At 40.6% G+C, this 126,913-nt stretch overlaps 2 protein-coding genes across 2 annotated transcripts in view; one reads left to right on the top strand and one right to left on the bottom strand.

The window, feature by feature from the left end:
- The window catches only part of kcnh5b (potassium voltage-gated channel, subfamily H (eag-related), member 5b), a 479,712-nt gene extending 444,997 nt beyond the window's left edge, over positions 1 to 34,715 (bottom strand). Inside the window, exon 1 of the mRNA XM_063061314.1 lies at positions 34,643 to 34,715. Coding sequence (XP_062917384.1) covers positions 34,643 to 34,715 — 73 coding nt within the window. The remainder of the gene's footprint in view (positions 1 to 34,642) is intronic.
- A 30,920-nt stretch (positions 34,716 to 65,635) lies between these two features.
- On the top strand, positions 65,636 to 125,998 carry LOC134345517 (rho-related GTP-binding protein RhoJ-like). The gene is made up of 5 exons (XM_063046292.1): positions 65,636 to 66,019; positions 87,095 to 87,153; positions 109,560 to 109,724; positions 110,966 to 111,061; positions 115,618 to 125,998. The coding sequence occupies exons 1-5, from the start codon at positions 65,830 to 65,832 to the stop codon at positions 115,762 to 115,764; spliced, it is 657 nt and encodes a 218-aa protein (XP_062902362.1). The 5' UTR covers positions 65,636 to 65,829; the 3' UTR covers positions 115,765 to 125,998.
- Positions 125,999 to 126,913: the final 915 nt, after the last annotated feature.

Below are 126,913 nucleotides of genomic sequence, written 5' to 3'. Positions count from 1 at the left end.
GCCATCATCCCAGCCCCAAGTCATTGTAACAGGAATTCCTTAGGGAAGGGAGATAGGCCCAATCATCTTCAACAATCATCTTCCTTCTGTCATTACCTCAGAACCTGGAATGTCTACTGAAGATTGCATAGCTCTGAGTTCAATTTATCGCCCCTAGCAAATGAAGCCTATCCTAACAATATGCAGCAAGAATTAGACAACAGTAAGTCATAGGATGAGAAGAGGTAGTTAACAGTTGCACCACCAAAGTGAAAGCTAATGGCCACTTCCAACAACACAAAGTCCATCCATCTACTCTTGCTTTCTATACAGTTCTCATTGCAAAGATGTGCACCATTAATATCCCGTGGTAAACCATTAATCAAGAGTTCCAACGGAGCAGTCATAAACACTGACTACAAAACCAGATTAGAGGCTGAGTTATCCACCAGTAAGTAATTCATCCGCTGACACCACAAACTCTTTCCACCATCAACAAACTGCACATCAGTAATGTGATTTACTCTTCATTTAGCTGAATGCCTGCAGTTCCAAAAGCACTTAAGCTTGACACTGTTGATGACAAAGGAGCCTGCTTGATTTTGTTTAACTACCTTATAAACATTAAGTATCTCCCCTTGTGGCTTCATTGTGTACCAGTAATAATATATTCTGTGTTCAGTCATTCAGTTCACTCTCACAGGATCACCCAGTTTTACAACTTTCACCATCAGAAAGGACAACAGCAGAAGACACACAGGAACATTATCAAATGCAGGTTCCTGTTGAAGTCAGACCACACGTTGAATAGAAAATATATCCCCAATCCATCATCACCATGAACAAATCTAAATTATGGAACTCTCTCATCAACATAATTAATAGAGTACTTCCATCAGAAAGATTACAGCAGTTTTAAAAGATAGCTCACCACCCATCTCTCAAGTGGATTTCTTAACAGGTAAAAATGTTGGCTTTGTCAGTGATGTCCACATGCCAATAAGTCAATATTTTTTAAAGCTTTAAAAGATTCTGCCAATTTATGTACTACTGAGTTGCATATCTTGTTGGATTACACTGGCATGTTCTGACCAATTCTTTTTGTTTTTTTGGATTAATAATTGATCAAATTGGTAACAAATTGATGTTATTGGTTATGATCATTAAAAAGCACACATTTTGGCAGTATTTCCATTTCACATGGATATTTTCTTCTGTACTGTATACATGCCTCCCTTCTTTATTGTTGGCATGAGACAAGTTTCAGGACAAGACCACTGAAACGTTAACAATGTATATGTTTTTAAATTGGATTTGGTGTTAAGAGTGATCTTATCAAAAAGAATGGTTTTCAACATAAAATATGCATTGTTGAATCAGGTCATTCAACACAACTAATCTATGCATCAAACATCATCAGTTCTGCAATCTAAGGTATACATGTGATCGATTGCTCATCCTCCTGTAGAAAATGTGTTGCTGTTGTGGGTTGTATCCTATAACCTAGAATTTTTAGCAATCTCTCAGAAATCCCATTATGACAGTAACCTCCCTGTTTGCTGGAGAAATTGTGGAAATCAAAATGCAAACCATTATCATATTTTCTGGGAATGTCCCGTTATCAAAGACTATTGGAGTGGGATACATAATGCCCTACAAGACATCTTTAAATGTGAAATACCCTTAGAGAGTAAGACCATATAGTTTGGGTATATACCTCAAGAATGGTTGAAAAGAGATAAACATTTAATGAATATACTGCTAGTGGCTGATAAAAAGACCCTTGCCAGGAAATGGTTACCTCAGGAGAGCCCAATTTTAGATGTATGGATGGAAATTACTATGGACATTTACAAAATGGAGAAGATAACAGCATCTGTTAATCATAAGTTGGAACAATTTGATTCATACTGGGAAAAATGGTTTAATTACATAACGCCTCATAGGCCTGATTATATTCTCACAAGTCAATGAATATATTGTAAAAAAAAGATCACTCCCTACTTTGTACATAGTTTTCTTCTTCTGATTGTTCTTTCTTTCCTCTCCTTTCTATAAGTGTATACCTCAGATAAATATTATGTGGAGATTTGTGACAAATATGACTATATGATATATATGTACAGTATCTGAAATACATCTTATGGAAAGTTTTGTGTGATGATGAACTTCAATAAAAAATAAATTACAAAAAAAAAGAAACCCATCGAATATTAAAAGGTCCGGATACAGTGGACATAGAGATGTTTCCTATCGTGGGGGTGTCTAGGAGCAGAGGACACAGCCTCAGAACAGAGGGACATCTACTTAGAACAGAGATGAGGAAGAATTTCCTATCCAGAGGGTGGTGAATCTGTGGAATCCATTGCCACAGATGGTTGTGCAGGCCAAGTCATTGGGTATGTTTAAAGCAGAGGTTGATAGGTTCTTGATTAGTAAGGTTACCAGGAGAAGGCAGGAGATCAGTGAAAGGTTATGGGTAGATGCCAGGAGAATGGTGTTGAGAAAGATAATAAATCAGTCATGATGAGCAGACTCGATGGGCTGAATGGCCTAATTCTGCTCTGATGGCTTATGGTTTTATGGACAAGGAGGAGGAAGAGTAGATATTACACGAAGTATAATATCAGGTCTCCTAAATGCATATCCTGGTAGCTTATAACTTTTGCAATGACACAGAATTATATCTGATACAGGTGTATGTGGATTTTAAACAGATGTCTCCTTCTTGTAGTGCCTGATGGAGCACAGATTAATAAATCATTGATGGCTCAAAATTATTTACAAAGTCACTACATTCTGTGCTAGCTTGGAATACCTCATGTTCCAGTTTCAAATGATTTATCATTTAGTCCTCACCTCATGTCCTCCAAAAGGACCACAATGTTGTCATAGGGTTTGGAGGCTTGCATGCCTCAGTGACCCAGAGAGCTATGTTGGCGGGAGTCAGGGCTTTATGCTTTGGCTCTTGGTGGGGTCACCCAAGTCAAACAGGTCAAGGGGTAGAGGTCAGACTTACAGTGGTCCACCAGTCCTCCAGGTTCAGGGGTTCAGCTTAGGGTGAACGACTCTAAGTGGTAAAACAAAGCTGTTACAGAAAGAGCAATGAAGAATCCTTCCACAACTGAGTGTGATGGTGTTCCCCAGTCTCCACCCGGAACTTGCATGACCGACAGTAGTGAAAACCAAACTTCTGGCACGATGAAAGAAGCCCTGAACACTGACAGAGATGGAGAAAATTCATTGCTGCCCTAAACACAAGCAGTGTAGCGGTGCAGCATGAGTGCAGACTTAAAGTGCAAGGCAATGGTCTGTAATCCTCCACACTGGATTCATCGATTTCAGTTCTAAAGATGGTATTGACTAGTCAGGTGAGAGACAGAGTCAAGGCAAGCAACATGCAGAAGATCAGGAAATCAAACCAGGCTTGGTGTAAAATGTAGAACATCCATGCTGGAACACAAAATGTATGACATCTTATCATATTTGTGAGGCCTGGTTATTAGCTGAAATAGCATTAGCACTGTCCCAAGATCAACAATTGCTACTGTAAATTCATAGTAAGAAATACATTTTAGGCAAAGCTGAGAGACCTGATAAGCCAGTTTTTACTTCAAAGCTTACTTCATAGATTACAGAATATCAATGATCACAGACATTTCCATTTCTGTACATGCAGACTTTACTGTCCGTAGCTGCACTAACACTAACAAGAAGTATTATTTGATTTTTTTTCATGTCTTTCTTGAAAGACAGATTGTACCTATGGCATTTTTCCCTGAATTGGAAATCTACCTTTTTTAAGTTATGGACAGATTCACTGGATTTTTTTTTTCAGAAATTACATTTCTTACATAAAGAAACTAAAATAAAAAGCAAAAGCCGCATCTGTTTATGAAATCTGCCAAAATCAATAATAATAAGTATTCTCTATAATTTTTGGTTTGTACATCAAACCAAATAGTGGAAATACCAGGAGAACATGAAAGATTTATAACCAAATATTGTACAGTTAATGCTTGCCTGCAATAAATAGGTTGTGAGTGAGCTGACAGTAATTTACAGAAAGTCATAGTCATGGAATTGCTACTGAAAAGGAAACAGTTTCATCCACTGACACTATATACCAGCTCAAACTAGGAGAAATCTAGACAGTCCCATTTCACTGCTCGCTCTCTGTAGCCTTGCAGATTCTTGCCTCTCCGGGATTTATCCAGCTTCCAGCAAGGTATCAATTCATTCAGATTGTCTAGTAACATCAGCTTAAGACTTTACAATAACCTTACAATTCATATTTACTCTCTTAAAAATTCTATACAGTTTTCTTCTGGTATCATACACTGAGATTAGTAATCACAATGAACTGACATAAAACCATAAGATATAGGAGCAGAATTAGGCCATTCAGCCCATTGAGTCTGTTCCGCCATTCCATCATGGCTGATCCCGGATCCCACTCAACCCCATATACCTTCCGTCTCGCCATATCTTTTGATGCCCTGACTGATCAGGAAACAATCAACTTCCACATAAACATACCCACGGACTTGGCCTCCACCGCAGCTTGTGGCAGAGCATTCCACAGATTCACTACTCTTAGGCAAAAAAAAATCCTCCTTCGCTCTGTTCTAAAAGGACATCCCTCAATTTTGAGGCTGTGCCCTCTAGTTCTGGATTTCCCCACCACAGGAAACATCCTCTCCACATCCACCCTATCTAGTGCTTTCAACATTCGGTAGGTTTCAATGAGATCCCCACGCATTCTTCTAAATTCCAGTGAGTACAGGCCGAGAGCTGCCAAACGCTTCTCATATATTTACCCCTTCATTCCCAGAATCATCCTCATGAACCTCCTCTGGACTCTCCAATAATAACACGTCCTTTCTGAGATATGGGGCCCAAAACTGATGACAATGCTCCAAGTGCAGACCAACTAGTGTCTTATAAAACCACAGCATTATCTCCTTGCTTTTATATTCTATTCCCCTTGAAATAAATGCCAACATTGCATTTGACTTCTTTACCACAGACTCAACCTGTAAATTAACCTTCTGGGAGTCGTACATGAGAAGTCCCAAGTCCCTCTGCACCTCTGATGTTTGAACCCTCACAATGCGCTGGAGGAACTCAGCAGGTCAGTCAGCATCAGTTGAAAAGATTAGTCGACGTTTCGGGCCGAAACCCTTCGTCAGGACTGAAGGAAGAACTTTGGGGAGGGTTTGAAGAATGCTGGTAGTTGAAAAAAACAGTAACTTGAAAGACAAAGGGGTGGGGGAGGGGAAGCAGGGAGGTGATTGCCAGGAGAACAATGCGCAGTAGTAGAAGGAGTCGGAACTATGAGGGAGGTGATGTGAAATAGAGGTAGAGGAAGGGAGGGGGAGGGAATTACCGGAAGCTGGAGAATTCTATGTTCATACCAAGGGGCTCAATGAAGTGGTCCCCCAATCTGCGTCTGGTTTCACCGATGTAGAGGAGGCCACACCGGGAGCACCGGATGCAATGGATGACCCCAACAGACTCTCAAGTGAAGTGTTGCCTCACCTGGAAGGACTGTTTGGGGGCCTGAATGTTGGCAAGAGAAGAGGTGTAGGGACAGGTGTAGCACTTACGCTTACAGGGATAAGCGCCACAACAGACAGGATCTCCCGGTAGCCACCCACTTCAACTCTGCTTCCCATTCCCATTCATATATGTCCATACATGGCCTCCTCTACTGCAATGATGAGGCTAAACTCAGGTTGGAGGAGCAACACCTCATATACCGTCTAGGTAGTCTCCAGCCCCTTGGTATGAACATGGAATTCTCCAACTTCCGGTAATTCCCTCCCCTTCCCTTCCCCTATCCCTATTTCACATCACCTCCCTCATAGTTCCGCCTCCTTCTACTACTGCGCATTGTTCTCCTGCCAATCACCTTTCTGCTTCCCGTCCCCCACCCCTTTGTCTTTCAAGTTACTGTTTTTTTCAACTACCAGCATTCTTCAAACCCTCCCCAAAGTTCTTCCTTCAGTCCTGACGAAGGGTTTTGGCCCGAAACGTCGACTAATCTTTTCAACTGATGCTGACTGACCTGCTGAGTTCCTCCAGCGCATTGTGAGTGCTCCTTTGACAACAGCATCTGCAGATTATTTTGAGTTTAGTTTTTGATATTTGAACCTTCTCGCCATTTAGTTAATAGTCCACACTATTGTTCCTTTTACCAAAATGCATTATCATACATTTCCCAACACTGTATTCCATCTGCCACTTTTTTGTCCAGTCTTCCAACTTGTCTAAGTCCTGCCGCAATCGCATTGCTTCCTCAGCACTAACTACCCCTCCACCTATCTTTGTATCAACTGCAAAGTTTGCCACAAAGCCACCAATTCCACTATCCAAATCATTGACAAACAATGTGAAAAGTAGCGGTCCCAATACTAACCCCTGACAAAAACCACTAGTCACTGGCAGCCAACCAGAAAAGGCCCACTTTATTCCCACTTGCTGCCTCCTGCCCGTCAGCCATTCCTCTACTCATGCCAGTATCTTTCCTGTAACGCCATAGGATTTTATCTTGTTAAGCCATCTCATGTGAGGCACCTTATCAAACACCTTCTGAAAATTCAAGTAAATGACATCCACTGCCTCTCCTTTATCCACTCTGCTTGTTGCTTCCTTGAAGAACTCTAACAGATTTATCAGGCAAGATTTCCCTTTACAGAAACCATGCTGACTTTGACTTATTTTATCATTAGTCTCCAAGTACCTCAAAACCTCATCCTTAATAGTCAACTCCAACACTTACCCAGCCACTGCAGTTAGGCTAACTGGCCTATAATTTCTTTTTTGTTTTGCCTTCCTCCCTTCTTAAAGAGTGGAGTGACATTTGCATGCTGCTGGTGAGAAGGTTATGTGAGTGTTAGTGAAATGAGGCCTGAAGGTAAAGCGCTAAGAGATTGCAAGCAGGGTGTGATATTTTTAAAATTAAAAATTGCTTCAAAGGATCATGTAATTATCATATAAACTAAAGACAATGTCATCACAGTGACAGTATATAGAGCAGGGGTTCCCAACCTGGAATCCACTGACCACTCGGTTATTGGTAGGAGTCCATGGCATAAAAAAGGTTGGGAACCCCTGATATAGAGCCCTATCTGCCAGAACAATGACTGGCTGTGGCAGTCACAGCAATCACAAGCCAACCTGGCGAAGGATCAAGAAAAAACATATATAAAAGGCGTGGGTAAGAGTAGAAAAGTGAGATAGTGAGATTGTTCTACGTTACTTTGGTCAGGAGCTATTATTGACACAGGCTCAGTGTCCGTTCAGAACAGAGATGAGGAAGAATTTCTTCAGCCAGAGGATGATGGACATGGGGAATTATTTATTATTTATTGAGATAAAGCGCAGAATAGTCTGTTCCGGACCTTCGAGCCCGGCCGCCCAGCCCCTCCAAGTTTAATGCCTAGCCTAATCACCGGACAATTCACAATGACCAATTAATCTACCAACCATTACATCTTTGGACTGTGGGAGGAAACCAGAGCACCCAGAGGAAACCCACACGGTCACGGTGAGAACGTACAAACTCCTTACAAACAGCAGCAGGAATTGAACCTGGGTCTCTGGTGCTGTGAAACATTGTGCTAATTCACTGCCACAGATGCCTGTGGAGGCCACGTTATTGGGTATACACACAGTGGCCCCTTTATTAGGTACCTCCTGTAGCCCATACACTTCAAGGTTCAACATGTTGGGCGTTCAGAGATGCTCTTCTGCACACCACTGTTGTAATGCATGGTTATATAAGTTACTGTCGCTCTCCTGTCTGCTTGAACCAGTCTGGCTACTCTTTGACCTTTCTCATTAACAAGGCAATTTCCCCCCCCCCCCACCCCCACCGCCTAGGACTGCTGCTCACTGGATGTTATTTTTATCTCACCATTCTCTATAAACATTAGAGACTGTTATGTGCAAAAGTCCCAGGAGTTCAGAAGTTTCTGAGATAATCAAATCACCCTGCCTGTCACCAACCATCATTCCACAGTCAAAGTCACTTAGATCACAAATCTTCCCCATTCTAACGTTTGGTCTGAACAACAACTGAACCTCGTGACCACGTCTGAATGCTTTTATGCTTTGAGTTACTGTCACATGATTGCTGATTAGATATTTGTATTCACAAGCAGGTGTACAGGTGTACCTAATAAGGCAGTATATTTAAAGCAGGGGTTAATAGGTTCTTGATTCGTCAAGGTGTCAAAAGTTACTGGCAGAAGGCAAGAGATTGGGATTGAGAGGGAAAATTATTCAGCCATTGTAGAATGGTGGAGCAGACACAATGGGCCAAATGTGTGGTAGAAATTTGAGTTCTGATTCTCCTCTGAAATAAGTCTGCTCTTATGTCTTTATGGTCTTATGGTATATAATATAACATGCTACATTGCTGATGGTGCTCTGAATCATTGTGACATAATGATGTGAATTCTTCCAAAAATAAATACACGCAAACACAAAAAACACAGAAGGTTAAAATTTGAATCATGGAAACAATATTGTGAAAGAAGGTCCACAACAGATTTGTGTAAATTCACACAGTGGTGTTACTGTAGCTGCACAATGTCCAGACAGAACAACCTCTGCTTGGTGGACCATGGAACCTACAGAGAAAGTGATTGAGAGGATCACAAGAGGATTGAAAGGGGAGCAAGGGCTGGGCTGGGGAAAAGCAGGCCAGGTTGATGGTGGTAGGGTGGGATTAAATAGAGCCATTCACGACAAATCACAGGAAGGTGATTTTTTTGGTGATAAGAAGGAAAAGAAGGAGATACTGACTCAGTAACAGCAATTAATGAGAATACCACTGAGAGGAAAACCAACCTGGTAGAAAATGGGTGCCACTGAACACACAAGATCAAGCCAGCCAGAGCAATATTTCCTACAATTAATGGCAAAGTAACCCTCGGTTTAAGAGACACTTCCATGTGGCAGGTTCACTCTTGTTCATAGATTCCTTTTGACATAAAAATCTTGTACAACTAATGTCAAAATATCTGTTGTTGGCTGTTCGCTGTTACAAAGCATGCCTAGTTACGTCAATGCAAAGTGCACCATATGTATGATGAAACAGGAATATAGATAGATATACAGTACATACAACACCATTACACTAAATGCTCCATTGCAAGATGCACAAAACTAACATATTGGGTGGAAGAATTTGAGGTCAGATTCTCCTCTGAAATAATCATGTTTGAAGTAAAGGTACAGTAAAACCATAAGATATAGGAGCAGAATTAGGCTGTTTGGCCCATCAAGTCTGAACATGGCTGATCCATTTTCTCTCTCAGCCCCAATCTCCTGCCTTCTCCCTGTACCCCTTCCTGCCCTGACAAATCAAGAATCTAACAACCTCTGCCCTTAAATATACCCAATGACTTGGCCTCCACAGCCACCTGTGGCAATAAATTCCACAAATTGACCACTCTCTGGCTATGAAACATCCTCTCCACCTTCAGTCTATCTAGGCCTTTCAACATTCAATAGGTTTCACTGCAGTACCTCTTCAATCTTCTTGAATTCCAGTGAGTAGAGACCTAGAGCCATCAAGCGGTTCTCATATGATAAACCTATCAATTATGGAATCATTTTCAGCGAATCTTCTTTGAACCCTCTCCAATGTCAGCACATCCTTTCTTAGATAAGGGACCCAAAACTGCTCACAATACTCCAAATGCAGCCTCGCTTTACAGTTTAAAGCCTCAACATTACACCCTTCCTTTTATATTCATATACACAGTATCTATATATGCACACGTTAGTTCTAAAGGCAATATAGTGCTTGTTCGGCTCATACATGTCAAGGGGTAGTTTATGCACTATACCAGCTCAATAGCTTTAGTGAAAAACTGGGACCACATCCGTGAATGGTTTCAATAAATATTTTGACAAATGGTAGTTCCCAACTGCTCACATCATAGTTGAATTTTGAAAATCCTTCAGCTTATGGAAAGTAAAACAAAGGGAGCCGATGAATAATATGTTGGAAAAATAAAATCTAAATATAACATGAGGATGTGGATGATTATATCAGCAGCAAATGAATGAGGCAGAACATTACGTGATGTTATAAAGGCAGAAATAAGAAGCCTTTGAAGTGGCACGGATGAGTAGCTCAAAGATAAAAGAGTTCAGGTAGTTTGCCAAAGTTACAAACTGTTTGATTTACTTTCAAACAGTTATCAGGGAAAGGAAATGAATCAAAAACCAGGAATGCAGAAATTGTATCAGAAATCAATAACCATTGATGATGTGAATTTCCTTCCTAATTCACGTACTTCTAATTTAACCATGCTGAAAATGTATCTCATTTTCCTTCGTATAGTAACATTCCTGCAGCTGAGGTGTGTCAACTTGCTGAGAGATCATGGTTTCAATCTTCCCAATTATTGTGCTGAAGGAAACTTCTGTTCAGCTAGTATGTCTAACAAAAGGCCCCAGTTTCAATACTTTGACTGAGAATGTGATGCTAGCCATCTTTATGAACTTCAGAAGTAGATCTTCCACAATTAACTGGTGGAAATAACTTTCAGTTTATGGTTTCAATCCAATTTGATTTCCAACAGTAAAGAGAAGCCAACAATTAAAAATCAAGCTCATTATCTCCAACATAAATAGTGCCTAAAAATAAGCACAAATTAATACTAAATTAACATAAATTACTTAGTTGGCAGGATGAAATGCAGAGTATGTTCTTTAAAGAATCAGTTTAAAATGTTCTACTTCTCAGATATAATTTGTGCATTTACCAAGTTTTCAAATACAAGGAAAGCCCTAGCATCTGCTTCCATGAAATGTTCCTTCACTCAAAAGCTATTAATTCCAACAGTGCATGAAACAACAGACTGAACAATATTCAATGGGACAATAACTCGGGTAGTTTGGTTGCTGCATCACACTCTAGCCAACAGGATTCAATCCTGACCTCCATGGCATCTGTATTGACCTATTTTTTCCATGTGTTAGCTTGGAGTTCTTCCAGATGCTCTAGTTTCCTCCTAAACATGCATGGGTTGGTGGATTAATAGGCACCTATAAATTGCCTCTCCTCCAAGAGGATCACAACCTAGTCATGGTTTGGAGGCTTGCATGCCTCAAAGACCCAGAGAGCTATGTTGGCTGGAGCCTTGTGCTTTGGCTTTTGGTAGGGTCACTCTTGACAAACAGGTCAAAGGGTAGAGGCCAGACTAAGAGTGGGCCACCAGTTCTTCAGGTTCTGGGATTCAGCTCAGGGCTAACAACCCTGACTGGTAAAACAAAATTGTTACAGAAACAGCATTCTACATCTGAGTGCGAAAGTATTCCTGAGTCTCCACCTGGGGCAGTAGTGAAAATTGAAAAAGAAGCTACCGACATGATGAAGGAAGCCCTGAACACCACCAGAGATGGAGGACCTTTGTTGCTGTCCAGTGGTGCAACAGGCAGTAAGTAATGGACTGCCCGGTGGTGGAATCAGGGGACAATTGAGAGGAAAGTGGGGAGAATAAATTAAGGTCCTGATAAAGGATATCAAACTGAAACTTCAACTGTTTATTCTTCATCATAGATGCTGCCTGACCTGTTAAGTCACTTCAGCATTTTGTATGTGTTGCTCTTGATTTCCAGCACCTGCAGAATCTTTTGTGTTCAGAATAAATGAATGGTTGTTTGAGGCTCATTCTGGACACAAAGAGCTAATAAAGCCTGTTTCCGTGCTTATGATTCAATCACGCTGTAAAACCACTAACTTGATTTTCTGTCCCTTTGTAAGTGCAATGATTTGTGTAAAAATTGTGTGGTCTAGTTTTATGTACCATAACTGAAGCTTAACTTCTATAAAATTGTATAAGAATGTTCATATTTAAACTGATCACAGCAGAACTGCAGGTTGATGATCTGAATAGAACATAACGTGGACCAGATCAGCTATTTCCTTTCTCTTCCAAGGATATAAAATGGCCCAAAGGATGTTGCTTTCAAAAAAGAGCATAATGCTAAACCTGTTGAAGAGTTCAGAACTTTATTTGATTTGGTGATTGAACAATCATGTACATGTTTGAATTTCAGCTTGGCCACAACTTTGCAATTCAACTGAAGTATTACATATTTAGGGCTTATGATGATTTTACATTGAACTCGTAGTCTCTTATCAGATTCTATCAAGGTCAAATAATTGGCTAGATATTGAAAAGTTACCTCATATAATAGTGCAATCTATAACATATATTGGCAAAATATTTATAAGTTGCTTACCATTGGCTCCTTAACAAAACTCTTTTTCAAACAGTATAGCTCACTGTTAATAGGGAGTAAATCCAAATTAGTTTCCTTTTTATACTCTATACAAAGTTTTATTATCAGCTAAGTAAAGCAGTCCGAGTACCTCAGACAACATACTTTTCTTAATATATTCTATTACTGATTTTTATGCAGTAGACTCCCAAGACTATGGTCAACACGCTCCTAGAAGACAGTGGCACGGCTAATGTAGATGAACTGAACACACAGATGAGGGAGAGGGAGAAGTGGAGAGTCTGTCATCGTGCCTGATGCCGGCCCCCTGGGCCTGAGTCGATGAAGTAGTAGTAGTAGATTTTTATGCAGTCTTAATTCTGATGAGCCAAGTGTTTTGCTGATAGATACAAAAATTCCTGTTTAGTCCAATACCAGAAAACAGCCAGCCAATACCTTACAACCTTTGATCATCGATTTCTTTTTTAAATTGACATATCATCATTACGAAGGAGCAATATCTTTCCACAAAGGTAACTGGTAATTTGGAATGTTTGGATTTTTTTTCCCCTCTTCAATCACTGACATCTTGATAACCAGATACTATTGCACTCAAGAGACCACAGATCTGGAGCAGGGGGGAAAAAAACAAACAAAAAACACAAAAGTTAGGTGTGAAAGGTTATGGGGAGAAGACAGGAGAATGGGGTTGAGTGGAATAATAAATCAGCCATAATGGAATGGCAGAGCAGACTCGAGGGGCTGAATGGCCTAATTCTGCTTCTATGTCCTATGGTCTTATTATCTAAGCTGCTGAAGAAACCTGGTGGGTCAGGTAGCATTAGGAGACAGAGGGATGGTTGATCTTCAGGTTGAAATTGTACATTGGGGTTGCATGAGTAGAGAGAACCAGTTCAAAGAGACGGGAGTGAAGGGCGAGGCAAGGACTAGAAGGTGTGAAATGAAGATCTCGTTAATGTTAATTGCTGTCTTGCTTATTATTTGATAATTAGTTTTGCAACACAACCTATGTATTTTTTGCCATTCGAGCTAGAAGGTCAGCTCAAGTGCAATCTCCAGACCAGTATAATAGAAAATATGTCTGACCTTCCTCCACTGAACTATCCACCAGAAAAGCTTGAATATATTTTTTTTTAATGTGGATTAAGCTGTTGAAAATTCTCAGCTGATTCATTGGAACTCTTTACAGAGGGAACCAGACTGCATTACAATTTTACATCACTATTCATGAGGGCTTGTAACATTGTCGCATGTACCCAACAGTCCATGTTTAACTCTAAGTACTAACTCCCACTGTAAATATACAGGAACACACACACAATGCTGGAGGAACTCAGCAGGCCAGGCAGCATCTATGGAAAAGAGTAAACAGCCGACGTTTTGGGCCGAGATGCTTCATCAGGACTAAAATATACAGTATATGTTTTACTTAATGAGTCTGTATACACATCTATAATACGACCAGACAGACTCATTAGAAACCTCTGTGGTTTTATATTTGGCTCAAGTCATTTGTAAAACCAAAGAGAATTGAAACTACTTGCTGAAATTGTTTCATTTCTCTGTATAGATGTGCATATTAGATTTTGAACCGGCACCTGTGTCATATCATTGATTTTTATAGTAATACAAAAGAAACTTCCCTAAGGTTTTTTATATTGGTATAACCAGCCTGGATCTCTAATCAAAGATGCATGAGATTCTTTAAGAATTCTGCGAGTATGTGCTAACATAAATAGAAATGTCATGTTCAATGTTTCCTTCATGTACTCACTTCCTCCTGGTCAAAAAAATACTAGAACCAAATAGAAATTGCACACCAGCAGAATTATTTTCACAACTTACTTTTTTTAAAACAAGGTATTGTTGTATATCAGCTAGACAGCAAATGTTTTCTTTTTTTTCCCAGTGTGATTTTGTAGCAAATTAATTATCTAGTTTTCATCACAAAAATAGATAAACTGCTGTTTATAAACCATCTTATTCAATTGGATTTGCAAAGAGCATTTAATATCATTGTTGAGTAGTAGCATGAAAATCAAGTGAATCATTAATACAGAATTGAATGGATTATAAAATTTAAAAATACACATATTAAATAAAAGTGTACAAAAAGGTTTGTTTTTATTGCAAATTCAGCATTTAGACTGTGTCACAACCTATCTGTAACATTGATGCTTGGCAAATCACAAGAGGAAGAAGTCTAGATCCAATTCAATACATCATGACTCAAATCTAGATTTGCACTGCAACTCCCCTATAGAATTAAAAGTCTTTCCACTTTAACTGCAACCTTTTAGCAGATTTGATCTAAGAAGTTAATTAAGTTACAGATTTCAGTGTGTATATATAAACTAAAACATAATTTGTTGAAATTCTAATTATTCAACTTGGAGTATTTAATAAGGATGCTTCATAAAAATTCTGAAAGTGACAAGTAGCAAATATACTGATGTCTATTAGAACCTGACAATGAAGCTTGGGGTAAACATAGCAAGTTTATTAATGTTCTTCAGGGAAGGAACCTGCTGGCTGGGCTTAAGTGAGACATCGAGTCCAAATTAATATGGATGACTTGTAACAGTCTTCTGCATTTTCCTAACAAACCATTCATCTGTTCTTATGATAGCTGGAGATAGGCAATAAATACTAACTTCATCTGCAATCCACTTAATATAATAATTAGAACTGAAGAAAGTAAACTTAATAAAATTGAAATTAATAAAATGACTATCAATGTTGTACTGAATAAAAAAGCAAAACAAAAGTACACAAACTGGAAATTAGAATCAGAAACAAATACTTTGCAAGCCAGGCAGCATCAATGGAGAAGATGACTGAGTTAATGTTTCATCACATTGAGGGAAAAATAGAAAATAAGCTTGTTTCAATTGGCAGAGAAGGAGCAGTGTAACTAAATAAAGGAGATGCCTGTGTCAGGAGAGAATGAATGACACAAGTGAAGAGAAAGTGGTAACAGCTTGTTTATTGCAGCTGAGGAAATATTTGAGGAGGGAGATAATAGTAAAGTAGAGAGCGGAAAACAATGTTAGGACTGTGAGTGCATTTGTTGGGAATCTGAAATGACAGAGAACACTGGCAAACCCCAGTTGCTCAGGTAACAGTTCTGTTACAGACTGGAAAGGCTGGTTATCTGAAATTGCTGAATTTGATGTTGAATTCTGAGGGCTGAAACATACTGTGCCAATTCAGAAGGGAAGGTGTTCTTCCTCATTTTTATTTTGGACTTTATTGTAACAGGCCAAGGACAGAGTCATCAGAGTGGAAAAGGACAGGAAATTAAAGTGACAGACTACTGCAAACTCAGGATCTCCCTTGCAGAATGAAGGAAGGTGCTCTACAAAGTGATCATCCAATCGGCATTTGATTTCTCCAATGTAGAGGAGACCACTTCATGAATATCAAATGTATTACGTTAAATTACAAGAAATACAAGTCATTCACTACTTCACCTGGAAGGAACATTTGGTGCCCTAGATGGTGGAAAGATAAATAGTTTTAAAAAATACCTGAAGTGTAGGTGTTGCCTCTCCTGCTGTTTATGGGATAGTGGCATATGGAGGGGCATTGGTGCTGATTAGAGTTGTATCAGGTGAATCACAGAGAGAGTGATTCTGTCAGAATGCTAAATGGGAAGAAGAAGTGAGTGTTGGAAGGACCGTGGTGAAAGTACACTGTAGAAGAAATTACGTGGGATTATTGTTCAATAAGAAGACCTATGGGGTGAAGGATTGGACAAATGGAACCCTATCCTTTCTCTGGAAGAGGGAGGAAGGCTGAGAACAGAGGAAGTAAAGCAGAGATGCAGTTGAGAGTCTTATCAAGAATGGTAGTCGTGAGGATGGATCTATTGTTAAAGATGAAAAAAGGGAGCCATATCAAAGTTCAAAGTAAATTTATTATCAAAGTACATATATGTCACCACATATAACCCTGAGGTTCATTTTCTTTTGGGCATACTCAGCTAATCCAAAAACCATTATAAAATCAACGAAAGACTACACCCAACAGGGCATAGAAACAACCAGTGGTCAAAAGACAACAAACTGCAAATACAAAAAGAAAGAAATAAGAAGAAGAAATAAATATTGAGAACATGAGACAAAGTCTCCTTGAAAGTGAGCCCATAGGTTGTGAAAACAGTTCAATGATGTGACAAGTGAAGATTAGTTAAGTTATCCCCACTGGTTCAAGAGCCTGATGGATGAGGGGTTAATAACTAGTCCTGAACCTGGTGGTGTGAGTCCTGAGGCTCCTGTACCTTCTTCCTGATGGCAGCGGTGAGAAGAGAGCATGACCTGGGTGGTGAGGAACCCTGATGATGGATGTAGCTTTCCTATGACAGGGCTCCGTGTAGATGTGCATTTTACCCATGATGGCCTGGACCGAATCCACTACTTTTTGTAGGATTTTCCAGTCAAGGGTATGAGTGTTTCCGTACCAGGTTGTGTGAAGTACTGACATAAAAATATCATCAAAAGAGGTACCACTGGGGCTGGAAAAAACTAGAAAATGGAATGGAGTCGTCAAGGGAAGTAACTTGCTCAGAAAAAGAAAAACTGGAACATTCCTTTCATGATATATGTTGTTTGAAAATGAAGATAACTGTTTATCTAAAACTTAAATTTGCATAACAAAAGGGGAATTTCTATAATCAACAAGCTAATAGGACATTCAGTTCTTGTTCCAAGTTCAATTAGGTTCTGTCTGCTCTGCATTAGAACACCTGTGATCTACCTGTGATTTCTTAACTAACCAGAGTTTTTGGATCACATCCTTGATCATTTGTTTGATCCAGCACCCTTAGCTATTTGGGAAGGCTTTATCAAATTTCCAATAAAACTTACATGGAAATATACATCCAAATTCTACTCATAAAATGGTCAAACTCTGATTTCAAGATTTCTCAAATTGTTTCATCCAACAAATGGGATCATTTCACTGTTTCTTTGCTGTGAAATCCACTGAATGTTCCAAACAGCTTCTAAGATTCTGAACACCAAGGAATAACAGACAGGTTTCTAAAAGACATTCTTTCAATTTAATCTGAATCTCATTCTCTTAATCAGTGCTGCACTCTGTTGAAGACTAGGAAACCTGTAACCATAGGAACTGATTCCACAACCTATGGACTCATTTTCAAGGACTCTACAATTCATGTTCACAGTACTGTTTATTTGTTTTTTTTGTATTTGCGTAGTTCGTCTTCTTTTGAACATTGGTTGTATGTGTAGTTTTTCATTCATTTGACTGCATTTCTTTGTTTGACTGTGAATGCCTGCAAGAAAATGAATCTCAGAGTAGTATATGGAGACATATACATACTTTGTTAATAAATTTACCTTTAACTTTGTACATTGATCCTTTCTCAAGTGCCTGGAATTGAACTCAGGTCCAGGAGATGTACAGCCAGGAAGCTATTACCTCATTTTGTTAGTCCTGACGAAGGGTCTCGGCCTGAAACATCGACTGCACCTCTTCCTACAGATGCTGCCTGGCCTGCTGCGTTCACCAGCGACTTTGATGTGTGTTGCTTGAATTTCCAGCATCTGCAGAATTCCTGTTGTTTACCTCATTTTGTTAATCAGTTTCAATTAAAATTCAATTTGAATCAAATTGAAATAATCAGATGTTAAAATAAAATTCCAATTTCTGTCAAGAGCCTCAAATGACTTTCACATACTGCCATTTTATTTTCTTGTATAAACTCCCTTTCAACAGGCCACATACCAATAACTAACAGAAACAAAATTGTCACTTTCTACAAAATAGCACATGTAACTTTTTTTGAAGTTTTATATAGATGTGCCACTTTTACTTTTGCTTTGGTGAATTAACAAAATTTTAGACATTATGACATATGGAAGATAATTTCACTGCACTGCATTATTTCTTTTTTTTACTCTTTCTGTTAGTAAAACAAACACGAGTAACTAGAAGAGCAGACAAACCTGAAGGGAGTCACTAGAACAGGGTGGCATTACTGTAAAGATGGATGCTTGATAATCAATGTGGGCCCAGCGAGCCGCAGTGCCCACTCTTCTTTATAAACTGATATTTCTCCCGTCGAGGCACAATAGTTTATGACTTACTTACGGAAAATGATATGTGTGGATTGCCTCTCTCCCACTAAAGAGCCTTCCAAAAACTGAAAACTTACACAAAATAAGATGCAACAGGTTTCAAGTATTTTTACGGAAAAAGAATATTTCTGATAAATACAGGCACAGGCCTCACCACCACCTCCTATAAGGCATTTCAGTATATGCAAAAAATTAGAGTTGCCAGCACTGCAGATGTCCTATAAGTTAATTACACACATACACCCGCACATACACATTCTCTGATGCATCTATTCTTCCACATATCTCCCTATCCTATGCTACCATCTTCCACTTACATACTTTGACAACAGCATCTGCAGATTATTTTGTGTTTACATACTCTGTCAAACTGTCACACAATAGAGATTATTTGTGAAGTGGCCCTTTCATTTCAAGCCTCCCCAGTCCAAGCACTCTTATCTTTTATTCAGTATTAAATTGTTCTGACATCTTCTGCATTAAATGCTTTCCCTCAGAGACTGTTTTGTACCTAGATTGACTGCCCTTCCTTTCGGCGATTGGGCCGAGGTTGCTCATTTCCGAACTAGGTTTTTACCCAATCCAAAGGTTTCACTGTTGATAATTGTTCCTTACAAACATTTTCCAACTAGATGGTGGAAAGTTTATGTAAATACATTCCAGTGCTTTAAGTAGCATAACAAAGCAGTAATTAGGGAAATAGCAGAATTACTGAATAATTACCTTGTTTCTGTGTTTACTAACAGGAGTAAAAGAATGGATGTGACAATAAACGAATGTTTTTAAAAAAAAATCTATGACATTTAAGATAAATTAGTCAAGCTTGGAGAAGATAAAGCCTTGGGTCTGGATGGAATTCATTTCTGCAATTTTAAACAATGAGGGGAAGAGATACCAGAGGCATAGTTACAGATATGAAAATTCAGCAGAAAAGGAAATTGTACCAGTGACTGGCGTACAGCTAATGAACTTCTAATTTTAAAAAAATCATGAAACCATACAGCAGGAAGGGAGGCCAGTCAGCCCATCATGACTGAGCTAGCTCTTTGAACGCCTCATTAATTCATCCCAGTCCCCTGCACTTCCTCTCAACTAATGCAATGTTTTCTGCTAGGTGTTTAAACAACTTCTGTGTAATTCCCTTTCGAAAGTCATTATTGAAATACTTCTAAAAGCATTTAGGCAATCGACTTAGATCATAACATCTGGCTACATAATTATCTTTTATCAGCTTGCAGCTTTTGGTTCTCATACTTACAAAGCTCAAGTTTCTGATGCCTCTCCATATAATTAAGTCTTTCATCTACACTCTGTCTTACGCGTTGACATCCCTCTTAAATCCACTGTCTAGAATAAAACTCAATATTTCAGCAGGCTGTAAATGGAAATGAGGGCTGCATAAAGGTTTAGTGTGCCTTCCCTTTGAACTTTCTTTTCCTGTTAATAAAGTTCATAGTTCTTTTAAACCTTTCACAATTTGTCTTGCCAATCTCGTTTGCTTTTATACATCTCTCTGCTCGTCTAAATCCTTTATTAATTTATGTTCCTGTTTCTTGAACAAAATGACGCACTTCATGCTTCTTTCCGTAAAATTTCAACACTGTATCTGCCCATCCCACCACTTTGTTTCCATCCTCCGCAAGCCACTTTCGTTCTCCAACTTTATTTATTACAAATCTAAGGCCCGCGTCACCTGCAAATTTTAAGATGACGTGGTCCACAATCAAATCCAGATCCTTATGTTCCCAAAAATGACATCCAGATTCATCAACCAAATATTTTCCCCGGTTAAAAAAACATTAATTTCCTATTCCGGACCCACTTCTCCCTACCTCCTGACCTATTTTCCTCTACTGCTTAGCCTGTTTCACCTACTCTCTTCTCCTTGTTGACCTACTTCCACCCCCCAGTTACCCAGTTCCCTCTCCCTCCTAAATCATTGTCCTCTGCCTTCTGAACATTGCCCTCCCCCCCTGATTCAATCCCATCTCTAATTCCCTCCCCACCCCTCAGTATCTATTACCCAACCCTAGCTATTTTATGGCCAAATCCTCTCTGCCCTCTAACTGCCCCCTGCCAAACTCTTCTCTGCCTCCTGACCAACGTTCCCTCTAATTTTTTTCGTACAGTTGCGACGGCCAGGCATTGCTCTAAGCAGGAGATCTTTACCTGGCCTAAAAACTGCACGGCATTTTAATGTTTTTTTTTGTAATAAGCATACTATGAATATTTAGAATGAAAATTGAAAAATCATGTATTTTTTATTTTATTTATTAATTGAAGGGTATAATGAAATACGGTACAACCAAGAAAATCTTTCGCGTTTCGTAAGCTTTTTCTCATCTTTCTTCATTACAAATCCATTGTCTATAAAGACTGTCCAGATTAAATTCACATCCAGATGAAAGTCACATCTTAATCCGCATTAGATCATCCAAATGTTCCACTTCTAAGTCTGTTTCTCAATTTACATATGATGGAATTCATAAAACGGAATCCACAAAACGGAATCCACATTCACAGTCAGCACTAGAAGAGCGTAATGTTCAAATGATGTCAACAAAAATTCAGTTCTTCGTATTTACGTAGTTCAATATATCAGTGAACATCTTAATTGAACCAGTCTTAAGTTTCTCAGAAACCACAAATTTGCAATCACAATATCGCTGCGATATATTTGAGGCAATATTTTCTTCATAGTTTGTAATAATAGCTCAGTATTTTTTTTGTCAGTCATACAACACTCTCTTTTCCCAGTGTTGTGAAAAACCCTAACAATGTAAATACGTCAAAGCTCTAAAATGTTTCAAGGTGAAGGTTGTGGTATGTTTATTATTTAGAAAATTTATGGATTATATTCATTAACACATTAATAATTACAAGGTATTTCACAGTTATATTAATATAAACATCTAAATTATATTAGCAAAAATTCAAAATTATATTAACATTATTTAAAGAAAATTCCAGCTGTGCAGCAACAAAGACTATGAGCATGGGAGCATTTCGGTAACAGCACCACCCATGCAGCTTAGAGGGAACTCCCTCCCTTCTGACCTAACACTTTCTGCCTATTACCTCTTACTGAATTTCACACCCATGCAACAGTTGCTTCTTTAATTGGAATAGCTTTAATGCTGATCATGCCTTTGTGGTTTATATGGTCAAACACTTGGATAAACTCCAAACTATCAGCATTAAACACAATACCAACACCCAGCTTTTTCATGACTTCATCAGAGAAATCTTTCAGTTTGACAAACACAATTTGTCGACACACACTAAATAGTGCAAAAAGAAAGGAATAATAAGGTAGTGTTCATGGACTGTTCAGAAATCTACTTTCATTTAATACTCCATATTTTTCCAAATACCAATTCATTTTGTTACAGATTAAAATCAGTAAATCTGTCACTGATCTTAGGAAACTCGCCAATACTTGCCAAGTTTATTCCTATATTTTTTGTCTATCGGATCTGGAATTCCTCCTTAGCCTTTGATAGAGTGAATATGGAGAGGACGTTTCCTTTGGATGGGGAGTCTATGGCTAGAGGACACAGCCTCAGAATAGAGGGGCATTCTTTTAGATTGGAGATGAGGAGGAATTTCTTTAGCCAGAGAGTGGTGAATTTGTGGAATTCTTTGCCACCAGGCAGCTACGGAGGCCAAATCTTTATGTATATTTAAGGTAGAGGTTGATAGATTCTTGACTGGTTGGGGCATGAAGGGATATAGGGAGAAAGCGGGAGATTGTGGCTGAGAGGAAAATTGGATCAGCCATGAAGAAATTGTGGAGCAGACTCAATGGCCAAGTGGCCTAATTCTGCTCCTATATCTTATGAAATTTTCCATCTCTCTCCACTCCTTTTAATATCCTCTCACTCCTCGGGCTTTTTGTCATCAGTCCTAGTAGTTCCCAATAAAATTTATTCAGGTGATGTGTGATGTAATGCAGTTAGGGAGGGGTAACAAGATGAGAATGTGCAACAGATGAGTGTATACTATGTAGTAAAAGAGCGATACTGGGATACATAACTACAGATTCTTTAAGGCAGCAGTGGTCATAAACCCACACGTTTTAGCACCCACTGCAAACTTTGAGATTATGCCATGTATGGTCAAATCTCTTTAATAGCTTAAGCAAAGAATATGAGAGAAAGGAGATCATAATAGAACTGCATAAAACACCAGATACACCAGTGCTAGAGTGATGCATGTTGTTCATACAACCAAATTACTGGAAAGGTGGGATTACATGCTAGAAGATGCAAGGAGGATGTACGAGGATGTTGACAGAACTGGAAAATCTTGGCCATAAGGAAAGGAAGGTTAAACTTGTGTTATTTTCTTTGGAATGGAGGAGGTTAGTGGAGACATAATTGAGTATATAACATTATGAGATGCTTGGAGAGAGGAAATTGAAAGGACTAATTTCACTTAGCAGAGGGGTCAAAAACCAAGGGCCATAGATTTACAATATCTGAATTAGAGTAGATACAAGGAAAAGTGTCTGCATAAAAGGCAGTCAAACTCTGGAATTAACTGTCTAAGGGGATGGTTGAGCAGAAATCCTTATCATATTTAACAAGTACTGGGATGTCTACTTGAGCTGAGCTCTACAGGACTATGAACCTTGTATTAGAAAGAGGAAACAGCCTGGGTAGCTCTTTTACAATCAGCACAGAACCTGCTCCATTTTTGTCAGAAATCCTCAATGATTCCATTTTATGTGGCTTGGTACTTGATTTTGTTTTTAAGTTCTCCAATGCTTTGCCTTGGGATATTTTACAATAAGCAATGTCCTACATAGTTAAAAGTTGTTGTTGTTTTGAAGAGCGCTCCAATATTAATATTTCTTCAGATTCATGTCACTACTCCTATATTTCGGAAGTACTGGAAAGTTGGGGCCTGATTTGCACCAATTTGCACCATTACTTCTCGAGGTAACCCAGGATGCATCCTACCTAGAAAAGGTGACCTTCCTACTTAGAGCAGTATTAACATCTCCCATTTATCTATTTCTGTTCAGACCAATTTCTCTACAGCCTCTTCCTTTAACTGCCTCATTAGCACTGTCTTCTTCTTTAGTGAAGATAGATGCAAAGTGCACATTAAGTAATTTAGTCATGATCTCTGCTTCCACAAGATCTTATTGCTGCTCTCCAATCTATCCTCGTATATTTTCTTTGTCTTCCTTGTTTCCTTTTTCAGTTCATCTCTGCATTTTTTGTATTCAGCTCAGTACTCTAATGAACTATGAACACAACATCAATCTCAAACCCATTTTCTCTATTTCATTTTAATCTTTGTACCTTTTGACATTCAGTGAACTTGTTTTAAATGCATTCCGCAACTCCCCCCCACCTCCACTCAAACTAGCTGCTTTCTGAAAGTTTTTCGTTTTTATCCTACCTAATCATTGTTGATTCTAAATTATACCTGCATCCTTCAAAATTAGCCCTTCTGTAGTTAAGTATTGTGCCCATTAAATTTTTCCCTTGTTCCTGTCCATGGCTAAGATTAAGCCAAAAATAATTATGATTGCTGTTTGCATTCCCCAAAAGTTTAAAGGTCAGCACAATATCGTGGGCCAAAGGACCTGTACTGTTCTATAATGTTCTATATTCTATATTCTATGTTTAGAGATGGTTTATCGGCTGTTCCTTTCTTACCAAAATGGAAATAAACTTTAAGTGGCTGTCTATCGTTCTTTTGGAAGTCCTTATCACAAAGTTGAGTGAAGAGTTGCAGTACACTTAAATATTTAACCATTGTGAGAATTCAAAATCATGGGATTTTTGATTAAGCATATTTTTCAACGTAAAGTCTAACAGAGATACCTGAATTCTCAAGAAGAGAATGAGCTGGGATGATGGATGGTGTGGGTGATGATGAAGATGTGTCAGGAAATGGAGAGGAACAGCTGTAGGTTTTGAAATGCTCGCTTTGACCGACATTCATCAAATTAAAAGAGGTCAGTGTGTCCTTTGTTTGTAGTACTGTTTGAAAAGCAGCTTAATTTTTCTAAAGAACCAAAATACTGCCTGCACATGTCCTAACTGTTTGTCTGCCCAACCTGTGGCTTGGCTGATCCCACAGCGAAGGGCTGAGCAGGAACTTCAGCATAATGGGATGCGTCAACAAAAAGTGATGGGAGTCATCCTGCCCCAAACCTGTTTGACGGCTTTGTTTGACTCAAACTGAAAAGATTGTCCATTAATTCTGCTACTGCCACTCTCTGCATATAATATCCTGAAACATCCATCTGACTGCACTTTCAAGAAGTGGCCATGGGTTCAGATCATCCAAGTTAAAATGAGCTTCTGAAAGCTGGCAGGCGTCTCAAACTTCCACCCAGCTGATGGAACCATTGACTCAACTGTGATCCACCACTGGAATCGTTATAATACCCATTTGGGGAGTGCAAACCTTTGCAGATTTGCTTGCACTATGGCCAAGAATGCTCCCTCAAGGGCCATTGAATTTACTGAAGATAATTAGCCAGAGAGGGGGGCCGTACATGATAGCCTATTTTTATTTAATTAAATTGATAAATGAATTTAATTGTTTCATTGCACCTTAAATGCTTTTAATAAATTTTAACATTTATAAAAAATTAACAGTATTGTTAATTTTTAACACTTCTTCAGAGACATCCATAGATGCTCAATCTCCTTTACAGCTCAAACCTCTGGTGAACGTACAAGTAGGACAGAACTTCGCAAAGCACCTTGGGAGCAGGCTTGCCATTCAGAATAGCATTGGGCTGTTCTGGGCCTCGTTAATTAGCAGGCACCCAGCTTCCCAAAGAAAGACCACATCTGACGACCAAGGGCAGACTGCCTGATGAGCTGAATTACTGTGGCTAATAGAGGGAGTTTCTTCACCATGGGGACCAGAGTTTACATTTTAGGCATGTTCAGTAGTTCCGGTACAAACTGTATCCAAAATTGCACCTATTTAGGAAAGTTGAGCTAATTTTCTTTTAAAGTTCCTGTTCAAATTTTCTTCCGAAGTTCAATGAAGTAAATATATTATCAAAGTGCATATATGTCACCATATACTACCCTGAAATTTATTTTTTGAGGACATGTACAGTAAATATAGAGAAACACATTTGAATCGATGAAAGATGGCACACAAAGGTGGACAAGCAACAAATGTGCAAAAGACAATAAATCATGCAAATACCAATAAATAAATAAATAAATAAATAAATAAATAAATAATAAATAAATATTGAGAACATGAGTTATAGAGTCCTTGAAAGTGAGTCCATAGGTTGTGGAATCAGTTCAGTGTTAGGGTGAGTGAAGTTCTGCACTCTGGTTCAGGAGCTTGATGGTTGAAGGGTAGTAATTGACCCTGAACCTGGTGGTGTGGGAACTAAAGCGCTTGCACCTCCTTCCTAGTGGCAGCAGTGAGAAGAGAGCATGGCCTGGATGGTGGGGATCCTTGATGATGGATGCTGCTTTCCTTACAGATGTGCTGAACGGTGGGAAGGGCTTTGCCTCTGATGGACTGGATGGTATCAACTACTTTTTGTAGGATTTTCCACTCAAGGGCATTGGTTTCCATACCAGGCTATGATGCAACCAACATGACCCACACAGCCAACACACTTTTCGTCCCTCTTCCCTCCGGAAGAAGGCTCAGGAGCTTGAAGACTCATATGGCCAGATTTGGGAACAGCTTCTTTCCAACTGTGATAAGACTGCTGAACAGATCCTGACCCGGATCTGGGGCGAACCCTCCAAATATCCGGACCTGCCTCTCGGTTTTTTTTTTGCACAACCTAACTTTCCATTTTCTATTTATGATTTATAATTTAAATTTTTAATATTTACTATTGATTTGTACTCCAGGGAGCGGGAAGCGCCAAATCAAATATCGCTGTGATGATTGTACGTTCTCGTATCAATTGTTTGGCGACAATAAAGTATAAAGTATGAAGTATAAAAGTATACTCTCCACCACGCATCTATAGAAGTTTGTCAAGGTTTTAGATAACATACCAAACCTTTGCAAACTTCTAAGAAAGTAAAGTTGCTGTTGAGCCTCCTTTGCTGGACCGAGGACATATTCTCTGAAATGATAACGCCAAGGAATCTCCAATCACTGACCCTGTCCACCTCTGATCCCCTGAAGAGAACTGGCTCGTGGACCTCTGGTTTCCTACTCCTCTAGTCAATAATCAGCTCTTTGGTTTTGCTGGTGTTGAGTGAGAAATTATTGTTGTGTCACCATTCCGCCAGATATTCATTCTCCCTCCTATATGCTGATTTGTCACCACCTTTGATTCAGTCAACAGTGGTGTCATCAGCACACTGAAATATGGCATTGGAGCTGTACATGGTGTCACAGTCGTAAGTATAATGCAAGTAGAGCAAGAGGCAATGCATACAGCCTTCTTCACCTGTGCTGATGGTGATTCTGGAGGAGATGTTTTTGCCATTCCAAACTGACTGGTGTCTGCAAGTAAGAAAATCAAGGATCTAGTTTCACAAACAGCAATTAAGGCCTTATTGATTAGTTCTGAGGCCATGATATTGTTGAATGCAGAGCTGTAGTCAATGAAGAGCATTCTGATTGAAGAGCATCTCACTATCCAGATTTTCTAGGGTTGAGTGAAGTCCTAATGTATTGGCATCTGCTGTTGATCTGTCATGACACAAAGCAAATTGGAGCAGGTCCATGTCACTCCTCAAGCAGGAGTTGTCATGTTACATCACCAACCTCTCAAAGCACTCCTTCATAGTGGACACAAGGAATTCTGCAGATGCTGGAATTTCAGGCAACACACATCAAAGTTGCTGGTGAACACAGCAGGCCAGGCAGCACCTCTAGGAAGAGCTACAGTCGACATTTCGGGCCGAGACCCTTCGTCAGGACTAACTGAAAGAAGAGCTGGTGAGAGATTTGAAAGTGGGAGGGGGAGGGGGAGATCCAAAATGATAGGAGAAGACAGGAGGGGGAGGGATGGAGCCAAGAGCTGGACAGGTGATTGGCAAAAGGGATATGAGAGGATCATGGGACAGGAGGCCCAGGGAGAAGGAAAAGTGGGGGGGGGGGACCCAGAGGAGGTTACCATGTTCTTCTTGGGCACTGGTATACTTGAAGCCTGCTTGAAGCAGGTGAGTATTTCAGACTGCTGATGTGAGAGGTCAAAGACATCAGGAAACACTCCAGCCAGTTGACAAGCACAGGTCTTCAGTGCTTGTTCTGCTTTGGCATTTCATCCAACCCTACATCTATTCACAAGTGCAATCATGTGTTAAGTTGATACGTTTAAAACACTTAAAAGTGTATTCATTGATGTACTTAAAACTGTTAACTTGGTAAAATGTAATGTGTGATTAATATTGTCTAAACTGTTCTTGTCATAAAAAAGCATTCTGAATCAGTGGCTTGAGAGTAAAGTGAATTTAAATAGCTAAAATAACTTATAGAAATATCAACTGTTCTGTTCATCGTTAAAATTATTTTTTTTCTTAGAAGTATTCCTACCCTTTGAAAGAATATCTATTTGTCTTGTGTTACCCAAAAATTCCATCTTTATTTTTATAGTTTCTTGAGGACCTGCAAGTAAGTAGAGGTAGTGTAAACACCGATGTGGATTGATGGGGCACAGTTGTAATTTTGTGTGCAAGCTTCACTTCAAGCATAACATTTTTCATGCAATTCCAAAAAGATTGTACAAACTCAAATTACAGTATTCAGAATATAAGTTGCCATATTCCAGGCTACTTACAGTATATCATTAGATATACATCAGAAAAATCACACAAATGAGCAGAGACTCCAGACATGGTACTAAAGCTGTTAAAAGCCCAGGAATGGGTCAGGAACACTTGTGTCTTCTGCCTTGAGAAAATGCCTGGATGCACAATCGATGCATTCATAGCCTCCCAGACATAGTCGAACATTGTAAACTGAGTAACTCTCCCAGGTGCTTGCAAGGTGCCAGTTGTATAAAAATCAATAGCTCCAATTATCTTCAAACCTACCATGAAGTCAGTTGCTATCTAGGAATAGGATTCCATATTGGATTCAACATAAGACAAGAGTCAGCCATTAGTGTATTTCTACAGGAATGAAACCAATGAAGACACGTTGCAGTTTCGGTACCATTGTTGGTTTATCACTTGAGAAGGAGAATGTCACTGTTATGCTCCCTCATAATTCAGCTGATCAGAAGCTACAAGAGAAATGCCCTGCTCTACTCATGAGCGATTTGATTCTACAAAGATGTTAAAGAAGTCTGTTCCTAACCACAGTATTTAAAATGTCTCCAGCTGAAATGAACACATTCCAGGGAATACAAGGGTATTAAGTGCAGAAAATTATATCTTGGCTTCCTTTTTTCTGACGAGACCCATAGTATTTGGCAGTATTCATGTTTTAATCAATGTGTACTGATTTATTACACCTAGTTTAAACTGAATATGGATATTTTGTGCCAGTAATGAACATTTTTAGAGCTGTATAGCAGTCAGTGTTAACTCACAATAATGTATTAGCATTAATGCAAATCAACCAAGGTTCAAAACATTGGCATGTGCAGTACAAAGGATCATTACTGTATTACAGAATAAAATTCACTACAGGAACATTTCCTTCCAGAAAGGTTTAAGTTTATAAAATGATATAAATATCTTCCTTAACAAACAGTTTTGGTCAGGATGCAAACAAGGCAGAATTGTAAACGGTGCAAAAATGAACAGTTTGGGTACACAATGTACAAGGGGAACAATAGTAAGTGAATCAAATGCATTTCTCTTTGTGCCCCCCAGTGGACAATGAACATGAGTCCCAAAATCTTAATTTCTTCTTTTGGATATGTGAATACATTTTTTTTGCCAATTTTCACACTTCCTCTCCTGAAGATGTTGACTTGTGTCAAGGTATCATTTCAAGTTGTCATATAGACTCTTGTGGTTACAACCATCTTGCATGATCTGTTGTGAGTGTTGTAAATTTCACTGGGACCCTTAAATCCTGACACAACCTTCTTCTAACATTACTCCTGCAGTATGCATTTCCATAGAGACTACCTTGGCTTAGTTCAGCATGGCTGCCCAATCATAAAAGAGCATTTATGCTATAACCATAGTTTCATTTCCAAATCTTCTATGCCATTATATACACTCTAATGATCCATCTATAACCATTGCATTTTAATCATATGCTACACTTTGGTGATGCCAGCATTATACGTGGTGGGACTCTGCAAAATCTATCAAGTCTATTTTCCTTTATTTCTCCCAGGCTGTCCTCTGCTTCTCTGACATCTATTCCCGGTGAAACTGAACTTCCTGCAGCTGAATACCAGGGAGACTGAAGCCATTGCTGTTTCAGTGGCACAGACCCTAGTCTCATGTTTCACCTGACCTTTGCCTTAGGCAAAACACAACTAAACATAAAATAAAGCAAGAAAGTGCAGGAAGCTCTCAGCAAGTCAGGCAGCATGAGTTTCACCTCAGACGGAAAGTTTGAAGAAGTTTGGTGTGGGTCCCCAAATCCTAAGAACGTTCTACAGGGGCACAGTTGAGAGCATCCTGACTGGCTGCATCACTGTCTGGTATGGGAACTGTACCTCCCTTAATCGCAGGACTCTACAGAGAGTGGTCAGACAGCCCAGTGCATCTGTAGTTGTGAACTTCCCATGATTCAGGACACTTACAAGGACAAGTGTGTAAAAAGGGCCCGAAGGACCATTGGGGACCCGAGTCACCCCAACCACAATCATCCCAGCTGCTACTATCCAGGACATGGTACCGCAGCATAAAAGCCAGGACCAACAGGCTTCTTCCACCAGGCCATCAGACTGATTAACTCACACTGGTTTGAGTGTATTTCTATGTTACATTGACTGTTCTATATATTATAAATTATTATATATTACTATGATTGCACATTGCACATTTAGACGGAAACGTAATGTAAAGATTTTTACTCTTCATGTATGTGAAGGATGTAAGAAATAAAGTCAATTCAATCTCGAGAGAGAAAGTGACCTGGCAAAAAAGAGGGAGCAGACAATTTAAACTCTAGAGAGGATAAGGGGGTGGATAGGACAAAGAAATCTCTCGGATAAGGCTTATATTGATCCTGAAGCTTGAACTCTGTCTCTTTTTCTACTGATGCTTCCTGATCTGCAGAGTGTTTCCAGCAACTGTACATTTTTTTATTCATTACCTAATGTTGTATCAACTGTTTGCTAACTGTGAATTGTACAACAGCAGAACAAAAGGTGGGACTGGGTATGCAATGTGTAAGGGGGACGATGAAGAGCTAATCTAATGCTTTTCTCTTTTTGCCCCCATAAGTTGATATATGATCGACAGTTTTCTGACCATATATCATCCCTCGCAACATTCACTTTATAACATCAGTCCTTTCTGTTCTGAAACCTTCATCCATTCCTCTCTATCTTCAGTCTTCAGCTGGTGATATCCAGTGGTACAAAATGTATTCATGGGGAAATCAACAAAATGTTTCACAGCATAGTTATTTTATTCCTCAATAAACAGGCAAAGAGACCTGCTATTTATTGCGGACACATATTGAACCGCTGTGGGGAGAAATTTCAACTCTTGCTAATTAGTCCAAAGCTCCTCCAACTCCTTGCTGTTCACTCACCTGCTCCAATTCATTCAAAACTCCAACACAAATCAACTCCCACCATTCGTCTCCCTAGACTTACTGAACTACATTGATTGCACAGTACTTCAAGCTTAAAATTGATATCCTTGCATTTAAATTCCTCCACAGCATCTTCTGTTCCCATTTCTAAATGCACAATCCTTCTGACCTCCTTATACCCTGACTCACCAATGATGCCTTATTGATGCTGCATGTGCAGCTTCATAAATTAAAGATATTTATTGCAAATGATAATAATAGGGAACTACAGATTCTGGCGACCAGAAATGAAAACAGAAAGTGATTCAACTCGAAGACCCTATTGTGAACTGAAACATTAGTTTTGTCTCTCCTTCCACACATACTGTTTGACCTACTGATTGTTTACAGAATTTTCTACTTTTTTTTTGTAACTGTTCTTAAATTAGATCCAGTTTGGACAGTGTAAAGCTGTACGGAGCTCTAAGTGTTGATATTTAAATGTGCATTTAGATTCATTTAAATGGCATGAAACATGTTTATTTGCAATTTGCAGCAGTTGGAGAATCGTGATCTAAACAGGAGGGTGGCCATTTGGCCTATCAAGTCTGCACTAGCTCTGCAAAAGGAGCAATGCAACTAGACCCACTAACTTGCCCTCTCCCTGTAACACTGCAAACTATTTCCTTTCAGATGCCTATCCAATTCCCTGTCCACTGCTTTATTTGAATCTGCTTCCTTGCTAATTGAGGTTATTTTGTTAGTTGCCTTCATTCTATATAACCCCCTCCCCTCCCCTCCCGCTTACTCCCACCCCACAGGTTCACCTATCACCTGCCAGTTTGTACTCCTTCCTCTTTCCCTCCCTCCACCCTCTTATTCTGGCTTCATCCTTCTTCCTTTCCAGTCCTGATGAAGGGTCTCAGCCTGAAACATTGACTGATTTTCCCCCTCCAGAGATACTGCCTGGCCCGCTGAGTTCTTCCGGCAATTTCTGTGCATTACTCTGGATCGCCAGCATCTGCAGAATCTCTTGTATTCCGTGTTTACTAGATGTTGATTCCTTCAGCAATGGGAGCAGTTTCAGTCTATCCACACCCTTCATGATTTCGGTTCTTCTTCAGCCTCTGTTCCATGGAAAGCCATTGAAGTGTACTTAAAGGGTCCCTGCAGTTTCTGTTCTGTGCTGTTTCTGAATCCTTTGTATTTTTCCTTAAGTATGATGCCTAGAAATGAACCGTGGACAGACACTCGTTTTCCAAAGGTTCATTATAATTTATCCCTAGTAATCCTTGCCTTTGGATCCCTTAATCCCTTGCGATTTTTTAAAAACTACTTTCTCAACATGCCCATTTCAAAAAAAAAAGCTGCTCACATATCCCCAGGTCGCAAAACTAGAGAAGATTTTCACAGTAACGTCCTCGGAAACATTCTGCAATCTGCGCGCCAGTGGTTAACGTGGACCTGATTTTGCGGTGGTGTTCGTAAACATGCGGTGTTCTTCATCCTACAGTGAGCGTGAATTACCAATTACCAACCGCCCATTCATTCCGAGAATCCTGAAGCGCATCTTATATCTAATAATTTTCTGCGGTCTTCAAATGTTTTTGACAATAGATACCGTGTGTGTTTTTTTTCTGTGAGATGTTTTTGACTCTTTTAACGCAACGAAATTCACCTAATGCTTCGTATAGATTTTGAAACGAGCGACATTTCATTAATTTTCGAGGAGGAGTTAAATGCACTGCTAAAGCTTCTCAACGAATTTTTTCGAAGTCTTTTATTATAGCCCCAAGCGTTTACCCCTTTGATCCTTTCTGACTTCAGGAACGTTTAGGCCGACTCGGAGGAGCTTCATAACTTGAAGATGGTGTCAACTTTAGGATGAGCAATGGGCATGCGCCAAATTGGGGGGAAAAATCTGAAGGTGCTGGAAATCTGAAATAAAATCGGGCAAAGGAAAAAAAACCCTGCAGGTCAGTCAGCATCTGCAGAAAGAGAAGAGGAGTTAACGTTTCAGGTCGAAGCCTTGATGAGCTCCCTTCTCTTTCCCCAGATGCTATCCGACTTACTGAGAGTTCCTTTTGAGAGATTAACTGGAAGCCATTATTAACGCAATCGTTCGCAGACTTGTCGCCTCAGGAGTTAGTTGCCGCCAAGGCTCATCACACGCGTCCTCGTGTTAATGATTGTGAACGGGGTTTGGAGGGAGATGGTGAATGTTTCGGTGGTCTGGGTCTAATTAAGGAATTGAGGTGGTGGTGAGGTGCCACTGAGTGAGGAGTAACAGCGACCCGTAACGGCAGGAAAAATACCACTTTGAGTTGGTGGGATGATGAAACGATTCCAGTTGCGAATAGTCCACCGCTGATTTGATTTAATAATTAGCGAATGGAGCGTGTGGGAACTTGAAATTCCAACGGACCACAGCATCTTTTATATATAACAGCCAAACAGACGTAACTTGTATCAGCAAAATAACCCAAACGAAGCCATCACCTCCTTCCTCCTCTTAAATTCCACCCCTTCCGAACTGAAAGCTACCATCTATAGCGCGAAATACTAAACTATACAAATTAAAAACCTTTCAAGATACATTTGTGTCAATACACGATGCACACACCAGCGAGATCTCAATGCTGTAAATCATAATATGGATTTTATCCTTAAGGCTGATGACTGCACGTTTTGTGGTTAGTCTTATTATGTCTGTTTAGAGATGAATGTTCAGCACTGAGTACCATTTGTTAAAAAAGACCACGCAAGGTGGAAGAAACGGCATGCTTTACGTGGACATATTTACATCCCATTAATAACTGCAGAGTTTGTACCGGTAACCAACAACCACGCCTCCATCCCCACAGCACGGTTTGCACAAACCAAGTCTTCCAATTTTTTCAGTCTGTGGAGCTCTGTTGCGTTAGTTCGCGCAGACTAGAACTGGACTTAAAGTGAAGGTCCAGGTGTTCTCTGGAAATCCCCCAGTTTTGCCAAGTCTTTGCCCAGAGTTATCTGTCACTCGCCGCACGTTTGGATCGGCGCCAAATTAACAAACGCAGGCACTTTCCCCAAAACGAAGTACCACCACTAGTCAATTTTTGCTCGCCTGTGCACCTCGCACACTGTCAGACGCTTCGGCGTTTTGCTTTTTACCAACGTTAATCATGTTCAGTGACAGTCTTGTTAAGTGGTTGAATTAAAACTAAAAAAAAACGAATAATTGTCTTCGGCATATAGAGGATACAGATTCCTTATTTGCACGCAGCTTAGTCACAAGTTTAACATCGCTTTTCATAAGGGTCCAATAACTAGTCTTTCTCTAAATTAATTTTCCTTCATGCTTAGCAGTCCTCTAAAGGTCACATCGTGCTTTAACGCTCAGATTTTGTGAAATTGTTGTTTCTGTGGGATGTGGTTTAACAAATTAAGACAGGTCCGAAATGAAGTCTTAAGTCCAAAGCATAAATGATTTCCAGTTTATAAAGGTCTGCTTTGCTTTGCTACATCGCAAATGATCTACTCAAATCTAATTTAATTCTATGTGCAACTCCGAAAATGAAAGATTAAGTAAAGGAGTCAAGAAATGCTGATGGTTACAGGGTGAAGCCTCGCGTTCTGCCAATCCTATGAAGTGCTCTAGCGCATCACTGCGAGTGTCTGCTTACCGCTGGATCGCCGGACAATATTTTCCAAGAAAGTGTTCTGTGGTGCCACCAGGCCTCTTTTCCCACCGGGCATCCTGGGTTTGCAGAGTTTTTGGAAGATGCTGTTGGGCGGCGAGTGCTTTCAGCGACTCGGGGCAGATGGTCAGTTTTTGGTGGGAGTGGACTCATAGTTAGCGCCCAGGCTGGGGCTGCAGTTCCTGTCGCTGTTGGTACATCGCTGGCACTGGCAGCTACCAGGCGCCGCAGCTGCGCACTGCGCTCCCGAGGCATGTACCATCTCGCTGCCACACCGCTTACCGAGGTGGGGGCACGGCGGTGGAGCCAGAGGGGATAGGTGGAGAGCTTCATGGAACTTTTCACCATCCCCGCTAAGACCCTCACTCCGTCCAACCCCGAGAAACGCCACCCCACTGGGGCATCCGTGCCTAAACCCTCTCGAACTACTTGAGTCGTTTATTCCTGAAGCGCTTCTCCTAAACCCTTCCAAAACTTTTCCAAGACATTTTGCAGCCAGTAACATACTGTTGCCAATTCCTACACAGCAAGCTCCCACAATACGGCAGGGACCGTATTTTCTGGCGGTGGGTCTTCATTCGGGCATTAGCAAGTGAGCAGGTTAGTGTTACATTGGAACGATTATCCAGTTTAACACCTGCTTTTTTTCACGTTTCCTTCCTCCAAATTTAACGGGAACAGAAGTAAAATATCCATTGTGGGCACCTTCTCTCCCACGTCGTAATCCGTTGTATCACTCCTGTCTCCCGGCTGTACCAGCCTCAGCCTGGGAATAATCCCAGCACTAGTTACAGCGGGTTGTGGTTGTAATTATATTTGAGAAGACGATCAGCTACAAATTCTCCGGAAAGAATAGGGCGGTCTGAGGGCTAAATTACCGATAATTGCGCCGACAACTTCAGCAATTTCTGTAACAGTTTTCGCCTACATGCCCAGAGTATTCCGCGGAATATAATCATAACTCAGGAGTCCTCAGCTAAGTGGGAGATGCGGGACAAGGATGCGGCTAAAAACTTTAAGGCTGGACTTCAAACGGGATCTTAAGGAAGAGAGGGAGACGGAATACAGAACTGTACAGGTCCTTCGGCCCACGATGTTGTGCCGATCTTTTAAAATACTCTAACCCTTCCCTTTCCCCCATAGCCCTCCATTTTTCATTCACTCGCGTACTCTCCAAGTCTCTTAAAAGTCCCTGTTGTATCTGCCCGCACCACCACCCCGACAGCCGTTCCACACACCCACTACTCTCCGTAAAAAAAAACTCTCTGACCTCCCCCCCTATACTTTCCTCCAATCTCCTTAAAATTGTGCCCCCTCATAGTAGCCAGTTGAAGGAAAGAGAGTGAGAAGATAAGTCAGACAAAGGTCAGAATACTGGAAGTTTGAGGAGCATCCGTGCAGGCACAAGATTTAATTCAATGTTTCCAGTCCAGACCCTGCATCGGGTCTGAGAGAAAAGAGCCGGCAAGGGAGGAGTGGAATAGAAGTTGGTGGATGGTGGGTTGAAGGAGAGATGTCGATGAGCGGGTGAAACGGGGTGGAGAGGGAGTGTGGGACAGAGGCAGGAAGGTGACAGGGAACCAGATGGGATGGGCAGATGGGCCATTGAAAGAGGGAGGGAAGGAGGGAATGAGAAAGAAAACACCTTCAGTACACCTAAACACACAGTCATTGTAGCAGATAACAGATCAGGCTTCTAGAGGGTAAAGCCATGAAAAGCATCTGGCCCAGATAGTGTCCTTGACAGTATCTTCAGATGCCACACTGATCAGCTGAGAGAGATATTTGCAAACATTTTTAACTTCTCCCTACTTCAATGTGAGGCTCACGCCTTCTTTAAGAAGACCACTCTCATCCTGGCACCTAAGGAAAATAAGGTAACATATCTTACTGACTATCACCATCATGATGAAGTTCTAATATCCATCATCATGAAGTGCTTCAAGAGGCTGGTCCTGGCACACCTCTACTCTATCCACCCATTGCAATTCACCTGCTGCTGGAATAGGTCAAAGACAAATGCCATCTTCCTGGCCCAACACTAATCTTTGGAGCACATTAGACTCTGATTAACTACAACTCCACTTTCAATACTATAAGTCCAAGGAAACACATACAGAAAACCTAGACTTGGGACTCAAAAAATTTCCCTTTGCAACTGGATCCTCACTTCCTGACCAACAGACCACAACCAGTGATGTTAGGCAGCAACACCTCCACCACAATTATCCTCAACACTGGTGCCTCCCAAGCCTGTGTATTCAACCCCTTGCTTTACTCCCTATAGTCCCTGAGTGGCCACATTTGGCTCTAATCTAACTCTATCAATAAACTTGCAGATGTCAAAACTGCAGAAGACCAAATCCCAAGTAATGATGAATTGGAGTATAGGAAAGAGATAGAGAAACTATTGGCACAGTGTCTTCACAACAACCTTTTCTCTCGATGTTAGCAAAACAACATGCTGGTCATTGACTTCAAAAGGGTGCAGTGTACCTGCTCCTGTTTACATCAACAGTACTGATGTTGAGAGGGTCGAGAGCTTCAGGCTCTTCTGACGGAACATCATCATAAGCTTGTCCTGGTCCAGCTACATAGACACCACAGCCACTATAGCCCTCCAGTGCCTCTACCTCTTCAGGAGGGAGATACTCTTTGACCATCACCTATAATGATGCATCATAGCTTAGTATGGCAACTGCTCTGCCCGAGACTGTATGGTTCGGCACATCATGGAAACCAACCTCCCATCTATGGATCCTGTCTAAACTTCTCATTGCCTTAGAAAAACAGTCAACATAATCAGAGACCCCACTGACCACAGACATTCTCTCTTCTCCAACACCCCCAACCCACCAACAAGAAATAGATACAAAAGCCTGAAAACACTTACTACTAGGCCCAAGGACAGCTTCTTCCCCATTGTTCTAAGGCTATTGAATTGTTCCTTAGTACAAGATGAATTCTCAACCTCATAGTCTACCTAGCTATGGCCTTGCAATTGCATTGCATTTTCTTTGTAACCGTAAAGCTTTATTCTGCATTCTGTTATAGTTTTTCCTTTACAGCCTCAAAGCACTGTTACAATGAAAAGATCTGTATGCAATGCGGATAGCATGCAAAACAAAGTTCTCCACTCAACCTCAGTATATGTGACAAAAATAAACCAAATTACTTTATTTACTGAAGGTGAGCAAAGGGAGATAAATCAAAATTCTGGTGCCTAAAAAGTATAAAGGACTGAGGGACACACAAGAGTTGGAATCAGGAAACTCTGATTAAGTCATGGGTTTGGAGAAGGTAACAATGGCAAAGTTATAGATGCTTAAGGGAAGATTTTAAATGCAAGTGTGGGAAATTTAACTTCTCACTTCAACCCCTCCCACACCTACCTACATCACCCCATGGCTGCTTTCACATATCACCCACACAAGAGAGTCTGCAGATGCCAGAAGTCCAGAGCAACACACACAAAATGCTGGAAAAACGCAGCAACTCAGGAAGCACTTTTTCAAGATGTCCTCTCTTGCATCCCATAACATCGAAGGGTATGGCTGGTGATGAAGGGTCTCGGCCCGAAACGTTGACAGTTAATGCATTTCCATAGATGCTGCCTGACATGCATAGTTCCTCCCCGATTTTGTGCGTGATACTGTGGAAATTTAAATTGGAGGCATTGGGGATTGAGAGCTATTGTAGGTCAGTGAGAAGAGTGGTGATGGGTGTGTGGGCACTTGACGTATGGTAAGTGTATTCAGCTAAGTAATGAAAGAGTCGAGCTTTAGTATTTTGATCATAGAGAGCAGGAGGCTGACCAGGAAATCACTGTAAGTGTCAAGCACACAGGTGACAAAGGCATAGATGGCATTTTCAATAACAGATGGCTTGAAGGAGCCAATTTTCAAGAGATGGGGCTTCATCTGAGAGCTTGAAAGGGCAGGTTTCAGCCTGTGAAAATGACCACATCTGTCCATGAAGCTTCCTGTTCTTCTTTTAGGGATTAAGGCTGAGAAAATGGTGGATGTGCCAGTGGGGGAACACTTTGGGACCAGTGATCATAAAAAATAATAGTTTCAAGATAGCTAAGGAAAAAGATAGAAATCAATTCACAAACAAGAGAAAATCTGCAGAGGCTGGAAGTCCAAGCAACACACACAAAATGCTGGGGGAACTCACTAAGCGAGACAGCATTGCAGTGCAGGCTCGAAGGGCCGAATGGCCTACTCCTGCACCTATTTTCTATATTTCTATATATTTCTATTTCTATCGGGTACTACTGCCAAGCGAGACAGCATTGCAGTGCAGGCTCGAAGGGCCGAATGGCCTACTCCTGCACCTATTTTCTATATTTCTATATATTTCTATTTCTATCGGGTACTACTGCCAATCATTGAAAGCAGTTCAAAAATGCATCATACCCCTTCTCCCACCACAAGACTCTTAGTAATGATAAGCATTAAGTTGATTCTTATCCTTGTCTTCAAATCTCTCTATGGCCTCATTCCTCTCAGTCTCGTCCCTACCCATCTCCTCTCTACATCAGTTATCTTTTCTTCTCCACTTTTATTCCTTACATAGGGCTTCAAACAGAAACATTGACAATTCCTTTCCCCACAGACACTCAATGACCCATTGAGTTCCTCCAGAGTTTGTTTGTTTCTTTCCTCCCTATTGTTTAAATTTCCTCACAGAAGCGTTATGGAACCTAGAGCCTAAAGTTGAGGAGCTGATGAAAATCACTATTAGGAGGAAAACAGTGTAAGGAGAGCTGTTGAATCCCACGGGTAGACTGCAAATCCCCAATGCCCAAAACTCGGCTTCCCAGAATATTTAAGGAAGAGGCCCTAGAAACAACAGATGCGCTTGCAGTCAGTGTCCAGCATTCGTTGGACTTTGGATCAGTTCTTACTGATTAGAGGATAGCTAATATATGGAGTGAGAAAAAATGGTATTATGGACCAGTTAACCTCGTATCAATGATGAGGAAAATCCCTGTCCATTCTGAAATAATTTGTAAATCAGTGACAAGAACAGTCAAAAACAGCATTGATTAATTAAAGGGAAATCATTTTTATAGAATTTACTGTAATTTTTTGAGAATGTAATCAATAAAGTGAAACCAGTGAATAGGGTGTATTTTAGAAAGCTTTCAATGAGATTATTTATGAGAGAGCAGCGTGCAGAGACGAAAGGACAATGGATTGGTGGTAAATTACAATTAGACAAGAAGTTGGCAGCCTGGAATCCAAGTGTAGGAGTAAACAGATATTTTTCTGATTAACAACAGCAACCAGCAGCTTACCATAGGGTCAGCATTTCAACCCCAGCTAATCACATTTATATGAATGACATTGATGAGGGAGAAATATAGTTTGCAGGTAATATAAGACTGGGTGGGAATGTGAGCTGCGAGGGGATGCAGAGGCCATGGGCAGGTTAAGAGACTCCAGCATCTTGCCAGTCTTACACAAGTCGAAGTGCTTCCTTTTATCTGGATAAATATTGAAATGTAGAAGATTCTGAGCTGGGCCAGGCAATACCTGTGAAGAGAGTTAACATAATGCTTTCGGGACTTGAGGGCCCAAGTAAGCAGGGAAATGTTAGAACAGATGAGGACCTTATTCACATGAGCACAGGAGAATGAGTGGAGATCACATAGAGTTTTGCAAAATTATAAGAGGTATAGATAAGATGAATTCTTCTAGGTAATTTTCCCCTCCATTTGAGTTAAAACTAGAACTAGAAGTTATAGGTTTAGAGTCAAAGATGAAATACTTAAGGGGAATCTGAGGGAGATTTCATCACTCAGAGTGTGGTGCGAGTGTGGAACAAGCTGCTAGTGGAAATGCAAGTTGAATTTTAACACTGAAGGGAAGTTGGATAGGTACATGGACGAGAGAGGTATGAAGGGCTATAGTACTCAGGTAGGTTGGACTATGCATAGTAGTCATAGTCATACTTTATTGATCCCGAGGGAAATTGATTTTCGTTACAGTTGCCCCAACCAAGAATAGAGTATAAACATAGCAATATAAAACCATAAATAATTAAATAGTAATATGTAAATTATGCCAGGAAATATGTCCAGGACCAGTCTATTGGCTCAGGGTGTCTGACCCTCCAAGGGAGGAGTTGTAAAGTTTGATGGCCACGGGCAGGAATGACTTCCTATGACGCTCTGTGTTGCATGTCGGTGGAATGAGTCTCTGGCTGAATGTACTCCTGTGCCCAACCAGTACATTATGTAGTGGATGGGAGACATTGTCCAAGGTGGCATGTAACTTAGACAGCATCCTCTTTTCAGACACCACCGTGAGAGAGTCCAGTTCCATCCCCACAACTTCACTGGCCTTACGAATGAGTTTGTTGATTCTGTTGGTGTCTGCTACCCTCAGCCTGCTGCCCCAGCACACAACAGAAGACCTAGCTAGCACAGACTAGATGGGCCTAAGGGCCTGGTAATGTGCTGTAGTGCTCTATAACTATAATTGTTGGAACAGTATTCTTGCTTATTTATGTTCTTTGGTGATCTACCTTTCTGGATTTCCCTATCTTCAGAAAAAATTATGCTCCATCTGCTCTATCACTCAGACAGCCAGTGGTGTAGTGGCATCAGCACCGGACTTTGAGGCAAATGGTCCCAAGTTCAAATCCAGCCAGCTCCTCGCACGCTTTTCATCCATGCTGGTTGAGCGTCAAGCTAGCAACTCAGCCTCGTAAAAAACAGACAAATGCTGAAAAAACAGCAAGGTTGGCACCCGATGCGCCACAAGGCATGTACAGGAACAACAACAACTCTATCAGTTCCCATTATTATTTACAATTCCTAAATCAAAATGGCTGCTGAACTTGCTATGTCCAAAAAATATCATTGAGAGCATGTAACTAAATGTTCACAAAGTCCGCAGTGGACATATTTTCCAAAATAAAATGAGAAAATGCAGGAAATACTCAGTGTGGTTAGAGAATTTGACTTAATGTATTAATTCAATTACTGTTTTTCTTTGCATTATAAGCCACTGATAAAAAGCTTTTTTAAAATACAGGTTCAACTAAAAAATAATCGGATCTAAGGGACCCGATATATAAGTATTTGGTTAGACAGGGACTGATTTAGGTAAGTCAGCATGGCTGTGAGTGTGGTAGTTCACATCTAACCAATCTTTTAGAGTTTTTCGAGGAAGTTACCAGGAAAATTGATGAAGGCAAGGCAGTGGATGTTGTCTATATGGACTTTAGCAAGGCATTTGACAATGTCCCACATGGGAGGTTGGTCAAGAAGATTCAGTTTCTTGGCATTCAAGATGAGGTAGTAAATTGGATTAGACAATGGGTTTGTGGGAGAAGCCAGGGAGTGGTAGTAGATGGTTGCCTCTCTGACCTGGAGGCCTGTGACTAGTGGTGTGCTGTAGGGATTGGTGCTGAGTCCAGTGATGTTTGTCTTCTATATCAACAACCTGGATGATGATGTGGCAAAGTGGATCAGCAAATTTGCAGGTGACACCAAGATCGGGGGTGTAGTGTACAGTGATGAAGACTATCAAGCTTGCAACGTATTCTGGACCAGCTGGAAAAATGGGCTGAAAATGGCAGGTAGAATTTAATGCAGACAAGTGTGAGTTTTGCACTTTGGGAGGACAAACCAGGATAGGACTTACACGGTGACTGGTAGGACACTGAGGAGTGTAGTAGAACAGAGGGATCTGGGAATACAGATCCATAATTCCATGAAAGTGGCATCACAGGTAGATAGGGTTATAAAGAAAAGTTTTGGCACGTTGGCCTTCATAAATAAAACAGGAGTTGGGACGTTATGTTGATGTTGTATAAGATATTGGTGAGACCTAACTTGTAGTATTGTGAACAAGAGAAAATCTGCAGTTGCTGGAAATCCAAGAAACACGCACAAAATGCTGGAGGAGTTCAGCAGGCCAGGCAGCATCTATGGAAAAAAAAGTACAGGACGTTTCGGGCCGTGTCCCTTCGGCAGGACTGGAGAAGAAAAGATGAGGAGTAGAGTTAAAAGGTGGGGTGGAGGGGAGGATGAAGCACAAAAGGTGATGGGTGAAACTGGGAGGGGGAGGGGTGAAGTAGGGAGCTGGTAAGTTAACTGGAAAACAACAGGAATTCTGCAGATGCTGGAAATTCAAGCAACACACATCAAAGTTGCTGGTGAATGCAGCAGGCCAAGCAGCATCTGTAGGAAGAGGCGCAGTCGACATTTCAGGCCGAGACCCTTCGTCAGGACTAACTGAAGGAAGAGTGAGTAAGGGATTTGAAAGTTTGAGGGGGAGGGGGAGATCCAAAATGATAGGAGAAGACAGGAGGGGGAGGGATAGAGCCAAGAGCTAGACAGGTGATAGGCAAAAGGGGATACGAGAGGATCATGGGACAGGAGGTCCGGGAAGAAAGACAATGGGGGGGGGACCCAGAGGATGGGCAAGAGGTATATTCAGAGGGACAGAGGGAGAAAAAGGAGAGTGAGAGAAAGAATGTGTGCATAAAAATGAGTAACAGATGGGGTACGAGGGGGAGGTGGGGCCTTAGCGGAAGTTAGAGAAGTCGATGTTCATGCCATCAGGTTGCAGGCTACCCAGACGGAATATAAGGTGTTGTTCCTCCAACCTGAGTGTGGCTTCATCTTTACAGTAGAGGAGGCCGTGGATAGACATGACAGAATGGGAATGGGATGTGGAATTAAAATGTGTGGCCACTGGGAGATCCTGCTTTCTCTGGCGGACAGAGCGTAGATGTTCAGCAAAGCGGTCTCCCAGTCTGCGTCAGGTCTCGCCAATATATAAAAGGCCACATCGGGAGCACCGGACGCAGTATATCACCCCAGTCGACTCACAGGTGAAGTGTTGCCTCACCTGGAAGGACTTTTTGGGGCCCTGAATGGTGGTAAGGGAGGAAGTGTAAGGGCATGTGTAGCACTTGTTCCGCTTACACGGATAAGTGCCAGGAGGGAGATCAGTGGGGAGGGATGGGGGGGACGAATGGACAAGGGAGTTGTGTAGGGAGCGATCCCTGCGGAATGCAGAGAGAGGCGGGGAGGGAAAGATGTGCTTAGTGGTGGGATCCCATTGGAGGTGGCGGAAGTTACGGAGAATAATATGTTGGACCCGGAGGCTGGTGGGGTGGTAGGTGAGGACCAGGGAACCCTATTCGTTAACTGGTGAAAGAGATACTGGGCTGGAGAAGGGGGAATCTAATAGGTAAGGACAGAAGGCCATGGAGAAAGAAAAAGGGAGAGGAGCACCAGAGGGAGGCGATGGGCAGGCAAGGAGATAAGGTGAGAGAGGGAAAAGGGGATGGGGAATGGTGAAGTGGGGGGCCATTACTGGAAGTTCGAGAAATCGATGTTCATGTCATCGGGTTGAAGGCTACCCAGAAGGAATACAAGGTGTTGTTCCTCCAACCGTCGCGACTGTAGAGGAGGCCATGGACAGACGTGTCAGAATGGGAATGGGAAGTGCAATTAAAATGGGTGGCCACTGGGAGATCCCACTTTTTCTGGTAGAGTACTGTGTGCAGTTTTGGTCATCTACCTACAAGAAAGATGTTATATTTTAAAGCCAAAATGTTAACAATAGACATGAAGAATGTCTTTGTATTGGTTTGTTTGTTCATCGTTCAATGTGTCCTATTGCTTGAGCTCTCTATACGTATAAAAATAACTGATAATGCCAGTATGAGGCTGAAAAAGAATTTCAGTATGTATATTGTATACATTTCTCTGACATTAAATGTACCTATTGAACCTATTGAGCTATTGATTTACAAGCCTCACAAAAGAATAAAAACTTTATTATTCAAATTTCAAAAATGACCATATGTAGGGCATAGCAATTACTAATGGCTCAGATAACACTACCTGATGTTAAGCTTAGTGAACAGGTTTAATATCTAATTCTGAGGGTAAATCAGTCAATAAACAGTTCCATTTACTAGATGGAGGAAAAGCTATTGGTCAACAGTAAGCAACCATGGCAAACAAAGAAGCCAAATTACTTATTTTAAAGTTAATATTACTGAATTAGAAGTATCATAAACACAGGAGATTCTGCAGATGCTGTTAGTCCAGAGTACTGTTTGCTTCGTCCAGCATTATAAATCACCAGATCCAGGAAGTGTTTAAATGAGCAAATTATGGAGAAGCAGCGTCTATCCCCACTAAATGTCTTCAACCAGAATCTTCCCTGTCTGAGTGTGTGGTAGGAGTTGCCAAGAGACTGTATAAGGTGGGGTGAGATCAGCATTGCTGATTCTCCCAACGTATTGCTACTAGACAAGTCAGGGAAAGCGATATCATGGAGAGGGAGCTACTGAGCAGCTATAAAGAGGCCTGAAGATTTCTGTTGGCTGCAGAGAAATAAGCACTTACTGAGCAGCTTCTAGGTGGATTTCTCTAAATAAATTTCTCTAAAAGTTGTTGAACTTGGGAGGGCACCTACAACCAACAGGCTCATTTAAACATATGGATTCCACAACTTTATCTACCCCTTCCTTTGAAGACCAAGGATAACATTAACCTATGACAAATTGACATACTCCCAGTTATTCTTGGCCAAATTCATAACCTGCGTATCAGTGGCACTGTAACTAAATAAATGGGATTGCTTCTGTGACATGGCTCTAGTTTAAAGACTCCACTAATTGGGCTGCATTGTAATGAAATGGACTAACAGGTAGTGTTCTTCTCAAGAATCTTTGAAGACATTCTGAATTCAATGCACTATGGAGCTTATTATTTAAGTTCTTTTACTGTTCAAACGAGTTACCTGTTTTAAAGTAACTCATTGTTTGAAAGATAATAGATACCAAAAAAACACAACTTACACTAATTTAGTATCTTCATTGGTCTATGATCTTGTCTCAGTTCTGATCTGACTGATTTGCTGGTGAAATGTCACTACACCACAGTCACAATCCAATCCCTTAGTGAGGTCATCTATGTTGGAAGGAAAAATGAAACCATTTTTATTTAAATAATTAAAAAATTGCAGCATGCTGCTGTGCAGAGGGACTTGGGAGTGCTTGTGCATGAATCACAAAAGGTTGGTTTGCAGGTGCAGCAGGCTGTCAAGAAGGCTAATGGGATGTTGGCCATTACTAGAGGGATTGAAGTTAAGATTAGGGAGGTTATGCTGCAACTGTACAGGGTACTGGTGAGGCCGCACCTGGAGAACTGCATACAGTTCTGGTCTCCTTGAAGAAGGATATACTGGTTTTGGAGGTGGTGCAGAGGAGGTTTACCAGGTTGATTCCAGGGATGAGGGAGATTAGACCATAAAGAGAGATTGAGTTGTCTGGAACTGCATCCACTGGAATTCAGAAGAATGAGAAGAGATCTTATAGAAACATAAAATTATGGAAGGGATAGATAAGATAAAGGCAGGAAAGTTGTTTCCACTGGTGGGTGAGACTAGAACTAGAGAACATAGCCTCAAGATTTGTGGGAGTAGATTTAGGACAGAGATGAGGAGGAGCTGCTTTTGCCAGAGGGTGGTGAATCTGTGGAGTTCTCTGCCCAATGAAGCAGTGGAGGCTACCTCAGTAAATATACTTAAGACAAGGTTGGATAGATTTTCACATAGTAGGGGAATTAAGGGTAATGGGGAAAAGGCAGGAAGGTGGAGATGAGTCCATGATCAGTTATGCCATGATCTTATTGAATGGCAGAACAGACTCGATGGGCCAGATGGCCTATTCCTGCTCCTATTTCTTGTGTTCTTATGTGATATATTTGCACTAATTTCTCAGCCATAAGATCCACATCAACCCAGACTCTAACACCAGCTCAATCTCCAACATTCACTAAAGCAAGAAAAATACTTTTTAATATCTTTCAGTGATTGCCCAGCAATAACGATGAGAAGAACAACCGCATTTCGCGACTCAGAATAAAGAATCGATATAGTTTTTAGAAATCTGTTTGGCGAGCAGCTCTACTACAAAGTAAACTTACTTCTTTTGCAAATCATAAGAAGCTTGAATATCACAATCAACGGGCATATCTTTTCTTCCCCTCCCCCCACCTTCTTGCTCTGACTGCTCATCTTTTTTCTCCAGTCCTAATGAAGGATCTCGGTCCGAAATGTCGACTGTTTACTCTTTTCCATAGATGCTGCCTGGCCTGCTGAGTTCCTCCAAACTTTTCTTAATTCAGGTTCCTTGAAAACAAAGTTGAATTTTGAAAACAAATAAAAAATCCTCAAAATATTGCAGGATTATCATCTGTAGTTTATTTTCTAATTCTTTTAAAACGGATGTCCAGTCACCAGTTATTAGGTGGTAGTGGATATCCATCATACCCATCTGGTCCTACAGGGTCACTTGGTAACATATTTGAGGATGTAGACACAGCTACTACACAAAGAAACAAGAATATATCATCACGGGGAGCGACATTGAAGGAAACTTCCAGAAGGTAATATTCCCTTATGTCTGCTGCCTTTATTTTTAAGTGGTAGAGGTTGTAGGTTTTGGGAGATAATGTCAAAGGAGTTTTTGGCGAGTTGATTCAGTACATTGTATACATGACATACACTACTGCAAAATGGGGGAGTGCAAGTTTTGAGAGGTGAACAGAGCATATCCATTGTTAGAGATTGCTATTCTAATTGCTGAGAGGTTCTATAGCGTTCTCTGCCCCACCACTGCCTCCGGCATCTGTAACTGAAACCCTTATTCGTGACCTTGTATTTCTAGATCAGGTCTTTCCAATGATACCTTCCACCCTCCTACCTTTGTAAATGTCATTTATGCAGATTAGATTCTGCACTGAGCTTTCTGAACTTCATCACCATCTACAGTAGTTGCTCCAAATCCACCAAATGGAAACTCTCACCCTCATATCTAAGTCCCTCGGTGGTTCTGTTAGCCTTTGTTTCTGGGACTTCTTTTGCCCTACAGCCTCTCCAACTTTACGTGCACTGTACTTTCAATGTAGCCCTTACACTTTATTTTGCATTCTGTTATTGTTTTATCTTGTTCTACCTCAATGCACTGTGCAATGATATGATCTGTATGAACAGATTGAGAGACAATTTTTTCACTGTATCTCTGTACATGTAACAACAATGAACCAATTCTAATTCCAGCTTTGACTCTTCAACACAATATTACCAGCCGCAGCATCAATTTTCTCTGGAAAACTTGATCATTTTTCCAATTCTTCTTCCTTTAAACTTACTTTTTGACCCAGAATTTTGTCCTTTCTCCTAAAATATCTATCTTACCTCAGTGTCAACATTTAAATTATTATAACTGTCTGATTAAAAAAATTGTATGTCAGCCAATCAGTTACATTTTCATCAAGAAACCTAAATACCCAAAATAAATGTCCTCCTGATATCAGCGCAGACAACTGTCTAGGACAAAACAGCCTTCCATTCCCTTCCTTCTTTGATTTTCATCTCACCTCTGCTCTATTTTACAGCTATTAATGAGGTGGTATTAAAACCAAGATAAAAATCATAAAACTTACAGAGTTTCTTCAGATAGCTGTAAAAAAGGGTGTCACTTGTTCAGATTAGCTCAATCAGTTCAGGGATCGATCCTTAGGTTGGCTGATGAAAGGAACTCACCAGTTATTCAACCCTACAACCCGTCGTAATTTGACTAAATTTGTAGTTTTCCAATTAATAGAGTCATAGAAAACTACAGCACAGAAACAGGCCCTTTGGCCCATCTAGTCCATGCCCAACCATTTAAACTGCCTGGTACCATCAACCTGCATCCAGTCCACAGCCCTCCATACTCCTCCCATCCACGTACCTATTGAAACTCCTCTTAAACATTGAAATCAAAATCACTTCCACCACTTGCACTGGCAGCTCATCCCACACTCTCACCTCCCTCTGAGTGAAGCAGTTTCCCCTCACATTCCCCTAAACATTTCACCTTTCACCCTTAACCATGACTTCCAGTTGTAGCCTCACCCCACCTCAGTGGAAAAAGCCTGTTTGCATTTACCCTATCTATAGCCCTCATAATTTTGTATACCTCTATCAAACTTCCTCTCAATCTTCTACGTTCTATAGAATACAGTCCTAATCTATTCAATCTTTCCTTTTAACTCAGGTCCTTATAACTCAGTGGATGTAGTGTATATGAATTTCAATAAGTTATTTGATAAGGTTCCCCATGCAAGGCTCATTGGGAAAGTAATGAGGCATGGAATCCAAGGGAACCTTGCTTTGTGGACCCAGAATTGGCTTGCCCACAGAAGGCAAAGGATGGTTGTGGATGGTTCATATTCTGCTTGGAGGATGGTGACCAGTGGTGTTCCACAGGGATCTGTTCTGGGACCTCTCCTCTTTGTGATTTTTATAAATGACCTGGATGAAGAAGTCGAATGGTGGGTTAGTAAGTTTGCTGATGACGCAAAAGTTGGAGGTGTTGTTGATAGCCTGGAGGATTGTCAGAAGTTACAACAGGACATCAATAGGACACAGAACTGGGCTAAGAAGTGGTAGATGGAGTTCAACACAGGTAAGTGTGAGGTGGTTCATATTGGTAGGTCAAATTTACAGACAGCATATAATATTAATGGTAAGATTCCTGGCAGTGTGGAGGATCGGAGATTTTGAAGTCTGGGTCCATAGGATATTCAAAGCTGCTGCACAGGTTGACAGTGTTGTTAAGAAGGTGTATAGTGTGTTGGCATTCACCAACCGTAGGACTGAGTTCAAGAGCCATGAGGTAATGTTACAGCTATATAAGACCTTGGTCAGACCCCACTTGGAGTACTATGTTCAGTTCTGGTCACCTCATTACAGGAAGGATGTGGATACCATAGGGAGAGTACAGAGGAGATTTACGAAGATGTTGCCTGGATTGGAGAGTGTGCCTTATGAAAATAGGTTGAGTGAACTTGGCCTTTTCTCCTTGGAGCGACGGAGGATGAGAGGTGACCTGATAGAGGTGTATAAGATGATGAGAGGCGTTGATTGTGTGGATAGCCAGAAGCTTTTTCCCAGGGTTAAAATGGCTAACATGAAGGGACATAGTTTTAAGGTGCTTGGAAGCAGGTACAGAGGGGATGTCAGGGTAAGTTCTTCACAGAGTGGTGAATGCGTGGAATGCACTGCTGGCGACGGTGGTGGAGGCAGATACTTTAAGAGACTCTTAGATAGGTACATGGAGCTTAGGAAAATAGAGGACTATGTGGTAGGGTGGTAATTCCAGGCAGTTTCTAGAGTAGGTTACATGGTTGGCACAACATTGTGGGCCAAAGGGCCTGTAATGTGCTGTAGATTCTATGTTCCCAGCAACACCCTTATAAACTTTCTCTGTACCTTTTCAATCTTATTTACGTCTTTCCTATAGGTAAAGTAAAGTAAAGGCATCCACTAGTCTTGTGAGACCATGGATCTGCGCCTGGAAAGTCTTCACTCTCCAGGGCGCAGGCCTGGGCAAGGTTGTATGGAAGACCAGCAGTGCCCATGTTGCAAGTCTCCCCTCTCCACAACACCAATGTTGTCCAAGGGAAGGGCATTAGGACCCATACAGCTTGGCACCAGTGTCGTCACAGAGCAATGTGTGATTAAGTGCTTGCTCAGGGACACAACACATTCCCTCGGCTGGGGCTCAAACTCTCGACTTTCAGGTCGCTAGTCCAATGCCTTAACCACTTGGCCACGTGCCCACTTCCTATAGGAGGGTGAACAAAACTGTACACAATACTCCAAATTAGGCCTCACCAATGTCTTATACAACTTCACAAAATGCTGGAGGAACTCAGCAGGCCAGGCAGCATCTATGGAAAAGAGTGAACAGTCAACGTTTCGGCTGGGGGTCCTTGAAGGGTAACTGTTTATTCCTTTCTACAGATACTGCCAAAACTGCTGAGTTCCTCCAGAATTTTGTGTGTGTTGCTTTGGATTTCCAGCATTTGCAGATTTTCCTGTGTTTGTTGTCTTATGCAACTTCAATTGTTTGATACCAGATCAAACACAGTCATATCTTCTATTTCAAGATATACATCATAAGTCTGTAAAATGCATAAATTATTACCACTCGTCTCTTTGCTGATGATTACTCCTGATTACTATCAAGAAGAAATTCAACCCCCCCCGCCCATGCCCCATTATGTCTTATTCATTGGTTGTTTGTCAGTCTTTGCTTATGTATCTATGTCTATTACATTTCTTTATTTTGCTGTAATTGCCTGAATGAAAATAAATCTTAAGGTAGTAAATAGAAACATACACATATGTAATTTGATAATAAACTTTGTTTGACTTTGATTTTATTGTGCAGTAATCGCTGATTAATGCCAAAAATAATATCTCTCAATGTGTTATCATTGTGAGAATTAGGCCGGGACAATATAATAAATGAATAAGGCATATATAAACAAATAAATATTATATTTACACTTTCGAATACAGAAAAATATCTTTGTTAATCTTCTATCTCCAATGTACCAGCAAAAAAAATACAGATTGTAACTTGGTCAAAATGGAATTTGATTCGCTTCATACAAAAAAATCAAGGACCCTGATGCTAATCACATTTGTAGCGTAACCACTCAATACCGTTCTTAAACAGCTTACATTTTACAATGGGAATGTAGCACATATTTTCATTTCCTCATACAATAACTATCAACAGACAATACTGTTGTGTGAAATCAAAGTCTCAGGTAGATCAGACCAGTTAGTAGTAACATTTTTCTCTCTGACAGATATAGGTGAAGCAGGTGGGTTTTTTATAGCAGCTTTGATGATCATTTATAAAAGCTAAACAATCGCATAACTAACACATCATATCACAGTTCTATAGTCTGGCCACAGGACAAATAATTAGGGTCAGAGGAGAGGCTCCAAGGGCACCTTATCCTCAAAGATGACAGGGCTCATTATACGTCTGCAGCCTCTCTGTAAAATTGGATCTGCTGCTTTTCATGTTGGTATGTTAAGGACCTGGACGATGGAATTGATGGCTTTGTGACCAAGTTTGCTGATAATAGGTGGAGGGACATGAAATATTGTGGAAGCAGGGAATCTACAGAGGACTTGGACAGATTAATAGAATGGGCAAAGAACTGGCAGATGGAAAACAGTGTAGGGAAGTGTACAGTCAGTCACTTTGGTGGAAGGAATAAGGGTGTAGACTATTTTCTAAACAGGGATCAAATTCAGAAATCAGGGGTGCAAAGGGACTTGAGCGTTCTCATGCAGAATTCCATAAAGGTTAACTTGCAGGTTGAGTTGGTAATAGGGAAGGAAAATGCAATGCAATTTCAAGAGGACAAGAATATAAAAGCAATGATGTAATGCTGAGGCTTATAAGGCACTTATAGACAATACTTAGAGAATTGTGAGCAGTTTTGGGCCCTATATCTAAGAAAGGATGTATTGCTATTGGAGACAGTCCAGAGGGGATTTACTAGAATGATCCCAGGAATGAAAGGGTTAGTTATGAGGAGCGCTTGATGGCTCTGGGCCTGCAGTCACTGAAGTTTCGAAGAATTGGGGGGGTGGGGAAGGATCTCAGTGAAACTCAAAACATTAAGAAGTCCCTTAGGAACAGAGACAAGGAAGAATTTCTTTAGCCAGATGTCTAGAGAATGGTGGATCTGTGGAATTCATTGCCACAAACAGCTGTGAAGATCAAGTCATTGAGTTATATTTAAAGTGGAGGTTGATAGGTTCTTCAGTGTCAAAGATTATGATGGGAAGAAGACAGGAAACTGGGAAGGAAAATAAAAGACCATAGACCATAAGATCATAATATATGGAAGCAGAAGCAGGCCATTTGGCCCATCAAGTCTGCTCCACTATTCAATCGTGGGCTGATCCAATTCTTCCAGTCATCCCCACTCCCCTGCCTTCACCCCATACCCTTTCATGCCAGGGTTGATCAAGAACCTACCTATCTCTGCCTTAAATATACCCAATGACTTGGCCTCCACAGCTGTTCATGGCAGTAAATTCCACAGATATACCACCCTCTGACTAAAGTAATTTCTCTGCATCTCAGTTCTAAATGGATGTCCTTCAATTCTGAAGTTGTGCCCTCTTATCCTAGAATCCCCTACCATGGGAAATAACTTTGCCATATCTAATCTGATCAGGCCTTTTAACATTCAGAATGTCTCTATGAAATCCCCACTCATTCTCCTGAACTCCAGGTAATACAGCCCAGGAGCTACCAGATGTTCCTCATACGGTAACCCTTTCATTCCTGGAATCATTCTTGTGAATCTCCTTTGAACCCTTTCCGATGTCAATATATTCTTTCTAAAATAGGGAGCACAAAACTGCACACAATACTCCAAGTATGATCTCACGAGTGCCTTATAGAGCCTCCACATCACATCCCTGCTCTTATATTCTATACCTCTAGAATTGAATGCCAACATTGCATTCGCCTTCTTCACAACCGACTCAACCTGCAGGTTAACCTTTAGGGTATCTTGCACAAGGACTCCCAATTCTCTTTGCATCTCTGCATTTTGAATTCTCTCCCCATCTAAATAACAGTCTGCCCGTTTATTTCTTCCACCAAAGTGCATGACCATATACTTTCCAACATTGTATTTCATTTGCCACTTCTTTGCCTATTCCCTAAACTATCTAAGTCTCTCTGCAGGCTTTCTGTTTACTCAACACTACCCACTCCTCCACCTACCTTTGTATCATCGGAAAATTCAGCCACAACTCCATTAATACCAAATCATTGACATACATCCTAAAAAGCAGTGGTCCCAACACTGGCCCCTGTGGAACTCCACTGGTAACCGGCAGCCAGCCAGAATAGGATCCCTTTATTCCTACTCTCTGTTTTCTGCCAATCAGCCAATGCTCCACCCATGCTAGTAACTCCCCTCTGATTCCATGGGCTCTTATCTTGCTAAGCAGCCTCATGTGCAGCACCTTGTCAAAGGCCTTCTGAAAATCCAAGTACACCACGTTTACTGCATCTCCTTTGTCTACCCTGTTTGCAATTTTATTAAAAAATTGTAGTAGGTTAGACAGGCAGGATTTTCCTTTCAGGAAACCATGCTGGCTTTGGCCTATCTTGTCATGTGCCTCCAGGTACTCCATAATCTCATTCCTAACAATCGATTCCAACAACTTCCCAACCACTGATGTCAGGCTAACAGGTCCATAGTTTCCTTTCTGCTGCCTCCCACCCTTCTTAAATAGCAGAGTAACACTTGCGATGTTCTTGTCATCTGGTACAATGCCAGAGTCTATCGATTCTTGAAAGATCATCGTTAATGCCTCTACCATCTCTCCAGCTACTTCCTTCAGAACCCGAGGGTGCATTCCATCAGGTCCAGGGGATTTATCCACCCCTGAGACCATTCAGCTGAGCACCTTTTCAGTTGTAATTTTCACTGCACAAACTTCACTTCCCTGACACTCTTGAATGTCCGGTATACTGCAGACGTCTTCCACTGTGAAGACTGGTGCAAAATTCACATTCAGTTCCTCTGCCATCTCTGCATCTCTCATTACAATATCTCCAGTATTATTTTGTATTGGTCCTATATCTACCCTCAACTCTCTTTTACCCTTTATATACTTAAAAAAGCTTTTGGTATCTTCTTTGATATTAGTCACTAGCTTCCTTTCATAATTCATCTTCTCCTTCCTAATGACCTTTCTAGTTTCTCTGCAAGTTTTTAAAAGCTTCCCAATCCTCTATCTTCCCACTAGCTCTGGCTTCCTTGTATGCCCTCTCTTTTGCTTTTACTTTGGCTCTGACTTCACTTGTCAGTCACGGTAGTGTCCTTCTTCCCTTTGAAAATTTCTTCTTATTTGGAATATATCTGCCTTGCACTTCCATCATTTTTCACAGAAACTCCAGCCATTGCTGCTCTGCTGTCCTTCCTGCAAATGTCCCTTTCCATTCAATTTTGGCCAGTTCCCCTCTCAAGCCATTGAAATTTCCTTTATTCCACTGAAATACCAACACATTGGATTTTATTTTTTCCCTCTCAAATTTCAATGTGAACTCAATCATATTGTGATCATTATTCTCCAAGGGTTCCTTAACTTTAAGCTCACTTATCAACTCCGGATCATTGCACAACACCCAATCCAGCACAGTCAATCCCCTAGTGGGCTCAACAACAAGCTGTTCTAAAAAGCCATCCCTTAGACATTCTACAAATTCTCTCTCTTGAGGTCCAGTAAAGACCTGGTTTTCCCAATCCATTTTCATGTTAAAAATCCCCAACGATTATCAGACATTGCCTTCTGACACGCCGTTTCTATCTCCTGCTGTAATTTGTAATCCACATCCCGGCTGCTGTTTGGAGGCCTGTATACAACTGCCATTAGGGTCCTTTTACCCTTGCCATTTCTTAACTCAACCCATAGAGAATCTACACTTTCTAATCCTATGTCATCTCTTTCTAATGATTTAATATTATTTTTTATACACAGAGCCACACTACCCCCTCTGCCTACTAACCTATCTTTCTGATACACCATATATCCTTGGACGTTCAGCTCCCAATAGCAGCCATCCTTTAGCCAAGTTTCAGAGATGGCCACATCGTCATATTTGCCAATCTGTAGCTGAATTTCAAGATCATCCATTTTATTCCTTATGCTGCTTGTATTCAAAGACAACACACTCTGTCCAGTATTTGTCGCTTTCGGTTTTAACTATACCACACCTCTATTACCCTGTAACTCATGCCACCAATGCTGTAATGTGATATAATTGTCACAGAACAGCCATAATTGAATGTTGGAGCAGATTCAATTTGCTGATTGGCCTAATTCTTTTCCTATATCTCATGGTCTTCAGCCAATAATATCATAAAAAGAGCAGAAATTATTCAATGTAGTAAATGTGAAGAAACCAGAGAGATCCGTGTTGTAGCACTGAAATCATCTACTCTGGAACTAGCCATGCCTTTAGGCAAGCTGTTCCAGAACAATTACAGCATTGGCATCTTTCTGGTGTTGTAAACTAAATAGCCTAGAGCTGCCATATTCATTAAAACAGGGCAATTACAATATTTAAGTATCTTCCAATCATTAGCAAAGTGATGGAAGAAGTTAATACTCACATTATAGTAAGCTGCTTACCAATGCCCCTTTTAAGTTTTGCGAAACCTCAGAACAGCCTTGGTATAGATATAGGGTGAAGAGCAGGATTCCAGAGCTGAGGTCAGGTGATCACCCTTGACATCAAGGGAGCATCTTACCAAATGTGGCACCAAGGAACTCCAGTGAAGTATGTCATTGGGCATCAGTGGTAAACACTCCAGTCACTGGCATTACACCTTAAACAAAAAAAAGACACCTGAGGTTGTTGGAGGTCAATCATCCATAAAACCAAAGCTTCACCTCAGGAGCTCCTCAAGTCCATTGCCCCAGACCCTATTATCCTTAGCTGTTTCATCTATGATCTGAGATTAACTGTGACCAGTCAGAATATCAATGACAGAAGACCATGATAACAGTACCATTGTTTAATTGGAAAATGTCATTAGCTGAAAGCTGATCATAGGGAATGAACACTGTGCTTGAGCAACCTAATGAATTGTTGGCAATTCTATGAATTGAATGATTGAGAAATAACATAACATGATTTTTGGAACATGGAAAACAAAACAAATAATTCACTAGGTATACATACTCATGTTTATTATTGTTATTATTTTAACATAGGATTCTCCTCTCCAGATTTTTGAACTTTTTCATGTAGAAATAAGGATCAATAATTTCTTACATAGCTTGTTCAATGAATCATGATAGAGGTATTTCCATACCATTCTTTTCCTCTATGTTGAGAACATGGTTCAAACAACAGTTCTACTGCATTATTCTGTAATTAAAATTTACTAATTCAAAGGATCACTGGTTTATCTTTCATGTGTAGAAAAATAAATATTTTCTGAAATTGGATGTTCTTAAATGTGCTCTAATTCAATCAATGATAAATGTGTAGATAAACTGACATTGTTTCCAAGGCATGGTTTTAAAAAGTAAACTGAGTGAAAAGTTTTAAAAAATCACTCAGTGATTATTTTATTAGGTACCTCCTGTACTTATTAAAGTGGCCACTGAGTGTATGTTCATTGTTTTCTGCTACTATAGGCTATCCACTTCAAGGTTCAATGTATTGTGCATTCAGAGATGCTCTTCTGCACACCACTGTTGTAACATGTGGTCACCTGAGTTACTGTTGCCTTCCTGTCAGCTTGAACCGGTCTGGTAATTCTCCTCTGAAATCGCTCATTAACGAGGTATTTTTACCCACAGAACTGCTGCTCACTGAATAGTGTTTTGTTCTTCACTCAATTCTCTGTAAACTCTAGAAAATATTGTGTGTGAAAATCTTAGGAACTCAACAATTCTGAGATACTCAAACCACCCCATCTAGCACTAACAATCATTGCACCGTCAAAGTCACTGAGATAACATTTCTTCCCCATTCTGGTGTTTGGCCTGAACAACAAATGAACGTTTTGGCCATGCTTTTATGCATTGAGCTGCTGCCACATGACTGGCTGATTAAATATTTACATTATCAGACAGGTGTACAGCTGAACCTAATAAAGTGGCCACTGAGTGTATGTATATACTCGTCTTTTGGTTTGAATTTCAGGAATCTTGGAATCTAGTTTATTTTGAATCGGATTCCCTAATCAAGGCAGTAAAATTATACGTTCATAATCTGCTGCCTGAAAGTAGAGAGCTCTGATATTTTGAAGAAAACAGGAACTAATGAAATATGCAGTGGATTCCATGATTAGCTTGACACCATAAACTACTGGGCTAGTTATCCAGTGGCTTCTTCAAATGGTCTATAAACTTGTTCAAATCTGCGTTAACAGGCTGGTGTTCAGGCATACCTAATAAAGTGGCCACTGAGTGTACTAAATATATTGTTCCATTTTTAATTGTGGCAGTAAAATGTGTTAGTATAACCTAAGGTGGCAGCAGAGTAGACAGTAAACTGTGTGTACAATAATTTATTGTTTCCCAGGAAATGAGGGAGAACACATAATAGCTATCATACTCTTGCTATTGCTGTCAAAAGATTGACATATTTAAGAACATAAGAACTTTTGAAAAATAAATCTTCATATACCTAAATCATTATTTCTATTCTAAATCTTTGTATATCAGTGTAGATTCTATCTTATTTGAAGAAAACATCCACATAGTAGGTGTACTGTATATTCCAGTACCTGATGACTGTTGTGCTAAAGAAAATTGATGCCAGCTATGTTCAACACGAGTTATTGATGTAGAATAGCAGTATTTACGTAGATTAAACAAGGGAGAATAATGTAATCAGTTTGATCTTTTTGCCTTTTATCCAGTTTACAATGGTCAGAATTCATAGCCAATCAGTAAAATTATGTTGTACAGTGAGAACTATTGCTAGTAGTTTTTTAAGATTATATTAAAACTATTTTACTAGGTTCTGCTTTTTGAACCATCTGATGGCTCAATGGTGAGGTGTGACTTCATCTTGTACATTGCATGGTTTTAATATGCACTGTCTTCTATTACATATGAATGTCAGAATCAGAAACAGCTGTAGACCACTCAAGCCTGCTAGAGTGTATTGCCATTCAATATCTTTACTGAGCCACAAGTTTACATCCAAAACGCCCCGATTGCTTGATTTCCCTGCCTTTCATTCCTTGGTAAAGAATTTAGGGTTTAGAACCTTCTCGAAGGAAAGAAATTTCTCTTCATCCCAATTCAAACAAGAGACTCTCCTGTTGAAGGAAATTGCCTCATAATACCCAGATTACCAAATTTTTGAAGAACCTTCTCAAATCTTTTAATATAAAAATAATCTAACTGTAAAGCAACAAACACTAGATGCCAGAAACCTTAAATCAAAAATAAAAACTTTGAAAATATTTAGCTGGTTAGGCGGCATCTGTAGAGAGAGGAAAAGGGTATTTTGTACATGGCCTATCAGCAGCGTCAACAGAGTTTTACCAAGAGGGATTTCTCACAGGTCGACGGCGCTTATTTAAAAAGGGAGCTTTGTGAGCGTTAGTCCATTGTACGTGGCCTATCAGCGGCTATAACCGGAGCAATCATGAGTTAAATAGCAGGGAAGGTTCAGGCATAAAAGGGAGACACTTCCTAGCGGAGCGGTCATCAAAGGAACGGTTATCGATGGAGTGATTTGAGGCAGAGTGGTAGGGCTTTGGCTCATTTGGGCTTCGGCGATAATGGGTTGAGGCGAGGTAATTTACCTGTGAGGAACAGAAACATGTCTGTGAGGCCGGTGGTCTCCACTGGGTGTCAGATGTGGGACGTCTAGGAGACTCCCAGTCTCCCGGATGACCAGATCTGCACCAGGTGTGTCGAGCTGCAGCTCCTTAGGGACTGGGTTAGGGAACTGGACCTGCAGCTCGATGACCTTCGTCTGGTCAGGGAAAGGCAAGTAGTATAGGCAAGTAGTCACACCGGAGCCTCAGGAGACAGATAAATGGGTAACAGGCAGGAGAGGGAAGGGCAGGAGTCCAGCACTAGAGAGTACCCCTGTGGCTGTCCCCCTTAACAATAAGTACACCTGTTTGAGTACTGTCGTGGGGTGGGGGTCAACTTACCCGGGGGAAGCAACAGTGGCCGCACCTCTGGCACAGAGTCTGGCCCTGTGGCTCAGAAGGGTAGGGAAAGGAAGAAGGCAGCAGTGATAGGAGACTCGATAGTTAGGGGGTCAGACAGGTGATTCTGTGGAGGCAGGAAAGAAACACGGATGGTAGTTTGCCTCCCAGGAACGGGGATGTTTCTGATTGCGTCCACGATATCCTGAAGTGGGAAGGTGAACAGTCAGAGGTCATGGTACATATTGGTACCAACGACATAGGTAGGATAAGGGAGGAGGTCCTGAAAACAGACTACAGGGAGTTAGGAAGGAAGCTGAGAAGCAGGACCTCAAAGGTAGTAATCCCGGGATTGCTGCCTGTGCCACATGACAGTGAGCATAGGAATGGAATGAGGTGGAGAATAAATGCGTGGCTGAGGGATTGAAGCAGGGGGCAGAGATTCAGATTTCTGGATCATTGGGACCTCTTTTGGGGCAGGTGTGACCTGTACAAAAAGGATGGGTTTCACTTGAATCCAAGGGGGAGGTTTGCTAAGGCGTGTTCAGGAAGGTTTCCTGACACAATATGTAGATTAGCCTACAAGAGGAGAAGCTGCACTTGATCTGGTATTGGGAAATGAACTTGGTCAGGTGTCAGGTCTCTCAGCGGGAGAGCATTTTGGAGATAGTGATCACAATTCTATCCCCTTTACCATAGCATTGGAGAGGAATAGGAACAGACTAGTTAAGGAAGTGTTCAGTTGGAGTAAGGGAAAACATGAAGCTATCAGGCAGGAACTCGGAAGCACAAATTGGGATCAAATGTTCTCAGGAAATGTACAGGAGAAATGTGGCAAATATTCAGGGGATATTTGCGTGGCATTCTACATAGGTACATTCCAGGGAGACAGGGAAAGGATGGTAGGGTACAGGAACCATGGTGTACAAAGGCTATTGAAAATCTAGTCAAGAAGAAAAGAAAAGCTTATGAAAGGTTCAAAAAAAAAGCTAATTATAGAGATTTAGAAGATTTTAAGGCTAGCAGGAAGGAGCTTAAGAATGAAATTAGGAGAGCCAGAATGGGCCATGAGAAGGCCTTGGCGAGCAAGAGTAAAGAACACCCCAAGGCATTTTACAAGTATGTGAAGAGCAAGAGGATAAGATGTGAGAGAACAGGACCAATCAAGTGTGATAGTGGAAAAATGTGTATGGAACCGGAGGAGATAGCTGAGGTACTTAATGAATACTTTGCTTCAGTATTCACTACAGGAAAGGCTCTTGGCGATTGTAGAGATGAATTACAGCAGATTGAAAGTTTGAGCATATAGACATTAAGAAAGAGGACGTGCTGGAGCTTTTGGAAAGCATCAAGTTGGATAAGTCTCCGGACCGGATGAGATGTACCCCGAGCTATTGTGGGAGGCGAGGGAGGAGATTGTTGATCCTCTGGCAATGATCCTTGCATTATCAATGGGGACGGGAGAGGTTCAGGAGGATTGGAGGGTTGCGGATGTTGTTCTCTTATTCAAGAAAAGGAGTAGAGAAAGTCCAGGAAATTATAGACCAGTGAGTCTTACTTCAGTGGTTGTTAAGTTATGAAAATGATACTGAGAGGTAGGATTTATGAACATTTGGAGAGGCATAATATGATTAGGAATAGTCAGCATGGCTTTGTCAAAGGCAGGTTGTGCCTTACAGGCCCGATTGAATTTTTGAGGATATGACTAAACACGTTGGTGAAGGAAGAGCAGTAGATGTAGTGTATATGGATTTCAGCAAGCATCTGATAAGGTACCCCATACAAGGCTTACTGAGAAAGTAAGGAGGCATGGGATCCAAGGGGACATTGCTTTGTGGATCCAGAATTGGCTTGCCCACAGAAGGCAAAGAGTGGTTGTAGACGGGTCATATTCTGCATGGAGGTCGGTGACTGGTGGTGTGCCTCAGGGATCTGTTCTGGGACCTCTACTGTTTGTGATTTTTATAAATGACCTGAATGAGGAAGTGGAGGGATGAGTTAGTGAATTTGCTGATGACACGAAGCTTGGGAGTGTTGTGGATAGTGTGGAGGGCTGTCAGAGGTTACAGCAGGACATTGATAGGATGCAAAACTGGGCTGAGAAGTGGCAGATGGAGTTCAACCCAGATAAGTGTGAGGTGGTTCATTTTGGTAGGTCAAATATGATGGCAGAATATAGTATTAGTGGTAAGACTCTTAGTAGTGTGGAGGATCAGAGGGATCTTGGGGTCTGAGTTCATAGGACACTCAAAGCTGCTGCGCAGGTTGGCTGTGTGGTTAAGAAAGCATGTGGTGCATTGGCCTTCATCAACCGTGGATTGAGTTTAAGAGCCGAGACGTAATGTTACAGCTATATATGACTCCCACTTGGAGTATTATGCTCAGTTCTGATCTCCTCACTATAGGAAGGATGTGGAAACTATAGAAAGGGTGCACAGGAGATTTACAAGGATGTTGTCTGGATTGGGGAGCACGCCTTATGAAGACAGGTTGAGTGAACTCGGCCTTTTCTCCTTGGAGCAACAGAAGATAAGAAGTGACCTGATAGAGGTGTATAAGATGATGAGACGCATTGATGGTGTGCATAGTCAGAGGCTTTTTCCCAGGGCTGAAATGGCTAGCACGAGAGGGCACAGTTTTAAGGTGCTTGGAATTAGGTTCAGAGGAGATGTCAGGGGTAAGCTTTTTACAGAGTGGTGAGTGCGTGGAACGGGCTGCTAGCAGTGGTGGTGGAGGCGGATACGATAGGATCTTTTAAGAGAATCCTGGACAGGTACATGGAACTTAGAAAAACAGAGGGCAATGGGTAACCTGTGGTAATTTCTAAAGTAAGTGCATGTTCGGCACAGCATTGTGGGCCGAAGGGCCTGTATTGTGCTGTAGGTTTTCTATGTTTCAAGTCTCTGTACAGATGTGGCTTGACCTGCTGAGTATTTCCAGCATTTCCTAGTTATATATCTAATCGCCCTGAAAATGTCTTTAACTTTGGGGCTTTAAAAACATATTCACTGCTCTTGGTTAGAATACAAACTTTAAGATTTAAAATAAGAAGCAGTGAAAACACAATTGATTTCAAAATGACAGAAGTATGGATGGGAGACCATCCAAGAAACCATTTTCAAAACAAGTAGTGTTCAAAGCATGAAGTTCACTGACTTAGTCATAGATTCACTCAGCACAGAAACAGGCTTTTCAGCCCAACACGTCCGTGCTGACCATCGTGTACCCATCTATACTAACTAAACTTTCAGTGCTTGGCCTGTACAGTGTCCAGTGTCTTCTTAACCAGTCCCTCGGGACTGAGGTCAACTTGCTTCCACTGCTGGATTCTGAGGTGAGTGGTGAGGCCAATATACCTCACAGGGCAAGCAGGGGACTGGTGTGTCAGGCGGAGTGATCCTTCCTCTATTTATGCAGGACTTCCATATCCTCCCAATGCTCAGACGCAAGGCTGTCAATACCTCCTAAGTATACCTTCTATACTTTGAGTGTGCATGAACCAGAGTTTCTCAGGAGTCAGTGAGGAAGTTGCTTTTTTTTTTCAGAGATGCTTTGAGCACATCCTTGACTGTTTTCCTCTACCTGCTTTTTCTTGTCACTCTCAGAATAGAGAGTAGCATATCCTGGGTCTTTCATGTTTGATATTCATATTAAAATATTCTGAATAGCCCTTTTTCTATAAATATATGAATGCATATAAATATTATGCAAAGACATTCACCGTGCTTTTATTTCCCCAGCATGCTATTTGCAAATGCAAACATTACAATATATTACACTAGGAAGAACAATTCTCTTATCAGAGACATTGCCACTATGTTTTTGAGGGATGATTTTCCTTTCCAGTAATCTGTTGGATTACTGCCACCTGGAAGGTATTGCGTTGTTACATTATGCTTTCATTGGGTCAACAATTTCAGAAACAGAATTGATAATACCTTTCCTATTTTTTTGGAATAAATGTTCCTCAAGGAGTTCACATACTTAAAAAATGTTGATGTTAGCAACCTTGTTCTCCATCCCCTTGAATGAAATAATATTTTGTATTTTTTTTAATCTGAGAATTTTTATTACATGACCAGAAAGAGAAAGAATTTCTCTATAATTTCATGTCGCAGGTCTCCACAACAGTTGTATCATAGTCTCATACAGCCGAGAAACCATCTCTTTGGCTCGCCATGTCCCTGCTGGCATCAAGTACTTCTTATACTCAAACCATTTTCCAGCATCTCTGTCCATTGCCTTCTATGCCATGCTGCTTCAAGTGCTCACCCTTATAACATGATATAAGGGTGGTACCTACCTCCGCCACTCTAACTGCATCCCAGATTTCAGCTATCCTCTTGGTGAAAGTATTATTCCTCAAATCCTCCCTGATTCTCTTTCCCCCTAGCTTAAATCTAGGCCTCTTGATAAGAGGAAATGTTTCTCATTATCCACCTTATCTACGCTCATCATAACTTTGTATTCCTTAATCTTGTCCCCTTTGAGCCTCCTCCACTCCAGCAAAAACAAATCTTGCCTGTTCAATCTCTCCTCAGAATTGAAATACTCCAACTCCAAGAACATCCTGGTGAATTTCCTCCACACCCGTTCCACTACAAACCAGTATAAGATAATATGCCAACTCTTTCATCCATTTCTTTTGCAATACAAACTCCCTGAAAACATAATTTCAAAAAAACTGCAAATTTCAGTGAAAAGTTCAGTGCCATTCTGGTTTTGTTAGTGGACGAGCAATCCAATGAGATAGAGCCATGGACTCAAATTCCATCATTCAATTCTGGAATTTAAATTTACCTTACCTTATCAAATAAATTTTGGATTGTAAGACTAATAAAAGTAATAATAACTATATGCGGCTGAATTTTTGTTTAAAATCTAAAGTTCTTTAGAAGAAGTCTATCTTTCTTACCTGGTCTATCCACTCTGAATCTCCATATTAAGGGTACTCTGAAATTGTCCAGTGAATCACCCAGTTCAAGAGGAATTAGGGGTGGTAATTAAGTATTGGACTTGCCAGTGATCACAACATTGAAAAGAGTGCAGTTAATTGTGTAACCTAGAAGGTACCCAATGTATATACATTAATTATAACACAGGTGGGAAGGAGCCTCCTCCATTCACAAACTTTGGCTGAAATTCCTTTAGTGATTTAAAGATCCTTAAATGAAAAACCACCAACAGAACATCAAATATTACAAAGACAAAAAAGCTGAAGTTTGGCCAAGCTAAACTTCATATTGGCACCTAAATACATTCTAGGATCTATACAAGATAGAGGAGCTTATATAAACCATTCAAATACATAAATAATTTCCACACTCTCTGCCGTAGTTCTTCGGGCAGGAAGAAGGGTAATTAATTATCTACAACTTTTAAGGACAGTAGTTTGATTTAAACTCAGGGTAAATATTTACACATCAAGGAAAGTTCCACTGCCAGTGAATATAGTATCACAGGAAACATCAGTCCGGAAAACAGACACTGGACAATGGCAAGGTATTTTTTTTAACTGGAAGAGATTAAATCTAACGACCTAGGCATCAGATCAGACAGCGAAGTGTCTCAGAGATGGCAGCTTGGAAGTTGAATAAAGAATTCGTTTTTTAAAATGATTTAATAATGTACTGTGGGGTAACGAGAGTGAATCTCATGCATTTCACGGCCTAAAAATTAATCTAAAATAGAAGATTTACACCACAGATTTGGTGTACGTTCTGATTACTGTTTCTACCCATCTGCAATACGTATCGATATATAGAAATTCCATTGATAATTAATGTTCCGGGATGTACAGTATTCTGTACCTAAAAATGCAATGCTCTCTATTCTATTTATTAACAGAAGTTTAAAATGTATTATTTTCTAACTATAATGCTTGATATTTGGAGATTATAAGGTCCACGCGAGTATCTGATGTCCATTGCTGTCTATTTATAACGAACAGTTTGATGTCCTAACGAGCACATTAACAATAATGTTAACAAAAGTTGGCATAACTTTTCGCGCTCCAATTCAGAAATTGTAAACTAATCTTTCTGATCGAATCAGAACAAAAAATGCCCTTGATTAAGTATTATCCATAATCTCACGGGAATCTAAATTATAAAATTGCAAATTGCTCTGCAGTCTTTCCAAACTCTAGACTTTATTTGCTCTCTCTCTCTGGTGTGCTCACGAACGATCAGATTACACCAGAACTAACTTTAAATAATGCAACGAACCCCGCATTCCGGCGTCAGCGAAGAAAAGCTGAATTTAGGTCGCTCCCAAGGTTTAGATTTTTAGTGTTTAAAAAAAAACAAGAGGCTGGACTGAATGCTGCGTTTGCAGTTTGTATTATATTATTGGGGGGGGGGAGAAAACATTGCAAGGAAACAGACGCTCTTGGGATTTACTAAAGCTCCTGGCGCAGTTCCGTGACACACACACAGAGCTCCCATTGTATGAGCTGCTGCTTTGCACATCTCCTAATTTGGATTTACCGGGAAACTCATTTCCTGAGGCTCGAGAGAGAGCGTGGGTTGGAGAGAGGCGACGGGATCCGAGGGAGTGAGTGAGTGACAGACGGGGGCACCGGCCGGGACAGCGGTCGCCGGCGCCGACGACGATGCCCGCGGCTGGCAAGGAGCCCCAGCGGTCGCCGCCGCCCCACCACCACCAGCAGCAACAGCAGAGGGGCATGCTCAAGTGCGTGGTGGTCGGGGACGGAGCGGTGGGCAAGACCTGCCTGCTCATGAGTTACGCCAACGATGCCTTCCCCGAGGAGTATGTACCCACCGTCTTCGACCACTACGCAGGTGAAGGAAGGAAATGAATGTGAGGGAGGGAAGGAATGAGTAAGTGAAGGAAGGAAGGAGAACGGGAACGATTGATTGAGTGAAGGAGGGAGGAAATGAGTGGAGGAAGGATGAAGAAAGGGAGTGAATGACTGGAGAAAGGGAAAAGGGAGTGAAGAGGGGAGAGGGAGGGGAGCTGCTTCTGCCAGGTCGGGAGACCCAGGCTGCAGGGGTGACCCAGGTCTGTTTGTGGAGGGCCCGGCCTGCTGCCACTCTCTAGGCCGGGACCTCCCCTTCCCGGGTCTGAGCTCCTGGCGAGAGCGGGTGGTTGTGGACTGATCGGGCGAGAGGAGTGCAGGCTTCGCTCCGAGGGGCCGTGAGGCGGCCGCGACTGTGTGCTGAGCACCGCCAGGCTACTCCGATGGAAATGGGTGCAGCTCTTTTTTTTGTCTGTAAATAAAAGTGACCTCAGAGTTAAAGAATCCGAGGATGCAGTAAAGCGAAACACTAGTTTCCGCAGCAAGAAGGAAGAAATAGCCCTCCGAAACTTGCTGGTGTGAGTCCTGAGTTGTAAACTGTCCCAGTCACTGAATCGCGGCATGGGTTCTTCACCTCCCTCCTCACCCGAGTTTCAACCCAGGAACTTGCTATAAAACACATTTTTCTACCGCAGCCATGCGCTGTGCAACTGCACATCAGCAAGTTTAACAGGACAGGATCCATTCTTAGTCACTTGTTTGCCATTATTTGGGACTGACACTGTACATTTGTATTGCGGAGTCCCGAGCGTTTTCAATGTCAGTTCAAGACATTAATTAGTGCCTGCTGTTAAATTTGCTAATGAAGTCACCAGCTCATATTTCATTTACAGATTTTTTTAGTCTTTTCTATTTGATCGGTTCGTAGTGTACAATAGATCTGATAAATATTTCTGTTACTAATTTTTTTATCCTGTGCTGTTTAATTTTGAATTGGGTAATTAAAGTTAATCATTGCAAAAATACTTCATTCTTAAAATCTTGGAGCATAATTTCCCATCTGTTTAAGTAAATAATGTGTAGCTATTACCTCAATCTATCTGATGCAGTTGTGAACATGGCTAAAATTGTACTTATTTTAGCTTCTTGTTTTATCCAGTTATTACTCAGTTTCCACTTCAGTCCAAAAATAAGTGTATTTTAACCCTTCTTAATTCATTGCTGATGCTGACACACCTACTAGATATTTCTAGTATAGTATTCCCCTCTTTGGGGAGGGTATAACAATGGGCATAATTTCATATTGTTTATTCTCAGGGTAGGTTTTCCATTATCATGTCAACTGTAGTAAGTAATAAATACGACTTCAGGTCCTGCCATTAGTAATGGTAATCCTTAATGCGATTAATGCTCGGATACATTTGTTCATACCTTCAGGTCGCATGCCACAGTTTGAGCACAAACTCTTGGCTGATGTGCAATTTTCTGAGGGAGAACCGAATTCTCAGAGGTGAACCATTCCAGGGGGAAGTTTGGCTGCCCTCTTAAACAGATGTAAAAATCATGACACTGTTTGAAGCAGAGCAGGGAGTTTTCCTGCAATAGTTATCCCTCAATCAACGTTGGTTACGAAGATAAATTATTGAGTCTTTATCTCTGCAATTTAAGGGACATTGCTCACTAATTGATGAGTGTTACTTTACATTTTACTAAGTGTTAATGAGTAGGGATTTGTTACATCTGTGTATCTTCCCAGACTTACAGAGGTGGTATCTGGTCAAGAATTTAAGGAGAAATACAGGCAACGTGACTTCAAATAACTTTTTTTTAAAAAAAAGTCAGCTTATAAAATTTCAACCTTATTTCTCTGTTTGCAGAGTTTAATAAGGGGTTCCCTTCCACTCATGTCAGAATGCTATTTCTTGGATTTCAGTTCAACATTCAGATCTTGGTGAACAAACTCCTACTCCTCTGTCCAAATACACCACTGTACAGCTGGGCGTTGGACTTCCTAACCAACGGACCTCCAGATAGTCAGGATGCATGACTGTTCCTCCCTCCCCATCATCCTCAGTTCCACTGCCCCCCAGGGCTGAGTGCTGAGCCTATTGCTGTACACTCTGCTCGCACGCAACTACACAGCCAAACACCCGAGTAATCACACTGTCAAGTTCACCGATGACTCAACACTGCTGGACCTCATCGCCGACGATGAGATGGCCTACAGAGAGGAGGTGGAAGAGGCCTTGTACCGGGAAAATAACCCCTTTCTCAATATCTACAAGACAAAGAAGATGGTTTTCAACTTCAGGAGAGTCGCACCACTTGCACCTTACTTTACGTCAGTGGTACTGCAGTGGAAACTGTGAACATTCTCAGACTCCTGGGAGTGCACATCTCACACAACTTCTCATGGTACCAGAACATACTACACACTCAGGAAAGCTCACCAATGCCTCTACGTTCTGAGGAGGCTAAAGAGAGCTGGACTTTATACATCCATATTCGTGTCAATCTACAGATGCGCTGTAGAGAGCATCTTAACAGGCTGCATCACTGCTTGGTACAGAAACTGCACTGTGGTGGACAGGAAGGCTCTACAACGGGATGCCCAAAGCATCGCCATCAAAGACACAGAGTATATACAGAAAGGTGCTGGAAATGGGCCAGTAACATCATGAAAGATCCCACCCGCCCTGCTCATGGACTGTTTGTCCCATTCCCATCAGGGAGGAGGCTATGTAGCGTCAATGCCAGGACCACCAGACTCAAAGACTGTTCCTTTCCCCAAGCAGTCAGGCTGATCAACACTTCCACCCACTAACCCAGTCCTTCACATCCCCAACCACCACTACTTTTATCATTTCCTGTCAGTCATGTACAGAAAATCCTGTGCCGAGTATCACTTTATGGACATACAATCAATCTATTTGTATAAGCTATCTTATGTATTTATATTTATTGTGTTTGTTATTATCTTGAGCTTTTCTTGTGCTGCATTGTATCTGGAGTAGCAATGATTTTGTTCTCCTTTATACTTGTGTACAGGAAATACATTAATCAATCTTGAATCCTGACATTTTTAACATGAGAAAGGAGAGTAATTCAGTAGACTGCTTATTCTAGTTACTTGTTTGAGCCCTAATTCCATCATAGAGATCTACTTTCACTGGTTTGAAGGATTTTTTATGTTCTCATAGCATGAGAAATTTAATTTGATTCACTGATTGGCATTTTGTATGCCTATTTAATTGAATAGATTTTTGAACTTTTTTGCTTGCAATTGCTTTTTAATTACATGCATCTTATTCTAAACCTCCTCCTGTTAAAATGCTCATATCTTTGCTGGACTACTTTCCCAAAATGAAATATATTCATGCTCTTGAAACTGTATCCAAATGTCTGTTCTTCACGTGCGGGTCTTAAGAGTGAATCTCAGTTGGTGTTTCACAGTGGACTATGCCATAGGAAAGCCTGGCATGGGTCTCTCAAAATTCATTTCAACTTACGCACTACGAAAGAGAAGGTTCGAGCAGAAACCCTGGAGTACAGAACTGTGAAGCTGTTACTTGTGTGAGATGTTTGCAATTAGTTCAGCTAGTTCAATTAGTTCAAATTTTAGGTTGGCCTTCTCGTGATACAAATATCTAATTTGAGAGAGAGCAAAAGATACAGGATGTGCAGATCAAAAGTTGGGTTCAGAGCCAAACACAATAAGCTTTTGTTCTTAAAATTACATCATGCTTTACTGGGTGGAGTAGCCAATGTTGTAGTTTTTGATTTGACCTTGTTAGTTTTATTTTTAACTAGAATCAGTATAAACAAGTCATAAATCTTAAATGGAAAATAATAGTGTAGATTTTTTTTTCAAAATATAAAGAGATGAAGTTAGTTAAATAATCTATACATGAAGGAAAATGGGTAAGATCATTTATGATAACATGCAATACACAAACTGTTAATTACATCAGTGGTTTATCAGGTTTTATAACATTGTGATGGATTAATTGGAACACCTTAGAGAACATGGCATTTGCTGGTCAAGGGGTTTTGTATTTTTCCTGGTGGGTGTGTTATCAATGTTACCAAACAGCAATTTCCACTTTGTTATGTGATGAGGATGGAATTGGCTGATATTTTACCGATGGGATTCCATGTGTCAGTCTCTGCATTGCAAAAGTAGTGTTGCAAGACTTTTAGTCTTTTTTGTTCTGTGTTTTCTTGTTGCATTTTAAAATTTACAAGTTGTAAACACAGAGCTGTGTGATCAAGTGTGTATGCAACTTTGGTGCAGAAAATCTTTGTTCTTGTGTCTTCACTTTGCTTTACAGATGTTGAGTGTAAAACATGAGAAATAGCTGGTGCCGTATTTTATTCCCTTCGGACTGTAAGCATTAGATTTGCATTCCATTAGTGTGAACCATGCTATCCATAGTATATTCCCAGTTGGTTAATATCTAACAACCATGATAATTAGCAATTTTACAAAATCTATTTCATTTGCACAATGTGTTTTGTATTTCTTTAGACTATTGTTTAATATTTCTCATGTCAGTGTGTGAAAGAGCAACGGAGTTAGTTCTAGTGCCACTTCAAACATTTATCCCATAGTTAACATCAAAGTAATCGAGGCTCTTTTTTTTTATCACCGTGCTCTTTGTGGAATCATGTCATGTACAAATGGACAGCTGTGTTTCCTGACTTGCATCATTGGTTGTAAAGGGAATTTGGATGACCTGAGGTGATGACTAGAACTGCGTAAGCATAACATTTTTGATCTTAATATTCATTCATGTGATGTGTATATTAATAATATCAGTATTGCATTCCTGATTAACCGGGAGTTGCTGCCTTGAGTAGTTCGGTAGTCCATAAAACATAGGAGCAAAATTTGGCTACTCAGCCCATCCGGTCTGGTCCGCCATTCCATCATGGCTGACTTATCATCCCTTTCAAGTCCATTCTCTTGCTTCCTCCCTGTAACCCTTGATGCCCTTACTAATCAAGAACTTATCAACCTCCACTTAAAATATATCCCCCCCCACCCCCTCAGTGACTTGGCCTCCACTCTGCGGTCCCACAGTAGGGATGTTGCAACCATTCAGATTATAGAAATTCACCTTTACAAAATTCACATATCACTACCCAAAAACTTGAGTTGCAGAATTAGATTCACTCTCATGGAGTTTGCGTGGGGAGAAGTAAGTACTATTTTTGTTCGGCTTGAGTTTCTTGGGGCAGTCGCAGACGACGCGACATCACGTTCTGTAAAATTGTGATACAGACCATACTCTAGAAATGCAGCCGTCCCCCCTCCCGCCCTTTCCCTACAAAGTGGGGGTCACCTGTATTGCAATGTAGGGAGCTGTAGGATCTTAATCCATCAATGCCAAAATTAAGTGATTAAATTTCCACGTCCATCCAGCATGTGATTTGCTTGGGAACATGGAAATAGTGCTCCTAGGCAGTTCTCAGGAGTCAGCTTGCTTCCACTTTATTTGGAGATCCCTTAATGTCACATATAATTTGACTTTTTTTTAAACAGTAACCCACTGTATGGCTATTAAGAAAGTACTATTGTTAAATGTCTTTAGAAAATGGTTAGTCAATCAATTACTCATTCTTCTACTTTTCGAAGTCAAAGTAATAATGTCAAGACAAGGCAGCAGTTCAAATTCAACTGTTAATAAGCGCTAGTTAGTTTTGCGCTGGAGCTGAAGTACACTAACTCTATTGTGAACTTGCTCAACTTCAATAGGCAACATGCTGGAAGCTCAGGATCAGCAATTCCATCCATTGCATAACTGAATGGCATGTCCAGAATAGTCAAATCTATCATCACTGTTCATTTAGCTGCGTATGGTTAAGGTAATAGTATACAGCTTAATTGGTATCGTCCCAGAGTAGAGGAAGGGATCTAAAAAGATGGGATTACTGTACTCTGGTTTGTACATGAAAATGTCATGCGAGGATAAGATTAGCTTTTCGATGTAAAGCTGCCAAGAGTAAGACTGCCTACTGACATTTGCAGTCCAAGCATACACTTGCATAGCTCCCACTGAGCCATGCAACGGAGTTGCCGCTAACTTTTAAGAGAATGATCTGGTGTGCAGAGGAAGGAAAAAAGTTTCCTGCAATGTGAGTAATGTGTGTACTATATCACTTCCAGTTGTTTCTGGTTGAATTTATTATAGATAGGAGTTGAATTTGAGACAAAGCAGCGAAGTTGTTGTGCTGTCACTGTTAATATAATTTGTATATGACCACAAGATGATCACAAAATTAGTTCACAAACTGGAATTTATTTTCAGCATATGACCCACTATAGTCAGATTTCTTTTCTGAATTTTCCTTACACAACAGTTTTTTTCCCTCCATTGGGAGATTTAGTACTAATTATGGAGGGGAATTCTGGAATAATTTAAAAATATGCTTACCATTTCAAAAAAAATCGTGCAAAACTTTTAATGTGGATTAAATTATTGGCATCTTCAAGCTCGTTCCAAGAGCTTGGTATATCGTTCCAGCCAGGATTTAGTAAATGTATATTCAAAAAAATAGTACAGTAAATTCAATCTTATTTTTAGGTGGTCTGCAATTAATTATTTCACGGGTTTACTGAATGTGAAAAAGGAAGGGTAAAACCCTAGAAGAAGTTGTGAGCACTCACGTGAATCCTTGGGATAACATTTAATTGGCCCCAAGCTAATTGCCGTTCACTGTGATGTATAATTACCGTTTGTAATGAATTACCCAAACAGATTGAGCAGAGAAGTACTGTACTGCAGTTCCAGCTGAATAGGTCAGCACAGATGTGATGCTCATTTCAGAATGTCTACAGTAAATCAAGCCAATATTTTTCTTTCAGACTACAGCCTTTTCAGTCCCTTATTGATCAAATCAAGCTGTTTGGCCGATGAAGTAAATATGATATGCTTGCTGGAGTGCAAGCTAATTTAACAAACAAAAACAAAGCAAGAAAGATTATTTCAAAGCATACAACTAAACATGTCATACAGTGAAGATGGTGATCACATTATGAATATCATTTAGTGTGTAATAGTTACAGGAAAAAAATGTTGAACATGGTGTAGTCACCATAGAAAATTTTACTGTCTGCAATTTATTGAAATTGTGTTAATTTTGATATTTATTATCTACCAAAGATATACTACATTCTGTTAGCTGAGATGAGTTATATTAGGCAGCAGCAGTTAAAAAGATCTATTTGTTCCAACTGAATGTTAAACAAATGGCCATAATTCTATTTTAGTTCAAATTTAAATTTAGTTGACTAGAATCAGCTTATCCTTTTATTTGCTTTATAGCATTCACCTGATTTCAGAATGCAGTCATCAGCACACTTCTTAAAATCTAATAATATGGAATATAATTTAACCAAATTTATAGGATTGACCATTTTCAAAATTGTTAGTATTTTTTGACTGAACTTCAGATTTTGTCGGAGTAATTGTAGGGATTTTAACTCAATTCAGAGATGAAATGAATATTTAGCTAATGTTGGAATCAGTATTGGGCACGACGGTAGCGTGGTGGTCAGCATGATGCCATTACATCTGGGGCCGTTTGGAATTAGGAGTTCAATTCCAGCGCCATTTGCAAGGAGTATGTATGTTCTGGTCTCCCTGTGGTTGCGCGGGCTTCATCTGGGTGCTACAGTTACCTTCCACGGTCCAAATACATACCAGATAGTAGGTTGGTTGGTCATTGTAAATTGTCCTGCGCTTAGGCGAGTGTTACATAGGTTGTTGGGGGGTGGTGCTACTCATTGGGCTGGTAGGGCCTGTTGAGCGCTGTGTATAAATAAATAAATCAGACCACTGGCATTCTAAATAAGGTTTGAGTTTCTTCTCGGCTTTGTTTTTAAAGCAAAAAGCAGATATTTGCTGATGCTAGTTCAGAGCATTAAAGCCAACAGCATATTATGTACATACTCCAGACAATTATGTGGTTTAGTATGCATGTTTCCAGTGCATAATTAGGATAAAATATTACTCATTGAAATTGCATTTTATTTTTTTCAAAGCAGTAATCTATTTTCTAACCCCGTGATCAGAATGTGATGTCTTTCTTTGTGCAGAAGTAGTGATATTTTGATTCCTATCTGATATGCGCACTAAGTGCATGTTTTTTCCCACAGCTAAATGCTGACAAACATACTAATATGAAAAGTACAAAAGTATATTTTATTTATCCATAACAGTTGCTAGTTAAAGGAAGAATATTCAACCTATGGCCTCCACACTGCAGAACCCAGTGTACCCAAATCTCATTAGTTAAACTGCTGCATCCAGATGATGCTTGCAGTTGCATGCGCTGGAAGGCCGGGCTCCAAGCTATCATTGACATTCAATGAGGCTTATAAGAGGATTGGCCTTGCATTCAATATCAGAAAGATTAAAGTTTCTCCCAACCTCTCCCCAATTTACAGCATCTAACAATAAAAATATGGTCTACTTTGCAGATCTCTGGCACTGTCTCTATTCAAAGACTTCCATTGTTATTGAATTTCGCTATCGGTATTGTCACATGTACCAAGAAGCACTGAAAAGCTTGTCTTGCATATTGTTCATACGGATCAGTTTGTTAAACAGTACATTGAGCTAGAAGAACGTAAAGCAATCCATGATCAAGGACCCCACTATCCAGACCATCTTGTCTTCTCACTGCTGCCATCAGTAAAGGGGTACAGGAGCCTCAGGACCCACACCACCTAGTTCAGGAACAGTTATTACCCCTCAACCACCCGGCTCTTCAACCACTCATCCCAACACTGAACTGCTCCCAAACTTATGGACTCACTTTCAAAGACTTTTCATCTCAATATTTATTGCTTATTTATTTATTATTATTATTATTATTTGGTTCATTTTTTTCTTTGTTCTATTTGCACAGTTTTTGTCTTTTGCACATTAGTTGTTGGTCTATGGTCACATTAGTGCGTGGTTTTTCATTGATTCTATTCTGTTTGTTTGTACTTAATGTGAATGCCCACAAGAAAACGAATCTCAAGGTAGCATAAGGTGACATGTATGCACTTTGACGATAAATTTACTTTGAACTCTGAATGCAGAATAAAATGTAACAGCTGCAGAGAAAGTGCAGTACTGTACAGGTAAATTATAAAATGGATGGATGGGAGGGTTCATTGACAAAGCTAGTGGCCCTGCGTATGCAGTACTCCTGATAAATACCTTTTATAGGTGGAATAGAGACCCCGAATGCATCAAGTCATGATGCTGTGGTGCCATCTGGAAAGTTGAACAAATGTACTTGTAATGACAGATACCTGTACTAAGCTGCATCCAAGCCCAAAGCATTGTTGAGGATCCCTACCAGCCATTCCACAATCTCTTTAACCCACTGCCATCAGGAGGAGGTGCAGGAGCATCAGGACTAGGACTTGCCAGACTGTGTAACAGCCTCTTCCCTCAGGCTGTGAGACTAACGAATACCGTGCCACCACCGAGATCTCGTCACTGGGTCAGTGAGCTGTTTACCTCCGCTGCATAATTCACATGTATTTTCAATTATATTTTATCATATTTGTTATGTTTGTTTTACTGTACCTGCTGTGTTGTACATGTGTATTGTGATTGCAGCACTGTCTAGATGAATGTTGTTTCGTTGGGCTGTAGATATGTACAGTCAGAGGAAAAGAACTTGAAGAATAGGTAGAAATGCATAAGAGTTTTTAGGTTGGAACTGAATAGCATCTATCCTTGGCAGTTATAGGTAGGGCCAGCAATTATATCTGAATGGGACCAAATTGAATGAATGCAAATATGCTGGAGAATTATAGAAAGGTGATTACAGAAATGAGAGGAAAATAAGAAATGAAAATTCGTTATTGCCTTCAGTACACCAGCAGTCTTTTGTTGATTGAGGAAAAGGATGTTTGAAACTCAAGACCTCAAACCTTGTACAAAACTAACTGTATATGAGGAAGCAGCGGCTCTTGTTCTTTCACAGACTTCTGAAACATAGATTACCTGCTGGAGACACCTTTGAGGCATTGGAAAACATTGTTCACCGACAATTCTGGTGAACATATCCGGCCCCCTTAATCCTACTGGGGTTCTGTGCTTTTGTTAGCAACTACAAGAAAATCTGGAGATTTGCTCTGTGTATGTCGTGTTATCAACTGCAGAAAAAAAGTTGGTACTTCCATTACCCACTTAAATCACATCTATCATCTGCTTTCCAGGCTAAAATACCTACCTCAATCCTGAGGTGAACTTCAATTGTTGCATTATCTTCATTGCAAAGACTGCTTCTTATACCAGCTCGGTATCAACAGCTTTTTCACCAAACTCAGTCATCTGCTATCGAAAGCCTCAATTATGTTTGTTGATATGCTTGTAATTTCATGTCTCCCATTCTCCAAGTTCCATAAATCCTGCTTGTTTTAAAATTCTGCTTGTATCTTACTCGTTTATCAACATTCCATCTTCATTTATGCACTTCGTTTCTTATTTACGAACTGTTCTCGATTTAATTGATTTCCTGCATCACTGACTATACCCAAAGAAATGCTCATGGCCAGTAAGTAACGATCGTTCAGGGGAGGTGAGGAATTATAGCAGAAGGAATTCAGCCAATGTATTTATAACCAATTTATCTAACAGTTGAACTTTATATCTTTTTTTTTAAAGATCTCTATTTAAAATAATTAGGTTTTTCAGATTTATTCCTTAATATTCCAAGTGTCCATGCAATTTTAAAAAATTGTAGATTTAATAGTTCTCTGTTATCTGGAGTTAAGTAAAATAGCTAAGCTATTTTGTTGAAGAAACTGCTTGAGGATAAAGCATTTTTAATAATGCATCTAGCGACAAACTGGATTAACTTGAATGTTATTTAGATTTCATCAACAACACTTTTATTGGAAGTTCATTTTTTTTCAAGAGGCGGAACATGCCGTTGAAGTGTATATTTTTGTCACTGTTGTAATTCAGTGGTAATCAGCAGATATTTGCTCGGATTTTAGAACATAGAACAGTACAGCACAGGGACAGTTCAAAAGTGTTGTGCAAAACAGAAACACCCAAACACAAATCCCTCCTACCTACACAGTGTCAGTATCCCTTGCTCTTCCTTACATCCATGTGTCTATCCATACGTCTCTTGAAAGCCTGTAACGTATTTGCCTGTACCACCATACCAGGCAGCACATATCAGACGTCCCACAACTCTCTGAGTAAAAAAACTTGCCCCTCACATCCCCTTGAACCTACCCCTCTCACCTTCAATGCATGCCTCTGGTATTAGACATTTCAACCCTGGGAAACAGATACTCTAACACACTTACTTTTGACAGGCAGTGTATGGTAGCCTATAGTTTGTTACTAGAACAAAACTAAAGGCGAGTTATGAGTTCAAATCCAAAGCTAACAGGTTGGAACTTGAATGACTATTATTAAGTGGATCTACAAACAAAGTAACTATGAATAATGCTAAACAGACTACTGTTAAAACCCTCTGACTTATGAAAAGGTGTAACTGGTAGCAAGCTCAGAGGAAAGATAATGAGGGACAAGTTTAAGTAGAGAGAGGCAGGCACTGCAGGCGGAGGGACAGACTGCAGTGCGAAAGGAGGGAGAGAGGAGATCATAGTGGGGTTGTGTAAGGAATGAGCTATGGAAGATGTGCACAAGACTGTACGTGTTTATCTGTCTATGGTCAGTGTGTATGTGTGCACGTTTCTGTTATCTGTGTAGTATTGCCTAGCCTTCAGTTATCTTGGACTTGCTGTTGGACCATGATCTTACTCTTGTCTTGCCATTTGGGGTACTTGGTACGTTACCTTAAAAGTACTAACACTTGGGCATTTTTGACCTCTCAGAATTGGAGTAGAATCAAGTTAGCCTCAACTACAATGGACTTGGGGCTTGATTTTGATCGTTAACAATCAGAGGGATTGAATTGATAAAAGAATTAGCAGCATGGATATTAGCAGTATTGATGCAAAGTAGAAATTTGATTATGAACCAAACAAGTTAACATTGTATAATGGTCTAATGTTGCTTATTCATTATGATGCATGTGTTTATGATTACATTGACTTGTTGACTAATATAGAGCATCTGACATTGCAGTCAGAAGTACTTAAGGTCAAAAGTTTAAAAAAGAACTAAATTAGCTTAAGTGGTAAGCTAGTTAACTTGAATCTGTAAACTCCTTCGTGACATAGCTGCCACAAAGAAGGCCTTAACTAGTACGTCAGAAGACACTGATCCAATTTTCTGAATTTTTATTACTAGAGGTGTCAAATGAAGGTTCTTTGTGCATTTCATATCAATAAATCATGCTACACTTACCCATTTTGTATATATAGTATGTCTATGTACATTTGTGAACATAAAAAGCACAGGATTAACCAATACTGTAGTAATCTCCACTTGGGATGCATGACTTTACTGAGATTGTACATAGGTGGCAATTTGACGCTGCTGTCTGCTGAACGTAAAGAAAACTGCCTGGAAAACACAGTGACATATTTCTACTGAAGTTGGTTGTCAGTTGCATGAACATCTTGCATCAAATAATCATCGATGTCAATTAGCTAGTTGAGCTGTGGCTGGTGGACAGCTCCGTTTTCACCGGTTAAATCCTGCATGTAACACACATCAAAGTTGCTGGTGAACGCAGCAGGCCAGGCAGCATCTCTAGGAAGAGGTGCAGTCGACGTTTCAGGCCGAGACCCTTCGTCAGTCAATCCTGCATGTTTGACTTTGACCGTTGTAAGTTTCCTCTTTGATGCTCCAGTTTCTTCATGCATTTCAAATACAGACAGGTTAGATGGTCAGTGCAATTTGCTCCCAGTATTTAGGTGATTTATCTAATTTGGGGGCGGAGTAGTGGGATAGGTTGATGAGAATAAAACAATTGTAAATACTGTAGGCTTAATGTAAAGTGATGGGTACTTGATGGTCAGTAAAAAGTCGTTCAGCTGAAGGTTCTTTTCCTCTGTAGTATGGTTATGAGTAAATTGCATTAAGAATTTTTACTTGTATGGTTATGACTAAATTGTATTAAGATATTTTTACTACCTGCAATTTTTAACTAACTTAAAAAATTTACTAGGAGCATAATAATGTTTGGGGCATTGATCAAGTAGCAAATCAAAAAAAAAGACTGAGGATGTTGGAAGTCTGAAATAAGAACAGAAAATGGTGGAAATACTTCGTCAGTCAGGCAGCATCTGGAAAGACAAACAGAATTAACATCAGAACTGGAAAAGTGAAAAACCAAGTTATTGTACTTGCAGAGTTATTGTACTTGGAGAAGGGGTGGATAACGAAGGGAATATATTTGATAGACTGATGCCAGCATTGCCAAGGTTTTCCAGTTGTTTATAGAACTGTCTCATTAACAACTTAACAAAAGCAGTTGGAGAAAGGATACATTAATGTTGTGCAGTACTGATGTCAAAACCTAAAACCAGAAGTGGAATACCAGAAATACCCAGCTGATCAGGCAGTGTCCATGGAGAGAGAAAAACTGAGTTATTATCCAGGTGTATGACCTTTCCAATAATATGATACTTGTTTGTGTCAGAACTGGCTTGTTTGTATAAAAGGCGATGTAAATGAAATTGCCTCATTGAATCCAATGCCAGTGAACCTATATAAAAGATGCACATAAGAATTTGTTAGTAAAAATCATTGCAGATGGCTATTATTATAAAAATATAATTTAAAATAACTTTAAATCCTGAGTTTTTAAATATTTAAATGTTTGTTAATTAATATTGTGTTTTAAAGTAATTATGCTGTAGAATGCTTTTGAGTGTTATGAACTTAAAGCTTTTTTAAAATGAAGAAAAAACTGAATGCTTTTTGGAAGTTTTCAGAATTATTTAAAGATTTAAACATCAGAATGTTCCAGTTAAACCTGCAAGTGTACCCTATCTGACCATCAAATTTCTCTCCTTTCCTTCACTTCACTTCACACAAAAAAATTTTTTTTTACTCCTTTTCCATCCGCCTTTCACCTTAAATGTGTTTCTGGGACTGTTAGAGCCTGTGATTTACAGTTTGGAGATCGATTGACCAATCCAGCACTTTGCTGTCTCCGAGAAGATTAGAGGAAGCAAGCACATACTCGAACGACCTCGATGCAAAGAAACTTCAGGAAGGGCCGTGAATCAATGTTAGACTTCACTTTGCTGATTAAAGCATCGAGGAAGACTGTGATATCGAGACGAACATGGAAGGCGAGTGAAAGTTCAGCGCTGACTACCTGCCTTTTGATCGTGGCCGAGACGGAGTCTGTGAGCGGCCTATCACTGTGTGCCTCGCTGTGACAGGCGGGTAGGCCTCTGCCTCATGTGGTGTTCCTCTCTTTCAATGAATGTCGGTGAAATCGGAGGATGGTGTCATTGTTCTGCGTTTATGGATTGTGGACTTTTTTAGACTTAAGATTTTTATATTCTGTGTTTTTTATCATCTGTTCCTTTTCCATTCTGTTGTGTGATGGGAGAGGGTTTGTGGGGGGGGTTGATGTTCTGTTAGTTTTTTTTGTATGGGGGGTGTGGGTTTGATGTTTCTCTGAACGACTTTCAAGTTCTTTCTTTGTTTCGTGGCTATCTGGAGAAGGCAAATTTCAGAGTTGTATACGGATACATGCTTTGATAAGAAATGAACCTTTGAACCTTTTTTGGGCTTGGCTAGTGTAGGTTACCACTCACAGTATCAAGTGTTAAACAGGATCCCACAGTGAAGGATCTTCCCAATCTTTCACAAATTCCCAAAGGACTAATTATTGGAAATAGGACAGTATTGTTTTCGACCACTAAGATGGTAATAGGTGTAGACCTTTTGGGAGAGCATCCGGATGTGTCGGGCCCCCTGTTGAAGGATAGAGGCCTTAAATAAGCACATGGCACTGTCTGGTCCTAAAGCAGGAAATGCCGGAAAAGCTGCAAATGAGTCAGCTTCTGATGAAAAACACGCACACAAAATGCTGATGGAACTCAGCAGGTCAGACAGCATCTATGGGACAGCTGACGTTTCAGGGCGAGACCCTTCATCAGGGGCGGCAAGGTAGTGTAATGGTTAACACAACGCTTTGCAGTGCAGGTGACCCGGTTTCAATTCCCACCACTGCCTGTGAGGAATTTGTCTGTTCGCTCCGTGACCGTGTGGGTTTCCTCTGGGTGCTCCGGTTTCCCCCCACAGTCCAAAGATGTACCAGTTGGTAAGTTAGTTGGTCATTATAAAAATAAATTGTCTCATGATTAGGCTAGGATTTAATCGGGTGACTGGGTGGCATGTCTCGAAGGGCCAGAAGGGCCTGTTCCATGCTGTATCTCAATAAATAAATAGATCCAGACTGGAAAGGAAACAGGAAGAAGCCCGAGTAAGAAGCGATAGGAGGGGAGGAAGGAGTACAAGGTGACAGGTGAGACCAAATGAGGGGGAAGGTGGGTGAGGGAGGGGAGGATAAAGTGAGAAGCTGAGTGGTGATAGGTGGAAGAGATAAAGGACTGAAAAAGCAGGAATCTGATAGGAGAGGAGAGCAGATGTGGGAGAAACAAAGGACGAGGGGTACCAGAGGGCAGTGATGGGCAGAAGAGCAGGGTAAGAGGGAAGCCAGAATGGGGAACAGAAAAAGTGAGAAAGGAGAGGAGGAGATATTACCAGAAGATTAAGTATGAGCCAACTGAATGGCTGCATAGATGACCTGCTTCTTGTTACCTTGTTTGTCAGCATCCTCCTGTTGAGATCTACTATTGCAGTTGAAGCCCATTCTGCAATGTGTCAGGTTTGCAGGAGCAACAACAATCGTTATTGCGCACAGCTGGGAGTGTTACAGTGCAGAGTGTACCCTTATAAGAATGGTGACCAGTAAATTAATTTTGTTTTCTGCGCTTAACATACTCAAGTGTCAATCGCATTTTGTGATCAAGTTTTTCACTTTAGTTCAGTCGTGTAGCTTGTGTTCTTTTAGAATATTCAGTGCAGTGCACTAAGGCCAAGTTATTGTGTTCTTTTTTTCCTTTCTTATTCACTTGGATATCATTGTAATTCCTTCAATCTTGATTCTGGGTAATTTTGTTTTGAATGGTAGTTTTTTATTGAGTGATTTTGTATGGGAGGCCCAGGCAACAGAAGAAACAGCTGCCAATGCTGAGATAAGATGGGAAGAGGGAAGAGATGGGTGACTCCTATTCCAGAGTACAAGCTGCCTCTTATCTTTAGTAAATTCATTTTCAAACGTCAATTTATAATCTCTATCTTGTTTTGACTCGAGTTGTTCAATTTTTCAATATCCTTTGACTGGTGTAGTGTGTCCATATAGTACTACAGTTTTTATTTTAATGGCAAAGGCATCTTTTCCAGCATTCAGCATGCAGATTATACACTCAGTAGCCACTTTACTAGATGCCTCCTGTACCTAATAAAGTGGCCACTGCACGTATGTTCAGGATCTTCTGCTGCTGTAGCCAACCCACTTCAACATTTGACGTCTTGTGCATTCTGGGACGCTCTTCTGTATACCACTGTTGTAATGCATACAGTGGCATGCAAAAGTTTGGGTACCCCTGGTCAAAATTTCTGTTACTGTGAATAGCTAAGTGAGTAAAAGATGACCTGATTTCCTAAAGGCATAAAGTTAAAGATGACACATTTCTTTAATAGTTTAAGCAAGAAAACTTTTTTACTTCCATCTTTTGCAGTTTCAAAATAACAAAAAAGGAAAAGGGCCCGAAGCATAAGTTTGGGCACCCTGCATGGTCAGTACTTAGTAACACCCCCTTTGGCAAGTATCACAGCCTGTAAACGCTTTTTGTAGCCAGCTAAGAGTCTTTCAATTCTTGTTTGGGGGATTTTTGCCCATTCTTCCTTGCAAAAGGCTTCTAGTTCTGTGAGATTCTTGGGCCGTCTTGCAGGCACTGCTGTTTTGAGGTCTATCCACAGATTTTCCATGATGTCTAAGTCAGGGGACTGTGAGGGCCATGGCAAGACCTTCAACTTGCACCTCTTGAGGTAGTCCATTGTGGATTTTGAGGTGTGTTTAAGATCATTATCCTGTTGTAGAAGCCATCCTGTTTTCATCTTCAGCTTTTTTACAGACGGTGTGTTGTTTGCTTCCAGAATTTGCTGGTATTTAATTGAATTCATTCTTCCCTCTACTAGTGCAATGTTCCCCGTGCCACTGGCTGCAACACAAGCCCAAAGCATGATCAATCCACCCCAGTGCTTAACAGTTGGAGAAGTGTTCTTTTCATGAAATTCTGCACCCTTTTTTCTCCAAACATACCTTTGCTTATTGCAGCCAGAAAGTTCTATTTTAACTTCATCAGTCCACAGGACTTGTTTCCAAAATGCATCAGGCTTGTTTAGATGTTCCTTTGCAAACTTCTGATGCTGAATTTTGTGGTGAGGGTGCAGGGAAGGTTTTCTTCTGATGACTCTTCCATGAAGGTCATATTTGTGCAGGTGTCACTGCACAGTAGAACAGTGCACCACCATTCCAGAGTCTGCTAAATCTTCCTGAAGGTCTTTTGCAGTCAAACGGGGGTTTTGATTTTCTCTCGGAAAGTTTTCCTGGTCTTCCACCGTTCCTGTTAACTGCCATTTCTTAATTACATTATGAACTAAGGAAACGGCTACTTGAAAATGCTTTGCTATCTTCTTATGGCCTTCTCCTGCTTTGTGGGCATCAAATATTTTAATTTTCAGAGTGCTAGGCAGCTGCTTAGAGGAGCCCATGGCTGCTGATTGTTAGGACAAGGTTTGAGGGGTTAGGGTATTTATAAAGCTTTGAAATTTGCATCACGATGATTGTAAACAAGCCATAGCCCTAACAAGCTAATGAAGGTCTGAGACCTTGGCAAAAGTTATCTAAGAGCTCAAATCTCTTGGGGTCCCCAAACTTTTGCATGGTGCTCCTTTCATTTATTCTCTCTAAAATTGTACAAAACAAAAATAACACACTAATCTTGCTTAAAATGTTGTAAAGAATGTTTCATCTTTAACTTTGTGACTTTTGGAGATCAGTTCATCTTCTACTCAACTATTCACAGTAACAGAAATTTTGATGGGGGGTGCCCAAACTTTTGCATGCCACTGTAGTTATTTGAGTTACTGTTGCCTTCCTGTCAGCTTGAACCAGTCCAGCCATTCTATTCCGACCTCTCACATCAGCAAGGTGTTTTTGCCCAGGGAATTGCCACTCACTGATTTTTTTGTTTGTTTGTTTTTGCACATTCTCTGTAAACTCAAGAGACTTGTGCATGAAAATTGCAGGCGATCAGCAGTTTCTGAGATACTGAAGCCACCGCATTTAGCACCAGCAATCATTCCACCGTCAAAATCACTTAGATCACATTTCTTCCCTATTCCGATGTTTGGTCTGAACAACACTTGATCATCTTGACCATGTCTGTATGTGTTTATGCATTGAGTTGCTGTCACATGATTGGCTGATTAGATATTTGCATTAACGAGCCATGTACAGGACTTCCTAATAAAATGGCCACTGATAGGCAGTCTTTTTCGTCTTTGGGTTTGGATTCCAAGAATCCTCGAATCTCTAGGTGGTTTTGAATCTGATTGCCTAATCAAGAGAGCAGAATTGTAGGTCCAGTTTTCTGAATGTTCATCATCTGCTGCTTTAGTACAATGGAGCTCTGAGGAAAACATAAAGGTTATGGGCTGATGAAATATGCAGTGGATTTAATGATTAGCTTGACACCATTGACTACCTACTGGGCTAGTTATCCAGTGGCTTCTGTAAATGGTCTATAGACTTATTCAAATTGTCCTTAGCAGTTGAGGTTTTTAAATGTGGATTTAAAGACTACATAATTGTAAAAGCACATTTGGTTGATTAGCGGAAGATATTTGTTGTTTCTGCATGGTGGCCTGTGTATAATTCATGAAAACGATTCTCAACTGGCCTCTTAGAGCTGAAGTGTGTGAACCATTTAACCAGGAATAGGAATAAATGCTCTCTTTGGCAAGGACATGAAGGTGTTTTTACAGCAATGTTGCGTTGGGTACCCATGCTTCATGTCGTTGGACTGGATTTGTAGATTAAACCAGGAATTAATAAACTTAAACAGGAGTGTAAATGACAGGAGCTAGGTTTAACCCCATGGCAACACAAAAGGAGCTCAAGTCCTCATCATTTTTCATATCGAGTTTGGGCCCCTTGGTATCTTTTGCATCTTTGTTGAAATATAGGGGAAAACTGAGATCCAGTAAGGATAGCTGTCTTTATTATCCTGATTTCATTCATACTTCTTATATTAATTTATACCATTATATAAAATTTTGAGGGGATAGATGAGGTGGATACACTGTCTTTTTTTCCCCAAGGTTGGGAAATCAAGTATTCGAGGGCATAGGTTTAAATTGGGAGGGGAGAGATTTAATAGGAATCCCAGGGGCAACTTCGTCACCCAGACAATGATCAGTATTTCAAATGAACTGCAAGAAGAAGTGGTTGAGGCAGGTACATTAACAATATTTAAAAGACACTTGGACAGGTACATGGATAGGAAAGGTTTAGAACAAGGGTTCCCAACTTTATTTATGCCATGGATCAATACCATTAAGCACGGAGTCCATGGACCCTAGGTTGGGAGCTCCTGGTTTAGAGGCATGCCGGCCTAATGCAGGCAGGTGGGAACTTTGTCAACAGAAACCGGTTTGACCGAGGGGCCGGTTTCCACCCTGTACGATACCATGGCTGCGATCCCTACTGTTTTTGAACATTGCTTTATTGTTCTCCACTACACAAGGTGCCCCATCTTTGAAAGGGAATCCAGGAACTTGTGTTTGGCATCCAGTGGCAGGGTATTGCAGCAAAGATACCAGATTAGTATTGTGATGCTTGGATCCTTGATCTGGAGCATTGGAAGCTGAGGGGTGATCTGATAGAAATACATAAGTTATGGAAAGTATTGTGAGATTCTGCAGATGCTGGAAATCCAGGCTGTCGATGGAGTTGATAGTCTTTTTATCCGAGGGCGGTGACGTCAAGTACAAGAGAGCCTAGCTTTAAGGTGAGGGGGAAAGCTTAAAGAAGGTATATGAGACAATATTTTTCTTTACATAGAGAGTGAAACACTGCCAGAGAAGTGGTGGAAACAGAAACAAAGAGGTATTTAGACAGGCACTTGAACGGGAGGAGAATAGAGGATGTAGACTGTGTACTGGCAGATGGGATTAAAATAGGCATTTTTATTGGTACAGACATTTGAAAACAAGGGTTAAAAAAAACATATTAGAAACTTTATTGAGGAATGTCTGTCTCAGCATAGTTAATGAAATTTCTGATATTTCTGCACAAGTTGCAAACAATTCTGCCAATCTGTTAATTTTGAAGAAGGGTCTTGGCCCAAAACGTTGAGTGTTTGTTCATTTCCATGGGTGATGCTTGACACGCTGGGTTCCTTCAGCATTTTATGCATGTAGCTGTTGTTTTTGAAGGCTATATTAAAAGATGTGCTTGCCTTCACCCTGTCTAACATCCTCATAGAGTAAGTCAACTTCAGCCATTTTTGAGGAGTTGTCCAATTCTGCCCTTTGGATTTATTATTTTGATTTAATACATTGTGATTATGTTTTCAAGGAAGTGTACCAGCTGTTCTAGAATAAAGAATTTCTACAAGCTTTAATTTTCTTTTTGGACAGTATTATTGACATCAGCTTTCTCAGACAGCAAAATTAATTTGATGGATTGATTGTTCTTCTGATTTTTGAAAAATATGGAAAAATTATATGTATAATGTAAGGGGCCTAAATTTTAACTTTTTGAAGTATTAGAATCATATTTGAATGTTATAAAATTATACCTGTATTTATTTCAGAAAAATAGAAAATGTAATTGGAAAATGATTTGCTTTAAAATGATCAAGATAAAATCAAATAAACTACAGATTAGACATTGTGGAGTCATAGAGTAAAAGTGAAAAAAAAACTCCACTTACATAAATGTTTATGTTCCAGTAATAAACAATTCCCAGTTTCAAATCTAATAACTTGTTTACCATTTATATGTTATGTCCCGAGTTATTACTTGCTATCCATGGGAAAATAATCCTGTGAGTAGCAATTAACTTAATTCTTTTACCTTGCAGTAACCATCACCGTTGGAGGAAAGCAGCATTTGCTTGGTCTATATGATACCGCAGGACAGGTATGGACAAAGCTGAGCTAAGTATTTTATTTTATATTGGGATTCTTGCATCTGTCAATCTTAGATATGTTTCTTATTTGTTGGATTCTTCAAGTTTAGGTGGCAAATCCAGTTCTGTAATCAGAATGGTATCACTTAAATGGATGGTAATATTTTGACTGTATATTTATCACCCAGATAACTGAAACAGACAATTTTAGTTTTACAGTGTCAAAATCTTGGTTTAGACGAATTGAAAGTTAAGGATAATGTACTGTAAATGAATTACCAAGTCTGTGTATGCAACAAATTACTTTGTCTTTAGTTTATATTCAAAGTCCTATTTTTACAATATCCATATCCAAATAGTCAGACTTAGTTTGGTATGTTAGTGTGTGTTTGGGTGTTTAAATATACTATATATCAAGCTATACTGTCAGATTTCAACTTGCCCGTTACAGATGCATTCCAATGTACAGCTGCAGAACATCACAAGGGAGGACTTTGGGTGTTAATGTCTGTTCTGGCTTTTTGGAAGAACTTTCCCGCAATCAAGTTTTTTCTCCATAGGTCTCCTATTAATTCTTCCTCATGTTAAATTGCCATATTAAACTTCCCTTGGTCTCTAATTACATCGCACTTTTAGAAAGTGAATTGCAAATTTATGCAATCCTAAGAAAAGTCCGCATTTTTCTTGGTGCTCCTTTGCCAAATCTAGGTCCTTTGCTTGGTCTCTCATAACCTTCTATAGAGGCAGATAAATAGATAGATGGAGAGAAAAAGGAGGAAAGGGAGAGATAGTAATGGATTAATTTGTCTTTAATTTTCCACTTCTGCACTTGCATTCTCACTCCATCTTCCCATTACTGTCTCCCTCCATCACATTCTAAAATTTTCTGTCTGGACTTGACCAAAAGGCCATAGGACACAGGAGTAGAATTAGGCTATTTGGCCCATCGAGTCTGTTCCACCATTCTATCATGGCTGATTTATTATCCCTCTCAACCCCATTCTCCTGCCTTCTCCCTGTAAACTTTGACACCCTGAATAATCTATAACCTATCAACCTCTTCCTTAAATACACCCAATGACTCGGCGTGCACAGCCATCTGTGGCAATGAATTCCACAAATTCACCATGCTCTGGCTAAAGATATTTTTCCTCATCAATGTTCTAAATGGATGTTCCTCTATTCTGAGGCTATGCCTTCTGGTCCTAGACTCCCTCCCCCCCCCCCCCCCCATCACATCCACTCTTTCTTGGCCTTTCAATATTCGATAGGTTTCAGTGAGATCCCCTCTCATTCTTCTAAGTTCCAGCAAGTACAGGCCCAGAGCAATCAAATGCTCCTCATATGTTAACCCTTTTATTCCAGGGATCATTCTCATAAACATCCTCTGGAATCTCTCCAAAGCCAGCACACCTTTTCTTAGATAAGGGCCTAAAACTGCTCACAATACTCCGAGTGCAGTCTAACTTAAGTCTCAGCATTACATCCTTGCTTTTGTGTGTTGATCCTTTCAAAATGGATGCTAACATTGCATTTGCCATCCTCACCTCCGACTATTCCTGCAAGTTAACCTTTAGGGAATCCTGCATGAGAACTCCCAAGTACCTTTGCACCTCTGATTTTTTTTTAAATTCTCTCCCCATTTAGGAAATAAACCACACCTTTATTCCTTCTACCAAACTGCATTACCATGCAGTTCCCTACACTATATTCCATCTGCCACATCTTTGTCCATTCTCACAATCTGTTTAAATCTTTGATATTAATAATATTGTAATATTGTTACTAGGATATTAAGTCTTAGTATTACTGTACACAATATCAAGCAGAGACTTGCCATTATGTTTGTGAAGACCAATGCAAAGTTCTAATTGGGTACCTTATTCATGACTCCAGAAGATCTCCTTTCATCTTTCTAATTGGATACAATTTTTTTCCTATCCTTTTTACAGTTTTTCATTTTTGTAAGATGACTATTTATGTTAGTCACTAATCTTTCGTCATATTCTCTGCTTCCCTTTTGCGTATCTGTTTAATTATCTTGTGCGCTCTGTTCTGATTGTTTTTACAAAGCAATTTTTGTGCCAGGTATTTGTTATAAATGCAACACACATAAAAGTTGCTGGTGAATGCAGCAGGCCAGGCAGCATCTCTAGGAAGAGGTACAGTCGACGTTTCAGGCCGAGACCCTTCGTCAGGACCCTTAGCTCTACCCACGATGATTCTATATCTTCCAATCCATGTCACCTTTGTCTAATGATTTGATGTCATTTTTTTTTACCAGCAGAGCAATGCCACCCCCTCTGCCTACCTGCCTGTACTTTCAATACAATGTGCATCCTCGGATGCAAACCTGCCAGCTATAATCTTCTTTCAGCTGTGACTCAATGATACCCAAGCATCATACCTGCCATTCTCTAACTACGCTACAAGATCATTTACCTCATTCCGGGTACTGTGTGCATTCAAATATAACAGCTCCAGTCCTGTTTTCATCAACCTTTTTGATTTTTGTCCCCCGTTACACTGAAACTCATTCAATTTTTCCCATCATCTTCCTGGCAGTCTCACTACACACTGCCTCTGCTTGTAAATCAATTGCCCCATCCTCAGCCCTATTGCTTAGTTTCCCATTCCCCTGTCAAATTAGTTTAAACTCTCCCCAGTGGTTCTCGCAAACCTGCCCACAAGGATGTTGGTTCCCCCTGTGGTTCAGGTGTAACCCCTCCCGCTTGTACAAGTCATACCTTCCCCAGAAGAGAATCCAATGATCCAGAAACCTGAAACCCTGCCCCCTGCACCAGTTCCTCAGCCACACGTTCATCTGCCAAATCATCCTATTCTTGCCCTCACTGGCGCGTGGCACGGGCAGCAATCCAGAGCTGACTACCCTGGAGATCTTGCTTTTCAGCTTTCTACCAAGCTCCCTAACCGATCTCTTGAGGACCTCCTCCCTTTACCTACCTATGTCATTGGTGCCGATATGTACCATGACTTCTGGTTGCACCCCCCCTCCCTTTAGAATGCTGTGGACCTGATCCTAGATGTCCCTGACCCTGGCACCTGGGAGGTACATAACATCCAGGCGTCTTATCGCATTCACAGAATTTCATGTCTACTCCCCTAACTATGGAATCCCTTATCACTGCTGCAGTGCTCTTTGCCCCCTTCCCTTCTGAGCGACAGCACCGGATTCAGTGTTGGAGACCCAGTTGCTGCTGTTATTCCCTCCCCCTAACCGTATCCAAAGTGGTACTTATTGTTGAGGGGAACAGCCACAGGGTTACTCTGCACTGGCTGCCCATTTCCTTTCCTTCTCCTTACAGTCACCCAGGTACCTACCTCCTGCAACTTAGTGATGACTACCTTCCTGTAGCTCCTATCTATCACCCCCTCAGTTTCCTGAATGACCCAAAGGTCAGCTCCAGTTCTTGAACATGTTCTCTGAGGGGCTGCAGCTTAGTGCACCTGGTGCAGATGTAGTTATCCAGGAGGCTGGAAAAAAAAATCTGAATCTGATTTTCAAATTGTTTAGTTTTCCTGAAATATTTTATGTTACAAGACAGAAATCATAACTGGAAATAGCCTTTACGGAACTGTGAAAGGTTGTGTATTTGCGGATATTATGCTTGTTTTGTAAAAAAAAAGATAGCTGTCAGATAAAATTGAAAACTATACCAGCCGTAAAATTCTTTGACAATTTTATAATGTTTAGTTTATTAAAGTTCATATCCTGCATAAAGTAAAACACAATGTCGGATCTTGAAACAAATGTGTAAGCCGAAAATGTTGATCCACTGTAATATATGACAGGTGTGGCTCGTGCAGTATTGCAGACAGTAAGGTTTTGTTCGTTTGCAGAAGGATACCCTGCAGACACCTACTTTTATTTTTGACACTGTCTCTGCAGATGGAAGCAATTCTTCAGGTCTTGGCCAGTAACTGAGTTGTGACAGCTCTTAGAATCTCACCTTTATCCTATCTCATCATTATTAGCTGTGCCTTTCAAGGGTGCTATAGCTCAGAACTTTAATAGCTCAATCAAAATTTACTATCAAAAAGGGAGGTGTTATTGGAAGCCTTAGCAGGCTTGAGGTTGGCAGAGGTCATAGGTTAAGGGTGAAAGGTGAAAAGTTTAAGGGGAATATGAGGGGGAAACGTCTTCACTCAGAGGTTTGTGAGAGTGTGGAACAAGCTGCCAGCACAAATGGTGGATGCAAGCTCGATTTCAACATTTAAGCAAAATTTGGATGGGTACATGGATGGGGGGCTATGGGCAGGTCGATGGGAGTAGGCAGTTTAAAGGGTTTCAGCATGGATTAGATGGGCCAAAGGGCCTGTTTCTGTGCTCTACTTCTCTATGACTCTATGGATATATCCCAGGTTGCTATGGTGACTTGAAAGATTCTGAGATCTTCACTGGCCACCGGTGAGGTGCCAGACGTGTTTCCTGCTAAAGAGCAGTAGAGAAAAGCCAGGTAAACACGGGCCTGAGTATAGAACAGAGAATAGTACAGCACAGAACAGGCCCTTCGGCCCACAGTGTTGTACCGACGCTTAAATCTTACCTCCCATATAACCCCCACCTTAAATTCCTCCATATACCTGTCTAGTGGTCTCTTACGCTTCACTAGTGTATCTGCCTCTGTAACATTAGTAATAGGGAACTTACTGGAAAAATTCTGAAGGACAAAATTATCATATACAAGAAAGGCAAAGATTAATCAAATGTTGTCAGCATGTCTTTGTTAATACATTTAATTGATTTTTTGAAAAGGTAACAAGGTCTGTTGACAAGGATAGTATGATTGGCGTAATCTGCATGGACATTAGTAAGAACTTAAATAAGCACCACATGGGATCCATGGCAAGTTGCAAATTAGATCTAAAATTAGTGAGTAGCAATGGCAAGGAGTATTGGAAGTCTTTTATCTGTGACGTACCATGAAGATCAGTGCTGAAGCCCTTATGATTTGTTATATACATTAATTTGCATATTAATTTTAGGGATGTATGATTGGTGAGCTTACAGCAGACATTTTAAGAATTCTATTTTAACATTTAAGAATAAATTGGACAGATACATGGATGGGAGGTGTATGGAGGGATATGGTCCGTGTGCAGGTCAGTGGGACTAGGCAGAAAATGGTTCGGCACAGCCAAGAAGAGCCAAAAGGCCTGTTTCTGTGCTGTAGTTTCTATGGTTTCTATGAAAATTGGCTTTGTTGATAGTAAGGGAGATTGCCACCTGATGATATTGATCTGTTGATAAAGTGCATAGAGCAAAGGCAGATGGAATTTATTCTTAATGTGCAAATTGGTGCACTTTCACAGAACTAACTGGGGTGTAGTAGATACACAGCGATGGTGGTACGTACATTGTGAATGATAGGTTCAGAGGGAATATTGAGAAATAGAGGGACTTTAGTTCACAACTTTTAGATCATTAAGGTGTAGAATATTTGCACGCATTAACTGATTTTAAGGGGAAAAAAGCAACACACATCAAAGTTGCTGGTGAACGCAGCAGGCCAGGCAGCATCTCTAGAAAGAGGTACAGTCGACGTTTCAGGCGAGATCCTTCAGCATCTGCAGAATTCCTCCTGTCAAGGGAAAAATGATTGGCTTTAGTTGCCACACGTACATAAGAACATACAGTGAAATGCGTCATTTGTGTCACATCAAACCGATGAGGATTGTGCTGGGCAGCCCGTAAGTGTTGCCTTGCTCCCGACACCAACAAAGCAGGCTCACAGCCTAGTAACCCTAATCGCGTCCTTGGAATGTGGGAGGAAACCGGAGCATGGAGAGGAAAACCACGCGGCCAAGGGGAGAATATACATGGTCCTTACGGGCAGCAGTGGGAATTGAACCCCAATCAGGAATCGCCTACGCTGCAAGACAATGTGCTAACCACTACACTACCATGCCACCACGAAGGATAGAATACAAGAGCAATTTTATGTTATGTTATAACTTTCTAAAACATTGGTTAGGCCACAGCTGGAGTACAGGGTACATTCCTCAACACCACACAGTAGGGAGGATATCATTGTACTGGGAAATCGCAGAGGAGATTCACCAGATGTTGCACAGAATGGTTTAGTAATAAAGACTGAACATGGTATGTTTATTTTCCATTTGGGAAGGATGCTGAGGAAGATTTTAAGATATAAAAATTGATGAGGGATGTACAGTATATCAGAGCTAGAAGGAAACTTTTCTCCATTGCAAATGTATCTAACACCAGAGACATGGGTTTTAAAATAAAGGGTAAGGAAGTTTAGACTGACTGAGTAGGCGGTGGAGGCAGAGATTTTCGCAAGTGTGAGAAGCTTGAAAATAAATTATGGAGCCCGTCTAAGATGTATGAATCTTTGTTAGTGATGGGTGAAGTGCTGGAAGACTTGGAGGGTGGCAAATGTTATGCCTTTATTTAAGAAGGACTGCAAAGAAAATGCTGGGAACTGTAGGCCTCTAAGCCTAACCTCTGTGGTAGGTAAGTTACTCAAAGCATTTCTGAGGGAAAAGAGATACAGATGCACTTGGAATGTCAGGGTTCATTAGGGATAGTCGGGACTGCTTTGTGCATGGGACATCATGTCTCTTAAATTTGAATTTTTTTGAAGTAACTAACAGGACTGATGAAGATAGATATACAGACTTCAGTAAGGCCTTTGATAAGATTCCACATCGTGGACTGTTATGGAAAGTTAGATCACATGAGGTCCATGGAGAGCTTGTTAATTAGATACAGATTTGGCTTGATGGTAGGAAGCAGGGAGTGATAGTGGAAGATTTTTTTTAAATCAGACTACAGACGCATAACTAGTGCTGTTTTCCAGGGGTCAGGGCTACGCCCATTGCTATTTGTCAACTATATTGATGATTTGGACAAGAATGTAAAAGCTGTAGTTCAGTAGTTCCATTTAATTATCAGACAATGTATACAATATACAACCTGAAATTCTTACTCTCTGCAGACGTCCTTGAAGCAGAAGAAAATCCCCCCAAAGAATAAATGATAGAGAAAATATAAGAACCCCAAAGCCCCCTGCCCCCCCTTAAGCACAAGCAGCATCAACCATCCCCTCCCCCCACTTATTCCAGCATAAACATCAGCATTCCCACCACCCACCATGCAAACAAAAGCAAAGACCCCAAAGAGAGACCATGGTCTATAGTCCATCAAAAACGAACTGTTCACTCCAATATTTCGATATCCAAAAGTCAGTCCCTCTACCACTGAGTGCAGAGCCCTCCAACAGCCACTCCCACTGTCTTCGATGTTCTGGCTCCCACTGTGCTTCAGTACGTGACAGCGGTGAGAATTCTTGACGGCGGGTCCACTCAGACCCCGAAGGTGTCCAAACCTGTACATGCCGAAATATGGCCAATCAGCAAGCTCCAAGAACAGCAACACGCCATCGTGCAGATCCACAGTCTTTGAGTGCTGCTGTAGATGGAAAACACCCGATAGGATCTAGCAACCCTGAAAAGGAAAATAGAGACATTGGAATAGGAAGAATTTAATTGTTTCGCTGATAAGCTGGGAGAAGTTGCCGTCTTGCACCATTTCTAGTTCTGCCCCTTATCGTTGGTAAGTTTGCAAATGGCACTGAAATAGGTGGTGTCATACAGAGTACGGTTATCACAATTTGCAGAGGGGTTTGATCAGCTGGGTAAGTGGGCTGAGGACTAGCTAATACCTTAGATATGTGCCAGGTGCTGCATTTTGAGAGGACAAATCAGGGCCTTCACAGTGAATGGTAGAGCCCTGAGGAGAGTGTAGAACAGAGGGACAAGTACGTAGATCCCTGAAAATGGCATCACAGGCACAGGAAGACAGAGTGGAGAAGAAGGCTTTGTTCGTTTGTTTATTTGAACGGTGCACAATAGGCCCGTGTAGTCTTTGTGCCATGCCACCCCAGAAGTCCCACAACCTCGATTAGTCCTAACCTAACCTAATCACGGGACAATTAACAGTGACCAGTTAACCAATCCATTATGTCTTTGGACTGTGGGAAGAAACTGGAGTAGTCAGGAAAAACCCACACATTCCACGGGGAGGTCGTGCAGAGACTCTTTACAGAATGGTACCGGGATTGAACTCTGAACTCCGGAATGCCCCCAGCTGCAATATCGTTGCACTAATCGTTGCTTTGCGGCGCCCAAAACTGGAGAGCCCACATGGTCACAGGGAGAAGATGTATCCTCCTCACCGACAGCGCGGGAATTCAGCCGGGGTAGCTGGCGCTGTGATAGCATTACGCTAACCACTACGCTACATTGGCCCTCAGTAAAGGCATTGAGTATAGAAGTTGGGATGTTGTCGCAGTTTTGCAAGAAGTTAGCAAGGCCACATTTGCCATTAAGTGGGAAAGAGTGTAAAGGAGATTGTTGAGGATGTTCCTAGGACTTGAAGGACTGAGTTATGGAGGAAGGTTGAGCAGGATTAGGCTTTGTTCATTAGGGTGATATTATACAGGTGTATAAAATCATAAGGGGCATGATTTTATGGTCTTTTTTCCCCCCAGGGAATTGAGAACTAGAGGGCATAGCTATGGTGTGAGGGGACAGATCTAATAGGAACCTGAGGGGCAACTTTCTCTGGCAGTTCATTCCAAAAGTTGGTTGTAAATGGAATGAGCTGCCAGAAAAAGTGGTTGCAGCAGAGAGTCATAGTCATAGTCATATTTTATTAATCCCGGGGGAAATTGGTTTTCATTACAGTTGCTCCATAAATAATAAATAGTAATAGAACCATAAATAGTTAAATAGTAATATGTAAATTATGCCAATAAATTATGAAATAAGTCCAGGACCAGCCTATTGGCTCAGGGTGTCTGACCCTCCAAGGGAGGAGTTGTAAAGTTTGATGGCCACAGGCAGGAATGACTTCCTGTGACGCTCTGCGTTGCATCTCGGTGGAATGAGTCTCTAGCTGAATGCCCACCCAGTACATTATGTAGTGGATGAGAGACATTGACCAAGATGGCATGCAACTTAGACAGCATCCTCTTTTCAGACACCACCGTCGGAGAGTCCAGTTCCATCCCCACAACATCACTGGCCTTACGGATGAGTTTGTTGATTCTGTTGGCGTCTGCTACCCTCAGCCTGCTGCCCCAGCACACAACAGCAAACATGATAGCACTGGCCACCACAGACTCGTAGAACATCCTCAGCATCGTCCGGCAGCTGTTAAAGGACCTCAGTCTCCTCAGGAAACAGAGACGGCTCTGACCCCTCTTGTAGACAGCCTCAGTGTTCTTTGACCAGTCGAGTTTATTGTCAATTCGTATCTCCAGGTATTTGTAATCCTCCACCATGTCCACACTGACCCCCTGGATGGAAACAGGGGTCACCGGTACCTTAGGTCTCCTCAGGTCTACCACCAGCTCCTTAGTCTTTTTCACATTAAGCTGCAGATAATTCTGCTCACACCATGTGACAAAGTTTCCTACCGTAGCCCTGTACTCAGCCTCATCTCCCTTGCTGATGCATCCAATTATGGCAGAGTCATCAGAAAACTTCTGAAGATGAGAAGACTCTGTGCAGTAGTTGAAGTCCGAGGTGTAAATGGTGAAGAGAAAGGGAGACAAGACAGTCCTCTGTGGAGCCCCAGTGCTGCTGATCACTCTGTCGGACACACAGTGTTGCAAGCACACGTACTGTGGTCTGCCAGTCAGGTAATCAAGAATCCATGATACCAGGGAAGCATCCACCTGCATCGCTGTCAGCTTCTCCCCCAGCAGAGCAGGGCGGATGGTGTCGAATGCACTGGAGAAGTCAAAAAACATGACCCTCACAGTGCTCGCTGGCTTGTCCAGGTGGGCGTAGACACGGTTCAGCAGGAAGATGATGGCATCCTCAACTCCTAGTCGGGGCTGGTAGGCGAACTGGAGGGGATCTAAGTGTGGCCTGACCATAGGCCGGAGCAGCTCCAGAACAAGTCTCTCCAGGGTCTTCATGATGTGGGAGGTCAATGCCACCGGTCTGTAGTCATTGAGGCCGCTGGGGCGCGGCGTCTTCGGCACAGGGACAAGGCAGGACGTCTTCCACAATACAGGAACCCTCCGGAGCCTCAGGCTCAGGTTGAATACATGGCAAAGTACTCCACATAGCTGAGGGGCACAAGCTTTGAGCACCCTGGTACTGACACCATCCAGTCCTGCAGCCTTGCTTGGGTTGAGACGTTTCAGCTGGCTTCTCACCTGTAGAGCTGTGAAGCCCACCATGGTGGTTTCGTGTGGGGAAGGGGTATAGTCATGAGAGCAGGGTGGGGGACTGTGAGGAGGGTTAGGAGGGGAGAGTGGAATATGTGTTGGTTGGGGGCCGACAACAGATGGCTCATGTGTGGGATGGGCAGGGGCCACACTGTCAAATCTGTTAAAAGAACAGGTTAAGTTCGTTGGCCCTGTCCACACTGCCTTCAGCTCCTCTGTTGCTAGTTTGCCGGAACCCAGTGATGGTCCTCATCCCCCTCCAGACCTCTCTCATGTTGTTCTGCTGGAGTTTCCACTCAAGCTTCCTCCTGTACCTGACTTTAGCCTCCCTGATCCTGGCTTTCAGGCCCCTCTGTATTGCCCTCAGCTCCTCCTTATTTCCATCTCTAAACACCCTCTTTTTAGCGTTCAGGATGTCCTTAATGTCCTTTGTCACCCGTGGTTTGTTATTTGAATAACAAAGGACAGTTCTCGTTGGAACATTGCAGTCTACACAGAAGTTGATGTAATCAGTGATGCACTCTGTGAGCCCATCAATATCCTCTCCATGTGGCTCACAGAGTGCCTGCCAGTCTGTCACCTCAAAACAACCCTGGAGCGCCTCATAAGCCTCCTCCGACCATTTTCTCACTGTCCTCGAGGTTTGCAAATTTACTCTTCACCAGAGGCACGTAGCAGGGTTTTAGATGCACCAGGTTGTGATCTGACTTTCCCAGTGGGGAGAGGGGACAGGAGCTGTATGCATCCTTAACGTTAGCGTAAATCAAATCCAGAGTCCTCTCCCCTCTGGTTGTACAGCTCACATACTGCGTGAAGTTGGGCAGTGTTCTAGCCATGGTAACCTGGTTGAAGTCACCCAAGCTAGTAATGAGGGCACTCGGGTGCTGGGTTTGTAGTCTGGCTATGACGGTGTAAATGCTGTTACACGCCGACGTCGGGATGTAGACAACAACCACAATTGCATGCGAGATTTCCCTTGGCAAATAATATGGCCGGAGTCCAAAAGCAAGAAGTTCAATATCCGGGCTACAGACCCATTCCTTGATCGTAATATGCCCAGGATTGCACCATCCGTTATTTACCAGAACCACCAGCCCCCCACCTTTGCGCTTACCGCTCTCAGTGCAATTCCAGTCAGCTCAAACGGTCTGGAAGCCCTCTATGGAAACGCTTTGATCGGGTATGTGCTCGTGCAGCCACGTCTCAGTGAAGCACATACACTGCTCTCCCGAAATGTTCTCTGACTCCTGACAAGCGCAGTCAGTTCGTCCATTTTATTCCCCAGCGATCTCACATTTCCCATGATAAGAGAGGGGAGACATGGCTTATAACTTCTCTTCTCCAAAGCCTCTGTTGTCTCGACCTGGTCCTCTTCCCTCGCCTTTTTAATCCCCCTCTGCATCCTCTGTGTGTTTTCCTCCAGATTTCAGCCGGGATGTCCGCTGCTCTGTTCGCTAAACCAGCAGGCATGAGCGTAATCAATTGGTCCCTGGAATACACAATGCAACCACCCTGCTGCCACGCTAACGAGATGTGTCCGAATGTAACTAATTCCAGCGCTAAAAAAACAAGCAAAACTCTCTCTACCAGCATGTTAGAGAGGGTGCACGTGTTACCGTGAGAAAAAAAAATACAACAAATAACTAAGTTACAAAGTTTAAAAGTAAGAAACTACGGAGCAACTATAACCGGTTGCATGCACAACCGGCGCATGCGCACAGAGTACATTAATAACTTTAAAAAGCGATTGGATAGACAAATGGTGTGGAGGAATATGTAGGCAAATTTACTAGGTTAGATGGGAATCTTGGTCAGTTGGGGTGAAGGGCCTGTTTCTGTGCTATGTGACTGTATTTAAGATGAGTATTTGAATTCCCAAGTCTATAGGCCAAGTACTGGTAATTGGGATGAGCTCTGCATTTGGCATAGGTACGGTAGGCTTAAGACCTGTCTTCAGTGCCCTCTGATTTTGACTCTAAATTAGTGTCCATTAATCTCTCATGCACTGAATGCAATTAGCTGATGACTGGTCACATTGTTCTTGGTAGTGCCCAATCATTAATGTAAATAAACATCTATCTGCCATGAAAGCTATTGTGTACTTAATATTTGAGTGATATTGTAAATACATTGTTTGATTAAGCATTCTTTATTTGTTCACATAATTCATTATGGGTTATATGTAAAAGTACGTAAATGGCATACATCATGATGCTACCACATCATGTGCGCACCTCACTAAAAGTAAAAACTAAGCGTACTCATTTCTGCTGGTCTCCCTGTGTTTTTCTTTCGATTAGTTTTATGTTTTGGAGTTACAAAGCATAATAACCACAAACACAAGGCCTCTCACCCTGTTCCCATCGCAAAGTGACTAATGCAGAGTTGGTTAGTTCAAGCTGTTTCACCTCTTCCTTTATGGACAGCAGGCAGCAAAATGAGAGGCGTTCAATTTCTTTCAGATGGTGGGATTCACTGTTCCCTCATTGATAGTGCCGTATCAGGCCAGTTAACTTTTCTTTAGCAATCACGAACTGGAAGGATTCCATTTCACCAATGTGGAACTCGTTTGTGACATTTGACCACAATGATGTAAGTGATTGGTCACTTTCCAGGCTGCCATCATCTTGAAATAGTCTGCCAGGAATATGCTAACAATCTGCCAGGAATATGTTAATGTTTTATTTTAAAGAAGTCAAGAAGATTATGAAGTCTGTGGCATCCTTGGAGAAATCCGATTGTGAATTAAGAGCATTATTTAGAAATAATCTGGGAAAAGTTGCCAGAAATCTAGCTGTTCCTAACATTTTACATCCTTCTTTCTAATGGGGAGCCCCCATCCCATTTTCTTCATTAATCACATTGTACCAGGAGGCATTCTTGAGAGAACACACAGCCTTACTCCCACACCTGAAGTCATTTGTCCTGGATCAGCAGGAAATTTGTTAGTTCCCACAATTAATCACCTTACACTCAAAGTCTAGGTTTAGTTGGGGAGAAGGTTGATGGTTAATCTGGCTGCAGACTGATTGTTTTTCTACGATGAGCGTGTCTTTTAATTTTCTCTCCTATGGTTGCAACTTGCTGCAAATTAATTCCTGTGCACTGCTGAGTTTGTGGATGTGCCTGTGACCAGTCAAAGTGCAGCACCAAGTGAGCAGAAGGAAGCGTATGTGTGGCTAAAATCTGTCATGGTGGTTTATTGTGATGTTTACACGTGAGTGTATAACAAGATAGTCCTCAGTTTTAGGAAGATCCATTCCTGCTATGGTTCTTTGTGTTCTCTTGATCTATATTGTTCACCATGGCCCTGGCTAAGGTCTGAACTGAGAATCATCCCTTCACCTTGTTTTCTTAACCTAACTGATACAGATGAATAGATACTTTATTAATCCCAAAGGAAATTACAGTGTCACAGTAGCATTACAAATGCACAAATATACAAATATTAGAAGAGAACTAAGAAAAAATAAAAGTAAGTTACCTTAAAAATAAGATGAACAAGATTTACACGTCAGAGATTTCAAGATCACTTCTCCAGCAATAGGTTGACTCATTATAGAGCCTGATAGCCAAGGGGAAGAATGACCTCATATAAATGCTTTTTGGAGCAGCGCAGTTTCCTTATTACTGAATGTTCTCCTCTGTTCAGCCAAGGTGGCATGCAGGGGGTGAGAAACATTGTCCAGAATTGCCAGGGTTTTCCGTAGTGGTGAAATAGTGGTGGGATATAGAAGTTTGAATGACAGGCAAACAGTCACTCTGAATTGTAGTCTGTGTTGTGCACAAATTAAATGTTTGATTAAGTGGGGAGTTTGTCTATTTCAAATGTTAACCAAACAAAATGTGTTCCAGCACTTTTAATCATGTTAAACATGTTAATGATGTGCCCTGTACTGGTGGTGGCATCTGAAACAAACACAAACAATGCTGGAAATACTTGGCAAGTCAGCTAGCAGCTATGAAATGAGAAACAGAGCTATTGGTTCGGGTTGGAGACCCTGCTGAAGGAGAAAGATTTCCTACTATAAATGTTAACTCTGCTCTCCTTCCACAAGTGCTGCCTGACAGGGAGTATTTTTTTGCATTCTCTATTTTCGTTTCATTTCTCCAGCATCTAAATTATATTTTCATTGTCAGTAATGCTGTGCTCTGCTACAATGTGGTACCTGTGAAATTTTGCACAAGGGTTCTGTCCTAGTTGTTGTGTAGCTCTTAGTGCCCTGGATATTTTGGTCATCCACCTTGTATAGTGTGATGCTGTCTATTTGAAGAAATCTTCAATTTGCCATCTCATTTACTACCGTTTCTCCTGATATTTATGACTGTGTTTTCCTTGATCACCACCTTTTATGGAGTTGAGGTTGGGAACGTGGGAGGGGTTCCCACTTGGATGCCTGAGTCCGTAACCCACCAGTAAAGCATTTCTTCCAAAGCCTCAATAAATGGTGCCTGTCGGTGCCAATTTTCTGCTTTTCCTTCTGTTCTGAGCATCATGAACGTCCATGTAAATTCTATCTGCAGCCTTTAACAAATTCAGCTCTGGTCAGTGGTGCATTTTGCCATTGTGCAGGGGCTGAGTGCAATGTGCTGATCTTCCTGAAGTCAATTGCTTAGCAATTTTTATCAGCAGCGTTTTGCAATTAAACCTTGATTGAAGCTGAAGTAAGTCATCTCCACAACCCTTCTGGATCAGCTCATACTAATGAAGAAATTCAGCCCAAGGCATCGAATTGCCCATCCCCAATGAACCACTGATATGGTTTTGCTTTGGGGAGACACAAAGATACTTTTTCTCATACATTTAGGAAATAGTCTCCTGGGGCATTTCCAGGAGGACATGGTCTTATTAGTATAATGTTGATCTAGGAGACCTGCAGGCAAGTTAATAACTTGCCAGAGTTATTAATACCAAACCCCTCCATCAAATACCAAATGGCTCCCTCACTGCCCCCTGTCTCCTGACTAGATTCTGTCTCAGAACTACATGGTGATGCTGCGATGCAGCACGTACCAGAGCAGAATCTTCTGGAAGCATACGTTCACAGTTCAGCCGGGAAGGCTGGTGAAGGAACTGAAAGAGGACTTTGCTTATCCAGGACTATATGCAGGGGCAATGGATGTTTTGAAAGTTACACAAATACTTCACAAACCATGCTTACTCATAAATATGTAATTACTTCATAACATATCCGTGGGAATATATTATGAATCATAAGATATGTTAATTAGTTTAAACCATGTAAGTATTTTCATGGTAACCCATTAAAGAATAGTATTGCACCATACCTTGCATGGAGCAGTGTTTCTTGTGCTCAGTGATCACCTCCCTAGTAAATCCACCCTTCTCGTGACAACATCTCTCACAGAGTTTGGCTCTGATCTGACTTGCAAACCCCTTACGTGGCATGGAGCCTCCCACTTGCAAACCCAATGGAAATGCTCCAAGAACTGGTAAAACCTGTTAAATTAGAATATCAATGAATGACACATCGACAAGCACTCAAAAACATGAAATCTATCAAAATTGAACATGTTAAAAATATATTGACACACACAAAACAATTGAATTTTTGGTATTTTATTAACTCAGTCTTATCAGAAAATGTAAATCATCTGGGGTCACCACTATTTCTTGGGCGGAAATTCAGTTTTTTTGGGAGAAAGGGGAAAAATGAGAGGCCAAGGGAATTTTCCACCATCGTCCTGGTGGTGGTGTGTATTCCACTTGAGGGCAACATCAAGCAGGCACTGGAGGAGTTGAGCACTATGATCAGCTATCACAAGCAGTGCACCCTGTTGCCTTCCCTATCATTGCAGGGGCTTTCATCCAGGCCAGCTTAAAGAAACTGCTGAACAATTACCCAGCAACATATCGCCTGTGCAACCAGAGGAGCAAACACACTTGACTCAAGATTAATGTCATTTCCTGTACATAGGTGTAAGGAGAATAAATTAGTTATTACTCTGCATCCGATGCAGCACAAAAAATAACCAAAAGAACATAATAAAACTTAAAAACACTCAGAATAAATATTAATACATAAAATAGCTTTTATATATTGATGTAGGTCCATAAAGCGGTGCTCCACTGTACATAAGGCAACTGACAGGAAATAGTGTATTGGTGGAGTTAGTGGGTGGAGGTGTTGATCAGACTTGCTGTCTGGGGAAAATAACTTTTTTTTGAGTCTGGTAATCCCAGAGTGTATGCTATGTAGCCTCCTCCCTGTTTGGGGTGGGACAAACAGTCCATGAGCAGGGTGTGTGAGATCCTTCACGATGTTATTATGCCCTTATTTGGCACCTTTCATGCCATATATTTTATATATGTCCTTGATGGCGGTTAGGCTGGTGCCAGTGATGATTTGGGCAATTTTGACTAGCTGTTATAGGGCCTTCTGTTCTCCACAGAGCAGTTTGCGTACTAAGCAGTAATGCAGCTCATTAGGATTCTCTCGACTTGCACGTCTGTAGAATGATGTGAGTATGGATGTTATACCATTACCCCACCATCAGAAACATTTACTGTGCCATCCTACGCCCGCACTTTGGGAGTCTGATCACCTGGCTGTACTTCTGCCATCTAGGCAAAGACCAAAGACCTTATCACTAGTGGTGAGGACCAAGAAAGTTTGGTCAAGGGAGGTGGAGAAGCACTTACAGGACTGCTTTGAGTCTGTGACTGGACAGTATTCAGGGATTCATCTTTGAATCTGAATGAATATGCCACAGTTGTCGCCAATTTCACTGAGACCTGTGTGGAAGATAATGTGCCTTCGAGAACATACCCAAACCTAAAGCTGTGGATGAACCAGGAGATTCATTGACTGTTGAGGGCGAGAGCTGTGGCATTCTAGACCTTTGATCCAGAACTATACAAGAAGTCCAGGTATGACCTACAGAAGGCTATTTTAAGAGCCAAAAAACAATTCCGACTGAAGTTAGAGATGGAATCAGATGTGCATCAGCTCTGGCAGGGTTTGCAGGCCATTACTTCCTACAAACCAAAGCCCAACATCATGAATGAGTGTGATGTTTCACTCCTAGATGAGCTCAATCCCTTTTATCATCCTTTGAGAGGGAGAATAAATCTATACCTGTGCGAACCCCTGCACCATCTGGTGACTCTGTAACTTCTGTCTCAGAGGCCAACATCAGAACATCTTTCACCCTCGCAAGGCATCAGGCCCTGTTGGTGTACCTGGTAAGGCACTGAAAGCCTATGCCAACCAACTGGAGGCAATGTTCAAGGATACCTTCAATCTCTCATTGCTGTAGTCAGAGATTCCCACTTGCCTCAAAAGGACAACAGTCACACCAGTGTCCAAGAAGACCAGAGTGAGCCGCATCAAGGTTCTCACCCAGTTGCACTCAAGTCTAATGTGATGGAGTGCTTTGAGAGGTTAGTCATGGCCAGAATTAACTCCTGCCTAATTAGGAACCTGGACGTAGTTTGCCTGTCACCACAGTAAGTCTACAGTGGCTGCAACCTCACTGGATCTCCTCTCAGCTTTGGATCACCTGGACATCGGGCTGTTGTTTATTGATTACCACATAGCACTCAACATAATCATAACCTCAGTTCTAACCAACAAGCTCCAAAACCTGGGCCTCTGTACCTCCCTCTGCAACTGCATCCTTGACATCCTTGCTGGGAGACCACAGTCAGTGCAGATTGAAAATAACATCATCTTCTCGATGACAATCAACACTGGCACACCTCAATGATGCATACATTGCTCTACTCTCTCTACACTCGTGTTTGTGTGGCTAGGCACAGCTCAAACACCATCTGTAAATTTGCTGATGATACAACTATTGTTGGCAGAATTTCAGGTGGTGATGATGAAGTATTCAGGAGTGAGAAAGATCAGCTGGTTGAATGTTGTTGCAATAATAACCTGGCAATCAACACCAATAAAACGAAAGAATTGTTTGTGAACTTCAGGAAGGGGAATTCAAGGGAACAGACACCAGTCCTCATCAAGGGATCAGCAGTGGAAAGGGTGAGCAGTTTCAAATTCCTGGCTGTCAACATTTCTGAAGATCTATCCTGGGCCCAGCGTTTTGATATAATTATAAAAAAGGCACGACTGCAGCTGTATTTCATTAGAAGCTTGAGGAGACTTGGTATGTCACCAAAGCCTCTTAGCAACTTCTACTGATGTACCGTGGAGACCATTCTAATTGGTTGCATCGTTGCTTGGTATGGAGGGACCATTGCACAGAAAAAGTTGCAGAAAGTTGTAAACTCAGCCAGTTCCATACTGGGCACTAGACTGCTGAGGAAACCTTCAAAAGGCAATGCTTCAAAAAGGCAGCATCCATCGCCAATCTATTTGTTTGTTGAGAATAGGCTCTTTGGCCCCTTCAAGTAGCGCCCGTCAGCAATCTACCAGTTTAGTGTGTGCCTAATCACAGGACAATTTTCAATAACTAATTAATTTACGAAGTGGTACGTCTTTGGACTGTGGGAGGAAACCCATGTGGTCACAAGAAGAATGGGCAAAGCTCCTTACGGGCAGTGATGGGACATGCCCTCTTCTCATTGCTACCATCAAGGAGGAGGTACAGGAGCCTAAGGGGACACGAGCAACATTTTAGGAACCATTTCTTCCCCTCCAACTTCAGATTTCTGAATGGATAATAAACCCATGAACACTACCACAATTCTTTTTCTCTTTCTTTTTGCAATACCTGTTCAATTTTTTTTTAATATATTCTTATTGTAATGTATATTTTTTCTTATGTATTGCAATGTACTGCTGCTGTAAAACAACAAATTTCATGCCATATGTATGCCTGGCTGAGAAGTGGCAGATGGAGTTCAACCCGGAGAAGTGTGAGGTGGTACACTTTGGAAGGACAAACTCCAAGGCAGAGTACAAAGTAAATGGCAGGATACTTGGTAGTGTGGAGGAGCAGAGGGATCTCGGGGTACATGTCCACAGATCCCTGAAAGTTGCCTCACAGGTGGATAGGGTAGTTAAGAAAGCTTATGGGGTGTTAGCTTTCATAAGTCGAGGAATAGAGTTTAAGAGTCACGATGTAATGATGCAGCTCTATAAAACTAGTTAGGCCACACTTGGGGTACTGTGTCCAGTTCTGGTCGCCTCACTATAGGAAGGATGTGGAAGCATTGGAAGGGTACAGAGGAGATTTACCAGGATGCTGCCTGGTTTAAAAAGTATGCATTATGATCAGAGATTAAGGGAGCTCGGGCTTTACTCTTTGGAGAGAAGGAGGATGAGAGGAGACATGATAGAGGTGTACAAAATAATAAGAGGAATAGATAGAGTGGATAGCCAGCACCTCTTCCCCAGGGCAGCACTGCTCAATACAAGAGGACATGGCTTTAAGGTAAGGGGTGGGAAGTTCAAGGGGGATATTAGAGGAAGGTTTTTTACTCAGAGAGTGGTTGGTGCGTGGAATGCACTGCCTGAGTCAGTGGTGGAGGCAGATACACTAGTGAAGTTTAAGAGACTACTAGACAGGTATATAGAGGAATCTAAGGTGGGGGCTTATATGGGAGGCAGGGTTTGAGGGTCGGCACAACATTGTGGGCCGAAGGGCCTGTACTGTACTGTACTGTTCTATGTTCTATGTTCAATGATATTAAACCTTATTTTGATTCTGAATGGGTCAGGAAAGTGGCTTCAGCTCAGTTTAAGAAATAAAAAAGGAATTTTTTTTTATAAATTAAAGTTGATGCTCTTCTAATCTCAGTGTGGCTTCAATCCAATCTATTTTTGATGTTGTTCTAATGCATTTACTTTATTTGACTTATCAGGGATATCTCGCTTCCCACCTTTCTCTTGGCAGGAGGATGACAGATGTGGATGATGTCATCTTATTAAACTGACTACCTGGTTTTTCATTTAACCCCTGAGCCAAGGAAACTATTGCTGACTATTCAGATACATCAACAGAAGGTTGGGCCCAGTTAATCAGCATCAAGAGATACTTTAAAAAATCGCACAAACATGCATCTCACTTCTTCACCCCAAAGCCTTGAGCAAAATTATCTAAGGCTTGCTTGTGGACCATGGTTGATGACCATGAAGCTGTGGCTGACCCAAACTATCGTGATCTTCTATCACATTCAGCTTTGCAGTGGTTAGAACAGGGTTGCCTCATGGTATCTGGGTTTCCCCTGGTTGTTGTGCTTTCCTCCCATGTCCAGTTGGTAAGTTAAGTGACAACTGTAAGTTTACCCTAATGTATGGCTGAGTGGTAGGATCTTGGGGGAAGTTGAGGTGAAGATGGGGAGAACAAACACACAGATTATCATAGGATTAATATGATTGAATGGTTGAGAGTCAGTTTGGAATTGATAGACTGAAGGACTCGTTTCCTTGTTGAATCTTCCTGTGACCCTACACCTTATCTCCTACGGCCAGCTGCACTCCAGACACTGGTAAGTGACTGAAAGAAGAATACATCCTGCTATCATATTCTCCTTCTCGCCCCCCACTGCCTCTGTTTGGCATCTAATACACAAACTATATAGTATATATCCAGTTATATTTGTATGACTTTCTGTCAAAGCCATCTTAAACAGTTCACTCTGAATAAGAAACAAAACTCCTTACTTAATGAATTATATGGCAGGAAATATGGTTTATTGAATTGAATATTGTCTCATGAAAGCTGTGTAATTTATGAGGAACTGTTAAATAAAATTGGAACTTGCTCTGCATATTCATTTTTATGTTTATAAAGTTAGGGGTTTGTTTTGGATATTTGGTTACACAAGCATCACATTTTGTAGCCGCAGTGTTTTGGAACTCCTTAAATTTGGATCTTTTAAAATCCTAAACATTTTTTTTTAAAGTGTATTTAATATCTGTGTCTGTAGACATGTGACTTGTTTGCTTGCAGTATAAAATTAAATCAGTACAAGAGCGACTTTGTAATCTGGAAATTTTCTGTCAAATAGTTCATTTCTTCAGCAAGATTCTCACCGTCTTATTCAGTTTGTCTTCTAGCCAGTAGGTGGAGTATTAGCAGTATTATTCTTTCTGTGGCATCAACGGATACTGCAGCTGTGCTCTTTGTGAATGAGTCTTATTGATTCTTCATAGGGTACTTATTTTTAGGCATTTGAGGCAACAGAGCTCACAAGAAGACTTAAAGTGCCATGAAGATTCACTTACTCATTAAAAGGCAAACTATAAAGCAATTCCATTACAATGACAGCAACACACACAAAATGCTGGAGGACCTCAGCAGGGCAGTCTCAATGAAGGGTCTCATTCTGAAACATTGACTGTTCATTATCTTCCACTGACGTTGCCCGACCGGCTGAGTTCCTCTGGGATTTTGTGTGTGTTGCTCCAGATTTCCAGCATCTGCAGAATTACTTCTGTCTTCCTTACCGTGATGTAGAATGTCCAAATAAAAATTGAAAATTCAGGCAATATCTATGGCAAGAGAAAAAAAAAAGCTGAATTTAATGGAAGTTCATTGATTGGAACAGTAAACTGTGCTTCTGTACACATATTCCCAAAGTGATGAAAATTTCCAGACCTTGCTTTTATTTGAAACTGAGTAAATATACATTGGCAAAGCAAGGTGTTGCTATGGTGGATAATACTTAAATAGTCTAATAACTAGAATATTGCTCTGCTTGCATTGTATTTTGTGTCTTCTGAGAAAATAAAGGCAAAAAAACTGAATACGTTAGAAATAGATTATTGAATGGACATTTCCAGTGCAACTTAAGAACAACCTGAGAATAATAAACACGAGAGATTCTGCAGATGCTGGAAATCCAGAGTAGTTCACACAAAATGCTGCTGAAACTCAGCAGGTCAGGTAGCATCAATGAAAAAGAGTGAGCAGTCGCTGTTTATTCCTTCTCATAGATGCTGCCTGACCTCCTGAGTTTCTCCAGCATCTTGTGTGTGGTGCATCCTGAAAATTTTGTTTACTTCCAGTAACACAAATGGTTAGAAAACTGTTCGAGACCAAATATATCTACTGCATTAGATTGATACCATTCACGTCAACTGCATGACAGCACTGAGGGCAGGAAATCGAGCCACTTGTATATTGATTTAAGAAATTACATATTGCTGTTCCAATAACAGAAGGAATGCAAGCATAATTAATCTCTTGTGTAACGCACGGTAGGTTGGAGTTGATGGCTTTTAATTATTCCTTCCCCTCTTAATTTATTGCAGGAGGACTATAATCAACTGCGACCCTTCTCCTATCCAAATACTGATGTATTTTTGATTTGTTTCTCTGTTGTAAATCCTGCATCTTACCACAATGTGCAAGAGGAATGGGTGCCTGAGCTGAAAGCATGTATGCCTCATGTACCTTATGTATTGATTGGAACTCAGGTATGTTAATACTATGACAGCAGAGTGGCATTTCCTTCATCCTGACCTCTATATTCAGGACAACAATTGTGTTGCAACAAGGAATGTAGCCGTGTGACGCTGAGAAGGCAGATGCCAGAGTTGGGAGCAACAAGCAATCTGCTGGCGGGACTCAGTAGGTTGAGGGGCATCTGTGAGGGTGGGGGTCCTAGTGGGGAACTGTTGATTCGGGTCGAAGCCCTGCATCAGGACTGAGAGTGGAGACAGCCAGTATAAAGAGGAGAGAGGGAGTGGTAACACAGGCAATAGGTGACCAGTGGACTGAAGTGGGTCCACTGAGGATGATTATTTATTTATTGAGATATGGCGCAGAATAGACCCTTCGAGCTGTGCCGCCCAGCAACCCCCAGTTTAACCCCAGCCTCATCACGGGACAATATACAAGGACCAATTAACTTGCTGAACGGTACGTCTTTGGACCATGGGAGGAAACCGGAGCACCCGGAGGAAACCCACGCGGTCACAAGGAAAACGTACAAACCCTGGCAGGCAGCGGCAGGAATTGAACCCGGGTCACTGGTACTGAAAAGTGCGGTGTTGACCACAGTGCTGCCCTGCTGCCCTGATGATGGCAGATGAGCCGGTTAGGGGACGAGGGGGAGGAGAGGAGAGGAGTTGAGAGACAGAAGCAAGTGACGGACAGTAAAGAGGCAAGTGGAGCCACTAGAGGACAAAGTGAATGCAGGAGGGGGATAAACAAAGGCTACCAATGTTAGAATCTGTTGTAAGGGAGGTGATAGAGCAAACTATTAAATCAGAAGATGGAACCTGTGGAGTAAAATATGTTGGTAGTAGGTGGATGGAACTGGAGGTGGTTGGGGGAGGCAGGGTCAAAGATTGGGATGGGAGATCAGAGAAGGGCATCGGAAAGGGGACACAAAGGGAGGGCCTTTTTGTTCCCTTTCCGAGGTGGATCAAAAAGAGAGTGGGGAGTGAGAATACAGGAGGCAAGAGTTACCTGAAATGGGAGAGTTCACTTTAGATACTGCGTAAGGTACTGAACATAAAATAGCAAGAGACTAATGGAAAGTTATTTAAAAAAAATGTTTCCAGCTGTACTGCTGCACTGATTATATATTTCATCCAGTTGTTTAAAAGTTATTCTGTGCAAACTATGCGTGTAAATAACTTTTTAACTGCTATTGAATGCTTGCCAATGAATGCAAATGCCTTAACATGATCTTATCAAATATATATTTTAGATTGATCTGAGAGATGATCCCAAAACATTGGCCCGATTAATTCATATGAAGGAGAAACCTATCACATATGAACAAGGTGTGAAGCTGGCAAAAGAGGTAATTATTTTTGTAAGTTTTCACTTTTAAGGAAGTATACATGAGCTAGTAAATACATTTACAATCGAGATGCATTTCACCTAGAAACATTCAAGCCACTATTGACTATTCATAGTAAAGTGAGGAATTTGTGTAATAGCATAGTTGATGGAAATTTGTATTGCTGGCAACTAAATTTTTCTGTAAAATAGTGAGTTACAGGTTCAGAACTGGGCAGGTTCTCTACAAGAGAGCATTCAAGTTGATGGTGATATTGAATTTTGGGGCATCCCAGTTTCAAAATACAGTGACAGGACAACGTTTCACTTCCCGCTGCTGTCTGTACGCGTTTCCCCTGACCGCGTTGGTTTCCTCCGGGTGCTCCGGTTTCCTCCCACATACGTTCCAGAAACAGCTGTGTTAATAGGTCAATTGGTCACATGGGGATGATTGGGCAGTGCAGGCTCGTTGGACCCAAAGGGCCTGTTACCATGCTGTTTCTCTAAATAAAAAAAATTAAATTAAAATATTTCTACGCATGGTAAAAGTTTATTTAAAGAGGAAGCCTTTTGTTTATGGGGGATATCTGGCAGCATTAACATAACACAACTTATATTAATGAACTATAGAAAATCAAATGCCATTTCCTGATTAAAATCATACAGCACAGGAGGCTTGGTAAGTTTGTGTTGACTCATTGAAAGACTCCTACAATTGTGATTTCCCATGATTTTTGTTTTCACAAATGATATGCTTTTCTGTTAAGTCACTGCCAAACCAACTTCCAGCAATCAATACTACTGCTGTTAACTAGAATTCTTCTTTGATAGCAATGCAGATACCAAATGACAAGCCCTTGACTGCATTCTAATAATTACACTAGTATTCTACTCTGTTAGCGGCTGGTGTTGATCCATTCTGGGAAGCACCTAAAGAAGAATTTGTAGTAAAATTCTAACTATTGAAAGACATTTAACAGACCTTGTGATCACTGTTTAAATATAGCTTGACATCTATCCTCTACATGCTATCTATGCAATATACAACAGTGCTGCCACAAAAGACCATTCAAATTTCACTGTTCTGACAATTTCACTTCAAGAATTATTATTAAACTTACTAAGCCAAGAAGTTTAATGTACACTCAGCGGTCACTTTATTAACACCTGTACACCGGCTTGTTAATGCAAATATCTAATCAGCCAATCATGTGGCAACAAATCAATGTATGAAAGCATGCAGATATGGTCAAGAGGTTTAGATGTTGTTCAGACCAAACATCAGAGTGGGGAAGAAATGTGACCTAAGTGATTTTGACTGTGGAATGATTGTTGGTGCCAGATAGGGTGGTTTGAGTATCTCAGAAACTCAAAGTTCAAGGTAAAATTGATAATTGAATTGAATTGAATGATCTTTAGTGTCATTATACAGTGGTACAATGAAACCTGTTTGGCTTCCTCTCAGGCAATTAAATAAAGCGGTAGATAAAAACAAGACTAATAGAAAAACAGTATTAAATAGATAAGTAGCAGAAAATAAGTTGCAGCAGCACCAGAATATCACAGTAATGCACAAAGTGCTGTTAGTGCAAGTATTTGAGTCCTTGTGTGTGTGTGTGCTCACAGTTTCAGTCATTGTTCTGTGGGATGGTGTGATGGAGGCCACAGCTCTGGGATAGAAGCTGTTCCTCAGTCTATTTGTTCTGGCTTTTAGTGTCCTGAACCTTTTGCTGGACGGCAGCGGGTCAGACAGGGAGTGGCCGGGGTGTGTGGTGTCTCTGGTTATGCGGATTGCTTTCCTCCTGAGTCTGCTGGAATAGATGGTGTCCAGTCCTGGGAGCTGCATCCTGACAATTCACTGGGCCGCCTTCACTGCGCCAAGCAGGTCTTGTTGCTCAGCGGCTGTGCAGCTGGCATACCACACTGTGGCGCTGTTGCTCAGGATGGTTTCAATTGTGCTTCTGTAGAAGTTAAGCAACAGCTTTTGTTGGAGTTCGGCCTGTTCCAGCTTTCTGAGGAAGTCTTTGTTGTGCCTTTTTTACAAGCAGCAAGGTGTTGGTGGTCCATGTCAGCTGTTTTGACAACATAATTCCAAGGAACTTTAGGTTTTCCACACTTTCCACTACCTCTCCATGTTTATGGGGGGGGGGTGTACTCTGTCCTTTGACCTCCTGAAGTCAATGATCATCTCTTTTGTTTTAGAAGTGTTAAGGACCAGGTTGCTGTCCTCACACCACTCCGTCAGATGATCCACCTCAAGCCTGTAGGCTGTTTCATCCTTGTCCAAGATCAGGCCAACCACTGTGGTATCGTCCACAAATTTAATTATGGAGTTGGAGGTGTAGATGGGGGTGCAGTCATGTGTGAGTAGTGTGTAGAGCATGGGGCTTAGCACACAGCCCTGCGGGGTGCCTATTTTTAAGATGAGGGTGGTGGAGGTGTGCTGACCAATTCTGACTTGCTGTGGTCGGTCTGTGAGAGAATCCATGACCCATGAGCGCAGGGAGGAACGAAGGCCAAGAGTGTTCAGTTTGCTGACCAGTTTATGGGGGATAACTGTGTTAAATGCAGAACTGGTCCAGAAATAACATCCTCCCATAATAACAGTACATAGATGTCACCACGTTACAACCCTGAGATTCGTATTTCCTGTGGGAAGTAAATCTATAGAACAGTAACTGTTAACAGGATCAATGAAAGAGCAAGAGCACAGAAGACAACAAACTGTGCAAATTCAAATAGATAGCAATAAAAAACAAGAGCATGAAATAAAATGAGATCATTAGTTGTGGGAATGTCTCAATAGATGAGTGTAGTTATCCTCTTTTGTTCAAAAGCCAAATGGTTAAGGGGTAGTAACTGTTCTTCAATCTGATGGTGTGAGTCCTGAGGCACCTGTAACTTCTCCCTGATGGCAACAGTGAGAAAAGCGCATTGCCTGGGTGGTGGGGATCTCTGATGATGGATGCTGCTTTCCTACGACAGCATTTTATGTAGATGTGCTCAGTGATTGGGAGGGCTGTACCCATGATGTACTAAGCCGAATCCGCTACTTTTTGAAGGATGTTCCGCTCGTCCACTACCTTTTGTGGAATCTTGTAGAAACTGCTGATCTCCTGGGATCTTCAAGCACAATTGTGTCTAGAGTTTGCAGTGAATGCTGCGAGAAACTGAAGTAATCCAAAGAGCAACAGCCTTGTGGGCAAAAACACCTTTTTAATCTCTCCCCAGTGAAGTAGTGGAGGCTACCTCAGTAGATGCATTTAAGACAAGACTGGATAGATTTTTACATAGTAGGGGAATTGAGGGTTATGGGGAAAAGGCAGGTAGGTGGAGATAAATCCATGGCCAGATCGGAATGGTGGAGCAGACTCGACAGGCCAGATGGCCTACTCCTGCTCCTATTTCTTATGTTCTTATAGAGGTCAGAAGAGAGTAGCCAAAGAGGTTCAAGCTGACAGGAAGGTGACAATAACTCAAATAACCACAAATTGTAACAGTGGTGTGCTGAAGAGCATCTCTGAACACAGCACATCAAATCTTGAAGTGGCTCGCCTACAGCAGCAGCTGACCACACCAAGTTCCATTCCTGTACTTAATAGAAGGGCTAATCAAGTTGCCCATTTAAAACAAGTGCACGTCAACACTGATAGCTGAAAATCCAGACACAGACAAAATCTTTAAAAGTGAGAGAAATATGCCCTAACCAGCAACATTGATCCTCAGTGCCTTATACATTTTCCAAAAGTGCTCTCAATTCTGCTGTTGCTGACAGCATAACGTTTTAATACAAATGGAATATTCATCAGTGGAGAGGGAAATCAACTCTGGTAGAAAAAATAGTGTCATGCATGGAAGCACGTCATCTATGTGAAGAAACAAAGAGTAGCTCTGAAGAATTACTTGGCAGACTATAAACAGACAAAATTTCAGTTGATTAGTTATAGGAATGTTTACTTTGGTTCTTTTTTCCTGGAGAAAAATGTATTTGATCGTAATCACATTTTCACATTATTTCAACATGCCCAAAGCCGCTGCCTCCAGAGATTGAAAAGTTTCCCAAATCTTTTGATAATGATAAACAGGGTTTTATTTCAGGAAATTCAAAGCTTGTGCCAGCTACAGTGCATCTACTGTATGTAAATTTAGATCAACTGATTGTGAATGCAGTAATCTGACTAGTTAGAATTGGTCTTTTTTAATGTTGTGTCTTATCTTTATTTATATTTTGATTATATTAAAATGTATTTTCTATACCTGTAGTTTTGCTGCTAATATATGGCATAACACTTGATTTAATATCATAAACCAGGTAAAACAGTGAATCAAAGGGAGATGTCTAATTATGTCTGTGTGTGAGGGGGAAGAATTAAATTTTTAAAATTATAAACACGAAAACGATTCTGCAGATCCTAGAAATCCAGAGTAACACACACAAAATGCTGGAGAAACTCAGCAAGTCAGGCAGCATCTATGGAAAGGAATAAAGGATCAACATTTCGGACTGAGACCCTTCATCAGGACTTAGAAACTAATCGTTTTTTTTATTTAAATTTATAACTTTTTTTGTTCTTTCAGATTGGAGCACAGTGTTACTTGGAATGTTCTGCACTCACACAAAAAGGCTTGAAAACAGTTTTTGATGAAGCAATTTTGACAGTTTTCCACCCCAAAAAGAGGAAAAGAGGTTGTGCAAAATGTCGTGCGTGTTGTGCAATTATCTGATGCAATGCAAGAGAGTAAAAGAACTTCATTTACAAGAAGGCAAGTTCTGGATGACTAACAAGAACGAAGCTGATTGTGCAAACAGAAAGCATTTTACTGAAAGATTTTGGAAAAGGAAAGCATACGTTTCCTTGTTCCTTGGTATGATGAAGAGATGGAGATCGGGTCCAATCGGAACAGCTGCAATAGTGGACTAACATAAAGTATCAAACCTCACAAAAGTCATATTAGTTTACTGCTAACTACCATTCACTTTTCAAATTGCCAGGTGTACATCTTTTCTTGAGCCTGGCTGAAAAGTTCTGAGCCATTGTTTCAAAAGAACTGTCTGTTATGGCAAGGATGTGACAAGGAACCCTGAGGAGAAGTACAGGTAAAGATGCTATAGAGAGGGCATAGAAGCACTGCAGTGGAACCCTGTTACTTTCAGCTAAGCTTTTCCGTGGCCTTATACTGCTTACTATAAGCACATACTGCAGTTTGAAGACCTCATTGGTATTTGTTCATGCAGTACTGCCTTCCTGAAGCTGGGTGAGCACTAATGCGATTTGCAATAGCCATCTGAACTCGTGTAGCCTGCTACGATCAGTGAATACCTTCTAACTGTGTAAGCCATTATTTCAGAAACTCAGTGATAAAGACCGTCTACAGTGATTGTTCGAAGTAGCATGTCAAAGTAATACCAGCACTACATGTTGAATTTAAAACATGATACAAAATGAGATCATGTTCCCCTGGGTTCTCTAATTTCATGACAAGATTAATTCTCCATGGAACAAGACTTGAAATAATCCATGCTCTAAGCAAGCCAATTTTTTTATATATATATTTGATTGTTTTCACAGCATCTGATGCTTCGATTTGGATCTGCTATGGTCTTGTTTTAACCCATTAACGACAGAGATAAGGCTGAGGAATAGTGCCTCTGCTTAAATTCCAAAGTAACATTTTACTGTTACCAAGCTTTATTTAAGTTTTTTTTTTCTAAATGTACAGAGTAAGAACGCTTAACAACTGGGTTGGTAGTCCCTCGTAATGGCTGGAGATGCATGACCCAATGGGTTATGGAATGCTGTCTAGAATTCCTTCATGATGAAAATATTGAACAGAGGCAGTGGCTCTCCATTGCAGAAAGAGTACATTTGAAAAGTTTGATTTTTCACTATTTTTCAAATGTTGGCAAATAGTGCAAAAGGATATTAGTGATCTCACCACTGTTTGCCCATTCACCTACAATGTGAAGCTGACAGATAAAAATCGAGCGAAAACTGACTTCCAAATCCATTTCCAACATTAGCCAGCATTTTAAGGATTAGCAATTAATTTAGAACCTCCGACGTTTTCCTAACACCTGATCACTTCTTTGCGTTTCTGAGCAGACCGTTAGATGATGAGAGTGGAGCCTGGTGAGAACTTTTCCCTCAGCATGTTCTTCCCATTGAGAAAGTATCTATCATCGGTCCCAAGCATTCACTTGAAATTTTCAATTAGTCAAACACAGTGTTGTACATTCCACCTTGCTTTATTTCTACAGAATCACTGTAAAAAGTGGAGTTTTGGTTTGTCAAGATTAAAGCAGCAGAACAGAGAGTAAGCTACGTCATTGTAATTATGTTTCTAGAGCTATACATTCATTAGCACTGGAGAAACCTAATAGGAAGGTTTTCTTTAGCTGAATTGGGATATGCATTTCAAAACAACAGTCTGTTTGATTAAATCTCATTAGCCCCGTTTTTCCTGTATTTTGCTTGTCCTGTACATTGCTTGTAGGTGAGCTGTTAATGGTGCTGGGAGGCCGTGGGGCCACGATACATAGTGAGATGTTTACTGGTGTGACTTGAGGGTTGAGAAAGAAATAGCAGATGGAGAAAGTGGAGGTAGAATTTTGTGTGAATTAAGATTTAGAGGCTTTAAAAAAATGGAGAAAAGAAATCTGGATTAAGAAGGAGTAAGAAGTGACAGAAAGGTAAAAGGATTTAACATTCTAACTTTAATGGTGTTAGTTGTCTGGTAATTCATGGTAGTTCACAAGCCACAGCGCATCATCTTCTTGCCACGAGCCACCAGGCTTTCAGTGAAGTAATAGGAAGCAACGCTAAACCGCCCTTTATTTTTGTGCAAGGTGAAAGAAAATAGAACGTAGTTTTTATTACAATTATATAGTGCAGATATCTATTATAGCTGCATGTCAGACAGAATGATTACTTGAAATCATGATTGTGCTGACAACCATTATTTTTCATGTACAGTGCACATAAAGCAAGCCAGCTTCATTTAAAAATTAACTTTAGTCATGAAGAACAGTTTCAATTAGTTCTGAGAACTTTATTCAAAATGGCAATACTCATTTAGTTGATGGACTTCAGTGGTTAAACAGCAATGCTGTCTTTGTGGAAAGCTGCCTGTAAAAACCCACTGATTCCTGTGTTCTGGGCTTTCCTTGTGGTTTCCTGTACATCAGTTCTGTGGGATCCCTGATCTCCAACAGCAGAGGGTCATCAGGCACGCTGAAGGATAATCATATTGAAGAAGCCTTATTGGCATCAGACTGGGAAGATTAAAGCACAACTAATAGTTTAAACATTTTACAGAGCTTGAAGTAGATTAGAATATATGCATATGATTAAAGTAGTGGCTAAAATATCATTATTTTTAAAATGCATTATATTTTGAAATATTTACCTTAAAGAATTATAATCCAGAAACAAAATTAATTTGTTTTAGGAGACCAGTTTGACAAGTGGTATTTATGGCTTAATATACCATTTAAAACTGACTTGCACAGCAAATAACAAAGCAAAACACCTCTTGGGTGTTTTGCAGAAAGACCAGTTCATGAATATCTGAATTTTTTTTTCAGTTCTTGGGATTACTATGCAAAACTGTGCCCTTATGCAGAGGCAGAAAATTAGTAACAATAGCTTCTGGCTCAGTCTTCAGGTGTATACTGTATGTGCATTGTCCCGAAATTGCTGATATGTAATGGTAAATGCTGGCAATTTCACCATTAAGATACCAAAATTTTGGCCAATATTGAAATCTGGTTTGACTTGGTGCCTAAGAGGTTTCTAAACACCTGTCACTATCCATTCTGTTCTGCCAGTGGAACCACACTATGTATTCCTACTTTATTACATCTTCCAGGTGCTTCCTAAATAATCAGATGATTTCTAAATAATCATAATTGCTAGCTCAGTGCTATGCAATTTAAAACAGTTCTATACTTTGTATTATAAAATGCATAAATCTGTGTCCGTTCATTCGACACAATTTTTCGACGTCCTCAGTTAACTGGGCCCTATTCAGATATTTGCATTAATCATAGGTAAAATACCCCAGAATTTCTAGCTGCACTGAGTCTGTCATCTGTCTCTTATTAATTATGCTATTAGTCAGAAAACTTAATGTTCTAGATGCACTTTTTAACAGGTGATAGGAGCCAACGTTAACCAGTGAAGAGATGGATGTATTCTAGAGCTTTTCCGCTCATGCATGTTCAGGAATTAGTTTTCTTAATAGCAAAATGTGAATTTAGGAATGCTATAGGTTTCGTTTCCTGTCCTATATCCAACTATTTCTCCTGTGTTATTTCTTGTTCTTAATTCATACTGTTAAACTACAGGTATAAGCTAAATATTATCATTCAACGTGGGCTTGCTGGGCTTGTTCAGTAAGCAAGTGGGTAAGCTGTGGAAATAAGCAATATTTCAAAATAAGCACAAAAATAACAAAGGGAGTCCAAAGAAATCTTTGAGTAAACTAAATCTACATGAATTGGTTCATGGATTATTGAAGTGTTAATAGAGATGAAATAAGCTGCATATTTTAACCTTGCATCCGGAAGAACTAGGTTCTTATGCTTTCGGTGTGTGTGATAGACTAAATGAAGAGAGGGGTGTTTTTCTAAAAGTAGGAAATACCCGGTAATAAATTGCATTACTAATGAGCTCAAATTGCTAAACTGAACAATGCATTATGTTTCGGAATGTGCAGTAGTATTCTAATGATCCATCTTAGAATCCATGATTAGCACGTGGTTTTGTGGTCGTGCTGCACTGTGGCATTTTAGTGCTCTGCCAGCCTCAAAAGTCAAACAGGAAATTGCTGGTTACAATTAAAACTGGTTGAGATATATCTTTGTGCATCTGGGATTCTGATCAAACCATCCTATTTACACTAGATCTAACCACTTCAAAGCTTGTTACCACTTTTACATGAGCAGAATTTTTCCATAGAAAATCTGATCAAAGCTATTTTAATTGTTGTATTCATACTGGTCCTGAGGTGTAATTGTTAACAGTTTAGGGTAACTTCATGACCAGAAAGGTTATAAGTACTTAATAGCTAAGCATTTCTTCCTCTATCTAACTGAAATAAGACGATTCCACTCTTGATCACCCATCTCCTGCTCTCATCCACTGTAATTGCATATTGGCTAACAACATTGAAACTAGCAAATACTGTTCACATACATCAATTAATTATAGCAACGATAGAAAACTTCTTTAAAATTAATCTTGCAAACACTTTAATACTTAAATTGTAAATAAAATACTTCTTCTCAGCATCTGTTAGGTAGTTAATCTTATGTAATTAATTAGTGGATGGAAATTTGAAAGAAATATTCAGTTCCAAAATAAACTAGTAAACCTAAGTGGTCATTCTCAAACATACAAAGCTACAAGCAACATATTTTACATATTGCGGGTAATAAATCAGTCACATAAAAAGGGGAATAATTTGCATTCAGTTCTATTGAAGGAAATGCTAATCCCCCAGAATGGGTGGTAGAAATTTATTTTGTGAAAAATTGGTAGTTTCAAATTAGTCTCCCTTTTATACCTATGTGGGCGCTGCTTGCATGTAAATTGGTGACATTTGATACTGCCCACATTGTGGTGCCCCTTGGGACGAGTATCAACCTTGTTGATTTTGCTTGCTTTACCTTTCGTGTAGCCAATGGCATTCTAGTCCTTTAAAACAAATACTCAACAGATGATTGTTGTAAATATTCCACTGGACCCTTGATGCTCTGCAAGAACATCAAATTAATTAAAATATCCAATATAAACACTGTAATTTATTTTGTGATTCACTCCAGAGCTCAAAATTTATGGCTGAGTTTTTAAAAACATAAAAGATGTTGGAATGAGGAAGAGATATCAATCCTAAGAGCATAAGCAAATAAAAATTATGTGGTTTGGGTTTAATTATCTTTCAATGTAACATGCCCTTGCCATCAAGAAAACCTATTAACAATCGTATCTGTTGGTATGACTGTTTAACTACCCTGTACTATTCATGGATTCAGACATCACAGTACAGGCTGTTTGGCCCACTATGTCTATGCTGTAGCCAGGGAAGACGGGCTTCTCCCATATGCCTTGTCAAATAAGAGAATTATGGATTGGAAATGAAAAGTTGTTCAGTATTTGGAAGTTTTGGGTGAAGTGGATTTTGATAGTTTAGTCTCAAAGGAGCACATGTTGACCACATTAGATTGGAAATGGCATGAATGGTAATCTGGTAACCCCTTTTTGATGCAAGATGAACTAAATTTTTCCAGCTGCTCTCGCCAAGCTTTGATCAGCCCGCTTGGTTTCTTCCTTCCCACTACTGATTCACCAGGACTGCTTTCTTTCCACTTTCAAAACTACATTAGCCTTTCCACAGCCTTTGGTGCATGGTAAAACATCTCAGCCTCTTTATATCTCTCCCCTCTGTGCTGATAAATCCTTGGCCTGACTCTGACATCTTCACTGCAGTCTTTATATTCCTGCCCTATGGAAATCTCATCTCTATGTGCCCTCTGCACCTCACTCCCACCTTCAAAAGCTTTCATTCCACTGCAGGCCTTTAATCCTGCCACTCAGCCACTCCGTTCTTCCTCCAAAGCAGATTTCCCAAGCCACTTGCTCACCATAGTCCTTTCCTCCTTATGGCAGAGATAACATCCAAGTCTTAAACAGAGTCAGGTCGCAGTAGTGTTGCGATGAACTGAGCGTGACATTTCACTCAGCACAGAAAGCATGGTGCAAATAATTTCATTAGGTGATATGCAATAATCCTGTGTAAAGGAATGGAGTGGAGCAAGTTAAGGTGGTGTAGGTAAAATGAACATTGTTCTTTATCTGTGGGAATTTAGGAACAGAAATATAGAGATGAAGGACCATAACTGAAAAATTTATGGAAATGACTGACCTCTTATCACCAGCAAAGATCTTTATGAATTTTACGATAAATTGGATTTCAATCACTTTTCTTGCACTAAGTGGGAACTATATTTTGCCTTGGTGCCAAAATTAACATTACCAAAATAACACATGGGATGCGCCAATACTAAAAAGTCACTGTATTATTGAACAAGTGGTAATAACTGGCTTTTGCATTTACAAATGACAGAGCATGGAAATGAGGGAAGTAGAGAAGGAGCTAGAATTATAGAAGGGTTCAATGGCAGGTTTGTGTCATTTTAGCCTCTATGGTATGCAGCCATCTGATCCCGCCCTGTGCCGCACGGACCCTCCCCATAACTATCACCAAGGCCACGTGTTGCAACATCTTCCAGTGAGAAGGATAAATGCTATGAACAATTAGTGATCTTAAAATGGAAGTCCATCAAGGAGCCTTTACGTCATAAAATCATAGAAAGTTGCAGCATGGAACAGGGTCTTCAGCCCATCTAGTCTGTGCTGAACAGCCATTCCATCACACTAATCCTACATTAGTCTCGCTTATCCTCCCAACTTTCGCATCATCCCCCACCCACCCCAGATGGTGGTGTTCACCTCAATGTCAGTGCTCCCAGAAGGATGCGCAAATTCCATGCAGGTGGCACTTCAGGTCAGTGTTGAACCCAGATCTCACACTTTGAAACAGCAACTATATTAACTATAACACAGTGCCACCCTTTGGTATAGATCACGACTGGCTGTGTGGTTTGTTGTTTGTTTAACTGTGGGCAAACAGTGAAAGCCATAACCTTTTAGTCCAACCTCTTGTCAGTCAATCAAAAACAAGTGCCGCTTATATTGGTGAAGTTCTGACATGTGGCTTAGAAACACCATTTACTCTAGGATGAATCCTGATGGGAATTTCCCAGTTCAGTTTCCACTGGTGCATGATTAGTGTAAGCAAATAAAAATATACTTGTCTAATATATTTTTCAGATTCAAGCTCTAGCCAGGTTTTTTAATCTACATGCAGAATTAGTTTGAACAGAGATTTCAGAGTTTTCATCAGGCACAATTAAGTATATTCTTAAAATTAAGTACTTTTTTAAGGGCTTGGGTTATGCCAAATATTTTCTGAGCACATTGGGAATGAATGCTGAACACTGAGTCAATGTATATTATCAAGTTATAATAGAAACACACCATTGGCCCAAATGGTAATAGACAGACATGTCAAATAAGCAAAACATTTGGAATTAAGTTAATACTGTGATACCCAGTTGATTAGTTTTAACAATATGCTGAATGGGATCATTGCTTGCTTTCTATATACAAGATGCCGTTAAGTTAAACTTGGATTCAGATTTTTTTTAAAGAAAATAGCAGATGAAATCTCTGCCTCTCAGTTTAGTAAAAGAAGCTCAGGTGATAAATAGGAACAGCATCTACTGAAGAAACACTGTCAGTCTAGTTGTTGCTTATCGTGCTGAACAATGAATCACAAAATTGTAATTGTAATTGTAGAAAGGTATTAACAGCATCCTGCACAACCTTGCATGGTATTCAAATAATCTATTGATTGGAATGACGATTCAAGGAGACTGTTTGGAGCACTGCACTGTAATCGAGTCTCATGTGGATTCTGTTAGATGTCTAATGACCACCTAAAAGCATTTTTACAGTAGTTTGACAGAATAATGGCATCAGAGTAGTATTTATAGAAATTCCATCTATTTAAAGTAGTGACTCTTAAGCCTGTTAGTGCTCTTCATTGTTGAAGCACCTATTAGATATGTTGCTGGTTTAGAAACTGGAATCTTAACAAATTCAATGGGTTGTCTGTTCCGTCTGTCTCTTAGTGCTTACAGTACATAATTATGAGCCTGTAATCTTTTCTCAAGGGCTGTTCACCTTAAATCTCCAGAGTCTTCCAAAAACTAGTTTAGTCAGGAATAGTTGTAGTATTCTCATAACACCTATGCAGATTCTGTGAATATTCAAATAGTTTTCTGTTCTTGAAAAGGATAACGTGTCATTCTATAATAGTTGCCCGTATTTTGTTAGCTTAGAAACCAGTAATTATCTGAAGGTAAGAGCCAATAAATTAATCAGATAAATTGAGAATTTGTTTGGCTCCACTCCAGATTTACAGTATAATTTCACTCAGGATGTAACTTCAAAGCATGCGTGGTATAGTTACTCTAGAATTGCATATGTATGTCTGAATGCTTTGTTGAAAAGCACACTTAATCTTTTTAGTGATCTACTCTCCTGTTGGTAAACGTTGAGACAGCCTATTACTGGGCAAAAAAGCTGTCCAGCTGTGTCAGCATGGTTTGGTATCTGCTGCAGTTTAGAACTGGGCCTGTGCTAATATGAAGGTGTTTTTGAAGGATCTCTTTGCTGGGACTCCTTTGCTGGATCTCTCCACTACTCCTTTTTTTAAATAAATGACTCCATAAATCAGCTGTAACAGCAAATTAGAGGCACTCTCTTATAATGTCAATTCTCCTCTCAAGTATTAATTACCAATTATACAGTGTATTAATCCTTTTAAACAAATATCAAACAGACGAATAGAAGTTCGATTATAAGTTTTGATTTTTGCTAAAATAAAATCTGTAATGATACTAACCTCAACTCAGTTTTAACTGACAATGTTTTATGTAACTGACATTAACATAACACTTTACGCATTTGATTTATTTTCCAATTTTACTCTACAGAGGATTGTGTCTACAATAACTAAACACTTTTATGTATTAAAGCACACTACTGAGGAGGCTAAAATTTAAAATAAAAAGCTTTTTTTTTGGAACTCCTCAACTGGTCAGATAAAATCTGTGAAGAGGAAGCATCTTGCAAAAGGACTTTGTGGAAACTCTTAACCTGTTTTCTGTCTCCATAGATGCTGCCCAACTGCTGTGTATTTCCTGTTTTACCTGTTGCAACACACTAGAATTATGAACCATAGATTTGAAATTGATTTCTGAAAAAAATGCACTTTGAGTTAAATTCACAGTTACCTGGTTCCATTTTCCTTGTAAGAATTGTTTTGATTTCCTGGATAGTGTTTCTTTATAAATATTACTGATAAATTCTATTTGGTTTAATGGGAATTTTACTTCACATCTATTATCAAATTGCTGATCCTCATTGGCATTCTTTTAAGTTTCCAAACAAAATTCAGTGTTTTTGTTACACAACCAATTAGAACATTAGTTGTGCTTGCAGAAATTGACCTGGTAGGAGAGTGCATTTGGCTTTTAAAAGTTTCATGTCACTGCTTAAAAATGCTAGTTCTAGGAGTTAAATTAGTTAGAAATCAGGGTAATCAAAAGACAAGCAGGTTTTAAAATATATCGGGTAACTTTTTTTCCACCATATAAATGGATGAATTATAGTTAAAATGTGTTGTTAATATAATATCACCTGTGTGCTGTTATTGTATGTTGAAGCAGAATTGTATTGTTAATAAACCTTCATATATTCTTCAAGCTGTTAAATGGGAATGTACCACTGACCTGACATCTAACCAAATGGTTCAACAATCGTACTGTATATTGCTAAGATCTAAATCTTCTGGACTTTAATTTCTACAATCAGTTTTCAGTCACAATGTAAGAGCAGATGCACTTGACATTACGATAATGTCAATGTAAAGGTTTTTCATTATCACAGCGAAACACTCCTGAAGTCTTGTATGGCGTAAATGTTGGAAAATAGCTACAGTTTAACTGGGTGGAATTTGCGATAGGAATTTCTGGTATGGTTGATCATTTTTGCTTGCAGTATCCAGTTACATCTTGTTAGTGCCTTAATATTGTTTCCATATATTGGGTAAATGCAGGTATTAAAATTTCAGAAGCAGCAATATCTTGAAACCAGTAGAAGTGCAAATTTCACATGGTTTAATATTATTAAAGTGCAGATTACAACTTGTAAGTAATCCCATATTTCCTTTTAATTTCTATGCAACAAATTCAAGTATTGCTGTATTAATAGCAATGGCTGTATATGTTTAATTTTGTTTAATTTGTGCATTTTTCGATGAAAGTAAAAGTTTATTGGATACATCTGCCTGGCAGTCTTTTGTTCTCAACTTTCATATCATCCTTTGGCAGAATTACAGAAACTTTGGCAAGATGAATCTTAACCATTAAAGCAAACACAATACAGATAGAAATGGGTTTTCAAATAAATAATTTGCTTACATATTCATTCTTTATCCTTTCACATGCAGAAAACCTATTTCAACAGAAAAACCATTGCATTGCGCTGACTGCACAATGTTAACTTGTTTTCCCGGTACAGTTTATATTTTAAAATGCTGATAAACAGCAGGGTGATGACCATTCAAATCTTGATTTCCATTAACATGCATAACTAATTTTAAGTACAGTACAGAGACCAGTAGGTGAATGTTAAAACATCCAGCACTAATCTATGTTGTCTGTCTTTGCTTTGGTAAATCTAGCCTCAATAATTTTAAGCTTTATCGCAATGCTTTTTTGATTATAAAGATTGCCAGAATTAAGTATTTCTAATTTATAAAATAAAAATGAAAACTGGCATTAAGAATAGTAGCATTAGTTGTCCATGCAATCCTTAAATTCTGCCAGTGGCTACATATTGATATCAGCCCCATTTTTAACATTCTGTCCCTAACTCCATTGAATTCTTTAGTACAAAGAAGTTTATCTAGGTACTGCATTCAGATCCATTACCCAAGTCATTGATCTAGATTGTAAATAGCTGATGTCTAAACATTGAACTTTGGAGCACATGACTGATTGTACTCTGAAGATGATGAAAATTCATTTACAGTTGAAGTCAGAAGTTTACATACACCTTAGCCAAATGCATTTAAACTCAGTTTTTCACAATTCCTGATGAAAACATTCCCTGTCTTAGGTCAGTTAGGATCATTATTTTAAGAATGTGAAATGTCAGAATAATAATAGAGAGAATGATTT

This window comes from Mobula hypostoma, chromosome 1 (assembly GCF_963921235.1).
Source record: "Mobula hypostoma chromosome 1, sMobHyp1.1, whole genome shotgun sequence".
NCBI lineage: Eukaryota > Metazoa > Chordata > Chondrichthyes > Myliobatiformes > Myliobatidae > Mobula > Mobula hypostoma.
Note: the sequence above shows the minus strand (reverse complement) of the source record. Positions and strands in the feature narration are given on the sequence as shown.

What these genes read in the sequence shown, in the direction of transcription:
- LOC134345517 (XM_063046292.1), top strand. Translation starts at nt 65,830, where the DNA reads ATGCCCGCGGCTGGCAAGGAGCCCCAGCGGTCGCCGCCGCCCCACCAC. An exon ending in CGTCTTCGACCACTACGCAG is followed by an intron (nt 66,020 to 87,094) that starts GTGAAGGAAGGA and finishes TTTACCTTGCAG; the next exon opens with TAACCATCACCGTTGGAGGA. An exon ending in TATATGATACCGCAGGACAG is followed by an intron (nt 87,154 to 109,559) that starts GTATGGACAAAG and finishes AATTTATTGCAG; the next exon opens with GAGGACTATAATCAACTGCG.